Source organism: Capricornis sumatraensis, chromosome 2, assembly GCF_032405125.1.
Source record: "Capricornis sumatraensis isolate serow.1 chromosome 2, serow.2, whole genome shotgun sequence".
Lineage (NCBI taxonomy): Eukaryota > Metazoa > Chordata > Mammalia > Artiodactyla > Bovidae > Capricornis > Capricornis sumatraensis.
In genome coordinates, this window is record NC_091070.1 from 47787281 (window position 1) to 47931459 (window position 144179).

Consider the following 144179-nt stretch of genomic DNA (forward strand, 5'->3'; position numbering starts at 1 on the left):
TTCTATGTGCCACACAGCAGGGGCCTCCTGCCACCACTACCCAGGAACCAAGAGCACTCCAGCATGGAGGTTTGTAAACTCTGGGGGTTGCACACTCATCATGAGTTGGAGTAGTGGGTCCATGGAAAGAGACTGACTTTGAGAAGAGTTGACTTATTGGAAAAGACTCTGATGCTGGGAGGGACTGGGCACAGGAAGAGAAGGGGAAGGAGATGACAGAGGATGAGGTGGTTGGATGGCATCACCGACTCGATGGACGTGAGTCTGAGTGAACTCCAGGAGTTGGTGATGGACAGGGAGGCCAGGCATGCTGCGATTCATGGGGTCGCAGAGTTGGACATGACTGAGATCATGTCACCAACACCAAACCCATGTCCATCGAGTCAGTGATGCCGTCCAACCATCTCATCCTCTGTCGTCCCCTTCTCCTCCTGCCTTCAATCTTTCCCACCATCAGGGTCTTTTCAAATGAGTCAGCTCTTTGCATCAGGTGGCCAAAGTATTGGAGTTTCAGCTTCAGCATCAGTCCTTCCAATGAACACCCAGGACCGTTATCCTTTAGGATGGACTGGTTGGATCTCCTTGCAGTCCAAGGGATTCTCAAGAGTCTTCTCCAATATCACAGTTCAAAAGCATCAATTCTTCGGTGCTCAGCTTTCTTCACAGTCCAACTCTCACATCCATACATGACCACTGGAAAAACCATAGCCTTGACCAGATGGACCTTTGTTGGCAAAGTAATGTCTCTGCTTTTGAATATGCTACCTAGGTTGGTCATAACTTTGCTTCTAAGGAGTAAGCGTCTTTTAATTTCATGGCTGCAATCACCATCTGCAATGATTTTGGAGCCCAGGAAAATAGTCAGCCATTGTTTCCACTGTTTCCCCATCTATTTGCCATGAAATGATGGGACCAGATGCCATGATCTTAGTTGTCTGAATGTTTGAGCTTTAAGCCAGCTTTTTCACTCTCTTCATCAAGAGGCTCTTTAGTTCTTCTTCACTTTCTGCCATAAGGGTGGTGTCATCTGTATATCTGAGGTTATTGATATTTGTCCTGGCAATCTTGATTCCAGCTTGTACTTCCTCCAGCCCAGCATGTCTCATGATGTACTCTGCATATAAGTTAAATAAGTAGGGTGACAATATACAGCCTTGACGTGCTCCATTTCCTATTTGGAACCAGTCTGTTGTTCCACGTCCAGTTCTAACTGTTGCCCCCTGGCCTGCATATAGGTTTCTCAAGAGGCAGGTCAGGTGGTCTGGTATTCCCATCTCTTTCAGAATTTTCCACAGTGATCCACACAGTCAAAGGTTTTGGCATAGTCAATAAAGTAGAAATAGATGTCTTTCTGGAACTCTGCTTTTTCCATGATCCAGTTTAGAAAAACAATGTTTGTGTATACATAATATGTAAGCACATATATACAGAAAGATTAAAGCAAATGTGGATAAATGTTAACATCTGTGGAACCTGGATAACAAGTATATGAAAAATTTTTATATTATTTTTGTACTTTTTAGGTCTGAAGTTATTTCAAAATAATGGCTAAAACTTTTTTTAGATTCTCTTCAGAAAATCCCATAGGATCAAGTCAAGTGGCCCCCTTGAAAATCTATCAGTCTTGGCTTTCCCTCTTTAACTTTCTTGTTCTCCCTATCTCGCCCTGCTGACCCTGGAGTCAAAATAATGAATTTGTGATGAGACTGCAGAACCACCACCTGCTGTCACCTGAAAGGCCCTGATGAGGCACTGGTGAGGAGGCCACTGACATGGATGTCCTTTATGAGCTGAGACTGACAGAAGATGCTGCAACATGACTCCCAAGTTAGAAATAAAAGAATTTCCACGTGGCAAAGATCTGATGGCAAGTCATAACTGCTAAAATGGGAAGCCAGGCTGGAGCACACCCAGGGTGCCTTGACTTGATAGCATACAGGGATCTATGCCAACAGCTTAAAAAGTCACCGTATTCTGAAGGAAAAGACAGATGCGTGTTATTGTTTTGGGGAGAGAAAAGGGTGTTTCTTGACCCACATATTTTTAAAAGAAAATTAAGAATTAGTGAGCAGAAGGCTGTTGGTTTTCACACTGGGAATCAAGATCTTTTACCAGTTTCCTAATTTAAGTCATTTCATAAATTTAGACCCAACGATTGAAGAAGCTGTGTTTACCTGTGGAAGGACTCCTCAATGCCACAAGAATCTACCATGAACTTTCCTCTGCTCCTACCCAGTGACCCAAGGCCTTTAACCAGGACAAAATTCAGATCCTGTTGACTGCATGATCTGAGGCTGGTACAAGGAAGCTCTAAATGCAACCATAGTCCCTCAGTTTAGAGTGCAGGGTCACTGAGGGTGGGAAAAATGCAGGTTTAACCCAAATTTATTTTACAGGAACCCTTTGTCATTCCTCCCCAAATTCAGGCCCATGGATAGGATATATAAATATATATATGTATACACACATATTCACACACATTTATATACACACTCAGTAGCCAGCAGGGACCTCACATTGATCTTATGGGAAGAGTCATGCCTTAGTCTATTCAGACTGCTGTTAATAAATTCCACTAAATAAGTGGTTTAAACAACAGGTATTTTTTTCTCAGTTTTGAAGGCTGAGGTGTACAAGATCAAGGGGCTGGCAGAGGCAGATTCAGCGTACGATGAAGCCTCTTTTCCTCATTTGCAGACAGCCACCTTCTTGCTATATCCTTACATGGGCAAGAGAGAGAGCATGTCTCTGGTATCTTTTCTTTAAGGCACTATCCCATTGATCCCATTTAAACATAGGTGGCTCTGATGGTAAAGAATTTGCCTGTAGTGCAGGAGACCCAGGTTTGATTCCTGGGTTGGGAAGATCCCCTGGAGAAGCAAAGGGCCAACCACTCCAGTATTTCTGCCTAAAGAATTCTGTGGACAGAGGAACCTGATGGCTACAGTCAATGGGGTCACAAAGAGTTGGACAGGACTCAGCGACCAGCACTACTATTAATCCCACTGATAAGGGCTCCACTCTCAGGACCTAATTACCTCCCAAATGCCCCATCTCCAAATACCCTCACAAGGGGATCAGGGCATCCCCCCTATGAATGGGGGGATGCATTCAGTCCATACTACATCATTACTGTATAAAGAACCAACTGAAAGCCTCTGAATCTGCTTTCCCTGACTATGACAGGGAAGCAATTCGTGCAAGCAATTGCAGACATTAATGCCACCTTCAAATATATGAAGGATATAGGGGTGGGGCATCTCCACATTGCCATTCAAGTCACTTCTTTGGGCCTTGCAAAGACTAAACAGACGTTTTAGAGATGGACAGTGATGGCGGTCACACAACAATGTGAATATACTTAATGCCACTGAAATGTGCTTTAAAATCATAAAAATAATAAATTTTATGTTATGTATATTGTATACCACACACATATACTGGATGGATTATGGAAAAAAACAATGGACTACCCCAACTGCAGCTGCTACTCTGGAAGCAGTGGGGTTTCTTTCCTCCCCTCTGACAGTGTTTTTTTTTTTTAATGTGGCTACATGAGGTATTCACTACTATGCACAGGTTTACTCTAGTTGCAATAAGCAGGGTCTTCTCACTGCAGTGGCCTCTCATTGCAGAGCACAGCCTCCAGCAGTTGCAGCATGTGGGCTCAGTAGTTGTGGCATGTAGGCTTTAGTTGTCCCATAGCACGTGTAATCTTTCCAGACCAGGGATCAAACCCATCTCCCCTGCATCAGCAGGTGGATTCTTATCCACTGGATCACCAGGGAAGCCCTCTCTGACAGTTTTATTGAGATGTAATCTCACACAATAAAGCTGTAAAGTGTGCAACTCAATGGTTTTTAATATATTCACAAACACATCACTGAACACCACTATCTAGTTCCAAAACATTTTCATTATACTAAAGAGTAATGCTTTATCCATTAGCAGTCACTCCCTATACCTTCTTCCCCTTAATCACTGAGAAATATTTAATACTAATCCACTTTGTCTCTATGCATTTACCTATCCTGGACATGTCATATAAATAGAATCACACAATATGTGGCCTTTTGTGCTCAACCAAGTAATATTCCATTGCGTGGATATACCATGATATGTTTATGCGTTCAATGGCTGAGACATTTGGATTATTTCCACTTTGGGGCTATTATAATAATGATGCTTTGAGTATTCATTTACAGATGTTTATGCAGACATGTTTTCACTACTCTGGGATACACATCTGAAAGCAGAATCGCTGGGTCATATGGTAACACTGTATGTTCTTCTTTTTGAGGAACTCCAAACTTTCACAACGACCAAACTTGTTTTATATCCTCACCAGCAATATTCGAGGGTTTCAACTTCTTCACATTCCCATCAACACTTACTACTTCCTCTCTCTTTGACAGCAGTCATCCTAGTGTATGTGAAGTAGCATCTCACTATAGCTTTGATTTGAATGGCTATTTAGCAGCAGCAGCAGCAGCAGCAGCAACAGCAGCAGCAGCAGCAACAGTACCTTTATTAGAAAAAAAAAAACTAACTCATTCTCTGACAGTTGGTATGTGACTACCAAACAGACAGGTGCATCCTTCTCAAAATGATCAAAAGTGGTTCAACTTCGCATGATGTTAAATAGGATTATCATTGCTTGGGCAACAAGATGATATATTCGTGCCCATGGTTATGTGACATGCTCTAAATCAGCAGAATATAAAGAGACATCTGTGGCAACTGAGCAGAAGCTTACAATTTCATGCTTCCTCCCAGCCTCTCTCTCTCTTAATCCTATTACTTACACTGATCTCAACATAGATAGCTTATATTAAGTTATAATGAATTTATTTTAAAAAAAAAGAGTTGATTTACAGTATTTTGTACAATGTGATTACATTTACGCTCTCACTGAAAATATAAAATCAGTTCTTAGCAATTTCCAAAAAACCCTTTAACTGTATGAATAGCTTCATAATAAATTAACTCTTCCATGATTATTAATGCAAATTTGCCTAGTGAGTTAAGTAAACAGATCTGTGTCATGTTTGCCACCCTCTGTGACACCATCTACCTTCTCAAAACCTCTATTTAATTTGAGCCATCCTGATTCTCAATTTACACCTCCATTTTGCCTGGGATGAGAAAGCCAGGAATTGAAAGAGTGCTAAAGTATATTAAAGTAGGCTAATTGTAGGCTAATTGAGGTGCATTCTGCATGAGGTAGTTGACTTGGTTAACTTCATTTACAAACAACTGTAAACACAATTCCAGCTAGTTTATATACTCTAGACTGCCAATGTATAGGCCGCATTCCCAGAAAAATAAGCCTCAACTAGGAAATAAAATATTCCTTAATACATTCATTTTTGCTTAAAATGAAACATACTCATAGATCCTGGTGAAAAGACAAAGAATGGCAAAAAGCAAAGTAAACATTAAAACTGACAGTGCTACTTTTAAAGCTAATTTAAAATCACTATCAATAATGTATTTACATTTAAAGTATAATTGATAACTTTTACTAGATTTATAGGGAATAACTTTTTACTAGATTATTTATACTCAATGTATAATTTCAATGGAATTTTAAGCAATTACAGTTCAACTCCATGTAGTATCAACTTTTCTTCTCTTCTGAGTCTTGTACCAATTTCATCTTTTCTTTTAACTCCTTCTGATCTCTGGAATACTGTTCAAATATTGGTTGATAAATATATATTCCTCCAGCAATTCCAAGGAGGCTAGCAAAAAGCAGTTGTGGAAAAGTCAATCTTCCAAACATTTTTTCATCAAACACTTCACAGCCCAAGGATGGTTCTAAAAAAACAAACTCCACATCCAGGAACTCTCTTCAGGTCTGTATACAAAGAAAATGAGAAGCAAAGCAGTAACTCAGTACAATATCCTTTATAAAGACTTCATGCCACAACTTTGCTCCTGCATAAACAGTATTTTTCTCATAATATGTAAATATGCTTTTTGATGTAACAAAAATAGGAATATAGATACAAAGGGAATATGAGAAATGATGGTTAGGGGATGGTGTAAGATAAAGCTAAATGCTATTAGAGAATGTTTTCGGAGGTTTTAAACTGATACTTTGTTAAATGGCAGAAGTGTGAAAAAATAGAGGAACATACTTTTTATGCCTTTAAAGATATACAAAAAAAAAAGGTATACTATTAAAAGAAACAGCCGTCCACAAAAGTTAAATGTGATTGTCAATCTCATCTGAAAGGGGCGAGATTTATTACTTTTCATTATTAGCTCTTCTTTAGTATTTAATGACAATATGTGTGATTAAAAACAATTTTTAAAAACTAAAAGATTTTCTAGTTTCCTCTGATGCTATAGTAGATACAAAGTGACATCACCTCTAAGTCATCTACCCTCCATTTTTGACAAAAAAATAAAATAGGGATTTCACTGGTTTTACTTTTAACAACTGAAGAGTTAAGATTCTAAAACTTCTCAGAAAATTATATTCCTTGCAATAATCTACAGTCTGATAAGTTCTATGGTTCGGAGATAGTAAGTACATATTTATAAACAGGTAAAACAGAGCGAATCATTTTTATGTTTTATTTTAACAATATTTCACAGCATCCTAAGCCAGTCCCCGGGGTCACAAAACTCAACAATGGCAGAATAAATAGTAGCTTCTTCTTAATATATCGCGAAAATCGTAATTTACTATTTTTCTGGGGGGAAAAGTCTTTTTTCCTCCTGGACTCTACGATTAACTAGATAAATGAGAACTTCACCAAGCATGTTTTGGTTCGATAACTACTGAGTGTAAGAAAAGGAGACATTTGCAAGTCAGCTCCTTGTAAAACAGACAATTAGACCGCAAGTAACTTCGGGAAGGTTCCCCTTCCGCCACTACTTCGCTAAATGACACTGACCAAGTCCTTTAACCTTTTGGGGGCCTCATTTTCCACATCTGTACAAGAGGCTAAATTACCCTTATCCCGCCTACGTCGCTCAACAAATAGTCACTGTAAGATCACCCAAAGCATGCAACGTTACACCAACACTTCCATCAGTACTATTATTACCACTCACACACCGTTCTGCTTCAGCTCCCCGGCGCCTCCTGCCTGCACCCGCAGAGTTGAGATCCAGTTCCTTTCAGCAGTTTCCGGACCCAAGCCGCAGAGACCACGAAACCAAAGGAAGGGAACAGTCCCTCGAGAAAGAAATGTAGCAGGGAAAGCTCGGACCAGCCCGCGGCGAAGACGTAGACGCGATGCCGAACCAGCAATAGTGGGCCGCGGGGACCACCGTTGGAGGTGGGCGGGACGAAGATGACTTTTCCCGGCTATCTTCGCGCCTGCCGGCACGGCAGCTAACAAAGGCCAAACTTAGCGGGCGGAAGAGCAACGCGCGCCACTTCAGCCATCCATTGCTGCGGACTCTGGCTGCTGGTAGTACCCAGTGGACCTCAAATCTGATGCAGAATGGAGCGAGACGACGGCGGAGGCGGCGGCCTCTTTTTCCGCGGTCTCCAGAACCGCTGTCATGAGAAGACGAAGCTGCGAACGAGAAAGTCCACCTTGTATCTCAGCCCGCAGACGAGCACCGGGCGCTGCGGGGGTGAGTGAAGGGGTGTGGACGCCGAGCTGGGTGGCGGCGGCGGGAAATCGGCGACCCTGAGCGAGGGCTCCATCTACTGGGGGGCCGGGAGTTGGGGGTGGGGGTGCCAAGAAATCGCCTTGCCTTGGAGATGGGATTCTGGATCCCCATCTCTTGCAGGGCACTGTATTCTGCATTGTTTTGTGTCAGCTTTCCACAGCCATGTGAAGTGAATAAGCATGATGTGGCCATCCCAAGTCAGCGAGGGAATGGCCACCCTGACCCAGTGTTCCCAAAGTTTCGTATCTACGGAGGGCTGATTCCTGGAGTGGAACCAGGTCTGACCCCTGCCACATTGCTTTTTCCTGCTGGCCCCTCCACCTTCTCTTTGGTCTCGTTGTCACCCTGACAGGAGAAACATCACCCCAGCAAGTGGGATTCTGATCTGTCGGAGGGGGGTATGTAGATAGATTCCTCATTCATTCATTATATATTGCGTGCCTTGTATGTTATTTAAGGGCCAGTTCTGAATAGTTTCTTCTGCCTGAGGCCACAAAGTAAAGACGAGAAAAAGAGAGAACAAGGTTTTCAGACAGCAGATACAGTCCAGTAGGGAAGTTTGTTTCTGAAAGATTAAAGTTCAGAAGGGGCACTATGTGGTGTTGAATGCACCAGTTGAGAACATTTAAATGTGTTCCTGCATTTTTTGACCTAAATCACAGCAGGACCCTCTATGACCCACCTTCTAGTGTAACAAATAAAACTAAACCAGTGGGCCCTAATTAAACTTAAAGCTTTTGCACTACTAAGAAAACTATAGGCAAGGTGAAAAGACAACACTTAGAATGGGAGAAAATAACAAATGAAACTGACAAAGAATCTTCAAAATATATAAGTAGCCCATGCAGCTCAATACCAGAAAAACAAACAACCCAGTCAAAAAGTGGGCAGAAGACGTGAACAGACATTTCTCCAAAGACATAGAGATGGCTAAGAAACATTTGAAAAGATGTAGAACATTGCTCATTAGAGAAATGCAAATCAAAACCACAATGAGGTATCATCTCACACCAGTCAGAATGCGCATCATCAAAAAGTTTACAAACAATAAATGCTGGAGAGGGTGGGAAGAAAAGGGAACCTTCTTACACTGTTGGTGGGAATGCAAACTGATGCCACCACTATGGAGAACAGTATGGAGACTCCTTAAAAAACTAGGGAAAAAACTACCATACAACCCAGAAATCCCACTACGGGGCATATACTCTGAGGAAACCAGAATTGAAAAATACACATTGTCTTGAATTGAAAAAGTACCCCAATGTTCATTGCTGCACTATTTACAATAGCTATTACATGGAAGCAACCTAGTTGTCCATCAGAAAATAGTACACATACACAATGGAATATTACTCAGCTATAAAAAGGAATGCATTTGAGTCAGTTCTAATGAGGTGTATGAACCTAGAACCTGTCAGAGTGAAGTATGAAAGACAAATATCATATATTAGTGCATGTATATGTTGACAACTGATCAATGGAATCTAGAAAGATGGTACCAGTGTGCAGGGAAGCATAGACAGAGACATAAAGAACAGACTTTTTGGACCCAGAGAAGGAGAGGGTGGGATGATTTGAGAGAATAGCATTGAAACATAAATATTACCTATGTAAAATAGCAGCCAATGGAAGTCTGACACGGGGCACTCAAAGGCAGCGCTCTGTAACAACCTGGAGGGATGGGATGGGGTGAGGGTGGGGGTGGGGGGTTAGGGAGGGAGGGGACACATGTATACCTGTGACCAGTTCATGCTGATGCATGGCAAAGCCATAACAATATTTTAATAACCCTCCAATTGAAAAAAGAAATATTCCTGAAGAATAAGGAATAAAAGTGCAGGAACCCAGAATGATAGTAAAAGACTCACAGTGGATCAGAGGCAGGCTGCAAACTCAAGTCGTCAGGAGACAGAAGAGGCAAGGCTAAATACAAGTAAAAAGTCAAAAGACCCTATATTTCAGTACCAGCCAGTTGCTTCCCAGTTGAGCTCTATGTTGCCAGATCTTAAGGAGTTTTGATATGCTACAATACAGATGTTAACATAAAATCTGATTTTTAAATGTTGGCAACTAAATTCACATTTAAAAAATATTTAGTGTATAAGATGTCCATTTGTGATTAAGAGCGGGACTCGAGTCAACATACAGACCTGGTTTTGAATCCTGTTTATTTACAACCTTTCTGACTTAGGAGAAGGCAGTTTAACTCTGAGCCTCAGTTTTCTCATATAAAATATGGCTAATGATACCTTCCCCATAGCAATGAGGACTAAATGACATAGTGCATGTAAAGGAATGAATTCAGTGCCTAGCATACAAAAGCATCAATAAGAACTATTTAAAAGTGTACAAAGGACCATTTTATATGCCAGTATATGCACATATACAAAATGTTGCTTCCTAAGTTAGTAATTTGTTAGCTGGTTTCTTTCATTATATACACATATATTAGCTTAAGGCCTTAGTTAACCCAATCTCTTTTTCCAAATGTATCTTAAATTTTGATTTGTTAAATGAAAGGAGTGGTAATCCCCCATTGATGAGGCTATGGCGCTTTGTCTAACCTTCCACCCAGGTCTGCTTTTGAGTTGTGTGGAGGGGCTGGAATTCACCACTGTACTTGAACAAGGCCTGAGCAAAGGGCCAACCAGAGCAGATTTTAGTTCTCCAAGTGGAAGTTGCCTGACTCTTGTGCTACAATTACCTGTTTGTTTTTTTCAGATCTTCTTGGTGAAAACATTTATTTGGTCTTCTTTATCATAGCATTACGAATATGTAACTGCTTTTTAGTCCAGACAAGTTTTGTTCCAGATGAATACTGGCAGTCTCTTGAAGTTGCACATCATATGGTTTTCAAATATCCTTTGTAGTTTTCTATTCCTGGACTAGAAATGTGTGTTCATCTCAGAAACTGTCATCTCTGACATGTTTTCAATCAATTTTCCGTATTTTCTCCAAGTAATTTTAACCTATAAAAGTGTGCCATTATTTTAGGCTAATATTTCTTCTGTACTTTCTTTGGTGTTAATGTACTAAGCCTTTGGCATATATTCCCACAGTGCTGAGTAATGTGGAGCATATAGATGAAGTAAAAAACATTTCTGCTTGAAGAAATTGTTTACTTAGCCAACTACATTTTTATTTCCAATACCCTGTATAAAATACTATGTTTAAGCTTCTTTGCCGAAAAATAAGTTTTATATGTAGAAATGAAAAGAAGTTCTGTTTCAATGCTACTTAACATTAGTCCTTAATATTACTAATTATGGTTATTTGACCTGGGAATGGACAGAAAGATTGAGGGGTTATACTTACCCCTTAATCTTTGCAAGCATTTACAAGATTCTGCATCTTTTGGGGAAAGATAGTGTTCATTTGCTGGTAAGTTTACATAAAAGTAATCAAAAGTCATTAACAGATTTCATCTTTTTAAGGTTAATGTATATTAATTAGTATTAAATGTTAATGATTATTATTATTTATGGAAGTTTGTTTTTAAAAGACTACTGTTGCTCAACTCTGTATCTGGGAAGGCCAGGGTTCAAAGACACATGGTGACGTGTAAGCGTTCAGTATGTGCTAAAAACATTGAGCATTAAAGTGTTCTGCTGTGAGAAATTCTATTAAGATATACAGATGTTCAGAATGACTATATTATATATTATTTGAACTTTGAAAGTAAATTTCCTTCATAAAAGAATCACTTAAGAAACTGTTCTTATTTTTTTAACTTGTAAACATAAGGCCATGTTATGTGAGCCTATGAAAACTAAATACATATAAACCTACTCAGGATTTAGTATTGAAATTAAAAATTAGGCACATTAACTTGATAAAAATATATTGATATGTACAGTTATTGTGCTGTGTAGTAATTAGCCATCAAGAGTGAGCAGGGTTGTAATCCCTAGATAATGAATTTCTGGGGTCAGTTGCCAGGAAAAGATACAAAAGAAGAACTAATGGTGCAGAAGTATTTCTAACCTCATTATCAACATCCTTTAAGCTATCATCAAGTTGGGCTCAACAGTTTGGCCCTTCCCCATTTTCTGTTAGGGAAGTGGCCCAGAATTCTTAAGGCAGCCCAAATCCTGAAAGGTTTTTGAAGCCTGGAAAGACATCAAGGTTGTGGAGTTTTGTTTAGTTTTTCTTTTTTTTAAGGCTGTATTACACCCTCCCCTTTACAATGATACCTAATTACCCATTAGTGAAGAACAAAGACCATATTGGTGAAATCGATGCTTCATTTGAGAATATCACAGGGAAGGAAAACTGAGAGCAGTAGTTGTTTCTCCCATTAACACATGTAGAAGTTAGGAACTGTGAATTGTTTTTTCATCTCTCACGACTACCCACTAGCTTCTAGATATGCAGGATATTCATATTTGCCTAGGCAAATGTATATAATATCCCAGAAAATAGGTTAGATTATGAATGAAGGAGTCTTCAAGATAGAACTTGAACAGAGAACCATTATGATGCTGTCAGTCATCATACCCTCATCTTGATTATTTTAAAATAGAGTATATAATTTTGAAACCAGAAGGTATCAGAGAAGTGATGAAGAAAACAGACCAAAGTCACTGCATATTAAAAGCTAAAACCAGATCCTATGTCTACTTATTCACAGTCCAGTGCTCTTTCCAGATAACTTCTCTCTAAACTTCATAAGGTACGTGGACAGAATTAAGGATGGCTTAGAGCTCTGCTGTTCAGTACAGAAGCCACCAGCCACATGTGGCTACTCAAGACTGGAAATGCTAGAAATGTGGCTAGTCCAAATTGAGACGTGCTCTTAGTGTAAAATCCATACCAAATGTCAAAGCACTAGAGCAAGAGAAGAATGTAAAATATTTCTTCAATTTTTACATTGATTAAATGTTGAAATATTTTAGATATGAGTTAAATGAAAGTATTGAGGTTCATTTTACCTGTTTTGACATTTTTTACTTTTTGACTACTATAAAATTTAAAATTCAGTATGTGGCTCACACTGTATTTATACTGGAGAGCACTGGCTTGGAATATTGTGAGAAGAGGGATAAGAAGGGAGATCTGTTTGGGGTGGGGGGGTGTACCACAGTGGGAGTTTTGAACAGTCAGAAGATGGCACACAGACATCCAGCTCCTGGTGTTTCAGGAAAGGAAGGGTCAGGATCTTAAAGAATAGGAATATAGAATGGTAAGCTGCCAACAAAGGCCTAATCTTCAGGGTTCACTCCTGTTACATTCCATTACAACTCCATTTATTTTTGTGTTCAGCTAAAATCTACCTTCTTTTAAATTCAAAATTTTTACATAACACTTCAAAAAGTCCTATTTATCCGGATAAACATCTCCAGTCTTAAAACCTCATAATCACCTTGTAATTTATTAATGTCTAATCTTAAAATGTGGGTCTTGAAACTGAACACAGTATTGAAAGCTAGGGCAAGTAGCTCAGAATACAGTGGCTCATTAAGTTCATAAATAACTATACTTCTCTCAGTGCACAAGAATTCTTTTAGTATTTTAGTGGCTACCTCAACACTCAGCTCATATCAAGTTTGTAGCGAAATTAACTTTCCACATGTAGTATTTGCAGACCTGGGAAGTGAGGAGGAGGCTGATAGATTCTTTTGCAGGGCAAACTAGTACAGAGGTGTCTTTTACTGTATTTTACAGGCACAGTTTAAGTGGAATTATGGAGTACAATATACCATTACGATTTAAACATACATTTACAGAGTACTGATAAAGGACATAAAGCTGAAGTGTTAAGAAACTGCTGACAACTGAAAGTAAAGCAGCTCTAATTATAACATAAAATTAGTGAAGTTTGATGCAATAAAATACAGATGTACATGTAAATTTTTAGAAACACCTTCTGAACAAACTAAAATTAGTTGTGATCTACCAGCAAGTGTTTAACGATAACTGTGACACATTTTAAAACTCAAAGATATTAATGTATAATACAGAATCATTAACTGTAATTAAGTTATAATACATTTACTTTCTTTTTATTCTTTAATATCATCTGAAAACCATATTTCTATAATAATAGATTACCAAAAAAAAAGTAACTCACATTATTGATATTGCAGGATAGCAAAGCAATGTAATTTAGTAGCTAAGAGCTTTGGAATCAGGCAGACTTGGGTTTGAATCCTGACCTCCACACTAACTAGCTCTGCAGTTTTTCGGAAATCACTTAACCTCTGTCCCTGTTTTTTCATTTATAATCCTGTCTCATAGGATTGATAGAAGGACTGAATGAGCTGATATACATGAAGTACTTAGTATGATACTTAGCCCACAGTATTGTAAATATTTCATTAAAAATTACCTACTGTTATGCTAATGAAAACAACTAAATGTGCTTCTAAAATAGAGCCTTCACACAATGAAATGGGCTGTTGGCTACTTAAAATTAGTAGTATTGTAATACATATATTACAGAGAGCATGGGAAAGATAAAACTACCTTTTGGTATTTCCATGAAAATTAATGTAGTTTTTTGTAGAAAAACAGGTATTTTTGCAGAAGAATAGAACAATGCATCTTTTTTTAAAACTAAGAATGGCTTTCAGTCAATGTTGGATAAGCTTGTTGATTTCTTATGGTTTTAAAGTGTGAACTAACCAGATGTTTTTAATATCTTTTTTAACTAATGAAGATATGGATTCCTAGACTTGCCCAAGCATTTCTGTCTGCTATAGCAGACTTGAGGCTTTACTCATTAATGAAGCAACTAGAAAATCAGCAAGTAGCACGATGGGTGGTAAGTCTAAAACACGTTAGAAAATCTGTTTCCTTCATTCCTGTGAGCATGAAGCACATGAACAGGGCAGTTGACATGACTGATTTCCCAAGGCAGTTTCAGAAGATAACTTGTACAACTTTACAAAGGCACTTCCATAATTCAGAACAGTAAGATGCAAGTGGACATGCTGTCTCCTTCTGAATGAGCCCTACACGGCAGAAACCACTGGTATCCTCCAACCCTAGAGAGGCCGAAGCCTAGGACACAGCCTTGGGAAGCACCATGACTCAGGGCTGAGTCCTTGTCTCACTTGCCATAATATTCAGTAGGAACAGTTATAAACTATTGCCTACCACGTGGATTACCTCAGCTGTTTACAATCCTTTCACTATTTCTCCAACTACTTGCAACTCAGGCCAGAGAATTCTCTTCTCACTGATGCACTCTTTCACTTTTGGCTAGAATAATGGAGAAGGTACAGAAGATTGTCTTTAGTCATTTGATTTACTTCACAGTGAGGAGATTCTCAATCTCCCATTCAAATCCTGAATGGATTTTCCCAGTTAAACTATCCTAAAAAGAGTTATCAATTAAGGACGCTTATATAAGCCAACTTAGAAATCTTATTACCTTTTTTATATTTGTTGGCAAATGTTTCAAATTCCAGATAACCAATTTACCAGCACATTTCTGAAATATAATTTAGTGTTAATGTATTAACTAACTTATTAATACATTTATGCAGACAGTGTGTTGATTTGCATTAAAGACAGATTACTTCAGCAATTGAGTTCTCCCAGGATTAAGTCAGTCTCTTTAATTTGTGCTTATATACACTGCCCAAGGCTGAACCTAAAACAGCAAAGACATACTGCCTTTAAAATCCTTCCTCTAAAGTGGCAGCACTATGATTATCTAGTTCAGGAAGAGCCTTTAACTTCCCAAGAAGTTAATTGGGAACATGCTTTAAAGTCTGTATTGGAAGAGATAGGAAGCTGGTATGACATGTTTTAACATCCCTGAAGCAACTAATAAGTTTCTTTTAAAGGCATTTGTTTTGCAGACTTAATGATGCTTCTGTTTGCATGTTCTACCAAAAAGTAGTTTATTAATTTAGTCAATTTCCAAATTAAAATTTAATGATTTTTCCTGATAAGTCACTTTGTGTGTGTGTGTGTGTGTGTGTGTATCTTCAATTTCCCACCAGGAAATAGGACATTCCAAACCAAGGTCAATAAAAATATCAAGAAAATACTTGTCAGTAATATAAGACAATTTGAGTAATACTGATTATAAAACTCTAGCTATGAATTTCATTCTTCTTTAAACTCTGCCGTCAAGGAATCTGTATTTTTTTATATCTTTTATTAGTGTGAAGTGAGATTTAAATCAAATGAAATGCCACAAAAATGTACCTAACTCTAACAAATATAGATCTGAAATCATAGGCATGTGTTTGATATAACTTCTTAAAAACAATGTTTGGGCATGCCCATTTTTAACATTAGACTTGCTTCCTATTTTCCTTAGAAGATAATACTAAGCGTTTCCATTTCCCACTCCATATATATTTGCTTATAATTGTTCTTAGTTTTTTTGCCAGTTATGCTCTTGGTTCACGTGGTATTGCTGTACCAGAACTCTTACAAACACCATGGAAACTGTTCTCACTATAATTGCTCTTTTCTACTATCCTTTGGAAGGCTCAAAGTCTATGAACAGGTGAGTTACAGTACTGTTACAATTATGTACAAAACTCTAAAGCATGGTTTTGAAAAATCTTAAATTATCAATATATTGCAATACCCAGTGGACTCCCCCAATATTCATGAAGGCTATCAGAACCACAAATTCACAGTTGATATATTTATTACAGCAGGAAAGAGAGATACTCAAACTAGATAACCAAAGAGAGTTCAATAAAAGGACTGTTTACAAAGGTATAAACAATGTTTAGAAAAGCTAGTAAGGGGATACCATAGTACCCGAGGGCTAGTCACACCTAAGTTTCTGTTATCCTTTGGCCTCAGGGAGTAAGGAGACGAAACTGTTACTGAAATCCCTAGAACTCTTTTAGAGAGGACCCCAACAAGAGAGGGGTACTGCTGCTGCTGCTAAGTCACTTCAGTCGTGTCCTACTGTGTGTGACCCCATAGTCAGCAGCCCACCAGGCTCCCCCGTCCCTGGGATTCTCCAGGCAAGAACACTGGAGTGGGCTGCCATTTCCTTCTCCAATGCATGAAAGTGAAGTGAAAAGGAAGTTGCTCAGTCGTGTCCAACTCTTTGCAACCCCATGGACCGCAGCCTACCAGGCTCCTCTGTCCATGGGATTTTCTAGGCAAGAGTACTGGAGTAGGGTGCCATCACCTTCTCCGAGAGAGGGGTACAGCCAGCCTTTATTCGTAGCAAGGAAAGAGCAGGGTGAATAACATACACTGACTCTTCTGCCCTCCAGTTAACCAATGCTAATGAGAAGCCAAAGAGAAAGACAGCCCACTGATACAGTCCAATAGGTTTCCCTCCCTACACCCTGGGCGGGTGAAGAATAGAGTAGATCCTGGATGGCAAATAGAAAATACATGGACATGGTTTGGGTTTATATAAATTGGTATAAAATACTAAGAAAAGGGAACATCAGAATAGGGTTTCACTGTATTCTGGGCAGGTTGTCTGGAGGAGCTAACGTGTGGTAGGATGTGTGGGAGAAGAGAGGAATGAGGCTAGCATGGCACTTATAAAATTCAGATTTTTTAAGTAGCAGGGTAGCTTTGAGAAGCATGACACAATTAAACCTGATTTAGGAGTAATTCTCTCCTAGTAGCAGTACTGAGGATATACTAAAAGGGAGAAAGCTAGAAAATCTGGGAATCTAGTTAAGAAGCTAGTATCCATTCTTCCTTATATACAAGGTTGTTGAGGATCAAACCAAATAAGATCATTTCTGCATTAAGACTCTTGACTGCTAGAATAGCCATTCACGTATGTTACCTATAGATCTGAGGATGTCTAAACATTGATTTCTATCAAATGAGAATAGAGCCACTCCAGCATTAAATGAGAATCTATAGACAGTGTGGCCTATTACACAGTAAATGTTGAGTAAGTATTGATGGTGACAATGATATTCTTAAGAAATATTTCTGCAAAATTAGAAATAATGACTATGAAAAGATTCCAAACAAGTGACACAACTATGAGAAGATTTTAGGCAAGTGAGAGGACTTGAGGTAAAATCATGGCAATGGGAAGGAAAGCTGATGTGTGGGATGAAAAGTTGGGATTTAAAGTGACTCCAAATTTTAAGACTGAGAAAATGAGTGATACTGTTTAATACTAGAAACTAAACAGGTTTGTGAGAAAGTTGTGGGGCTTATTTTGTATACTTTGATTTTAAATTCCAGTAAGTTATGTAGAAATATTCAGAAAGGAGTAAGAAATCCAAGTTGGAAAATTTGGAGTGAGGTTAGGTAGGACTCAATACATTTGGGCATACTCTAGGTAGTTTCACTATGGCAGAATTTGCAATTAGGCTGACTGTAAGTTCAGACTAAGCCAGGGGTGTTCTAATTCATGTGCTCAGTGTTTGTTTTGTTCTTTATGTTAACTACTTGGCAAAATTTTTAAATTGGGAGATCTTACCTAAAATCTTGATTTCTAGTTTCTCTTGAAAAAATGTAAGGCCTGGCAACATTCTGGGCCAAGATCCCTTCATGACGCTATTGGAGGTCCCATGCAAATTTTTATTACTTACCTGGTCTCTGTAAGAATTTGAACTTGAAATCCCTATTCTTACATCTTCACCAACATTGGAAATTTCTTTATAGTTAGTTATTAGTTAATAGGTATATCGTAGCACTATAAAGTTGTTTTATTTTGCCACTGTCTGTCGTCTTGATGATTAAATTATTAGGTGCTCTCCTTCAACTATTTATTGAGAGAGGTCCTAATAGTTGTTAACCCACATTTCTATCCATGATCATATAGGTTTTTACAGCAAGCTTTTTTAAAATCAGGTGTATATCTATATATGTATATATAGATATATGTATCTTTCAGATGGGCAAAACTACAAGCCTGCTTTCTGAACAAAACCACATGTGCCCAGAAGCCCATCATTACCTAAATAATCCCAGTGTTTTTCTTTAAAAGAGCTTTTTTCCCCCCTTAGAAAATGTGTGACTGTCTTTTATCTTGGTAGGAGACACTTCCACCAGAAAAGGATTTGACAGAGTTTTATGGTTAAAAGTTGATATACCTCTCAGTAAATAAAACTAACATTAAGATTAGAATAACTTCTTACTGGGAAATACTAGAATATTAAGTAAAGCTGGAAAAGACCTTACGTATTACCTCTTTTTTATGGATGACAAAAATTAACCAGAAAGTTTAGGTAACTTCCCCATGTTCAGATAGCTATTTATACCAAAAAGAAAATGCTCTAATTAGAAAAAAAGGTAATACCATGGAGTAAATAGATAACCTCTGAACTCATTTCCACATTGTCTTAATAATACCTTTTCCTTGCGTACAGTGTGAAGTACTCATCCCTGGTGGCACTTGCCTTCATAATCCGTCCCACAGCTATTATTCCATGGATACCTTTGCTGTTCAGACATTTCTGGCAAGAACAGAGAAAGCTTGATCTTATTCTACATCAGTTTTTACCTGTAGGGTAAGTATAGCTACAATCCATCATATTAATTTTAATAAAGATTATGAACAAGATCTTACATCTTTTTAGTCAGGTGTATCTTCTAATATCACTGAGAATGATCAGACTAAGGAAACATAGTATTTCCAATTTTATATTTTTAGTTGTGATTCTGAGTATTTTAATTTGCTTAAATGAGGATCCTGGGACTTTTTCTAAATTAGAACTTTCCTATGCTTTATTTCTTAAATATTTTTCAAATATATTTTAAGGATACTTGATTCCTTCATATTTGTATGGGGTTTTATAATAAACATACAATATATATTCACTTATTACCTGATTTTCACAATTCTTGGATCTAGGCAATGTAGATGTGTTTTTACTTGGTGACACAGAAAATGGAGGGCTTAATGAAATTAAATTAGCCAGTGTCACTGGGTTGCTGTGATGAAAATGGGATGGAAACCCACGTTCTCTGACTATATTTTGAGCTCCTAGAATCAGAATTATACCAGGTACCTAGTGGAATATACAAAATAATTATTCATTGAAGGAATGAATGTACTTTGACTCTTAAAACAGTGATCTTTTTAATATATTAGTATTTACTTTGTACAGGCTATTTTTGGTAGCTATTATAAAAGGACAAAATCGCATGGTGGCTAAGTTGCCACTATTGTCATTTCTCAAATTTATTAACAGTTTTGATTGTAAAGCATTCACTCAGCAAATATTTAATCCTAATATGTTCTAGGTGCTGTTCCACATGCTAGAGATACAGCAGTTTAACAAACAAAGTCCATTCCTTCATGAATTACACATTCCAGTTCAGGGAGACAGGTGAAAACTATGATTAATTTATGTTTGAGAAACTTGAGAAGTGACAATGCATGTTGGAGGGAAAAATCATGAGAGCCTTCAGCTGAAACTACAGACCCAGTCAATATCCTAACAAGTTATGAGATCTTGAGTCATAGATACCCAGCTAAGCTGTGCCTAGATTCTTGACCCACAGATGCAGTGATAATAAATGTTCCCAGTTTTACGTTGCCAAAACATTTGGTGGTAATTCATTATGCAGCAATAGGTAATACAGAATTTATTACTTTTAAAAAGTTTAAATACAGCTTTTCTCAATGAAATATCTTTCAAAATGTGTAAATCCATATTCAGCTGGGGAAACTTTTGAAGCATTTTTAAAGTGGCTTTTGATGCTATATGCCACTAAGTCATATGCCATTGCTGGATTTTCAGTAGGTTTAAAATGTTAGTTACCATTCTATTTTGTTTTTCAGATTTGTCACTTTGAGTTTGTCTCTGATAATTGATCGTATTTTTTTTGGTCAAGTAAGTAAAAATAACTTTTTCTTAAGTTACTGTAATATAGTCATTTATTACACTAAAAACTCAGCTTTACTTTTTTAATCCATGAGTATTTGGAAACATAGGCAAACCATTTTTTTAATGATATGGGATATATTAGGAAAAAGCTGGTAGCATACGCCTTTGGTTCACTTTGCTGTACTTTTCCATATAACAGAATTGTGTATTAATTGAAGTTCTAAGAGTCCATTTAAAGTACTGTTGTCAGGTTTGTAACAATAGAGGTTAACTTTTAAATGACTTTAGTTAACCTCAATTATTCAGAATTCATATTAACCAGAATATTCTTTAAGCATCTGGTTTAATCTTATTGGTAATAGATTTAATATTGGTAATATAGGTTTAATCTAATTGGTCATAGCCTCTGGTGGTTTTTTAGTTCCCTGTTTTTTTAAGTCACTTATAGGTTCTGGAATCAGATGCTACTGTCTGGAGCCTAGTGTATTAAGATGTAAGATGTTGGACCAGTTATTCTTACCAGTTTCCTTATCTGGAAATAATTGTGGTACTTGTCTCTTAAGGTTGGAGGATTAAATGAGATAATACCTGTAAAATGCTTACAACATTGCATGGCAAATGTGAGCACTTAATGTTAGCTGCTATTGTTATTACCTACTTTATGCTGTAATTCAAAGTGCAGTGTTTTCAGAGCTTTATCTTAATAGGTAATATGTGATGCCATAAGGTGGTACTACAGTAAAATTTTTAACATAGGTACCAAACACATATAAAAATTATTTTCATTGATTCTTTATGTCTACATGCTACACTGTCAAAATGGGCATAAACAATTATACTCTTGAATCTCAAAAACCTAGTGTCTTACAAAGAACACATTAATACATATAAAAAGTTAATAAATGATTTCACTGTTATTATAAATGACAATGAGAAGAGAACCATACACAATCAATGGGATGCAGCAGAAGCAGTTCTTAGACAGACATTCATAGTGATACAGGCTTTCCTCAAAAACAAGACAAATCTAACATGAACAACCCAGACTTACCACTTAGAAGAGTTAGAAAAAGAAAACCAGAACCAGAAGTCAGCAGAAGAAAGGAAATAATAAAGATTAGAGAGAAAATTAAGAGATGAAAAAAATCAGTAAAACCAAGAGCTGGTTCTCTGAAAGGGTAATAAACAAGACTGACAAACCTCTGGCCAGGCTCACCAAGAAGAAAAGAGAGAGGACCCAAATAAATTAAGAAATGAAAAAGCAAATGTTAACAACTGATACTGCATAAATACAAAGCAACATAATACTGTGAACAACTATATGCCTAACAACCTAGAAGAAACAGACAAATTTCTAGAAACATTCAGTCCACCAAAATTGAATCAAGAACAAATTGATTCACCACTTCTTGAATTGTGCTCTTTCAATCTCCTCTTTTAGAGGAGAGATAGAATCTGTAATTTAAAAAACTCGCTACAAACAAAAGTCCAGGACCAGATGGCTTCACAGGCAAATTCTACCAAACATGTGAAGAAGACCTTATACTGATCAGGATCATTCCCAAAGACATTCTATGAAGCAAAACTAGACAAAGATATCACCAAAAAAGAAAATTACAGGCCAGTGCTTTTTGATGAATATTGATGCACAAATTCTCAAAATATTAGCAAACCAAATCCAAAAACATAGGAAAGATTGTATATCACAACCAAGTGGGATTCATCCCAGGTTCACAAGGATGGTTCAACATAGGAAAATCAATGTGATACAACACATAAGCAGAAGACAGAAGCCACATGATCATCTCACTAGATGCAGAAAAAGCATTTGCCATAACTCAACATTCATGATGAAAAAAAAAACTCTTGCCAAAGTAGGTATAGAAGGAACATATCTCAACATAATAAAAGCTATTTAAGACCAACCCATGGTCTTCCCAAGTGGCTCAATGGTAAAGAATATGACTGCCAATGCAGGAGACACAAGAGGCGTGGGTTCAATACCTGGGTTGGGAAGATCCCCTTGGAGGAAGAAATGGCAACTCACTCCAGTATTCCTGCCTGGGGAGAATCCCATGGGTCGAGGAGCATGGCAGGCTACAGCCCATGGGGTTGCAGAGTCAGACATGACTTGAGCAACTGAGCACACACGCATGACAAACCCATAACCAATATAATACTCAATGGTGAAAAGCTGGAAGCCTTGCCACTAAAGTCTGGAAGAAGATAACGATGCCCACTCTCACCTCTTCTATTCAACATAGTACTGGAAGTCCTAGCCACAGCAGTCAGATAAGAAAAGAAATAAAAGGTATCCAAATTGGAAAGGAAGAGGCGAAACTGTCATTATAGCAGATAACATGATACCATCTTCAGAAAACTCTGAAGACTCCACACATAAACTACTAGAACTGATAAATGAAATCAGCAAGGTAGCAGCATACAAAATTAACATACATAAATCCTTTGCATTTCTTTACACGAACAATGGAATATCAGAAAGGGAATGTAAAAAAAAAAAAATACCTTTCAAAATCACACCACTCAAAATAAAATACTTAGGAATAAACCTGACCAAGGAGGTGACAGGCTTATATACTGAGAACTATAAAATATTAATAAAGGAAACTTAAGATGATTCAAAGAAATAGAAAAGATATCCCATGCACTTGCATTGAAAGAATTTATATTGTTAAGATGGCCATACTACCCAGAGAATCTACAGATTTAATGTGACTGCACCTATCAAATTACTCATGACATTTTTCACAGAACTAGAACAATTCTAAAATTTATATGGAACCATAAGAGACCCTGAATTGCTAAAGCAATCCTTCAGAAAAAGAACAAAGTAGGAGGCATAACCCTCCCAGACTTCAGACAGTACTACAAAGTTACAGTAACAAATCAGCATGGTACGGGCACAAAAATGGATATATGGATCAATGGAACTGAATAGAGAGCCCAGAAATAAACCCACACACCTACAGTCAATTAATCTTTGAAAACGGAAGTAATAATATACAATGGAAAAAAGGCTCTTAAGCAACTGGTAATAGGAAAGTTGGACAATTACCTGTAAATTGATGAAGTTAGAATACACGGTCTCACCATACACAAAAATAAACTCAAAATGGCTGCTTAAACATAAGACATGACACCATAAAACTCCCTAGAAGAGATCATAAGCAAAATATTATTTGATATAAATCATGCAAATGTTTTCTTAGGTCAGTATCCCAAGGCAACAGAAATAAAAACAAATATAAACAAATGGGGATGGGGAACACATGTACACCCACGGCTGATTCATGTCAATGTATGGCAAAAACCACTACAATACTGTAATTAGCCTCCAATTAAAATAATTAAAATTTTTTAAAAAGAAAAATATCCAAAAAAATATAAGCAAATGGAACCTAATCAAACTTATAGATTTTGCACAGCAAAAGAAAACATAAAAAAGAAACAAAAAGACACCTTAAAGAACAGGAGAAAATGTTTGCAAATGATACAACCAACAAGGGCTTAATTTCCAGAATATGCCAACAGTTCATATAACTCAACAACAGAAAAAAAAAAAAAACCCAACCAAAAAATGGGCAGAAAATCTAAACAGACATTTCTCCAAAGAAGAAATACAATGGCCAATAGGTACATGAAAAGATGTTCATCGTCACTATTAGAAAAATACAAATCAAAACTACAATGAGGTACCAGCTCACACTGGTCAGAATGGCCATCGTTAAAAACTACAATTAACAAATGCTTTAGAGAATATGGAGAAAAAGGAACCCTCTTACACCTTTGGTGGGAATGTAAGCTTATGGTACAGCCACTATGGAAAACAGTATGAAGGTTCCTCAGAAAATGAAAAACAGAATTACCATGTGATCCAGCAATTCCACTCCTGGGATTTTTTCCACACATCAGACAAAACTTAAATCTAAAAAGATCCTGGCACCATTATGTTCATAGCAGCATTATTCACAATAGCCGAAACATGGAAACAATGTAAATATCTACTGACAGATATATGGATAAACATACAACGGAATACTACTCAGCCATAAAAAAGCCTGCTGAAATAATGCCGTGTGCAGCAACATGGATGCAACTGGAGATGATCATGCTAAATGAAGTCAGTCAGAGAAAGACAAATACCATATCATTTATATGTGGAATCTATAAAACAGGACACAGATGAACCTATCTGTGAAACAGAAACAGACTCAGGGATATGAGAACAGACTGTGGTTGCCAAGGGGAAGGGGGTGGAGGGAGGGTTGGATTGGGAGTTTACGATTAATAGATGCAAATTATTATATGGATAATGGATAAACAAGATTCTATTATATAGCACAGGGAACTGTATTCAGTATACTATTATAAACCGTAACAGTATAAAAAAGTATTGCATATTCAAAATTAGCAATGTAAACTATCTAGTGTTCACACTTCATTGTAATTTCATGATTATGCCAAATTCCCCAGTGCCAAAAATCCATACTTGGCATTAACACATTTCTATTTCTTTTTCCTTCAACTATCCCAGTGGACTCTGGTTCAATACAATTTTTTGAAATTCAATGTGCTGCAGGATTTGGGATCATTTTATGGTTCTCATCCATGGCACTGGTACTTCAGTCAAGGATTTCCAGCTGTCCTGGGTACTCACTTACCCTTCTTTATTCATGGCTGCTTTCTAGCCCCAAAGAGGTACAGGATATTTTTGGTGACTGTGCTATGGACACTGCTAGTTTATAGGTAAGATTTTATTTGTTCAAATAGTTCATTTTTTAAATGTTACCAAGAAATTAAATAAATTCTTTGAAAGGTAAACTATTTATCTCTTGCAGGTTCATTAATACTTATGATTTGTTAGTGGGGATTATTTAGCAGATTGAAAATGCAGTGAGTATGCTGGTACTTGGGGCTTCCCTGGTGGCTCAGTGGTAAAGAATCCACCTGTAACACAAGAGACGTGGGTCAATCCCTGGGTCGGGAAGATCCCTTGGAGAAAGAAATGGCAACCCACTCCAGTGTTCTTGCCTGGGAAATCCCATGGACAGAGGAGCCTGGTGGGTTACAATTCATAGGGTTGGAAAGAGTCGGACACGACTTAGCATTTAAATAACAACAAACAAATGCTGATGCTCAGACCAACTGAATACTTTCTCCAGATCTTCCCAACCCAGGGATCAAACCCGAGTCTCCTACATTGCAGGCAGATTCTTTACAGTCTGAGCCACCAGGGAAGCCCTTCTGATACAGTTTGCTTAGTAATATTATATTCAATTTTAAGAGGTTGGAAATTTTGCTTCTAAAAAACAGAAACCACAATTTTAAGTACGCTATTTCTAAATGAAAATGTATGCATTTCTATTTTAAATTTGAGTAATATTACTTGGGTTGGTAACAGAAATCCCTTGTTTTAGAATGCAATTGTACTTTATAGAATTTCACATTGACATCAACTGTTGGCATTACTTTTAACACATCATCATCACCATATAACTAAAAAATAGACTGATTCCTGAAGCATGAAATTCAGTCTCATAATTACAAAAACAGATCATGTTAATTATATTCATTTTAAATACACTAATTTCTTAAACCATCATTTAATATGAGAAAATAATATTTTCTTTGAATATCTTTTTTATTATAGCATGTTGAGCCACAAAGAATTCAGGTTTATCTATCCAGTTTTACCATTTTGTATGGTGTTCTGTGGTAAGTATTTTTGTAAAATAGAGAAAAAAAAACAATAACAAAGAAACCAAGGACAATCAATGTTTATTAAACTCTAAAATATTACTTTCTACTAGGCTAAGTTAGGATTGCTCCTTAATTACAAATTGATTACTGCAGCTTTCCCTTTCTGCAGCCAAAATATCCTTTTTCTTCCCTAAATGTCCTTTGTCCTGTGTCCTGTAAAGTGAGATAAAAATATAAGGATCCAGCATCTATAGCACCTTTTGATGGTGGTGTTTCTGGCTGTTAGAAATCTTTCACTAAAATGTAATATGTCTATTTCGGAGTAGCTAATTTAAATTTATGGTTAAACTACAAGTTCTACATTCCACAAATGGAAAATTAATGTTGAAACTAGTTTTTAATGCTTTATATACATTTATCCCTTCAAGACTCAGTCCTAACGCATATGCAGTTTTTAACATGATTCACAAACTCTGGTTTCATTTGCCACCTTTCTATGTATCTCCACTAGGTCTTTGCAGTAAGTTTTTTACATGTGACTTCTAAAGTTTTATATTACTAAGCTCTAGAAAATATGAATTTTTATGTTGGTTTGGAAAATTTAAGAATTGAAACTTTATTAACTTAAAATTTAATTCAGAATGATTTGTTGGCTTGCTTCAAATATTAATCACTAAAAAAAGAAAAATCACTGGGCTATGGAAGCAAGAAATGATAATCAAACTGGACCTGGAGGCTCAGAAAAATGAAGGCACTAATGGTATCAAACTTTTTACTTAAAAAACAAACAAAAAACCCTCCAAATTCATTGAATTAAGCAGCCTTCTTTGGTCAAGTATAAATATCATCTCCCACATCTCAGCTGTATGTACTCTCTTTAGACACAAACACACATATCTATATATTTGAAATATCTAAAGTACTGAAATGAAAGTGTCATATAGTATCTTTATATAGTCTTACTTCATCTACAGATGCAGACACAAAAATATAAGCGTCTAAGAGCTATTTGGCAAGTCTTTAGAATAGTGGGACCATTTAACAGAACAATTCTGTTCATAAATTACTATTCAGATTTAGTTTTTTCAACAACCACTTGAGTTAGCTATAATTGTTTACTTTTCACCCAGGTGAACACTGCCAGATACTACTGGAGGACAAATATTTCTGTGCACATTTTGTTTAGTTCCGTTAATTTAGGAACTTGGTTACATTCCATTTTTATGTTTTTTGACACCGTTCTATTTCTCTGCTCTGTGTCTTTACAGAGTGTTTTAAAGACTGAGTTATCTAAATCCTCATTCCCATTCCAAGAGAGTGAATCTTTAAGTGGGAGGGTCTTGGTAACCTGTTTCCAGTCCCAAACACTGAGATAAAATGTTCGTGTGGGTTGTAGAAAGAATCTGCCTTTCTTCCATCTCTTGTCCATTCAGAAAGATCCTTCAAGGACAGAGACCTAGAGAAACCCCTGATCTTCTCACAGGATGTGAGCTTCTCCCTCAGACACGTGTACCTACGGTTCCTGAGTGAACCAAAAATTCTGATTCCTTGGAGACTTGTACTTCCACTAAGAATAAGAACGGTTATGCCGAGTTCCAACAACAAGCCCAGTTAAGTAGTGAGTTCACCTAGACCAGTCTGGATGTTCAGGAGTGACGTCAGACAACAGTCTCTTTGGAGTTCCAGATGTTTTAAATGGCACCGTTTTCTGGCCCAATTTTCTTTTCTAGCCACTTGAAATCTTGAGTTATTGTACCTCAAATCTGTTTTTACTCTATTCTTATGTGACCTGATTTTATATAAACATGACAATTCTATTGGCGATAGCAGTGTAACAAGTCACCTCAACACTTAGTGGCTTACAATTATTTACAAATTGACAGCTCAGGTGGGTAGTTCTCCAATGAGCTCACTTATGCAAATATAATCAGCTGTGGAGGAGGTAGGCAGCTATGCTAAACTAGGCTGGGCTGTCACATACTTGGGATTCAGCTGGCTATTGGTCAGGGTACCTCAGCTCTTTTGTGGGCTCTCATTCTCTAGCAGGCTATCTGGTGCTGAACAAGCTGGGTGTAAGCAGGGATCCAAGGGAGGCCCAAGCATGGAACCGGCACACTGCCACTTCTACCATTCTTTTAGTCAAACCAAGTCACAAAGCCAAGCTAGATTAAGAGATGACAAACTTCAGGCTAGTGGGGGGACAGGACACAGGAAGAGAAATAACTACAGCTGTTTTTTTCAATCTACAGTAATTTGTCTTGCCTAATTTGAACTTTCCCCAATCCTAGCCAAAACACCTTAATTCTAGATCAGAATGTTGGCTTTGATCCTTAGTGAACTGTGTAACTTTGTACCTGTTTCCTTACCTGTAAAAGAAAGGTGTCACTAGTCTAATAACGCTGAAATTCTTAGACTGAACTTCTGTCATTTGAGCTGTTTCCACTTCTAGGTTGGGTTTTTGCTTCATCTGTTTTTACTACAGTGGCCGTTGCAGACCTGTTTGTCTCTGATTAGGCCATCCATATGCTAATCTTTTTAGCAAAACCACACTTGTGCTGTTTCAAAAGTCAGATAACCAGTGTTACAGAACTGGTTCCCATCCCCTCCCTCCCATTACCATGCTCAGAGGCATCACTTATATCCTCTTAATTGTTCAGCATCTCCAAACTGCCCAACACAATAGTGAAAGAAAAAAACAAATAAACATAAATCTACTTCCAGAAAGAGATCCATGCCAACACTCACAAACTGACCACTGAAAATCTCCCAGGAGCCTAGTGGTATATCTTTCTAAGAATAATACATAGTTAGATTTCCTCCAGAATTACTGAGACTTGTAGGTACACAATCTGTCACTAGTGCTTGGGAGATTAAAGCAATAAGTAAATGGAATAAAAGAAAGTTCTATATATTGATCAGTTATGTAACAGGACTGGCGCTATACATACATTTTTCCCTAATATTTGAAAAAGGTACTGTTGCGCATGGGGAAACTAATGCCAAAGCTAGAATTCAAATCTGGACTCCCTACTGGTCAATTCCTTTTTCTAGAAAAAGGTCAAGACCTGGATGATACTGAACAATGACAGTGAATAGTCAAGGAAATTACAAACATGACCCAATGCTTATTTCATGTTTTTCCATGACAGCATTTCAGCTTGTACTACACTTCCATTAAAGACTATAAATATATTTGCAATTAATATTCACTTAGCTATAAGAAAAAAAATCACCAGTGTTACCATTCAATGTGTCTATCTTTATATAGGATACTCGCTAAACAACTTGAAAACGTGGAAGAAACCAGCTCTAAGTTTTCTGTTTTTATCAAATATGCTCCTTGCCCTCTATACTGGTTTAGTTCATCAACGAGGTACTCTTGATGTCATGACTAATATTCAAGAACTCTCTTACAACAATACAATTGCATCTTCAGCTTCAGTACTTATGATGATGCCTTGTCATTCTACCCCTTATTACAGGTAATAAAAGTTGTTCACTAAACGCTATGACTATAAAAACTACTTTAAAACTCCTTTCGAATTCCTGAATTTAAATTAATTGGTCAAATGATTATAAGGCGTTTGAAACTCCTGTTTATGTCAATGAAAATCATATACCACTTTTAAATATACTTTAATATTCAAAACAACTTACATTTAAATACTCTAATCAAATAAACCTATACAGTATTTTATACTACCTTTAAAAGGTACTCTTAGTAAAAAAAAAAAAAATTCAGGTATCATTGATCTTAATACAAATCTTTGTGATACATCTTATATTTACATAATTTGTAAATGATCTCAGAACACGGATTCAAGTCCATATTTACTGATGGGGACTGTTGTCCTGGTCTTAAACCAGTGTTTTTACTTTCTTTAGATATCAGCTGTCTTGCCTGTAAAAGTTAGGGAATTCAATTAGATGATATTCTAATGCTTGGATTAAGTGTGTCTGGGAAATAACAGTGAAAGTGCCTTAATTATGCAGGACTTTTGAAAATACATCATGGACACTAAGCTTGTATTTCAGGGAGCTATATACACCAATTGCCTAATAAGTATAAAAGGACAAAGAAAACAGCTTTCCTTTAGAAAATTCTTTACGTATCTAGAGTTAATCTGAAGTTAATTTTCCATGTGCACATTCAGTCAGTATCAAAGTTGGTATCATTTTACAGTAATTGAACACTTTTGGAATACTCTGCTTAACTGAATCATTAATGCCAATCATTAATAGGCTATTTGGAAAACTGGGATTGTCCAGCAAAAGCCAGTTAGATGGATGCAAGACCTCAAACACCCCTTTAACTTGAAGATCCCATTCTATGTAAAAAAGACCAGAGCTGAGAGAGGGATATTCACTCTCCCTGTATTCTCAGTAGTGGTAAATTCAGAGAACAGGAATCCTAGAGGTACTATGATGCTCTCCGATACATGGTTGTAGTGACTGATATCTTAGGCTTTGCATAGTTCACCTAGTTCTCATCTTAGGTTTCCAACAATGCACAATGGAGCGTGGGTGCACACACACACACACACACACACACAAGTATGATACCTACCTCTGAAATATAAGGCTGTCAGCCTTTTCTCAGTTGTTTCTGCTTTCCCCTAGAAGCAAGACCTTCATCTTCAAAATTGTAAAAGTTATGAAGTATTAAGAACCTGTGTAAATTTACTTTGTACACATTTCATAGGAAAAAAACCTCTATCAAATTTTTATTTAATTTTTCTGAGGCAAAGTTGTAAACATGGCTTTTTGCATGTCCCAGGTAACTGCTTAATCCACCTTTTCTACATACACTCTAATCTCCCAACGCCTCAGTAAAACCATTACTTATTTGGATTTTGATCCGTGAACCCATGTTGTTCTTTTTACTAAATCATACTTATATAAATATTTAACAACAACAAAAGAAATAGGAAAAACTTGTCCCTTAAGAATTCAGAGCAGAAAGAGGAAAAGAACGAAGAATCCTTTATCCTTTCAGGTTCATGACCAGTTTTCTACTTTGCCAGATATTACTCTCTTATTAACAAGTGACATATCTGGTCCCAAAGCCCCTATGCCTGCAACACTCCCACAAGCTGCGGACTGACTTCCCACCTTCACATGGAGTCTCACTCTTTACTTTGGACTTGAGGTTATGCTACCTACACTGTTTAAGAATGTTAGTCTCCATTTTTTGAGAAAACTGCATTAAAGATGTGCCTCTTCACCTTAAGTGGAACCCAGTTTAGATTCAGATTTCACATTTCATGTGAACATGATGTATCTTAAGTGTAATTTGAAAACTGTCACAATTTTTTTTAATTTCTTGTAACTATAATGATAACTTTCTTTTTATAGCCATGTCCACTACCCACTTCCAATGAGATTTCTCCAGTGTCCCCCAGACCTGACTGGAAAAACTGATTATCTAGTTGAAGCAGATATGTTTTATCTAAATCCCTTAAAGTGGTTGTATATGGAGTTTCAAAATGATTCACCACTGCCTACTCACTTGATCATCTTCAGCGTCTTGGAGGAGGTAAGGGAATATGAAAAAAGGTATAACTTGGTATTTTTATTTTACCTCAGGTTTAGCAAACATTCAGATAAACAGACAATATCACTTTTTTTAATGGTCCCTTTCAACACATATTTTATTAACTGGTCTTTTCCCTGGTCAAAATCAGCCCTAGTTCTATAGAACTATCAAGGAATATGTGTTACTTACCATGAGTTATTTTATTGTGAAATTGCACTGTTTTATTAAGAAAAAAGCTGCAGAAGAACAAATAGGTCATTCTTAACTTAATGAAAAGTACTCAACAAAAGGTGGCTTTTATTTGCTTAAAAACATTTATTTACTTCTAGGAAATAAGTCCTTTCCTAATTTCAAACAACTATGAGAGAACTGCTGTTTTCTTCCACACTCACTTTCCGGAGAGTCGAACTGGAAGTCACATATACGTCTATGAACGGAAGTTAAAAGGGAAACTCAACCAAAGATGAAATTCTGAACTATGTTTAGATCTTTCTCAGAGAAAAAGAGATTGCTGAGCAGAAATATTCAGATGTTGCTGAAAGATGCTACTAAATACTGGGTAAAACTCATGGAACTAGCAAAAACCACTATGAACTGTTTTACCAAATAGCACTACTGAGGAAATGTATGGGGGAAAAAAATCACAATATAAAATCATATTAATGCAATGCCAGATTTTAAATAAAGACCTTTAGTTTTCCTCATGGTGTAGTTTTATTGTTTCTTCCACAGTATTCAGATGTGCAAGAAATTTCACAAGAGAACAAGTCAGCAAGTTCATAAGAAGGCAGCAAATTCTTCACAAATCAACGGGCTCTTGAACCCACAAAAAGACAAGAAGCAAGTGTAAGGTTATAAAATGTTAAAGATGAAATTCCATCACAATGTACTTTTTCTTCAAGCTCTACTCGAAATTTAACACAAATATCAGTGTTAATTACACTTTGTCATGTATGATTTGAACTTGCTTTAAGCTCATACACTGAAAGGAAGTCTCATTTCATGCACAAAATGTGTTGCATGCTTGGCTTCCTTAATAAAACTACAGTGGAACATTTCCAGTGCCAAAAAAAAAAATTCAGCAAAGCTAAACTACAGGAAAATGCAAGTTAGTAAGCTTTTGCTTGATACTTCTGAGTAATAATATAAAATCATCAAACTATACTTAGAAATGATAAAAAGACATTGTTATCTTGATAATTTCATCTTAGTTTCAACACCAAACAGTAAAGAAAGCATCCAAGTTTCTGTTACAGTTTTCTAATTTAACTTAGTTGTGATGGTCAATATTTAGGATCAAAATGTAACTGCCCCAATTCTATTTCAAGGTTTGCCATGTGTCTTCCATTAGTGCGACCATATTTATGCCATTTACCTTCCCTTTTATAAGGTTGTGGCTGAGGGTGCTTCTGCTCTTGTTTTCGATGCCTGGAGCTTTCAATATTTACCATACGTTGCTTTTTATCTGGTCGACTGAAAGCAGTAAACACATTTTTCATCCAGGTTAGAGTTAAATTTATTTAAACAGGAAACAATTTTAATGTTTTTTTCTCCATTAATCTATTATTTGAACACTGAAAAAGGATAGTAAATAAATCTGAAGTATATAATCCTTAGTATAACCATATGAAAAAGATTTCAGTGAGTTTATACTTTTATCCTACAGAAAGAAAAAATGGACAAACATAACTGTGCTGGCAAAGAGGGGAAACACTCAAAAGATAAATAGAAATGTAACAATAAAATAATGAGATGTGTTTCCATTATTTTTTCTCCTTTCCTATTAAAGTTAATTCCCCCTCCCCAAGTGGCTTCCTCTCTCAGCAGGGATACATACACATCTCCTACAGAGTTCCTCCCTCCCTATCTCTCCCTCTTTTTTCTGCATGTGCATGCATGCTCTAACAGCTAAAGCTTATAAACAATATCTACATGTAGTTCTTAATCTCCATAATCACACCTTTGTCACTACTTCAACAAAACACTCCATGGCCATCCAATTCCCAACCAAGACATCCATTCTTTATTTTTTTGGGGGGGGGGGGGATGTAACATTATTCCTTTTACTTGAGATGATTTTTGATTTTCACAATGCGACTCTCTGCCCCTCATTCTCAGCCTTCTTTCTCTACAACCCCTTAGATGTTGGTGTTCCTCAGGAGCCTGATAAACACCTCCAGCCTAGACTATCTACATATATACAGAGTCTGGGCTAGAGAGAGTCACATAACCAATGGCCAACTAATTCTCTGTACTTATATGTGAATAGATACTAAACAACTCTCATTTTCAATTCCCCTTACCCAAAACCTTCTGGTATTCCTTAGTGTAGCTGATGTCCATTTATAACTATAGACAGTTATACATACACCTGTAACTATAGACATAGACATATACATGTAACTATATAACTAGTGACCAACCCAGAAATCTCAAAAGGCATTGTTCCTTTCTACTTCTATTTCACAAGAAATAGCACCAATTTTACTTACTATATACCATTCAAATCTGTCTCCTCCTTTCTATTCCTGCTACTGCCCTAGTTCAGATACTCATCAGCTCATGTCTGTATTGTTTCAAAAACCACTTTTCAGCACCTAGCTTCACTCTTTCCAATAAACCCTTCAGGCTGCTGCCAGTGACCCAAAATGCAATAAAACAAGTCCTCCAGCAGAAAGGTTCTTCATGATCTGAATCTTTTCTTCTGTTCACACCCCAGCTCTACCTTGTCTCCTTAACACAGCATGTCTTCACATCTCCAAATCAGTGCAAATGAAGTTCCCTTTGAGTGGAATGTACTTCACCAGCTGCAGGCAAGTTTTCAGTACTTCTTCAAAAACCAGTTAAAAAGAAGTTTAGCTCAAAGACCATCTTATTATGAAGACTTCCCAAACATCTGCTGACTGAGGCCACCATATAATATGCCTCCACATCTCCACTGCATTTCTTGTATTGACCAAAAGCTTCTGAGCTTCTTGACAGCAAGAATTTTTCATTTCTTTCCTCAGGACAGCCTCATAGTACTTTGCACTAGATATTTAATGACTAAAGACACCAAAATCAATCTCATTATTTTATTGACACATTACATTTATTCAGAAAGCTATATATAGAGAAAACTATCTCAAAGGTTAAAAAATAAAGCTAACATTCAAAGATTAGGAGAGTTTCGTGTTACAGAATAGAAAGCTGGTAAGCAATGGATAATACAATGTTATCTTTAAAGGTTATATATAAAGCACACGCATGAGAACTTGTGGCTTGCTAAGAACGGCCTTTGATCATGCCTCTACCTTTACCAATAATAGTTCTATAATAAATGTATTAAATATCATAATTTAGTTGGTAAGTAGAATACACAAAGCAAGTGGGACACTTGAATTGTTACTCTGATTCAAAGTGAAATTTGTATTTTTCACTCCTAGCTTCCCAAAGTGAGTAGGTAAATAAAAGATTAAGGAAATAATTTAACTTAAGGTGATTATCTTTTCATATAAAGTATAATGAAAAAAATCAAATAGGCTAAAATAGAATTTTATATCCTCAGATTTTTTAAGGTAGAAATTAAACCATTTGCTCAAGTCAAACTGATTTTATGAAATTTTCAGTTTGTAATAGATTTCAACTTAAAATTTAATCTTTCAATTTATCCTAAATTCCAAGGCAATAAAGTACTTTTACAAATAGTACTTTTGTTTACAAAAAGTACTTTTACAACAAATACAGCTGACCCTTGAACAATGTGGGTTTGCACTGCTTGGGTCTATTTATACCTGGATGTCTTTCAATAGTAAATACTTCAGTACTACATGGTCTGTGGCTGGTTGAATCTTCAGATGCAGAAATGCTGATACAGAGGGCCTGACCATAGGTCATAAGCAGACTAACCCCCCAGGTTGTTTAAGGGTCAACAGTAGTAGCATTCTAAGAAACTTATCAAATTATAAAAATGCTATTCAATCTACAAATGTTAAAAACTATTATAATAACATGGTGCTATGTAAACCGACCTGGGTCCATATGGAGGGGAAAAGGTGTGACCAAAGAAGTGTCTATATATATATCCATCCAACTTCTCAAATACGCCATCATTATCTACTTGATATTCTTTCATGTCTTTAAGATAATCTTTAACATCATTAACAAAGTCAGTGAAGAGCTTCTGATCATGTATAAAGACACCATTTAGGAAAAACTTATTGATGAAGTGATCAAGTTCTTTCCAATGATGAAAACTATCCAGTTTTTCTAATAAATACCCTTCAATTAACTGTCTAAATTCATCTATCCTTACAGGATTCAACATTTTAACATTAAAAAGGTTAATAGATTCCTGTTGAGCACATTCAAATACACCAGAACAAGCCTTTCTGAAAGAATTATAATTTCCACCACAGTCATGCTCAGCACTGCATTTCTGTGAATTTGTATTTTTTCCAAATTCTTCAAAATGAGGCTTTTCTTTCCTTCCCTCTCTCTGCATAGTAGGGCCTCTACTATTCTGGTTTTGTGTACGTGCCTTATACCGTGGATGGAAATATTCACTAAATGTTGTTGGCTTTTTAGCTGTGGCTTCTTTTGTAGCACCAAATCTTTTATTGCCTTTTTCATCAAAGATATTCTTGGTGGTATCTTTAAAATGCCTGAAAGTGGATTTAACTGAATCTGAGAATTTTTTCAGATTTTCTTTTACAGCTTCTTTAGCCTGTTTAATTTTTTCTTTATGATGCCTCACAAACTCCTTAGTAGAATTCTTCATTGCATCAAATGTTTCCTTAACAGAACCCAAAAATGTTTCCTTTGATTTATTTTTAGCTCTGTGGTTTCCTCTGTTCCCTTTCTTTTTTCCATCAGTTTCTTGTTTCTCATTTTGATCTTTTGCTTCAACATACAGTCTTTCCCACAAATCAGAACGCTGTTGTTCAAAGGTTAGCTTGCGCTCCAGCTCAGTGAGTCTTTCCCGTAACATTTCTATTTCCTTTTTCTCAGTCACTACACCGGCCGAGTCTGAGTTGCCGTATGGGTGACTGGAGCTTAGCTGTTGGAGTTCTACCCTTAAAGCCATGGTTATTAGTCGTTCTCTTTCCAGTTCCTTCCTGAGCATCTTTGCTTCTGCCAACAGAGTTTCCCTTTGATTAAGGAAACTGTGCGTTTTCAGCTTTTCTTCTTCCAAATGCTGCTTAAGTTTCTGATTTTCTGTAACTAATTCAGTGCTTGTCCCCTTATCTTCTAATAGCCTAATCTGTTCTCTTAATTTCCTTAACTCTTCCTGTAATGAAGACAAGGCTTTTTCTTCCTTCTCCAGAGATGTTCTTAGATACTGATTTTCTGTATCAAGGTTCTTTTTCTGAGTTTCAAAGGACATCTTCTCTGCTTCAGTATGGGTCCAACACCTTGCAAGGTTTTCCTTCAATGACTAAATTTTTTGAAAGATAAGAAAGAAAAATATCAAGTAAAATATCAAAGATGAATTTAAATCTTAATGGTATAACAAATACTCCATAAATGTTTACTGTCTATTTCCACAGAGACTATCCTTTATGTAGTATTTTCAGTACATGAAAATTGGAAAATAAAAGTTTCATATGCAAGAAAATGCACAGCAAAGAGCTACATGAAAACAAAAACAAAGCATGCTGGAAGAAGACTGCCTTCTACCTTTTAACTACAAGACTCCACAATCTGTATTAAGAAGGCTCCTAGAAAGAATTTAAGAAGGACTAAAGGTTCTCTGATCCTTGAGTGATGGAGATTATCTTATAAAAAGTAAAATTATAGTTAGAGAGATGACTTTAGGCTTCAAAAGTCCATTATATACTCATGGCACTCTCTGAAGGAAAAAATTTTCAATAATCTCAGTATTATTAGAAAGATCTTGGTCCTACGCAAATGAACACCGTAGTTCAGGTAAATCAGGTAAGTTCTCCCACAGTTCAGAGAACAGACTAAATCTTGGTAACATTTACAACTAATTTCTCCAATTTCAATGTTTCTGAAGAAACTGACCAGATTAGCAATGTAACTCTGAAGTCAGCACCATTTCTGAGAGAGAAATGATGTCCAATCAGGTTTACAGAACTTTTGCTGCAGTGCTGGGTAGCCTTGAAGGGTCTGATTTTTCTGTCAATACATGTATTAGTAACAAACTTTAAGCAAAATAGCAAAAAATTAAACAGATTAATGGTTATAGCACTATCTAGTCAGTTAAAATCTCATGTATAAATCAGCAAAATGATATTTCAACTTTGTTTAAAACTGACTACAAACATTATGACTGTTCCCTCTTTTTAAGAAAAAAAAAAAAAACCTTCACTGTTTTGTTTTTCACTTTTTGACCCACATGCACAGGGGTGAAAGCACTGAGTCCTAACTCCTGGACCACAAGGAAACTGCCAAGACTTTCTTTTCTTGGCCATGTCATGTGGCATATAGGATCTTATTTCCCAGTACAGGGATCAAACTTGTGCCCCTTGCATTGGAAGCATGAAGTCTTAACCACTGGGCTGCCAGGGAAGTCCCATGACTAATCCATTTCAGTTAGACCATAAAAATATCTGACAGAGACAAAAAAAAAAAAGAGTCCTTTTAATGACAAGATTTTCCACTTAAAAATTAACTATCTGAGATGGATATTTCACTGTCTGGCTCACTAATCTTCAAAGAACAAATTAAAAATCAAAATTTCCTTATAGTCATTTCATCTGCTCTCCCTATGTGAGAGAAAATACGTTTCATTTATCCAACAGAAGTGGACTTTGGCGAATACTATGCTAAGTGCAGTAAGTCCAAGGAAGACAAATACTGTATGATATCACTTATATAGGGAATCTAAAAAACAATACAAACAAATATAAAAGCAAAACAGAAACACAGATGTAGAAAACAAATTAGTGGTTACCAGTGAGGAAAGGGAAGGGGGAGAAGCACATTATGGTTTTGGATTAAGAGGTACAAACTACTACTCTGTACAAAGGATATATTGTACAGAACAGGGAATTATAGCCACTATAATAACTTTTAATGAAATATAATCTGTAAAAAATATGGAATAACTATGCTGTACACTTGATACTAATATAATACTGCAAATAAACTTACTTCAATAATTTTTTAAGTGAACTATGGAATAGAACAGACTACAGATGGGAATACCAGACCACCTGACCTGCCTCTTGAGAAATCTGTATGCAGGTCAGGAAGCAACCGTTAGAAGTGGACATGGAACAACAGACTGGTTCTAAATAGGAAAAGGAGTACGTCAAGGCTGTATACTGTCACCCTGCTTATTTAACTTCTATGCAGAGTACATCATGAGAAACGCTGGGCTGGATAAAGCACAAGCTGGAATCAAGACTGCCAGGAGAAATATCAATAACCTCAGATATGCAGATGACACCACCCTTATGGCAGAAAGTGAAGTGGAACTAAAAAGCCTCTTGATGAAAGTGAAAGAAGAGAGTGAAAAAGTTGGCTGAAAGCTCAACATTCAGAAAACGAAGATCATGGCATCCGGTCCCATCAATTCATGGGAAATAGATGGGGAAACAGTAGAAACAGTGTCAGACTTAATTTTTTGGGGCTCCAAAATCACTGCAGATGGTGATTGCAGCCATGAAATTAAAAGACGCTTACTCCTTGGAAGGAAAGTTATGACCAACCTAGATAGCATATTCAAAAGCAGAGACATTACTTTGCCAACAAAGGTCCGACTAGTCAAGGCCATCGTTTTTCTTGTGGTCATGTATGGATGTGAGAGTTGGACTGTGAAGAAAGCTGAGCGCCGAAGAATTGCTGCTTTTGAACTGTGGTGTTGGAGAAGACTCTTGAGAGTCCCTTGGACTGCAAGGAGATCCAACCAGTCCATTCTGAAGGAGATCAACCCTGGGATTTCTTTGGAAGGAATGATGCTAAAGGTGAAACTCCAGTACTTTGGCCACCTCATGCAAAGAGTTGACTCACTGGAAAAGACTCTGATGCTGGGAGGGATTGGGGGCAAGAGGAGAAGGTGTCGACAGAGAATGAGATGGCTGGATGGCATCACTGACTTGATGGACGTGAGTCTGAGTGAACTCCGGGAGTTGGTGATGGACAGGGAGGCCTGGTGTGCTGCGATTCATGAGGTTGCAAAGAGTCGGACACGACTGAGTGACTGAACTGAACTGAATGCAGTACTATCTTAAATGCACAAGCACAGGGAGTGCCACAGGATGACTAGAGGGTACAATATTCTGTATCCAGGAAACTCTAAAATCTTGAATTAAGTGACAAAGCAGATCCTGGACAGGTCTTCCATGAAGATCTTCAAACTCCAAACCACATTTAGCAGCTGGAGACAAGAGGTTTGCAAGAATTGACTCAGTAAAGATCCATACAAGGTAAGTCTCCTTAGAGCCAACACCATTCTATGCAACCAGAAACCGTGATAGTAAAGAAGAAAATGGCTGCTCCTTTCTGTAACAACCTCTGCTCAAGGCAACTCAGGAGGTTGTAACTCAAGTGGTTGCCACACCCTTCTGGAACAGGGCGTAGCTCTAGTATTCTTGTCTAGAGAATTCCATGGACAGAGGGACCTGGCAGCCTATAGTCCATGGGATCGCAGAGTCTGACATGACTATCACACTGCTCAAGGCAGAGAAAACTACACTATTTATAATTAACTTCAGCAGTCCATCCCTGAAAGATATAATTCAGATGTTAAGTGGGATTCTGTCTTCCAAAGAAATACAATCATAACCCTATAAAGAGTATATAAAAAAATAAAACAAAAAGAGTATATACATAAAGAAGGGAAATTCACATTGTGAAGCATATACATTGTGAAGGAAATTTAGGGAAACGGAAGGAAAAAGGAACAGTTTACCTTTCTACCCTGAGTTTACTATAATCCCAACACCCTTCCAAAGCAAGAACTAGAGAAGAAATACTTTGCTAATCCTCACAAACCCAGAATGGAAAGCAGAATCCTGTTGGAGCTAGGTGAATTTCAGGTATTTTCATTACATGCTTTCTCTGTCTTCATAACTGACATGAGACCAGAGAAAAGGACTGCCCAATTATTCCCCATGAGCAAGGGTGGCTCCTACAGAAACGTACAAACTCTCCTCTTTCTCTCTCACTGAATGAAATGTTTTGCTTGGCTCTATAAAAATAATGTTAATAATAATAATAGTTTTTTAAAATTTATTTTTGGCTATGCTGGGTCTTCACTGCTGTGCAAAGGCTTTCTCTAGTTGCAGCTGGTAGGGGCTACTCTTAAATGTGGGGCTCGGGATTCTCATTGCAGTGTCTTCTCTTGTTGAAGAGATAGGCTCTAGGGCACGCAGGCTTCAGCAATTGTGGCACACGGGCTCAGCTGCCCTGCAACATGTGGGATTTTCCCGGACCATGGATCGAACAGGTGTTCCTTGCATTGTAAGGTGGATTCTTAACCATCGGACCACCAGGGAAGTCAACTAATAATGTTTTATATATAATATCAATTAAAATAATGTTAACTATAATATAGTGATTAGGAAGAAAATCTTTGGAGTTAGATAAAATTAAATTCAGCTTTGTTGATTGCTAGACTTGAGAAAGTTACTTAGGTTTTTTGAATCTCTTTCCTATCTATAAAATGCAACTAGTATCAATACTTGCTTAATTCACTGGGATGTGGCAAGAAATGCTGTAAGGTACAACACTGACCAGGACACATAAGTACTCAGTCAACAATTACCAATACTATTACTGATTTACTAATCTGCGCTGTACTTGTATCTGAATAGCACAATAATTATCGGATAACACAATTTTATAAATTTGTTACTAATACATACCTTATATTCTATTAATGACTCTTGTTCCTGTTGACACTGGGAAAGATAATCCTTCATATCATTCAATTCATCTTCATGTATCTTTTTGACTAACTGTTGACGCTTCTGAATCTGAATTGTGCCTAAAAATAAAACATTTTTTATTAGAGATATATAAATGTCACAATTACCAATATTTTTAAATATACAATGAAACACATAGTTTGCATATATTTAACTGCTTGATCCGGAGAGGATCATTTTCTTCAAAATACTGCAGTTTTACAAAATATCTCACAGTTTTATAAAAATTCTGATTATATAAACAAAGAAGGAATAAGTAAAATCTTATGGTGTCATTCATTAAATGGCAACAGATGGATGCTAATTTATCAATCAGGCCAAATAGGTTAATATATTTTTTATTATATTTAGCATACACCAGGTATATTTAAACAGTTCACTACTATTTTGATTAAAACAAGCCAGACCATATTACCCTACCAAACAAAATAATTTATGTCATGTTTCTGTCTTATTATATTGAAAGCACTCAAGTTTGTTGTATTTAATGGCTCTCTGAGGTATATAAAGTGTTGCATTCCCCACTTCGACACAGAAAAGAACAAATCATGCAGTCTAGTCACAAGTTATAAGTCACTAAAGAAAAATGAAAAAATTTTTTCTCACTATATTTTGCCTAAATGATATAGCATAAGCCCAGAAAGAATAGCAAGGAAAACAACTGGCTAATTATGATTATTCACCATTCTCAAAGCCAGCTCTTTTAAGAACTCTGCACTAGTTAGGCCTGTATGGGAGTATCACCATTCCTACCCCCGTGAATCATAAATTAACCAGGATGCTCTATGTTTTCACCCTAAAAATCAGACTGTAAATTTGCCAAGACATGCTGTTCACATGCTGCTACATGCTTCATGCATGAGAAAAAACACTAAATCAAAAAGAAGGCCAAATGCATCTGGCAACCATAATACTACATCTACTGAGTGGCATCACATCACAGAATTTTGTAGTGAAAGAATATAATAATTAATAGTTTATTGATTTCTGAAAAAATAACTTATTTCTTTAATACATCTTGAAAACCACTAAAAACTTTTGCCAAATTACAGACAACTGTTACCAGTTAACAGCTATGATACTGTCAGAATTCACTTCTCAAAAAACAAACACAGAAATACAAAAAAAATACTCACAAATGTTTCCCTATTATTCCAAAAAATCTCAGATCTCTTTGAAATATTAAAATAAATTTATCTATAGTTCCAAAGCAACAGAAAACTGCTTTTTTTTTTTTTCCAAAACTGCTATCAGAATGAATTCCTTTGGCCACTGGGAAATATCTTAAAACTATGTGTTGAGATCTGAGTTTGTGGTACTATTACACAGCATATGTTTGATGACTATCAACGTGACCCTTATCAATCAATCCCACCATTAGCTTTTTTTTTCCTTATACACCTTCAGCTGTAAACCATAAAGTGTTACAACCCAGGGTGTAAGGCTTTCTGGTTATGTCCACAGATCTGCCTATCTCAATCACATTAACCCACTGCCGGTTTTTGCTATCACTGCAGTAAGGCTTCTTTTCTACAGATAAAGTGTCTCAGTTTCACCAAAGCTTCCAGCCAATACATCCATCTGCCTGCTAGGCACAATTTTTGGGGTGTCTTCAGTAAAACAAAACAAAACAAAACCACTTCAGCACCTGCCCTAATTCACTCTAAAATAAAGTTCAGTTCAGTTCAGTTGCTCAGCTGTATCTGACTCTGCAACCCCATGGACTGCAGCACGCCAGGTAAACCAAACTGTGCTCACCATCTATTAACTTTATCATTGACCAAAAAATCCATCCCTCTAATTCCCCCCACCACTTAAAGTAAAGAAGCTAACACACTTCTTGGAATTTAAAAAGTAAACCACCACTATCTCAAGTATCCCTGGCTCAAAGTTATGTTTTCCACTGGTATTCCATGTTCCTTATTTCACCAACCTTCTCTCCATCCCCACCTTCACTAAAACAGTCAAGGCCCTCATCACCAAATACCTGAATTACCAAACCTTCTACTTCACTATTATAATTTATCCCACACTATTTATCTTTTGCACTTTTCCTCTAAAATTACTGCTTTGGGTCACTATAAATCAAACTCTCCTGCTCAGATTCCAAGATGTTTTACAGTATAATAGCATCCCACATATTCCAACCTTATATTCCATTATTTCTAATTCTAAATATCTATTCTATACCTGGCTATACAATCCTTCCAGTCTTTTCAGCGCTCCCAAACTTAGCAAGTTTACCTTCAGGTTACCAGGTTCTCCACTGCTAGCATGTTCTGCTTTCCTTCCACATTAGAGTATGTCGAAGTCCAGACCCAACTCAAATCCTACCTCCTCTAGGATGACTGACTCAGTGTCATAGTCTGAGCTATGATTCTTGTTTGTGCTTCATAACTTAGCACCAAGTTATAGTTATGTTATTTGCCAAAAAGCAGGGCAGCCTATACTTAAAGCAACTCCATGAGGAAAACAAATCAATTGAATTCCACTGTCAATTTAGAATATGAACAGTGGACAGGTAAAAGAAAGAACAAGATTAGTGCTTCATCATGATTTTCAAAAATTTTTTGTAAGGACTTTCAGGACCTGAAGCAGTGCCAAATACCTACAGTATTCTTTTACTATCCTCAGTCCTTCTAAATAGTTCTCTCTTCCATCCAACACAGATATATATGACACTCCAAATTTACATGGTGCCAAGGTTGGTGAATGTTCTGAATGTTTAATTTAGTAGTGTGTTCTTGATAAATGATTATAAAGCAAATGACTAATTATGGAATGCAATGACTGACTTCACAGTGCCTGGGAAATTCAAGCTGGCTCTAACATCAACTCAAAAGAACTCCTTTAAGTATTGAGATCAGTGCCACAATTAAGAAAAAAAAACAAACCGTGATATCCTTTAAAAGTAACCATGAAAAAATTATCATTCAGATTAAGTTTTGTATGTTCACTGAGCCAGTCTCATTAATGTATAGACCTATTATTATGAAGGTTGTTCCTATTCTGAAGAGCTAATCTGAAGTACTATAGGAAAATATTTTCAATATAATAAAATAAATTTTACAAGTAACAAAATTCTTAAATAAGAGGGTGATAATTTATCAGTTTTTAAAAGCACTCCTAAGTTGGCTTAAAGCTCAACATTCAGAAAACGAAGATCATGGCATCTGGTCCCATCACTTCATGGGAAATAGATGGGGAAACAGTGGAAACAGTGTCAGACTTTATTTTTTTGGCTCCAAAATCACTGCAGATGGAGACTGTAGCCATGAAATTAAAAGATGCTTACTCTTTGGAAGAAAAGTTATGACCAACCTAGACAGCATATTCAAAAGCAGAGACATTACTTTGCCAACAAAGGTCCATCTAAGGCTATGGTTTTTCCAGTGGTCATATATGGGTGCAAGAGTTGGACTGTGAAGAAAGCTGAGCGCCAAAGAATTTATGCTTTTGAAGCGTGGTACTGGAGAAGACTCTTGAGAGTCCCTTGGACTGCAAGGAGATCCAACCAGTCCATTCTAAAGGAGATCAGTCCTGGGTGTTCTTTGGAAGGACTGATGCTGAAGCTGAAACTCCAGTACTTTGGCCACCTCATGCGAAGAGTTGACTCACTGGAAAAGACTCTGATGCTGGGAGGGATCGGGGGCAGGAGGAAAAGGGGACAACAGAGGATGAGATGGCTGGATGGCATCACCGACTCAACGGACGTGAATTTGAATGAACTCCGAGAGTTGGTGATGGACAGGGAGGTCTGGCGTGCTGCAATTCATGGGGTCGCAAAGAGTCGGACACGACTGAGTGATTGAACGGAACTGAACTGAAGTTAATCTTTCTACAAAATACTTAAAGGTCATGCATTTTGCAGGGCTTTAATGCAATGTGGATTAACAGTATTAAATCAGTCCCATTTTTTTTTAGTAAGAAAAAAAGATTAAAATTACACCTTCTCCTTTGTTACCTCCACGTTTACCTGCAATGGGAAAAAACCATGCTCAAAAGAAACGTTCATACATTTGCTCCAGCTAGATAATAAACAAGTTAAGTATATATTTCAAGTCAAATCTCACTATAACAAACTTCAAGGGAAGATACAAATTAAAGAGTCCCAGTATTAAATTCAAGCAGACATCTACCAGGCATCTAAATACTTATTTTTTATTAATATAAAGTTAAAGACAAGAAGAAACACATTTATTTTCTCTGACTTTAAATAAGAATTGATTATCTTCACTAAGTTTCTTCTCATAATACACTATGTTGAATAATACATCTTTTCTGTGAATCAACACAGGGTATACGTAATTCTTGAATCTTAAGCAACACACTAGTGGAAGGAACTAGAAAAACCAGATTACTCAGAAAGCTAAACTATGTATTATGCAGGCAAAAATCCTAAACGTAGTTAATATAAGGCAAACTGCAAGTTGTTAAGTTGGGAAGACATTTGTTTAAACTTTTTCAAATTTTTAATAAAGCAAAAAGTACAAATGTTCAGTTCTCAAATAGTCTTATCTTTGTACAAATATACAACTTAAATAAGATTCAATGGTTAGGCTCCCAAAAGAAAAATACCACGTGAAATTCCTTCCTCTTTCACTGGGGTAGTTTCAAAGGCTTTGCATCAAGAAAATAATTAACCAATGTAAATAAGATTAATTAACCAATGTAAATAACACTGAGCAAGGTATAATGCAAGTGAATTCTTAAGTCAAGTGAATCACAGAAGTAATAACAGTCATAAAATATAATACCTGCATGAAACCTGACGGTAGAAATGAGCACCAATTACTGTGACATTCATTTCAAATGTAACAAATAGTTACAAATGGAACTTAAATAATCCTCCTATTAATATATATATATATATGAACAACCCTTACATTTCTTAAATACTGTTTTCATTTAAGTGCAAATAGCTTTGTGAGGCAACACTATCCCCATTTTCCACAAGAAAACTAAGGCTCAAACAGGTATGTTTTCTAAGGTCATATATTTCAAGGATGACACTGAAAACAACTCCCAGAATGCCTCACTCTTCACCATTAGTTCATATAAAACAAATTTTCAAATACTTACCATAGAAATGTCCAAATCCCATGCTGATTGCAATCACCAAAGCAAGTATAACACATTTATTGAGACCACTACTGAACTGCCGTTTACATAGCTCCTGAGGGGGCTCAGGCTCTTGTTCAGCAAGTAGCCTTTCTTCAGATTCTGAACTAGACACAGTCTTCTTTCTGGCACGACGTCGTCTAAAGGTCGGACTGGGCTGATGGCTGGTTTCGTCACTACTTGATTCGTCATCACTAGGCTGAGATGAAAATACTATTTAAAAAAATGGAGATAAATATTTTAGAAAGCTTTCCTGGTAAATATGATTTAGAATGCCATCCCTACATGCCTTTTTACCTAAGACAGCCAAGAACAAAAACAACACAACAGAAACAAAACTTAAATTTTCAAATTTATCAACATAAAGCCAAAGATTTCAATTGTGATACCTAAGACTTTTTTTAAACTATATTGTGTGCTGCTGAGAGTATGGTTTTGGCTTTTTTCTTTTTTTAACCTCCCTTATACTTTACACCATTAAAACAATCATTCTCATAGCCTATTAAGTTTCACTGCTCTTAGCGCCACAAATGCTATTTCTAGAAGTGAAAAAAAAAAACCAAAAACCTCTATCTCTTCAATTTAATTTCAGATGGAGGTAATTTAAGCTCAACTATTTAAGGAACAGAGGGAAGTATATAAGCAGTTCTTGTGATTTAAAAAAGACAATAACTACCAAAAGTTTCCCTGAGTGTACTAGCCCCTAGTTTTATTTCCATCCTATGAGCCCCAAATCAAGGTTCAAAGCACTGTAGTTTAACCCAGGCTTCCAGAAGTCAGATGAGCCCTTCCCTTCGACTGCCACTCTTACTAGAAGGTTATTAACTTTACCCTCTAGTAAATATGTCAGCATGAGGAAGTGACACAATAGCTATCTCCGATATTAAGCACTAGTCTTGTGCTGCTCCTTTATGAAAAGAATAATAAAGAACAACAAACAGAAAAAAAAATCACAAGAAATCTCAAGTACTAAAAGCATATTCATTGGAAAAAACCATCTTTAGTTTTTTCAAATGTATTATTTCTTAATATTGTCCCATATATCAATAAACTATATGCTGAGGCAGATTAGATGTCTCAGTAATAATTTCCAAAGGCCAGGGAGAAGGGAAAAAAAGGCACTACAAGTAAGAATAAAATGTGACCATAAATTTGATACAAAGAGCTCCAAAAAACACAAACATTCAGGCTTCAAAAAAGCAATGCACTTCTTCAGAAGACAGGGTATCCATGCCACAGCAAAGCTGCTGACTTAGGTTAGACAATACTTTTAAAAGTTGGATCATAGAGAATTCGGTTGACTCTCACACTTAACAACAATAAACACAAAGACAGAAGGCACTACTGAATGAATGAGTATTCCTAATAGTTAACGATAGAGATGTCACTGAGAGATCTTTGGGTCAAAACCCTTAGGCCCATCATGTTTATCTGGTTATTCTTGACCACTAGTTTTTCCAAGATGTCATCGCCTCAGCTGTGAGCTTACATTTCTTGGACAAAGAGAAAGAAAGGAAGACTTAAACAAGCATCACATAATATATAGGCATTCATGATCATGGCTGAAGTACTTAATTCAGACTTTCCAACATAATTAAGATGGGTAAATATAAAAACAAATATAAAAACATTTATAAATTTCTTAAATTTTCAATTCTACGTTAACTTACTGCCTTCATTATGCATTCTAAGTAAACAGATCAGGCTGGCCCAAATGAAAAAATTCACATTCTTATCTAATGCTTCCATCTTTTTTAACCCATACACATGAGAGCTGAGATACTTTGATTTTCAAACTTTTAAAGCATAATTTGGCCCACAGTCCAAGATGCAAGCAATGCAAAGGCATGCAAAAAGCTTAGCCAGCTTTATTACAAGATCAATTTTGAACACCTGTTCAGAGTATCACAGATTACAATAGATATCTTTAAAGCACTAAGTAAATAGTAAATGTGACTAGGAACACTCAGCTCTAGAAAAGCTGATCAGATTTAGTCACACCACCTTGGAAAGTGAGTTGGCTAGGAACGTGGTGTTTCAGCTGATCATCCCATCCCCTTATGCATTCAGGAATCTTCCACAGCTTCTCCCACCATCTTTCTTTTGTGAATAAACAGGGAAAAAAAGATGTATAAAGCTTTATTACAAAGAATAAAAAGGAAAAAGAGAATTGAAAAATACTCATTTTAACATGATCATGTGCTCCATCAAAATCTAATAATCATGACTTTTTAAAAAATACATACAACACAAACTTTTATACAGCTACCAACTCTGCTTCCTTGGGGGAGGAGAGGGTCATATGGAGGGACTGTGAAATGTTCTTACACCAACGAAAAGATTACTGCCACAAGAATCTAATTTATAAGAAGAAAAAAAAAGAAGTTGAAATTCTATAGAGATGGAGAAGACAGGGAAAGGGAAAAAACAAACAAAACTAAGCAACAGACAGCAGGAAATTTTACCAACCAAGAAAAATATCTGCTAAGGGAAGAGAACAAAAATTCTTAACAACTGATGTATATAGACTATTTTCAACACAGTCCAAAATGTTATTTAAAATTATTTTTTAGCATTTCTTTTACTGAAATAATTCCCTAGGAAAGAGAACAATGGATAAAAATACATCTAAAAAAGCATCATTTCTTAAAATGTCTACTTGAACTCTTCCACAATGCTCCTGGCTTCAATCTGACTACACATCTGGCCCACAAATATTCTCAAATTAAATCAGCATCTGGTTTAAGCCTACTTTAATTTTATTAGCTTAAATAGGAATAACAGAATTCCCACAGTCTGATTCTGGCAAATGAAACAAAGACTGGTAAAATCGAAGAAAATGATCTGAAATAAATACTACACGTTCTTGTTTTTGCACCAAATTAGGAGAAGGCAATGGCACCCCACTCCAGTACTCTTCCCTAGAAAATCCAATGGATGGAGGAGCCTGGTAGGCTGCAGTCCATGGGGTTGCTAAGAGGCAGACACAACTGAGCGACTTCACTTTGACTTCTCACTTTCATGCATTGGAGAAGGAAATGGCAACCCATTCCAGTGTTCTTGCCTGGAGAATCCCAGGGACGGGGGAGCCTGGTGGGCTGCCGTCTATGGGGTCGCACAGGGTTGGACACGACTGAAGCGACTTAGCAGTAGCAGCAGCAGGAAATTCTTATTAACACTAGCAATGTCCCAGGTGTCTCTCCCGTAATCCACCCTAAATTATAACTGGGGGTTAATAACCTTTGGTTAAATATAGATTTCTTTCTCTTATTTTCTATAACTTTGTATGTAAATATTTATATTACCCCAAAAGATGTTACATATGTTCCTAAAACTAAGCCAAAGAATTACAGAAGAAATTAGCTCAGTAACTCACATTTCACCTCCAAATAATTCTGTCTGAACAACAGGCATTAACTGCATTAAGAATGTGACTTATAATAGCTACATTTTCATAGCTCAGTCTAAAGTTAAAGATCCCAGTTTGGGGGCTTTAGGATACTCCTGTTTTGCCAGTTCCTTAAATCCTGTTTGGCACATGGTAGCACACAAAAAATGATTGTTGAGTGACTGAGTAAATGGATCTGGAAGGCAATTTTGTACCACTGTAACTCAAGATCTTAATATTCTCCTGCTTTTCAGGTATAATGGTTCAATCTCCCACTCCTAAAGACCTTAAAATTGTCCAATGCATTTTGGAGTGTTTGAGACATTAACAAATCTCTTAAAACTATTTTTTTTCCTTTTTTTAATGATAAAAGATGGTATTTATTGGACTACTGTGCTCTAGGCCCTGGGTCTAGGAAAACACTAGATAACAAGGTAGATTTTTACAAAAAATTTTCTTGCATTTTACCCAAATATATTCATAACTTTGATATTTAGGGTCAGAAAACCAGCCATTATATACAATGTGATCACAGGAGTCCTAAGCTTCCACTGTGTATTCGCTACGTAGTTCTTACCCGTTTCTGGCTGACAAAATGTATACTGGCTGCTAGAGGAAGAGCCCATGTTAAAGTCTTCTGGACTCTCTGCTTCTTTAATAATTATTGCTTCTTCTTGATTTCCAATGTCTTCTAACTTAGGTGGCTCAAGTGTAACAATATCAGAATCATCACTGACAGTTCCAAAATAGAGATTGTCATCACGTAACTTTTCTTCCTCTCCCTTTAGAATTAGAACCATAATTTTAGAGACATATTCAACAAATATGTATGGCCCTTACATTTCTTAAGTATACTTAAGCAGCACGATGATTGGGTTTAAAATAAGTCTTGCTAAATAGGAAAGGATTACTCAAGAGTAGACTCATCTTTCAGTCTGAAAACACCATCAAACCTGACAGCAACTTTCTCTCAGAATTAAATCAAACTGCTTACCCACCATTCATTCCTGCAGGAGTTGAGAAACAAATCCATCTTTCAAACCCAAAGTCCACAAAAAGGAGAGGATTCATTTCTCACTAGTACTATGGGTTTATTTGGGTTGTAATAAATAAATATGGGTTTATTTATATGGTCAGGAAATCCATAAAAGATTGATTAAATTTTCTAATAAATTTCAACAGCTATAACATGTAAAGATCATCCAGCTATTTAGTTTTTTTGAGCAATAACTGTTACTTTATTATATTTGATCAATACAGTATTATATTTGATACACAATTGCACTTAAGAGTGTGGGTATTTTTGCCCCTTAATTTTTTTAATTGAAGGATAACTGCTTTACAGGATTCTGTGGTTTCCTGTCGAACATCAACAAGAATCAGCCACAGGTACATGGAAGTCAAGTAAAATGTCAAAGGACAAGATTTAGTTTGTTCTCAAGTTTGAAAATTAACTTTTATTTTACATATGAACCCTTAATTTCTCAATATAATTCAAGAATGCAATATATTTCCAAAGAAAATGTTAGATGTTAAAAGAATAAATCTTTAACACTATCAAGAAATCACTTTTCTAAATTAAAAGATAGTTCACTTAATTAGGCATTAAAACGGAAGCTAACTTTAACTTTAAAACTGACCAACCTGCAAACCCAAATTTTTCAACAAAAGCTATTTATAGGAACAAAATGCACAAACAGAAATGGCAGCTTTAATTAGTATTCTCTAAGAATTACTGTTTATCAAATATCCAGAGTAAAACACAAGGTTACCTCAAGTGCTGACTTCATTTCCTCCAAAGCAGGGTAAGTAGCTCCTCCCAGTAACACTGTGCCATTTTGGCTGCTCTCTGACATAAAGCAAAGGTCAATTTAATTATATTTCATCAACTTTTTATAGTCTGCATATAATATGGGTAAATAAAATCTATTCCTCATTTTTTAAGTGGATGTAATGAAAAGCTACGTGCAATTATAACAATCACTCTATTGTTGTTAAAAAGATCTCTGCATTTCAAATATAACTACCAGAAATTGTTGAGATAATTTTAGTGAACTGAACTCATTTAAAAATTTACAAAAACTATAAACTCTAAATAAACAATTTCTACTTTACAATTCCAAAGTACTTAAGCCAAGGTGTTTATAAAAACCTGTTAATACGAAAACTCACTCTCAGATCACTGAGAGCCCATTTCCTGAATTCTCAGTTTATTCAAAGCTCCTAAATGTACCACTATTCTAATGACTATCAATGCCTGGTAACACAAGGATCAAACCTATGGCTTCAAATTACAAATTCTTTATAATAAAAAATGGACTATGAAAAGCAATGACTCAAATACAGAAAAACAAATAATGTCATCATAACAGATATATTTTATAAGAAACTTATAAGAAAAAAATATAAAATTAGTTTATAATGTCATATTTTTTATGAAAAAGGCTGTAAAATTTTAATACAAGCTAAAAATGAAAACAGTACATAATAAGCACCAGGTTTTATGCATAGCAAAGCACATGCATTGTTGGTATAACATTATCTCCAGTATCAAAAGAATTATAGACAGCTTTGAATTTTTGGTCATCCTTTGCTTTTCTATCATAAATGTGCATTTTTCATTATTTAACTCCTCCAAAATAACAAAAGAACAACAAAAAAAGACACCACTGTTTGTGCATATAATATAGCCCCACAGAATATTAATTTGGAGATAAGACTCCTCAACAAAGTTGGTCTTGGGTCCAAGGACCCCTGAGGAAGTATGAAAAAAAAAATTTATAACACATATCTAAAGATATGCATTTCTTTGAAGAGACCATGCATAGCTTTCAGATTCTCAAAATCTGACCCATGAAAGATGAAAATCACTGCTCAAATGAGAACAGCAATCAACACATGGGCTGAAAACAAGATTAACAGGCATAAATCTTTTATATTTCTGGCCTTAACATATCCACTTTATTCTCCTGAAGGAGAAATGTCCTGTTTACATTTTAATGCAATTTAAAAAAAAACTTTAAGAAGTAATTTAAATATGAAGATGCATTAATTATTTGGGTTTTTTATAAAATTAATGTGGGCATCAAATCCCATAGAAGAATAAATAACATCAATGCAATACAGTAGTTAAACATCATTCACTACCTATAACCAAAGGTACTCTGAAGTGTGGTAACTATAGAAGAGTTGAGTAAACCCCTTCTGATGAATAAATAATTCTGTGCATCAATAGTCTTAATCAAGATTAATAATATTTAGTTACCGATTACACTAGCAGTATCAAACATTCAAACAGAAGCCCACTATAGCTACAAATAAGGCCCCTGGGCAGGTTGGTGCTACTGGGTTCTTTAGGCCTGCACACTAAAATTCTAGTCTTTCAGTGATCTGCTGGTTTAGACCAGCCAGAAAGGCTGCCCACCTAGAAAGAAGGCAAGGTTCATGTTGTTCACATATCCTATCCAGAAAAACAAAAAAATCAGACTTCTTTAAACTTACCTCCCTGCTCTAACTGCAATTCTTGCAGCTTCTCCTGTGATAAAGATGCACATTCTGGAGTGGGCTCATAGCTGTCACTAGCTGCACCATGTTCAGAATTCACCGTCTCTATATCAGACCCCTAGAGAAAAAGTGATAATCAGTGCATTGTCTATCAGCTACCCAAAGCTAGATTTGAATCCCTGTAGATGCTTCCATTATTAAAAGTCCCAGATGCTGCTATACTCCAAAGGGAACAGTATCTATTGCTTTTGTTCAATTTAGTCCATAAAACCTACAGCAGGGAAACAGCAGAAAGGAGCCACAGGTTTAGCCTCTGAAAGGAGTCAGTCCAGAAGTCAAACACTCTAACTGCACTATAAGCCCAAGAGTCAATCTGAATCCCAGAGAATTTCTACATTTAGCTATTTCTATTAATTTGCTTCTACTCAACATTTATGGAACTACTCTAGCCAAAGCATTTTGCTAGGTGTCACAGGGTATAAAAAACTGAAATCTAAAATTCAGATTTAAAGCCTATTCAGAGAAACAGCCACAAGTAAATATTAATAACTACTTACTACAACATCTGACTAAAAAATTTTAAGGGCAAGCATTAAAATTAATCTATTAGATTAATATGGTTATAGCTATAGTCCATACAGTCGCAAGACATGACTTAGCGACTAAACCACCACCACCATTACACTAATAGGGTAAACATTCTCAGTATAAGTAGACTGTTCTTTATTCTTCCAAGGTTTTTACTTTGATGTCAGATTGTCTTTGCTTTAATAAAAGTGGATCTTAACAGATTTTTTTTCTCATCTTAATTAGCAAAATAAGTTATCCAGAAACGACTCAGTCTCCCTCCAGATCCCTCCCTCAACCCTATAGTTTACTGTTCATGAAATCAAAAGGTCTGAGTTCTCCTGAAACATGTAACTCAACATAACTAAGAGACTTCATTTTAAAGGAGTGAGTTTGAGTTGAATCCTAAAGAGTATTCTGAATGCAAGACTTTGGGCTTGCTGAAGTGACAGAAGAACAGTAGTAACAGACACAAGGTTTGGGTTGAATTCTCAGTCACTGGGGAGACCAGTCCTGGCCTTGGCCAGAAAGGTAGCAATGGTAAAAGAAAAAAAAAAAAAAGGAAATACACGTAAGAGACATTAGCAAGAAAGAGCAGAACCTGATAACAAGATCTGGAGGGAAGAGGGATAAAGGTACAAATATAATCAACTCTGTGACAAGGTGTCTCTACTACAGAACACCACTTGGCTACATGCCAAAGAGGTTTGCTCTCTTACGTCACACTGAAGATTTCCACAACTGCCTTGCTCCTACACTTAATTATCCTTGAAGGAGTAATTGTTGCTATGAGAGTTGATCTAAGCTTTGGAGAAACACATTAAAAATAGAAAAGTCATTTATTTAAAAAAATAAAAGAAGTAGAAACAAAAGAAACCGCTCAGTTTTAACTAGTACAGCTGCTGCTGCTGCTAAGTCACTCCAGTCGTGTCCGACTCAGTGCAACCCCTTAGACGGCAGCCCACCAGGCTCCTCCATCCCTGGGATTCTCCAGGCAAGAACACTGGAGAGGGTTGCCATTTCCCTCTCCAATGTATGAAAGTGAAAAGTGAAAGTGAAGTCGCTCAGTAGTGTCCGACTCCTAGCGACTCCATGGACTGCAGCCCACCAGGCCCCTCCGCCCATGGGATTTTCCAGGCGAGAGTACTAGAGTGGGTTTGCCATTGAGGAATGTTAAAGCTTTCTTGCAGAAAGTCTGGTTAATGTTGTTGCCTAAAAGACATGACTAACCAATTGTCTAAACATTAAATTATCAGGGCAGTTGTAAAAAAAATACCATTTAAAATTTTTATTGATGCAGGAAAATAAGTGAAGCCTAATAGGCTGGAAAAAAACATGAAAACTATAGATAAATCCATTAACACATTATATAGGTATAGATAATTTTTATCCTTTTGCTTCTATTTATCACTATTTTATGATTTTTTTCTGTAATTAACATATATTACCAATGTGAGAATTAATATTTACTATATACTGTCATATAACATCATGCTGCTGCTGCTAAGTTGCTTCAGTCATACTTCTGCAATAAAATTCATTTTGTGACAAGAGTTCTCGTCATAGTCTTTTTTCCTGTGAAGTTCTGCAATGATAATAATGTAACATAACACACCACAGGTGGAACACGTGTTCTTCATGCTCCTTTCTGGCCTGTTTAAATGCACTTGCTGATGTTTTCTAGCTATATAATCTTGGCCAAATTACTAAATCTCTCTAAGCTTTGTTTTTCTCAACTATGAAATGAGAATGAAAATCTACGCCACAGAGGGTTGCTTAAAATTATATGAGAACGTTAAGTAAAGCACAAGGCCTGACCAATAGGCCCTCAATAAGTATCTGCCTACTGTCTCTAAGTTGAGGAAACCAATGTACATTAAGATGCTGCCTCATGAAGGGTTTTCAGCAGTGAGTGTAATGTAGGAGGGAAAATGTCCAAGCTACAGATCAGTGGAATCTTATGCTTAAATGTAAAAAACTAATGGCCCTCAAAGAACCCAGTTTATATCATTATTAACACTATAATACTACAAGCTGCCGTATAAAAAATATTAAATACAAACCTCATGATTGATGACAGTCCAACCACAAGATGAATCACTGTCACTGGAGTTCTCAGACATTTTTCGGGTCTACAAATACAAAAACATATTGATATGTGGAAAACAATCTAAAAAATTCTGTAGGCAACACAGTATGTGACTGGTTTACTACCTCCTAGGTGAAACTGAGACAACCCACCCGCAGATTCACCAGACAGTACAAGCGTGCATATCAGTATGAACAAATCAACCAAACTTAGATCCCCCTGAGCCGAAACAGTCAGATGGCCGTACTGTGGAATGACGAGGCCAGCTGGGTCTGAAAGAAAATGAGGATTCGGTCAGGCAGAGATACAAACTTGAGGAAGAAAAATCGGACTGTGAGGAAGTCAACTGTTGAGAGAATGATGAATTCATCACTCTAGGGGACAGTCAGCTAGAGTAAAAGTCTATGTTTTCAATGAACTGTACACTGTGAAAATCATGGCTGAGGAAACCACATAGGGAAACTGCAAGAATTAAAAGGCCAAGCAAAATGAAGTCTACTGTGTTCATCAATCATGAAGCAGTTCATATTTTCAAGCAGGGAAGGAAGATGATCAAATGGTTTTTAAGAAAATAACCATGTTGGTAATGCTTCAGTTAGATTAAAACATGAGAAGAAAAAGACCAGAAATGGATCAGAGTTGTGGAAATTGGCAATAACAGAGGCTTTTACTCCAGCTGACTGTTCCCCATTCATCATTCTCTCAACAGTTGACTTCCTCACACTCAGATTGTTCTTCCTCACCTTTGTTTCTCTGCCTGACAGAATCTGCATTTTCTTTCAGATCCAGCTTGCCCCTTCATTCCACAATATGACCATCTAACTATTTTCACTCAGGAGAACTTCCTTGTCTTGCCAGGACTAGACAGACTCAAGTCCTAAATCAGAACATACTGGTCACTTTACCTGGTTTATTCTTCCCTTGCTATCTAAACTCCTACTTAAATTTCAAAACTAAGCTCATTAAAGTGCTATTTCTACACATATCTGATAAATGTTTCTGTTATTGCACATATCCCGGGAATCCATTATATCCAAGTTGATGGTTAGTGTTTCAATGGAACTCTACTGTAGATAACATAAAACTAAGGCACAAATGTGAACAGGGCAAAAAATATAGACCTGAACCATTCATCAGTGATTCTGAAAACTCTTATAAATTAATATTTTAAAAATAGAAGATACGGAGAGGTGGCTGGTCACTAATACTACAAAATAAGTATGTTTTCAGACAAATTCTAGAGTAAAACATAAAGATAATTGTGTGACTTTTAATATCACACTAGACAGAATGTTTTACAGTAAGTTTACCTGAAGTAAACTGATTGTTTGATTTACAACTAATTAGGGCCTAGGCAGTTTCTAAATTTAAAGGTAACACTGTAAAATAAACAAACAAAAAAACTATTACAGTGAAATACATGTTTTCTGTCTAGTAGAAAATACTGTCCCCCAAAGGCTCAGTCTAAACCCCTATAGGCTATTAACCAATTTTGTATTTTAATAATTTTATTTCAGCTTTTCCTATTAGATTGACTACATAAAGCCTAATTTCTCATTGAACCAGTTTTCACAAGTTTAAAATGAACTTTATGATGTTATTATTTGTATGTGAATTGTTTTATAACAGCTTAAAAGTTACAGGTTAACATGAGACTGCACAAAGACTGAGTAATTAACTTATCAGGAAGAAAGAATGGTCAAAGCAGGCTTTATAAATGAGGTTGTAAGGTTTTTAGACATGCTGCTGCTGCTGCTAAGTCGCTTCAGTCATGCTAGACAGCATGTTTTTCAACTGAATAGCAAAAATTTTTAAATTGAGAGATATCACAAAAAAATTAAGGTCTAGTTCCTCATTAACAACAACAACAAAATGACACAGAAAAATTTCCGAAGAGATAATGAGGAAAGCACTACGGAAACAAAGGCAGAAAAAAAATGACCTGTGGGATACAAAGAACCAATGCAATATTCCATCAAAAAGATGAGCACTTAAATTTAACCAGTATTCACAAGGGGGTAAAGGGTAAAGAAGATGAGGAGGAGTTAGAGATTTGAGAAGACAAAGTTGAAAGATTTTTAAATAAGTGAATAACCAAATACAGAAGGGAGAACACATAGGATATTTTAGTTTAACTGACTATTTGGAAAAACCATTCTACACAGAACAAGTAGGTAGGGCTTTGAGATTAAGAAAATTGGCTGAAGCCTAAAAAGGCATTCATTCTTCACCATGTGAAAGCCCCTCTTCCCTCTGCAAATCCCCACTTCTGAGCCTCCTCTAGTAGCTATGGTTTTTCCAGTAGTCCTGTATGGATGTGAGAGCTGGACTATAAAGAAAGCTGAGTCCTTCTGAACTGTGGTGTTGGAGAAGACTCTTGAGAGTCCCTTGGACTGCAAGGAGATCCAACCAGTCCATCCTAAAGGAAATCAGTCCTGAACATTCACTGGAAGGACTGATGCTGAAGCTGAAACTCCAATACTTTGGCCACCTGATGCGAAGAACCAACTCACTGGAAAAGACCCTGATGCTGGGAAAGATTGAAGGTAGGAGGAGAAGGATAGGTTGGATGTCATCACTGACGTGATGGACATGAGTTTGAGTAGGCTCCGGAAGTTGCTACTGGACAGGGAAGACTGGCATGGTGCAGTTCATGGGGTTGCAAAGAGTCAGACACGACTAAGCAACGGAACTGAACTGAGTAGCCCATGGGCTTCCCTGGAAGCTCAGCTGGTAAAGAATCCGCCTGCAATGCAAGAAACCCCAGTTAGATTCCTGGATCGGGAAGATGCCCTGGAGAAGGGATAGGCTACCCACTCCAGTATTCTTGGGCTTCCCTGGTGGCTCAAACAGTAAAGAATCTGCCTATTAACATGGGAGACCTGGGTTCGATCCCTGGGTTGGGAAGATCCCCTGGAGGAGGGCATGGCAATCCACTCCAATATCCTCGCCTGGAGAATCCTCATGGACAGAGGTGACTGGCAGGCTACAGTCCATGGACTTGCAAAGAGTTGGAGACGACTGAACAACTAAGCACAGCACCGTAGCCCATATTCTCACTGCTGTTCCATCTCACCCCCCAACATTTCCCAGTGTGTATCTTGACTTGCACACAGGCAACCTTCTAAAACTTCAGAACACCAGACCTTATCAGTCAGTTAGTTCTGTCACTCAGTCGTGTTGGACTCTGCAGCCGAACAGACTGCAGCACACCAGGCTTTCCTGTCAGGGATATTTAATGTGTATGTCACTCTTACCCTTATCTAGGTAATTTCCATTTAAACAGTTCATTTAAACAGACAGTCCCCAGAGAGTTAGTTTACCAATCAATAATTCTAATTGCTCTGGAGATAAAGACAAGATTTCAAAAGAAAGTTACATACATTGCTAACCTGACACTTTTTATCATATTTAAATTTCTCAAATCTAGAAGCCCACTTTAATTAGATCCCTGTTTAATTCTGTTTACTTGCCCTGGAGAAAGAACAAGCTTGACATCTAGCCCAAATGAGGAAAAAAAGATTCCCTACTGGCCATAACTCCAAGAGTCTGGAGAAGCAAAAATCACAGCCCTATTAAAGAACCCTCTTAATTCAGATGTTTTCAAAAATTTGCATGCACTAAAAGTAAAATTTTAGAAAGTAAATGTCTAAGCCCCATTCTAGACACACTGACTCTTAAAGCCTCTATCAACTACAAACTGGCACTTGCCAAGAGCACCCGCCAGCGACTGAACAACGGAGTTTGCCATCTGCCTTTGTGGAGACTGAACCCTGTGCTGTCTAGCTGTTAAGATTAAACACCCCGAGGCCATTCAGGATGGAGTGAGGCACTCCGTGCTCCAGGGAATCTGGTGGAATAGGTCTTTAAATAGTAAAGTAAGGGCTCGATTGCACTGAACTCCCCTTCACCAAAATCTTACATATCAACCTTCCCCGACTACCTCTTTGGAGCAGTCTCTCAAAGCTATCTGAGCTGCTGTCTCTCAGTTTGCAGTCCTCATTTTGTCCCAAGTAAAACTTAACTTGCAACTCTCAAGTTGTGCATCTTTTTGCATACACTGCCATTGCATTTGAACCTCGTCACTACAGAGTTATCTGCTTAAGACGGTATTTTGTCATTCCTTAAAAATGTTAAGATTTTCATAGTCTTAAAGATAATGCTCACAGGCCTTAAACATCGAGTGTTTTGTCTCTAGCACCTCATCCCCTCTTCATTCCTTCTTTTTTCCCTTAACTTTTTCAAGTAACCTATAAAACTTAGCTTTCTGTTAACTCAGGCACTCTGCATATTCTGATCTCAGTTCCTCACCCCCTAACTTCCACCTAAACTCCAGTGCCCACTGGAGGCATCACTTTGTGAACCATTTCCTGACCCCATCCCCTGTTCCACTTCAAGGGGCTTACTAATAATAACTTAAAGTTATAAACCTAAGGGTATACTTTATGAAGATGATAAACTTGAAGCCCTTTCCCAGACTCAAGTGAAAGTGAAGTCGCTCAGTCGTGTCTGACTTTTTGCAACCCCATGGACTACCAGGCTCCTCCGTCAAACCGGGGTCTCCCGCACTGTAGGCAGATGCTTTTACTGTCTGAGCCACCAGGGAAGTTCCAGACTCAGGCTTCCTTTTATTCCTCAGGGTAGGTTCTTATCCCAGTCTCCAGCTACAGATTTTCCCAGTGCTTTTTGGATGATTATTTGTAGGTTTCTCAGCATCTGCAAGACTAAGATCATCTTCCTGCTGCTCTTCCTGTTTCTATCTCAGAAAAGAGCATTAACCAAAAATAATATTATAAGCAAAACCCACCAAACGTCAGGTCAAAAATCCTAGATTTAAGGATAACTACACTTGAAATGGGCTTCCTGGGTGGTTCAGACAGCAAAGAAGCCACCTGCAGTGAGGGAGACCTGAGCTTGAGTCCTGGGTCGGGAAGATCCCCTGAAGGAGGGCATGGCAACCCACTCCAGTATTCTTGCCTGGAGAATCCCCATGGACAGAGGAGCCTGGCAGGCTGCAGTCCACGGGGTCGCACAGTCAGACACAACTGAGCTTCTAAGCACAGGACATATGAAACAACTAAAACTTTGCCTTGACCCAAGTCTAAATCCTTATGCACTTCCTAATCCAACTTCATCATTTCTCACTTCAATTACAGTGACAATTCTCTAACAGATCTCTGCTTACAGTTTCAAATTCCTCTTTGGCTACTCCTTCCCAAGGCTGCCTCTACTATGTTTATCCTACAACATAAATCTGATCACTTAATCAGTCAATCAGTTAAAATTGGTCTCCACTGCCTTCAAGACAAAAGTCTCCAAACTCCTTTATAATAAGAGCCTCCAGAACAAATTACTGAAAGTGACTTTCACTTCATAAGAAATTTTCTTCACAGCATGAAAGATTTGTAGAACTCTATGGAAGAGAATTTGACACTAAGCATTACAAATATGTGGTTTCAATATAGAATACAGCACATACTAGTCATATTAGGATGTACATTTATTACACAAATTCTCACATCTCCTTTATGAAGCTTCTTAAAGTAGAAGGATTATATTACACTAGTATAATCACACTCTCCAGCAGATGGGCCTGTAGTTGGTACCATTTTAAATTCATTCCTTTATCCATCTGCTCATTCAATATTTATTCAGTTCTTAACACATGCAAGATACTGAATATATATCAATGTATAAAGCAAATAAGAGTCTTGCCTTCCTAGAGCTTAAATTCTATCAGTAAAACTTTATCTGAGCCTTGTGTTCCAGGAAAGCAAGGAAGGTTGAGAAATGTTCCCATCCTGTTTTGTGTTCTGACAAACAGCTAACTTGCAAATGACCAACCTGCCCTCAAAAAACCCCAGGTTAGACTTCCATTCATCCTGAGCCCCTTATTTCACTTGCCTCCATAAAATTCCTTGGTTTTATGAGATACTCCTCATTAATGAACTTTCTCCCTACTGCAATAGTCCAAATTAAACTCATCTCAATTTTCCTATGCATTTCATCTTTCACACTGGAGTCATCCAATAAACAACATAAACTGATAGGATATGCAGTGTGTTTGATGGTGTATCTCCTACTACAGAGAAAGCATGGGAAAAGAAAACAGAAATGCTCGGCTGGAGAGGCTTAATTTCAGAAAGGATAATCAGGGAAATCTTCCTTGAGAAGATATATTTGCGCAAAAATTTCAATGAGTTAGTGAATCGCTGTGCAGTTAACTGCAAGAAGAGTGTTTCAGACAAAATTAACAGAAGGTACAAGGTTGGAACCAAGCCCATATCTCTGAGAAACAGCAAGGAGGCCTGTGTGATTCGAGAGGAGTGGCCAAGCAGGAAAGTGGGAAGAGATGAGGACCGAGAGATAAGGAGTGGGAGATGAACGATGCATGACCTTAGAAATCCTAAGACTGTTCACTTTAACCTGAGTGAAATTAAAAGTCACAGAAGAATTTTGAGGAAAGGAATAGGAAGATCACCCTGGCTGCCCTATGAGGACAGAACTGAGAGGGAGAAAAGGCAGAGCAGGAAGACCATCTGCAAAGCAACAACAGTAATCCAGGTGAGATGATGCTGGTTTGGACCAGACTGGTAGCAAAGACAGTGAGAAGCGGACAAATTATCCATGTATTTTGAAGGATTAGCTAACTGGGCTTCCTGATGTACTGAATATAAGGTATGAGGATGACTCCTGTCCTAAGTAAATACAAGAACAAAATGGCCATTGAGACAGGAAAAAGCAGCAAGTGATGAAATAAAACTTGGTAAATTTTTGGGAACATCCTAAATTTGAGACAACTATTATCACATCCAAGTTGAAACATCAAGTAGGCCGCTGGGGACTGAATCCAGAGGAGAGATACAGACTAAAGACATAATTTTAAAACAACTTGAGGTGGCAGCTGTCAAAACTAATAACAGCAACAATATTACTTTCACCTAATAAAGTACAACTGGAGCGAATATTACCTGATATGATGGTGCCCCTCATCACTCCCGAGTAGCTACATTTTACTATGAAAAAGGTACCATTTCCATTACTGTATCTTCTAGAATTATATACTATGGAGAAGAATGGGGGCATTATTCTCCCCACACGTCTACAATTCCAATGTAAGCCAACCAATGGGCTGTGAGCAAAGGTCCCAAAAGTGCTGCTGACTGTAAATGTGATCAAAGATGAGACAGTTAATCTAGACAGCTTTCAGGAACCTATTTCTATCCTGCTTTTCAAAGGTTCTGGAACTTTCACCTCCCCAAAAGGATATGAAAACGCCTGCTTTAAACCAGACCTTGTTGGATAAAGGAAAGAGGACCCAAGATCCCAACAAATAAAAACCATTTAAACATCCTTTTTGTCCAATAACAACCCTACAGAAATAAACAAGATACAGAAATAAACAAGATAAGATACAGTAAGTCAGCTGGTGGAAAGTACTGTGGAGAAAAATAAAGTAAATGGGGGGAAACAATGCAGAGTAGGGGGTAGGGAGGGATCAGAACTTTGAATAAGGTTGTTAGAAAAGGCCTTTCACCAACATACAAAAGCACCTATTTCTCCACAACCTCACCAAAAGGTAACAACCATCTTTAACTTCTGATCATGTCATGAGCAAAAAAATAAAACTGGATCCTTAATGAGTTCATTTGCTACTAACTTTTTTTCTTAGAATGCTTCAATTTAAAAAAGTGTCTTCAGGGCTTCCCTGGTGGCACAGTGGTAAAGAATCTGCCTGCTAATGCAGAGGACACAGATTTGATCCCTGGTTCACGAAGATCCCACATGCCGAGGAGCAACTCAGCCCATGCACCCCTGCCTCTAGAGCCTGGGAGCCACAACTACTGAAGCCCACGAGCCCGAGAGCCCACGCTCAGCAACAAGAGAAGCCACTACAATGAGAAGCCCACACACCCCAACTCCAGTGTAGGCCCTGCTTGCAGCAACTAGACAAAGTCCATGCAAAAACCAAGACCCGGCACAGCCAAAAACAAATAAATAATAGCTTCCATCACATGTATGTTTTTAAATTTTAGGTAGTAAAATGTTGAGGATGGAGAATAGGGTCTTTGTTTATAACCTTTTATATTTCATATTTTACACCTTGCTTTAGAAAGTCTTTCTCACTCACAAAATTGTAAATTATTCTCCTGTATTTTCTAATATTTTATCAGATTTTAGCTTCTACATTTAGTTATTTAAACTATGAATTTGGATTTTTTCCCTTTTAGTGTGAGTTTAGAAATAATCTCAACTATAAATAGTCCATAATTCTATGATTTAAAAAGCCATTCTTTGTCACATGCAGTCCCATACATTTATGAATCAGTTACAGGTCTGTTCTAATGATCTATATTCCAGCACCAAAACAATGCTGTTTAAATGACTATGGTACTCTCATCACTTTCTACAGTGCCATTTTTCAACTGTTTCCTTGGTCCTTCCCTAAACACACACAACCACCCTAAAACACTTAAATATAGGCAATGATGAAACTGACTGCAGGTTACATATAATACTTATCCCAAGTGCTAAGATTTTTTTTTTTTAACTTCCCTTGCAGAAACTCTCTCCATGACCTTGAGAATAAGACTTCTGTACTATAAAGTCAAACTCCTTAGGGTGACATCCAAATGTTCCATTATCTGGCTCTAGCCATTACTGCAGGTGATGAGCTCTCTCCTCCAGAACTATCTCATCTGATCAAAGTCATCTACTTGCTACAAGCAGAGGAGGAACTGTAGCAATCCTCCATGTCTCCACCTACTCAAGTTATACTTCCTGAATGCCTTCCTTCTTTCTTTCTTCTATCTTTAAGGCTTAGTCCTCCCCTCCATGAAGTTTTCCTTCGTGTTTCTGACACACTAATCTCTCCTTTCCCTGAATGTACAGCGTTTATTTATTAGCGTAACTTCTATACTTCTGAGCGTAACTTGCCTAATGTCAGCTTCAATTACTTTTATCCATGAGTTACTTTACTAATTAGTATTAAGTCCAAAGCTCTGACAAGAAGTTCTAATTTTATTTTTAATATCTTCATAATAGCTCAAAAATTTTAACTGCTATTAGTCAGAAGTCATACAATACAAACATAATAATCTCTCATCTTTAATCACTTAATACTCTATTTTATCTACAGAAAAGGACATACAAGCATGTTTACTCAGATCAGGAATTAAAGGATCAGAAATAGGAATGTAACTACAGGTCTAATTTCAAGTCCAGCTCCACCCTTAAGCTTGCCTCTGTTAAATGTAGCATAATTATGAACTTTTTTATGCCTATTTTCGAAAGTGTGGTAAGGCCACTAAAATCACTGAGCACCACAATGAAGGGGTTGAAACAGAAAAGCTTAAAAATTCCCAAGATTTTCAGTCTAAGAAAGCATCTAAAACTGTTACTGTCACTATGCTTTATGGTAATTTGGCACAAATTCACATTTTAAAAAGTATTGTGGCAAATACCTCTGGAGGTAAATGGTAAGAACTGTATCTCTCTGGGGAATTAAGGAGTCTTCAATTCTGTTCATTGCAAAGGGGAGAGAACCTTTCACTCTGTTGCTTCTTTTTTTCCAAATAGTCTCATCTTAAGTGAAGGTGAAGTTTATATTTTTTTCCACCTACAATGTCAACCTTATTTCAGCCCCCAAACTCTGACAATAAATAAGCCTAACCTAGGAGTGCCTGGCCTTTGTGCTGTGGGGGGAAAAAAAGGAACACCCTAGCAAAGCTGATTCCAAAGCTTACTGGCTAGAATGGTCAAGTAAACTCTCTATTTGAAATAGACTGAGTTTTTTTTATAGCATTTTAACTGTTAGAGCAGATAAATCCTGCAGCATATTTTCACCATGTACAGGCCAAACTAAAGTTGCTTCCAAACAGCAGCAAGAGAAAAAAGATCCAACAGGCAATCCTGCATATGGAACTCAAGTACTGGCTGCCATTTTGGATGCTCACAACAGCACAAAAGCTTTCTATGGTTTTTGTGAAAGGTAAAGGATGAAAGCGGAGAAGGCAATGACACCCCACTCCAGTACTCTTGCCTGGAAAATCCCATGGACGGAGGAGCCTGGTAGGCTGCAGTCTGTGGGGTCACTAAGAGTCGGGCACGACTGAGCGACTTCACTTTCCCTTTTCACTTTCATGCATTAGAGAAGGAAATGGCCACCCACTCCAGTGTTCTTGCCTGGAGAATCCCAGGGACAGAGGAGCCTAGTGGGCTGCCGTCTGTGGGGTCGCACAGAGTCGGACACAACTGAAGTGACTTAGCAGCAGCAGCAGAGGATGAAAGAGACACAAGAGATAAGAGCCATTTTCACACAAAACACCTCTGAATTCAAACAGAAATTAAATTTCACTGTTCTCTCTCTCCTGACTCCCAAAGAGGGGTAAATCAGGTAGTAGTGTGGTTTTTTTTTTTTTTTGCCAAATTGCATCACTCAGAAAATATAATCTCAATTGGACTTCATAAATGTGATGTTGCAAAAGGCTTTCAGATTGATGTCATTTCTCCAGTTTGCTGTGTGCAAGTTCAGCATTATTAATGTAAAGCTTCATAAAACCTTAAGACCGTGTGGCAAAAATACAGCCCAGAGATTTAAACAAATAAGATAAAAACACAAGAAAAAAAAAAAAAGACTCAAAACTGAAAAGTTTTAAAATCTTAAAGTAAAGATAATCTTTTTCTAGGCTTTACACAAAACCTAGAAACCATATAGAAGTTTTCCATTGTACAAAAATCGTAAACTTATTTGCTAAAAGTCATATAAGTAAGAATGAAATACTAAGCATATTTGTAACATATATATAACAGAGTTTTTAAAACATTTAAAATACACTAATAAGTCAGTAAGAAAAAAGGTTTAAAACTGAATAGAAAATTCAACAAGGAACAAGAGTGCAATTTATAGAAGACATTAAAACAGCTTATAAGGAAAAATATTCAACATTACTAGCAAAGATACAGAGAAGCAAAATTACTTTAACACCTACATGATGAACAAAGATTAAACAGGTCAATATGTTAAAGAAAAATAAACTCTACTGATACTAATTTATATGCATTAAATGAGTTAAAATTCTAAATAGTATATTTCAAATCTAAAAAAAAAAATTACATGCAATATGTCTGCTAAATTTCAATAAGCTATTTATTTCCTTCATAACCAGCAGGAAAAGGAACATTTTTTAAAATGAAAAAAATCAGCTCAATATTAAGTAAATGATTAACTGAAACAATATCTAATCATCTTCTGGAGGACCAGTCTTTTCAGGACAAGTTAAAGAACTTAAGGGAATCATATTAAAATACTTATATCTGAGGTATCAGAAGTTTATTGTGGAAAACTAATATTAGAGAAAAAAGAACATAACCCAGGGCTTTCAAGAGTCCACAGTGTAGAAACTATGGGATCAAGATGTGGGTCCAATTGCTGTCCTTCCTCTTGTTTACATTCATCTTTTAAGTGGATTCAAAGATAACCACTCCATAGCAAACAAGCTTTCCTAGTTTTAATGGAGTGAATTTCATTTAAACACTGAAATCTGTTGCTAAAGACAGGTATCTGGAGATAAGTCTCCAATAGGAATAGTATTAATAATTTCACTTTATCCACCCCAGAAAGAGGCAGCAATACTGTTATAATAGAGTAGGTTAACTTTTTGATTTACAAAACAAATTCTGCAAGAAGTGAGTCAATATACAATTTCTTCACACGTTTCCTTTTATGATGTAATATCCTTCAAATGGGCAAACAGAAGCAACTACTGCCATATTTGAAGACAGAAGTATCCCGTTTTGCCTCCACCTAAAAGAAGCTACACCTTTGACAAAAAGTTTGAAATAAAGTAGTAAACAACATGATTTCAAAATGCTGGAAGGAAATTACGATACTTGTTAATATGGAAATATCCTTTCCACCAGGTTTTTCCAACTCTGAGAAGAATCCTAACTTTCCAGAATTGTTACATCTTAACTTTGGAAAAGGCTAAAAGAGCCAAGAGTAAATCTAAAAGCTTCACTAGCTCCATACTGCCCTCACTTGAACACTGTTCAGTCCCTGGTGGCTCCTTTTCCCTTTTCAGAGATAAATAAGTGAAACTATATAGCTTGATGTTTTCTTCTACTCTCAATTAAAAAAAAAGTTTTTACTTGTTAAAATGTATGTATTAATCATGTATCTATTATTTTTTAACATACTTTCCACAAAAAGATAATTTGTTATAATTTTTTTTACAACTCTCTTCTACTTTTCTGTTGGGAAAAAAAAAAGCCAGAAAGATGGGAAACAAAGGGATTATTTTTTTTGGCCATGCTTTTTTTTGGCCATGCTAGCAGCAAGTGGGATCTTAGTTCCCGACCAGGGCTGGAACCCATGCCCCATTCAGTGGAAGTACGAGTCTTAACTACTGGGCTACCAGAGAAGTCCCCAAAGAGATTTTATATATTTTTATTGTTTCACATTTTTTTAAAGTACGTAATAGACAATTAAGTATACCCCACTGTTACTTTCACTTATATTTGTTCTCATAAAGTCTTCAGAATTAATTTATAAGTTTCTAAAAGACTTGTTTACTTGAATGCTCTGTATGTCAACCAAACTTGATGTTAATCTCAGACAGGGTTGGCATCCCCAGAAGGAGATGTCCAAGCTCTAAACTATTCCTCTCCCTCAGAGATAAATGCATACACACGTCATGCATCTCTGGGAGGACCTGGGATTTGACATTCAATGTAGGCTTACTACTCATGAAATCAACTTACAGTACCGTTTTAGAACATTAAAAACGGCATTCACTTCCTAATGTTAAGTCATACTGATGATCTTCCTTATACTTTAGATGCGCAATTAAAATAATTCAAAACCAAAATTAAAGGTCTAACCATAAAAGCACACTGCAATTTCAGGACCTTTAATGCGGCAGAGTGCAAAGTCACAGTCAGGAAAGGGGCCAGGTTTCCTTCAACCTAGTAAAAGGCAAAAAGCACTACCAAAAAATGAAGATCTCTTTTGACTTTTTTCCATCAAACTTCCCAGCCAAAAGTGTGTATCACATTAAGTTATCACATTTCAAATGTATAACATGCTTTACGTAAATGTTACTTATGAAAGCCAATAATACTTTGCATTGGTAGATCACTGACACAAGTAATATGATTTTTATATCAGATCTGATTTTCATGAATATGCCATGAAATGTGGCAATGGCTATTATTTATAACATAAAATTGGAAACAACAGATTCATAAATTGAATTACTGTCAACATCATTAAACATTCTGACTCCTAATCCAATTCTTTTTTCACATTTCATCATGCTGGCAACATGAACCAGAAGATTTTAGTAAAGTGCTTCATGGGTAAACACTGAAGAAAAATTAGATTCTGACTTCCTGCTAATATTAATACTTCCTTGTTAATACCTCCTTCAGAAAGCCCTTACACAGGTTTCCACACATTAAATACCCTTAAAAAAAAATCCTCTAAATCAAATCAGTTAGTTGCAATCTTTCCATTATAGAGCTAAATTTCACTTTAAAACTCTAAGATTTTTTTCAAGTTCATCTGATACAATAAACATGACCTTTGAAACAAACTCATATTTTTTAACTGTTTTAAATTAATCAAGACTGCAGAATTGTCAGATAAATATGGTATGATATCACTTATATGTGGAATATAAAAAACATAACAAACTAGTGAATTTAACAGGAAAAGAAACAGACTTACATATAGAGAACTAGTGAGGGGGCAATACTGGGGTAAGGGAATGAGGTATAGACTACTGGGTATGAGATAGGCTCACGGATGTGCTGTACAACACGGAGAATACAGTCAGTATTTTTTAATAATAAATGGAAAGTAACCTTTAAAAACTACTAAAAAAATTTATAATAAAAAAACAAAAACTGCACAACTCCCATAAAGAAGATTCTTGAAAATATAAGTTATTACTTACAGTATGGCAACTTCCTCACTTTAACCACACATGAAAACAAAAACAATTCAGCCTCTACTAGTTCTACATTGTTAGATGAGTCTGCATTTTCTGTTTTAAAATACTCTGGGCTTAACAGGCCTTACACTGTGTCCATATTCTTTACATGTCAGAAACGACTACTTCTAAGATCTCAGTTCAAACTCACATAATTTTTAAAATATTTAACCTGCATAAAAGTACATTATAATCTAGAACCAGTTAGTAAATCAGATAAGTTAAGCAATTATGAATGTTTCTTATGCCCTGTAAAGGAACTCAAATTTTTAATAAGGTATTGAACTAACACAGGGCACAAAACACACAAACCAATACAAAATACTGACAAGAAACTGAAATTTGGGGAGAGAAACAATGCTCCAAAGAAAAGAATCTAAGAAAAGAAAGTATGACTTCTACAGTTAAAAAAGTGGGGGGGGGGGGAGTTTTAGAATGGATATTTTATTAAGAATAAATGAACACCTGGAATTGAGGTAAACCCCAATTTTTCAAGACTGATAACTGCAAAAATACATAGACTGTTCTTCTCAAAGAACAATGCAGCCCTTTCTTTAGAACAGAAAACAGAATGTGGCCCAAACATGCAACTTACCATCCATATCCAACATATATCCAACATACTCATAATAGAAACTGAAACAAAAACATAATCCAAAATATCAGGCATATCAAACACAGTGCTTAAAATGTTTCAGTGAAAACAAGCTTAGCACCCCTATTTTATAATAATGTTTAACTTCTTTATTTCCACTGGCAAATGATAAATGAAAAATCTTGCTATGTCCAGTTCTTTTCAGATTAACACGCCCATGCTTTATCACCTTGAGTTACAGGAATAATCAAGACTGCACTACCTTAACTGAAGAAAAGTAAAGACTTTTGCTTTGATTTTACTGTCCAAAATAAGAACACATCAAGATGAGATGTACAAATGTTGAGAATGTGTCATATTTGTTTTGTTTTCTTTTCCAGTCCAACCAAAGCATTTTTTGTCACTTCTCCACAAATAACTTACATTTAAACTTGTTATTCACAGTTTGTGGATGCAGTAACAGGAGCTCTGCCTATGTTGTTTGTTGTTACTTGCTTTTTAAAATTAATGTTTAAAGAGTTTACATAACTGGAATTGCTTTATCTGTATCCCTTTTTTTAAAATTAAATTTTGCCTATAGAAAATTTGGAAAATACTAAAAAGTGTAAAAAAAAATTGTAGTTGCATCATCTAATCACTTTCATAACTATGACTCTCCTTTGAGTCTTATTTCTTAAACACATGTAACCGCTTCTAGTTCTATAGTAAACAAAATTAGAATTACACTACTTTCTAACCTATTTTCATTTAAAAACTAGTATTTCCTACACCCTTAATTATTATTAGAGAGCGATTTTTAATGGATTCTTTAACTTGAATTCTTTAGACAATCCTTAGGTTGGGATAAAAGATTAAAAATTATTAAAAATAATCCCCTCATTTTCTCCCTTCCCTTCCCCTTTATGACCATAGCGTAGAAAAGAATTGTAAACCATTCACACTAGCGTCCGAGATGTGATAAATAGCCCCCTGAGAAATGCGGGGCCTGATAAGATTCAAACTTGACACCAAAAAAATGATGCGCTAATAATGACGTTTCAAGTACTAGTCAGTAGATGTCACCTTACTGGAGGCAAATTTCCTAAAATTTGCGGTACTAAAATAATTACCTAGTCTAGCTACAAGAAGGCTCCATTCCATTACTTAATAAAGCTAGACTGAAGCAGCACCAATTTCACCCGCTCAACAAAGTGCCTAATCGGCCGAGTTCGTCAAAACTGGCGCTCCCAATGGCAAAAAGTTGGACTCATGAAACAAACAGGTAACGCGTACAAGACACGGTGTGGACTGATGCTACGTGGGGTGCTTATCGATTAGGAAGGGGACGGAGGGGGGGAGATAGGGAGATTTGGTGATTATCAGACAAACAGAAATCTCAAATGCATTATTTAATCTTTCTGTTCCTGGCATCACGAGGCTCAAACGTCACCAAAAAAGACCGGCTGGCTGAAAAGCCGGCGGGGTGACGCACACATCTTTACCATATGGATTCTCATCAATCAGGACCGAGAAGAGCCTCAAGCCAGCCCAGTGGAGGAAGGCGGGTGCGTCCCGCGGACCGACGGCTCCCCTACAACCCCGGCGCTCCGCTCGCGTCTGCACGCAGGAAACCGAGGATGCAGGGCCACCGGACCGGACGCCTGGGGAATCTGCTCCGCCGCGGGGGCTGCGGCCCCGCGTTCTGAGGGGCCACCCAGGCGGCCGCAAACGCCGAGAGCGTAAGGGTCAAGCCTCCCCTCAGCTGAGACCCCACAAATACCTCCACCAGACAACTGACACAAGAACCGCGACAGTCGGCGCGGACTCCCCTCCCTGGGTCCAAACCCGCCCAGGATCTTACCTGAAGGGGCAGCGCCACCTCCGCCCGACGGCGCTGGCTGGCGCGGTGGCGGCGGTCAGAACTCCAAGAGCAGTGACGCCTCTCATAAAAACAACCTGCTCACAGGCGTCCGCAGCCGGGAGGCGGCGGCCGGCGGGGCACCGCGGTGCATGCCGGGACTCGTAGTCCGGCCCGCGCCTCATACCGGGCGGCGGCCTAGTGAAGAACTACGACTCCCGAAGAGGAGCGCAACCGCGGCCGGGAAGCTGCTGGAAGCTGGGCCCCGCGGCCGAGATCCTGACAACATCCGGGCCCCGGCGCTGGAGAGGCTCCGCGGCCGGTTACTATGGAGACGGGCTGCTACAACCACTTGGCCGGATTCCACCCTGGAGGACCGCTCCTGGGATTAGCCAGATTAGTTTATGCGTATTGATCGAGCCGACCGCTCACCAGCTCTTTGCTGCTTTAATTGGGTGTAGAAAAAGGGCCACGTCCCCTCGGTACTCGCTGGCCTTCTTGCCATCAGCTGCAGGAAAACGCTGCGTTTGCGGAAAAAATAAAGAAGACGTCGAGAATGACCGAGTGCGACTGGGTGGGTTTGGGCAGAGGGCTGGACGTTTTTGACTGTTGCTATTCTTTACTATAAATTTGGGGCACCTCGCATTCCCACCCACCCCACGCTCCAAAAAAACCAGTTTTGTAGGCAATCACTGGACTACACAGATGTAACATGCATTGCATTAAGCCAGAATTGCCTCTGAAGGTATAAAGATGATTGGGGACGGTATGCAACACATACCCCACTGCAAAATGGGATGATGGTTTTGAACAAGAAAAACGTGCCTTGTTAATTCACATGTTTACATTGTGTCTTGTTCAAAAAAGGATATGAGGGGGCGAAAGAATATGATGCATTTATATCACTGTTGATAGAAACAGTAGAAAGTTAAGGTTTAATTCTCTGTCCCTAACTGTGGCCAAAAATTATTTTTTAACATGAACAAGGATGGTTGGGCCTGAGGAGAAACAAAAGGTGCCTAAAAATTAGGCTTTAAGGGATTTTTTGCTTTTGGTGTTACTGTGATTAACATCAACTGTGAAACCAAAACCAAAGAAGAAAAAGCACTTTTAATGTTATAATTACAGCTTCTATAATGGGCATTTTTATTATTTCAATGGCTTGTTGTTATTTATCTTTATAAAAATGTGTGTTTATAACAAAAGACTTGCAAAAGTCAAAGTGGCCTAGTCTTCCCTAATTCTAGGAGAGCCTGAGTATTAGTAAGAAAGCCAATACCATTTATTTGTAGATTTCATTCAAGGTACTTAATTGATTTTAAAAGATTCATTTATAATTTTCATTAACCTTCTTATCCTTCAGTAACAGTCACTTACTCAGTGTGTAATCTAGCAGAGAATTTAATTTTTTATTATTCTATTAGGCTCTTTTGTTATTAATGTATCTGTTTTGAACTCCACATTTCAAGAACATGAGATTTGAAAAGGGCTAAACCTAAATACGGAAGGCAATGGCACTCCACTCCAGTACTCTCGCCTGGAAAATCCCATGGATGGAGAAGCCTGGTAGGCTGCACTCCATGGGGTCGCTGAGGGTCGGACACGACTGAGCGACTTCACTTCGACTTTTCACTTTCGTGCACTGGAGAAGGAAATGGCAACCCACTCCAGTGTTCTTGCCTGGAGAATGCCAGGGACGGGGGAGCCTGGTGGGCTGCCGTCTATGGGGTCGCACAAAGTCAGACACGACTGAAGTGACTTAGCAGCAAACCTAAATAAGAAAGCTGCAGTGAGGACCTAGGATATAAAGTAAAAGTGATGGGTATTTCTATTTTATTTCAAAGTCCATAAACATTTGTGAATTGTTCTGGAGGTACAAAAGATTTAGGTGGACAGAAACTTCTACAGATTGTATGGTACAGATTATGCCAACAAAATTTTTCAGCTCATTTGTCTTCTATTTTGACTACGTTCTGTTTTCTCTATTACATGTGGAGTCAAAGCTGATCCGAATTTCAGAGCCAGTTGTAGAGGGTAATTTGAAAGTCACAACCTCTGTGAGTGAGGTTGCCTTGGGCAACCTGACTGGTGTCCATAAATTAAATCAGGATTGGTATTTTCTCTCACAAGTCACAAAGCAGCACCTCCTACTTAAGAATCGTGGGAACCTTGACATTTTGAGACAAAGTGACCTGCTGTCAGAATGCCATAACATTCTGGCGACTTACTCTGCTCCAATGTCTCTGCTCTGGATATTTAAACAATTTAATAAGCAGTGTTAAAAAGGATAAATAGCAAGATCTGTTGAGTTTTATTTCCAGCTTTGCCAGCTTCCTACAATGATGAGTGTTAGTAAATGGGAGCATACTAGTGTAAATGTTCTTAACCTGTAAATTTCAGAACTGAATTGTGGAAGATGGTGCATATGCATTGAGGTATACCTTCAAAAAAGAAAATGATAAAAATTCGTTCCATTTACATAGTAATGTATCATTTACATCTGATTTTCTTTCACTTTCCAACCACAGGAACTATAGCAAATTTTTTTAACCAGTTTTACAGACAATATAAAAACAAAGGTGCAGTGATGATAAAGGATTGAAAGTCACACAGTTCTTGTCTTGTGCTACTCCCCTAATACTATCATACTTCTTCAAATGTGAACAGAAGTGGACTATGAATTTTAACATTTCAAATTAGATCCATTAAATGTGAATATAAAATAATAAATAGGTCTAAATTTTGAAGCTATAAAAAATAGAAGGTGGAGTAAATACTTCACACATTTGCAGACTAGAACTAAAGATTTCAAAACAAATAGGTTTCTGATAGTGGGAAACAATTTTGCTAAGACATTAAGTGGAATCACCCAGGAATTCAGAGTGAGCTGGGTTATTTTAAGAGAAACCAAACTAATCTGACCCAAATTTGATCCTGACACAACGTGGCCAATATTCTTTCCTCCATTTTAGAGTTGGAGAAACCGAGACTTTATGCTTGCTAGTTTTAAGAATTTAGAATTCTTAAAGGGTCTGAGCCTCATGAATCACAGAATCTATAAGCAACCTTCTATTTAATTCAACCTTAAAAAGTCACAATTACAGTACCCTGGGGCTTTCCAGGTGGCACCAGTGGTAAAAAGACTGCCTGCCAATGCAGGAGACAAATGAGAGGTGGGTTCAATCCCTGGGTCAGGAAGATCCCCTGGAGGCAGTCACAACAACCCACTCCAGTATTCTTGCCTGAAGAATCCCTATAGACAGAGGAGCCTGGTGGGCTACAGTCCATAAGGCTGCAAAGAACCAGACAGGAATGAAGCAACTTAGCACACATGCATGCACGCACTATACCCTGCCAACCTCTCTGTAAGGTTAGATTATAATTTCTGATCTGAAAGGACTTAGATGTTAAGTATTTCAGAAATAGCCAATTTTGGGGTTTTTTTTTAAACTGCCAAATTTTTTTGCTGACATGGACCCCACAGAATGCATTTTTCAGGGCCTTATCACAAGTAAATGTACACTCTTCATGTTTTTCAAATAACTGAAAATCACTTTCCTATGGCTACATTTGGAGAGCCCTTATATCCTCAGATTAGGAAACAAACCTATCTAATCCATCTCCTCTGTTTTATGTTTATATATATAGAATCCTTGCAAAGTAACTTCATCAAAGTCATGCAGCTTTTATTACTGGCAACATCAGAACCTAGAACTGGTTACACCTAATTTTGAAGGTGAAGACCTACACTTTTAAAAAATAACTAACCAATTTCCCAACATTATTGAGCTGGTTTCCTATGTGTTTATCTCCTATACAATAAAATGTGGAACTTCATATTTTTAATCACTATTTTTCCAGCATCTAACAATGCCTGGCACACAGTAGGTACTCAGTATTTGTTGAATGAGTGATAAATAAGGTCCGTAGTCTGTTCCATGTGAATTTCACCTTCATGATTGAAGCTTGTTGATTTTAATGGACATGACTTTACTGAAGATAAAGCATGTTATGTTCATGTGCTAGAAAATATCACTTTTGTATTCATTCTTTTTACTGTCTGGCTCCCTCCTCCCCCAGATAGCTTAATTATTTTGAATATTTATTAAATTTATTATGTATGTTAGTTACAAATTGTAGCAAATGGCCATCTACCCAAATGTTTGTCCAGAAATCTGGGGTCTTCCTTGATATGTCCCTCTTCCTCTCCATCCACATCCACCAGGTCCTATGGATTCTACTTTCAAAATATGTCTCAAATTTATTTCCTAGTCGCTCTGTACCACCATCTTTCTAGAAATCATCATCGTCAGTCACATGGACTACTGAAGCTCCTCTCCACATCCATTCAAGGCTCTGACAGCCAAGTAATCATCCTAAAAATTATGTTACATCATGACATGTTTCTCTTTAAAACTCTTCAATAGCTTTCCATTGCTTTTACCATAAAGATCCAAACTTCTCACATAGTCAACCAGACCCTTCAGGTTCTGCCCCTGCCCCTCTCTCATCATCTCGAGCCATTTTCACTCCACTTGGGCCATGCTTTTTCTCTGTGCCCTTTTCTATCTTTTCCTTCCTTGCCTTCCAGTGTTAGATTCAACGACACTTCACCAGAATGGCCTTCCTAGGCCCTCACACTAGATTAGAACCCCACTGAGTCTTCATAAATACCTTGATTTTTTTTGGTTCATAGCATTTACCACAGTTGTAATTGGTTGTTGTGTAATTATTTGCTTAATACACAAAGCAAAGATCCACAAGGTTAAGATTGCTGAATGTTTATCTTGTTCCTTTTTCACTCTAAAATTCAACTGTACGCCCTCTTTGAACTATGATCTATTGCATTTTATTCTATAATTTACATTTTTATAAGTTCTCACAGTTCTAGTACGGGATTTTTAAAATTTATCTTGTACATACTTTTGACAAGTTTGCTCTGTACAGACATATATAATTGAAATGTATATAAATTTAATATACATATATATGTGCTTAGTTGCTCAGTCGTGTCCGACTCTTTGTGACCCCATGGGACGTAACCTGCCAGGTTCCTCGGTCCATGGAGATTCTCCAGACAGGAATACTGATGTGCGTTGCCATGCCCTCCTCCAGGGGATCTTCCCGACCCAGGTATTGAACCCAGGTCTCCCGCATTGCAGATGGATTCTTTACCATCTGAGCCACCAGGGAAGCCCATACATATATATACGTGTGTATATATATATATATATATATATATATTGTTCAGTCACTAAGTTGTGTCTGACTCTCTGTGACCCCATGGGCTGCAGCACACCAGGCTTCCCTGTCCTCCACTATCTCCCAGTTTTCTCAAGTTCATGTCCATTGAGTCAGTAATGCTATCTAACCATCTCTTTTGCCCTCTTCTTTTGCCTTCAATCTTTCCCAGCATCAGGGTCTTTTCCAGTGAGCTGGCTCTTCCCATCAGGTGGCCAAAGTACTGGAGCTTCACCTTTAGCATCAATCTTTCCAATGAATATTCATGGTTGATCTCCTTTAGGAGTGACTGGTTTGATCTCCTTGCAGTCCAAGGAAGCCATTATAATATAATATAATGGGTACTCTTCCATGTCCTCAAGAGAAAAGGACTCCCAAAAGGAGAGTAGATGGGACTATTTTTGTTTTCTTCTGTTTTTCTAGCTTTATTGAGGTATAACTGACATAACATTTGTGTAAGTTTATGGGGTACAACCGGAGAAGGCAATAGCACCCCACTCCAGTACTCTTGCCTGGAAAATCCCATGGGCAGAGGAGCCTGGTGGGCTGCAGTCCATGGGGTCGCTAAGAGTAGGACACGGCTGAGCGACTTCCCTTTCACTTTTCACTTTCATGCATTGGAGAGGAAATGGCAACCTACTCCAGTTTTCTTGCCTGGAGAATCCCAGGAACGGGGGGAGCCTGGTGTGCTGCTGTCTATGGGGTTGCACAGAGTCGAACACGACTGAAGTGACTTCGCAGCAGCAGTAGGGGGTACAACATGATGCTTTGGTATATACTGTGAAATGATTAACACAGTATGATTAGCTGATACATCCATCACCTCACATAATTACAAATTTTTGTGTGTGTGTGGTGAGAACATCTACTCTCAAACTTTCAAATACAGTATTGTTAATGGCAGTAACCATATTATGTTACGTCCTTAGAACTTACTCTTCTTACAACTGAAAGTTGGTATTCTTTGACCATCATCTCTCCATTTACCCCCATACCCAGCCCCTGATAACTACCATTCTGCTGTTTGATTTTTTAAGAGTCTACATATATGTGAGATCATACAACATTTGTCTTTCTCTGATTTACTTCACTTAGCATAATGATTTCAAGGTCCTCAATATTGCTGCAAATGGCAGGACTCTTCTTTTATTATGACTGATAGTACTCCATTCTGTGTGGGTTTCTCCATCCATGCATCTGTTGATGAATACTTGTTTCCATGTCTTAGCTATTATGAATAATGCTGCAATGAACATGGGAGTGCAGATATCTCTTCAAGATGTGATTTCATTTCCTTTGGATATCTTAAGAAGTGAAACTGCTGGATCATATGGTAGTTCCATCTTTAGTTTTTTACCAATTTACATTTCCACCAACAGTTCCCTTTTCTCCACATCCTCAACTCTTATTCTCTCTTAACTTTTTGATAATAGCCATTCTTCAGGTGTGGAGTGACATCATATTGTGGTTTAGGTCTGCATTTCTCTGATGATTGGGAATGTTCAACATCTTTTCATGTACTTGTTAGTTATCTATGTGTCTTTGAGGGAAATGTCTGTTCAGATCCTCTGCCCATTATTTAATTATATTGCTTGGTTTTTTGCTACTGAATTGTATGAGTTCTTAAGATATTTTAGAAGTTAACCCCTTATCTGATATATGGTTGGCACATATGTTTTCCCATTCCAAGGTTACCTCTTCATTCTGCTGTTTTTGTGCTGTATGGAAGCTTTTTAGTTTGTTGTAGCCACACTTATTGATTTTTGCTTTTGTTGTTTGTAGTTTTGTTGCCATATCTAAAAATCATTACTAAGGCGAGCTCCAAGGACCTTTGTCCCTATGTTTTCTTCTAGGAGTTTTATGGTATCAGATCTTACATTCAAATCTTTGATCTTTTTCCAGTCAATTTTTATGAGTTGTATAAAAAAGGTTAGGGTTTAGTTTAAATAATTCTTTTCTTTTTTTCAGAACTGTATAATTGATAATTATTTTATGCATTTATCTTTTAGGATAAGAAAAGTACTTCAGCTTCAAATTCAGACACAGAAATGAAACCTGAACTGCCTCCTTGTGTGAATCCTGGCAATCCGGTGTTTTCATGTATGTTGGATCCAAAGACACTCCATACGACTACCTCACTGTCAAAACCCAAGATGATTATGTATAAAACCAATTCAAGTAATTACGGTGAATTTTTACCTATGCCACAGTTTTTCCCCTGCTATTATAATCCAAGGGAGCAAGTATTTTCTAGTCATATCAGAGCAACTGGATTTTATCAAAATAACACTCTAAACACTGCACCTGACAGAACAAGAACCCTTGATTTCCCTAATTTTCAACACACTCTATGAAAGTATGTTACTCTTAAAGAGAAAATATATTCAGGAAAAATGAGTTTTAAATCTAAGACTAGGATATCTAATTTGAAATATAAAAAAGTCTTCAAGTAATTTTAAAAAATACCTTTGACAAATAAAGCATTTCAACTGATAAGTGAATGACAGTGACTTCTTAAATAAAAATGTGTTCAAAACAGAATAAATGTTAGAAAGCATTTTATTATACCTAGCTTTATTGGCACCCCACTCCAGTCCTCTTGCCTGGAAAATCCCATGGACGGAGGAGCCTGGCGGGCTGCAGTCCATGGGGTTGCTAAGAGTAGGAAATGACTGAGCGACTTCACTTTCACTTTTCACTTTCATGCACTGGAGAATGAAATGGCAACCCACTCCAGGGTTCTTGCCTGGAGAATCCCAGGGACGGTGGAGCCTGGTGGGCTGCTGTCTATAGGGTCACACAGAGTTGGACACAACTGAGAGACTTAGCAGCAGCAGCTTTATTTAGCTCATGTAGTCCCAAAACTTCAAAATGTTTTCACAATCTCAACTTGTCTACTGAGTATATTTACCCAGACAAAGGAACACAGGAATTCTAATGAGAAAAAACAAATTAAGGAAGATTCTGATGAGAAATTTCTTTTCTGTTACTTCAGCTAATAGCTTAGAACCTAGGGAAATGTTAGTTCTCACTGCTAAGCTGGTGGAAGAGAGGACTTGAAATTCTTTCATTCAGTTATTGAACACCTACTTATGGCAGGCACTATACAAAATGAATGGGCTTCCCTGGTGGCTCAGTGGGAAGAACCTGCCTACCAATGCAGGAGACACGAGTTTGATCCTTGGGCTGGGAAGATCCCCTGGAGAAGGAAATGGCAACTCACTCCAGTATTCTTGCATAGAAAATGCCATGGACAGGGGACCCTGGCAGGCTACAGTCCACTGGGGTCACAAAAGATTCGTACATGACTTAGCGACTAAACAACAACAAATATGATGTAAACTGAACACAGAAATAAAAGAGTTTGTTTTATTGTTTCAATAAACAATATTTGGGGGAAATGAGATTAGCAAATTAATAATGTGTGATAATTTATGTAAAATACATAAAAGGTCTTTCAGACACAGGGACAGAATTGGCTTAAACAGAGACAAGGAGGTCAGAAGAAACATCCTGGAGAAGGTAAAGCCAAATCAAAGGAAAGATCAGTCCAGGCAAAAGAAATCTTACATATAAAAGAACAAAAATGTGAAAGAATGTTGCACATTTTCACAAATGCAATTACTCTGATACATCCTCAACACAGAGCATGAGCAGTGGTAGATGATGGCCTATGCTGCTGCTGCTGCTAAGTCACTTCAGTCGTGTCCGACTCTGTGCGACCCCATAGATGGCAGCCCACCAGGCTCCTCTGTCCTGGGGATTCTCCAGGCAAGAATACTGGAGTGGGTTGCCATTTCCTTCTCCAATGCACGCACGTGTACTAAGCTGCTTCATTCGTGTCCGACTCTGTGTGACCCTATGGACAGCAGCCCACCAGGCTCCTCTGTCCACGGGATTCTCTAGGAAAGTTTCTGGAGTGGGTTGCCATTTCCTTCTCCAATGATGGCCTATACAATTCTCTAAACTCTGAAATTACACTACATAGAGATATATTTCAGCTGCCATCTGTTGAAACCTCCTGTTCAATTGGAACTAAACTCCTTTACTGGAAAAAAAACAGAATCACTATTCTTATTTTTCCCTGTTGGTTTCAGGTTCAGGATATTAACATCAATTACAAAAAATAATCTTGTGAGTCACTAGGGGATCAGAAAAGTTGGACACAGAAAAGTTGAATCTTAGGAAACAGCTCAAACTTTGCAGCCTCATGAAATTCTTTCAAATATCCCAAAATATGATATGGGCACAGGAAAGAAAAAAAGATTGGCTTTGTTAACTTCCTCTGAAATATCAAAAATCAAGGGACTGCACAAGATTTCCAGCAGAATGATACAACAGAATTTGAGTTTATCAGACTTCTCTGGCATAAACTTCTCTGGCATTTTACTCCTTCACTGTAGGTGCTTGATTTGTAGCAAGTGAAGTCAACTTTTTAACATGTATAATCTAGAGGTTAACTAAAAGTTCCTTACTATGATAGGTGGTTAGGCATTTTTTTGGTTTTGTTTTGTTGCTGTTGCTAAAATTCTTAAGAAAGATGAGTATCATGGAATCAAGCATGTTGTCTGGAATGCAATTAAGTGGTCATTCAGTGTCTATTACAGTCCAGGGATTTCTAGGCACCTAGCTTCATGGACGGAGAAGGCAATGGCAACCCACTCCGGCACTCTTGCCTGGAAAATCCCATGGGCTGAGGAGCCTGGTAGGTTGCAGCCCATGGGGTCACAAAGAGTCGGACACAACTGAAGCGACTTTGCGGTAGCAGCAGCTTCATGGAGGTTAGATTCTAATAAATTCTAGTAGGGGAAAACACACCAAAAGACATACGTATAAATATGTATCAGTTCAGTTCAGTTCAGTCGCTCAGTCGTGTCCGACTCTTTGCGACCCCATGAATCGCAGCACGCCAGGCCTCCCCGTCCATCACCATCTCCCGGAGTTCACTCAGACTCACGTCCATCGAGTCCGTGATACCATCCAGCCATCTCATCCTCGGTCGTCCCCTTCTCCTCCTGTATACACATTTATATATAAAGATTATAGAAAGTAAGTGTTTCTGTCTTTATGTTACACTGACATATGTAGTATACATATATTCATACCCATGTAGACATACAGCATGCTGCAGTCCATGGTCTTGCAGAGTCAGACATGACTGGCCAACTGAACAACAAGATATAAAAATGTTTACAAATACTTATTTACATGTATAAGTATATAAATGTAAAATATGTGTACATAAGTCAGTTCAGTCACTCAGTCCTGTCTGACTCTTTGCAACCCCATGGACTGCAGCACACTAGGCTTCTCTGTCCATCACCAACTCCCAGAGCTTACTCCAACTCATCCATCGAGTTGATGATGCCATCCAACCATCTCATCCTCTGTTGTCCCCTTCTCCTCCCTCCTTCAATCTTTCCCAGCATCAGGGTCTTTTCAAATCAGTCAGTTCTTCGCATCAGGTGGCCAAAATATTGGAGTTTTCAGCTTCAACATCAGTCCTTCTAATGAATATTCAGGACTGATTTCCTTTACCATGGACGGGTTGGATCTCCTTGCAGTTCAAGGGACTCTCAAGAGTCTTCTCCAACATCACAGTTCAAAAGCATCAATTCTTTCACACTCAGCTTTCTTTCTAGACCGACATCCATACGTTACTACTAGAAAAACCAAAGCTTTGACTAGACGGACATTTGTTTGCAAAGTAACATCTCTGCTTTTTAATATGCTGTCTAGGTTGGTCATAACTTTTTCTGCAAGAAGCATCTTTTAATTTCATGGCTACAGTCACCATCTGCAGTGATTCTGGAGACCAGACAATAAAGCCTCTCACTATTTCCATTGTCTCCCCATCTATCTGCCATCAAGTGATGGGACTAGATGCCATGATCTTAGTTTTCTGAATGTTGAGCTTTAAGCCAGCTTTTTCACTCTCCTCTTTCACTTTCAAGAGGCTCTTTAGTTCTTCTTTGCTTTCTGCTGTAAGTGCGGTGTCATCTGCATATTTGAGGTTATTGATATTGCTCCCGGCAATTTTGATTCCAGCTTGTGCTTCATCCAGCCCAGCGTTTCTCATGATGTACTCTGCATGTAAGTTAAATAAGCAGACTGACAATATACAGCCTTGACGTACTCCTCTTCTGATTTGGAACCAGTCTGTTGTTACATATTCAGTTCTAACTGTTGCTTCTTGACCTGCATACAGATTTCTCAGGAAGCAGGGCAGCTAGTCAGGTATTCCTATCTCTTGAAGAATTTTCCACAGTTCATTGTGATCCACACAGTCAAAGGCTTTGGCATAGTCAATAAAGCAAAGTAGATGTTTTTCTGGAACTCTCTTGTTTTTTTGATGAGCCAACGGATGTTGGCAATTTGATCTCTGATTCCTCTGCCTTTTCTAAATCCAGCTTGAACATCTGGAAGTTCACAGTCCACATACTGTTGGAGCCTGGCTTGGAGAATTTTGAGCATTACTTGGCTAGCATGTGAGATGAGTGCAATTGTGTGGCAATTTGAGCATTCTTTGGCATTGCCGTTGAAGAAGGTGCTATTGTGAGCACCCTCACTGGCTTATATGTATACATATTTACACATAAATATTTATGTTGGGTTTCCCCAGTGGCTCTGTCAGTGAAGAGTCTGCCTGCAAAGCAGCAGACAAGGGTTTGATCCATGGGTCAGGAAGATCTCCTGGAGAAGGGAATGGCAACATACTCCAGTATTCTTGCCTAGAAAATCCCATGGATAGGGGAGCCTGGTGACTATAGTCCTTGGGATCGCAAAGAATCGGACACAACCGAGTGGCTAATAGCAACACATAATGTGTACATATTTACACATAAATATTTATGTCCATATATGTATGTTAGTTGCTCAGTCATGTCTGACTCTTCGCAACTCCATGGGCTGTAGCTTGCAGGCTCCTCTGTCCATGGGATTCTCCAGGCAAGAATACTGGAATGGTTTGCCAGTTCCTTCTCAAGGGGATCTATGCCACCCAGAGATTGAAACTGGGTTTGCATTGCAGGCAAATTTTTTAATGTCTGAGCCACCAGGGAAGCCCCCATATAAGTATAACATTTACATTATTTATGTTACATAAATCTTACTTATATAAATATTTTATTTACATGCTCAATTCGGTCAGTTCAGTTGCTCAGTCATGTCCGACTCTTTGCGACCCCATGAATCGCAGCACGCCAGGCCTCCCTGTTCATCACCAACTCCCGGAGTACACTCAAACTCACGTCCATCCAGTCAGTGATGCCATCCAGCCATTTCATCCTCTGTCGTCCCCTTCTCCTCCTGCCCCCAATCCCTCCCAGCATCAGAGTCTTTTCCAATGAGTCAACTCTTCGCATGAGGTGGCCAAAATACTGGAGTTTCACCTTTAGCATCATTCCTTCCAAAGAAATCCCAGGGCTGATCTCTTTCAGAATGGACTGGTTGGATCTCCTTGCAGTCTAAGGGACTCTCAAGAGCCTTCTCCAACACCACAGTTCAAAAGCATCAATTATTCGGCGCTCAGCTTTCTTCACAGTCCAACTCTCACATCCACACATGACTACTGGAAAAACCATAGTGTTAACTAGATGGACCCTTGTTACCAAAGTAATGTCTCTGCTTTTGAATATGCTATCTAGATTGGTCATAACTTTCCTTCCAAGGAGTAAGCGTCTTTTAATTTCATGGCTGCAATCACCATCTGCAGCAATTTTGGAGCCCCCAAAAATAAGTCTGATGCTGTTTCTACTGTTTCCCCATCTATTTCCCATGAAGTGATGGGACTAGATGCCATGATCTTAGTTTTCTGAATGTTGAGCTTTAAGCCAACGTTTTCACTCTCTTTCACTTTCATCAAGAGGCTTTTTGGTTCCTCTTCCCTTTCTGCCATAAGGCTGGTGTCATCTGCATATCTGAGGTTATTGAGATTTCTCCCGGCAATCTTGATTCCAGCTAGTGCTTCTTCCAGACCAGCGTTTCTCATGATGTACTCTGCGTAAAAGTTAAATAAGCAGGGTGACAATATACAGCCTTGACGCACTCCTTTTCCTATTTGGAATCAGTCTGTTGTTCCACGTCCAGTTCTAACTGTTGCCCCCTGGCCTGCATATAGGTTTCTCAAGAGGCACGTCAGGGGGTCTGGTATTCTCATCTCTTTCAGAATTTTCCACAGTTTATTGTGATCCACACAGTCAAAGGCTTTGGCATAGTCAATATAGCAGAAATAGATGCTTTTCTGGAACTCTCTTGCTTTTTCAATGATCCAGTGGATGTTGGCAATTTGATCTCTGGTTTCTCTTCCCTTTGTAAACCAGCTTGAACATCTGGAAGTTCACGGTTCACCTATTGCTGAAGCATGGCTTGGAGAATTTTGAGCATTACTTTACTAGCGTGTGAGATGAGTGCAATTGTGTGGTAGTTTAAGCCTTCTTTGGCATTGCCTTTCTTTGGGATTAGAATGAAAACTGACCTTTTCCAGTCCTGTGGCCTCTGCTGAGTCTTCCAAATTTGCTGGCATATTGAGTGGAGCGCTTCCACAGCATCGTCTTTCAGGATTTGAAAAAGCTCAACTGGAATTCCATCACCTCCACTAGCTTTGTTCGTATTGATGCTTTCTAAGGCCCACTTGACTTCACATTCCAGGATGTCTGGCTCTAGGTGAGTGATCACACCATCGTCATTATCTGGGTCATGAAGATCCTTTCTGTACAGTTCTTCTGTGTATTCTTGCCACCTCTTCTTAAATCTTCTGCTTCTGTTAGATATCTTAGGTATCTTCTACCATTCTGTCCTTTATCGAGCCCATCTTTGCATGAAATGTTCCCTTGGTATCTCTAATTTTCTTGAAGAGTTCTCTAGTCTTTCCCATTCTGTTGTTTTCCTCTATTTCTTTGCATTGATTGCTGAGGAAGGCTTTCTTATCTCCTCTTGCTATTCTTTGGAACTCTGCATTCAGATGCTTATATCTTTCCTTTTCTCCTTTGCTTTTTGCTTCTCTTCTTTTCACAGCTATTTGTAAGGCCTCCTCAGACAGCCATTTTGCTTTTTTGCATTTCTTTTCCGTGAGGATGGTCTTGATCCCTGTCTCCTGTACAGTGTCACAAACCTCCTTCCACAGTTCATCAGGCAATCTGTCTATCAGATCTAGGCCCTTAAATCTATTTCTCACTTCCACTGTATAATCATAAGGGATTTGATTTAGGTCATACCTGAATGGTCTAGTGGTTTTCCCTACTTTCTTCAATTTAAGTCTGAATTTGGCAATAAGGAACTCATGATCTGAGCCACAGTCAGAGCCCCGTCTTGTTTTTGCTAACTGTATAGAGCTTCTCCATCTTTGGCTGCAAAGAATATAATCAATCTGATTTTGGTCTTGCCCATCTGGTGATGTCCATGTGTAGAGTCTTCTCTTGTGTTGTTTAAAGAGGGTGTTACTGACATGTAAATGTGTATCTGTAAGTATACAACATGCCAGGTGAAAAGAATTATAGAGAAAAACTAACAGAGGGTTGGAGGAAGAGTGCTTGGACAAGGAGGTATTTAAGGCACAGGAGTGTCTGATCAGTTGGTATTTGAAGATGCCCCTGAAGAAAGTCAAGAGAAAGTCAAGTTATTGTGGGAACTGAATATCTAGTCTGATGTTCAAGGGAGAAGTTTAATATAATCAATTTAAACAATCTTCACACAAAGATATTATTTCAAATCATGAGATAAGATAACAAAGTGTAGGCAGAATAAAGACCAGAGGACTAATCTTTAGGCAACTCATTTAGAAGTCAGGGGGATGACAAGGAATGAACAAATGAGACCAAGAAGTGCCTAGTGAAGTAGGAAGAAATGAGGAAGTCTGTGATACTCAGAAGTCAAGGAAGGAACCTGTTTCCTGAACAGGGAAAGACCCAGCTTTGGGAAACTATCTTGGAAGCTAACACATAGACTGAGGCCTGAGGGTTTGATTAGGCAATGTAGAGATAACTCGTGCCTCAAGGAGAACTATTTCAGTGAGGCTGTAGAAAGGAAAACCATACTAGAACAGGTTTATGAAAGCCTGCAAGAAGTAAAAACTTTTTAGTAGCTTTTCTGTACAGTGAATACAGAGATGGGGTAATAGCTGGAAATATAAGTGGAGGCCAAAGGTTACTTTTTAAAAAGAAGCAGCATATTTGTATCTGATGGAAGCAGAGAGATTTTAAGAATCTCTCACCCACAGTAATCAGTCCACAGAGAAAATGTAGCTAAAGATGACCGCAGAGTAATGTTCTTTAACATGACTAAAAAAAGTAGAGTGTATAAAATCAAACGTATAGACAGGATGGACACAGAATTATCCATCAATTTATAGTATACTTAAAACCAGGATACATAAGAACAAGCTAAAAATAAAGCATTGGCATATGGACTGTACAGTATTTATTTTGTGAGCTACACTGAATAAAGCAGTACATTTGAAATATGCCATCCTAAAGTGTAAAAAATAAACATACTCAGTAATTTTTCCAGAAAGAAAGACTTTATTTCAGGTAACAGTTTGAACAATCAGTTCTCCTGGAAAATATTTAAATCAAATTAAATTAAAAATTCACATACTTTAGGAAAATTTTCCTACCTTTACACAATTATCAGAATATTTTGACTGATTGTCTTCCCTGGTGGTTCAGTTGGTCAAGAATCTGCCTGCAGTGCGGGAGACCTGGGTTCAGTCCCTGGGTTGGGAAGATCCCCTGGAGGAGGAAATAATGGCGAAGGAAACCCACTCCAGTATTCTTGCTTGGAGAATTCCATGGACAGAGAAGCCTGGTGGGTTACAGCCCACAGGGTCACAAAGAATCGGACACGACAGAGTGACTAGCACTTTCACTTTCACTGACTATTTCTTTAAATACAGCATTAAGTTAAACTAAAGGCTTATCTTCCCAAAGGAATATTTTACCAGTTTGTTTAGGTCTTTTTCCTCTTTTAGCTATAAACTAAAAGACTATCATAAACATAATTTTACCCCATCAATAATCTAATTAATATATTTGACCAAATAATGTTGGTTTTTACTATATATAATAGTTCAAAATTATGCTGAGTTTATTTTATGTTTTAGGTACTATACAAGGCAGTCCATTTATTAAATAAAAACCATGCTTATCTAAGTCATACAAAGGCTAAAATGAAGTGTGTTCTAAGTACTGTCAAAAGTAGCACCTTAAAAAAAAAAGTAGTTCCCTGAAGAGAGTGTCTTAAGAAGAGAGATGGCCTTAGGAATCATATACCTTTTAAACATTTTATAAGAGGGAATCACAATATCAACTAAATAAATTCCTCTATTAATGTTCTTTCATTAAAAAAAAAAAAAAGGCAAATCACATCTCAAAGAGATGATACTGGTAACCTTGTCGTGACCGGAAGAGTTAACCTGGTTTTATTGTTAGTACAAGAGAGTTATTTATAATGAATTATGTCTTAAGGCTTGTAAACAAAGGGAATTAGCCTAAACATTTTAGGAAAAAGGAAGCTTGTTATGTAGAACTGGATGCATGATGCCATGAAACAGTCCATTCATTAAACTAATTATCCTTGTTCTGAGTCCATGTCTGTCAAGCAAATTTATGATTTACCATATCAAATCTGCTTATAAAGAGAAATGAATTTTCATTTAACCTACCATGACCATGAACATCCTCAGTCAATTTCTGATTATTGCATTAGTAATAAGTATGTAATCTGTTTTACTTACTCTCCTGAGCCTGGTTAATATGACTCTGATCCTTGCAGATGGGTCAGTCTTGAGGGTGCTCTGGGGTCTTTGAGACTGAGACTGAGGCAGATCAATTTAGTAACATAATGAAACACACCCTTGTTTTCAGGATTCTTAGGAGATCACATACCAACTTTTTCACCCAGATAGTATATGCAAAAGTCCTTTCCCTTTATTCTCCAAATACATGAGGCGTGTTGGAAAAAACCTGGCTTACCAATGCCAAGTGTTCTTTCCTTGATGAAACTCTCAACAGGCTCCTCTGAGCCAGTTTTTTAATTAGGCCTCATCCTTGTGTAAGCAGATGGGGTAGGGGGTCCCTGGAGAAAAAAACCAGATATAGTTTTTGACAAAAGAGAAGTCATTTGAGGCCTAAACCATTTTGTGATCTAAGCCTGGTCACAATGCTTGACCTTGAACAGGTCTCGATGACAATGATCTTATGGGAACAAAAGAGCAAAGGACTCTTATCAGGCAAGGAACAACAGCAAAGATAACAAATCAGATAATAAAGACTTCCAAGTCTGCTTCAGTGGTAACTTTCCTGGTGGCTCAGATGGTAAAGCGTCTGCCTACAAGGGAGGCCCAGGTTTGATCCCTGGGTTGGGAAGATCCTTTGGGGAAGGAAATGGCAACCCATTCCAATACTCTTGCCTGGAAAATCCCATGGACGGAGGATTGTGGTAGGCTACAGTCCATGGGGCCACAAAGAATTGGACATGACTGAGCGACTTCATTTTCTTTCTTTCGGTGGTAAAGATTAGCCTGAAGCAGTTTCTTGAGTTGTTTTGAAGAATTTAACCCCCCTCCAGGACTCAGAGTTGGACCATAAAGAAGGCTGAGATCTGAAGAACTGATGCTTTCAAACTGTGGTGCTGAAAAGACTCAAGTGTCCCTTGGCCAGCAAGGATGTCAAACCAATCAATCCTAAAGGAGATCAACTGGACAGACTAATGCTGAAGCTCCAATACTCTGGCCACCTGATGCAAAGAGCTGACTCACTGAAAAAGACTCTGATGCTGGGAAAGACTGAAGGCAGGAAGAGAAGTGGACGGCATAAGATGAGATGTTTAATGCTCATCACTGACTCAACAGACATGAATTTGAGCAAACTCTGGGAGATAGTGAAGGACAGGGGAGCCTGGTGTGCTGCAGTCCATGGGGTCATATAGAGTCAGACATGACTTAGCAACTGAACAACAACCAGGGCTCAACCACCAGATCTACTGGAAGCTAAGGGATGATGATATTGGACCTTTTCTGACACTCCTAACTTCAATCAACTACAGCTTGGAACTCTGTTTACTTTGCCAACTCCAAGGAGAATTCTTTGCTCAAGTTGTTTCATGAATATGGATGCACCTTTAGCTTAAAACTTCCCCAATTTTGAAGCTTGGGGGAAAGTCCCCAGTGTTCTCCTTACTTGCTGCAAGTAATAAATCTTTCCTTGTTTGACTTGGTCATGTCTAAGGACTACCATAATAATTTTTCCTTTTAACAATCTTTTACTCTAAGTTTTTATGATAACTCTATTTGGGAAGCATGCTTTTGTCATAAATCAAATGGGAATGTGCATATCTCTAATTTAACTCTATCACTACTTCAGTCTAAGACAAAAGTCCCTTAACAGAAGATTTGCTCAAAAAAGGTCAAGTAGTTCATGAATACAAATGAGTATCTATTGCTTTTAAACCAAGACTTATAGGATAGGGTCAAAAATAATAACTAACTACTTAAAACTCCCTTCTATCTCCTCCAAAAATAGATCCTTTGTGCTTAGGCTAACTATTGGGCCCAGGTTTTTGTTTCTGATTGGGATGTAATAGGAATCAGACAGGAGGGAAGGGAACAGGGCACAACCTTTAAAAGAATGCCACAGTCACTGAGGATAGAGAAAAAACTGGTTAGAACCAAGTAGGTCTAAGATGATGGAAGGTTTTTGACTACCAGCAGCCCCTAAGCCTCATTACATGCTCATTCTAATACACTAACTAAATGACACAGCCACAAGTGCCGTGACAGTTCCTAGGCAGACTGGAAAAGGCCAACAAGTGGGCGTGGCCCAATTGCTGGAAATCTCTGCCCTTTCTCCAAGATAGCAGGAATAATTCTCCCACTCGGTAGGCCTATGAAACTACCCAGCCCATAAAACTAACTACTCCCACACCCGGGCATAGCTCTCACCTTCTGAGATGGCCTGTATTCTGTCTATGGAATGTGCATCTCTAAATAAACCTGCTTTCACTTTACTAAGACTCGCTTTTGAATTCTTTCCTGCCCAAAGCCAACCAACCTCACCTGATGGCCTGTCCCTGGGATTCATTGAGACCCGGGATGTGACCATCCTCTCGTGCCCCGTTTTTCCTGCCATAGGAAGAGCCTGAGAAAAGACTAGGTTGGTTAAAGTATTCTGAATGTCAAACTGGAACATGATATACAGAAGAACCACCTTTTTTGTTTTTTCATACTTAAGATAAAAGTTCATTTTTCTCCCACATAACAGACAAGTGGTTCAGGATGGGTAAGTAGATCTGATCTGCAAAGTCATTCTGGGACCTAAGTTGATGGGTTATCTCTGCCACTGTTAACATGAGGCTTCCATCTCTGGGTCTACGGTGACACCATTTCCCAGATAACCACCTTTACTTTGGTTACATTTATTTTTAAAAATAAAAACAAACCAGGGCTGATTGTAACAAAAAGCAATCCTATGTCACCAGAAGTTCTGATAACTGGGCAGGACTGCTACTGAAGTTATCAAGAGTTGCTTTATAGAAGTAAAAGTTTCAAGGTTGCTGAACTAGGATGCTCTTACATATTCAAAAAAGTATTACATCTTTAAAAAAAAAAAAAAGACTGTTTTATGATCCACTTGAATGACATCTGATGACCAAATACTGTAAAACTTATTCCTAAAAATTTTATGGTTTTCCTTAAAAAACCCCTAAATATAATCACAGAGAATTGTGACAACTGTTATATGCAAAAGGGAAGCTGTGCTAGTTTTGCTAAATGCTTGCACCATCACAGTGATACAACACAACTGGTGGTGCAATCCAGTGCCAGTATCACAACATTCTAAGTTAACATTTCCACCCTTTGCTGTCTTATTTTTTTTTTCCTGGTATACTTGACAGTACTAGAAAACAGTCTTACTAGAAAAGTCATCATCATCAGATAGTATTATAAAATATGATCCATGCTTTGGCTACACTCCCTGCAGCTGAAGATAAGGTTTCCCAAAAAGTTGTTTTAGTAATACTAAGGTAAACTGGTCTAACCTAAAACAACAGGTGGTGGAGCAGTATTTTTTTAAAAGAAGGTTCTGTGCATTTAGAAACTAAGTGGAAACATCAATATTGATTATACTAAGGCCAAGCATTCAGACAATTAAATTGAGTAGTTAATACAAATAAAAATATTTTATAAACACAATCTTTTATTTTAAACTTCTTGTTAGAAATGAATCAATAAGTGTCCTAGTAATCACATCAACAAATATATAGTTAGTTATAAGGGAAAGCTGAATTCAGTAACAAAAAAAATCCTGTAGTAATATGAAACAAATAATTTAAATAATTATTATTTTGACTTACTTATTCAAAAACCATTCAAATCAAAATTTTATTTTCTACAGATTTATAATATTCTGCCCTCTATGGAACTAAAGACAAAGTGATTCTGTATAATCAGCCATAATATGCACAGATTTCTAATGCCTCTAGTTGTTTTGTTAAACTTAGAACAATACCTAGTTGCTTCTTGTAGTCATTTAGATTCTAGTTCTGTTCCTTGAATTATATTCCGAATCTTCTCAGCATCATTTTGTACAATTTTGTTGGATGGATCAATCTTAAGAGCAGCTTCATAATCCTGTAGGCCTATATTTATATAGCAATGATGATCAATAAAATATTTTCTAAGTACCTGTGTTATCTAGACAACATTTTTGAAAAATAAAAAAAAATCAATAAATCCATGGTTCAGCGTAAGTAATAGGTTTTGATCAGATTCCCATTTTCACATACATGTCTAGACTAAAGAAATTTTTAAGTAATTTCAGAAATAATTACAATGATTTTAACCAAGATTCAGTAAGAAACAGTAATTTTAAACTGAAATACAAATAGGCTAACAGCTTAAACTCATTAAAGCATGAACAGACTCAAAACTCATATATCAAAAGGACATTTTTATCACCTCAATTAAAAAGTAATTAATGTCTTATTTCAAAATTCTAAATCCTAAAAATTAATTTTGGTAGACTTATTCCATATTTTATATAACTCACAGACTACAGTTTGTGCTTTTTTTTTGTAGTTATCCTATCTATAATATTTCTTTGTGAAAAACTGGTTAAAAAGGAAAGCATTGTAGATTGGATGTTAAAAATATATTACTGAATCTAAATCTTTACCAAAAAAACAGTGGGAAGAATTTCTTTGTGAATAACTCTGGTGGCTCAGTGGTAAAGAATCCTCCTGCAATGCGTGAGACACAGGTTCGATCCCTGGGTTGGGAAAATCCCCTAGAGAAGGAAATGGCAACCCATTCCAGTATTTTTGTCTGGGAAATCCCACAGACAGAGGAACCTGGTAGGCTACAGTCCATGTAGTCACAAGAGTTGGACACAAATTAGGGACTAAACCACCAACCACCAAGGAAACTTGAGTTCCAGGTGCTATGGATTTGACATGCCACTTCAGGCAAATCACTTAATGTCTCCAAGCCTCCATTTTCTCATCTTTAAAATGAAGGTCCAATAAAGTCTTTAAGTTCAGAAAAGTCTATGATGCTGTAATTCCTAAAGAATGCTTACAGTGTTTCATTCCTGTCTTAATAATTTTTATCCTCATGAAGCTGGGTATGACTCAAAGAAAGAATAGGCAGATAAACCTAATTTGGATGCTTTGGTTAGAAAAATCTAAAAATGACAGAAACAAGCTTACAAACAAGTCAGAAATAGAAAACTTTATAAGCTAGAGCCCATTTCCTGGCAAGACATTATCAGGAATTAGGCCTTTAGGTCTTAAATGAAGAGTATCTGGCTGAGGGGGTATGAGAAGAGCATTGAAGATAAAACTCTGGGACAACATGAATAACTGCAAACAGTTCTTAAGTACATTAAAAATGAAAAACAAAAGAAGTTAAAACACTAAAAATCAAATAAATATGGCTTCTACATACATGCGACTGAATTAAAAACCTTAGTACATTCTCACAAAAATAAGCAATTGATCATGCACTGTGTTACATCAATTGTTTCTGAGCTTAGGCATGTATGTATGTATGTATGTCCTGGAGTAGGAAATAGCAAATCACTCCAATATTCTTGCCTGGAAAATTTCACGGACAGAGGAGCCTGGCAGGCTACAGTCCATGGGGTCACAGAGAGTTAGACACAACTGAGCATGCATATGTATATATGTGCTATCTGTGTGTCTGACCAAAGAAGCTAACTTTAAATTTTCCATTATTTCTTAAATGATTCATTTATATCCTTTATCACACATTTTTTTCCACAAAAAGTTGTCTGATATTACAGCATCTCCCTAGACCTAGGGAGATATTTATAAATTTCATTAAATCCCTTCTACAACGATTTTTAAAAATATTTCAAGTCATCTTTTGCCAGATAAGTTACAAAGAATAAATTAAATGCTAAAAGTATAAAATAATGGAGTCATCTGAATAATGGCAATGACTTTTTTTTCAGAGTATAACCTGGAACTTAAAACATTTCATCTCTTACCTTCTACATACAATTCCAGTTGACAGAATGCTGTTCCACGACGTATGTGTGCCTTCATTCTTGCATTAGCATTGTCTGCAACAGGAGGTGTCAATATTTCTAGGGCCTTACAGAAAAAAATAGGGAAAAACATAATTTCCCAATTTAAGCTTGAGCAAAAACAGGATAAAATTCAACATTAAAACAAGCCTCAGGCCCTCACCCACCTAAAATTTCGGCTTAACTGGACAGGAATTTATCAAATACATACATTTATGTTGAACAATTTTAGGACTTGTTTGACTGTTCCTATATGAGATTCATTCCCTTACCCCCAGACTTAGGTTTTGGTTTATCATTTGGAACCTTTACAGCTTTACCTTTACTAGGAGAGACGGTGAAATAGCATTAATTTAGTTAATGTTATTAATTCCAATAATAAACATACTATGTATAATGCTTTTATATTCAAATTTGGTGATTCAGTTTATTTAGTCATTCAATAAATATTTGTACATGAAATTGTGCTAGGAAAATGAAAACTGGATCATGAAAATAGTCAAATCTTCAATAACTTAATGAGATTGAAGTATGAGGACTTGTTTCCCTTCATAGTCTCAATTTCAAGGAAACACATAACAGATTTTGCATGTGAGTTTCCCTTAAAATGTTACCTTGATATGGAAAAAAAGAAGAAAAAACTAGAAGTTTAAGATAATGACATGCTATTCACAATGGAAATTAGGATATACTAAATTACTCTGAAAATATAAAAATGATTATGGAGATATCCTTCTATTATGCAAGCTGTAGTTACAACAAGTCTCTTTCTGTCTCCCATTGTCTCCAAAACTTTATTAAGAAAAAAGGTGGGTACAAACTGACTACCATTTACTAATTTCCTTTTGAACTTCAACTGAGACACTAAAGCAATTGATAAGGTATCTCTAATCTAACTTGAAGTCTCAAACTACACCAGTAACTTTTCCATAAAAAAATTTTTTTTCAGTAAAAATATGTAATAAGCAAGAAGATTCTTAAAATCATTGCATCTCAATTATTTAAATCTACCCGACAAAAGATAAAGCCATCATTTCAATCAATCATGGGAGAAGAACAATTTTAAAGCAATATATATAAATAGATACACATACCTTAGAAGAATCTTCGATGGCCTTGTGTAAATTTTTCAGTTTTAGGTGGCAAGCAGCCCGATTCAAATACAGTAGTGGAATCTTATTATTTAGTCTTATGGCTAAGTTGTATGCATTAATAGCTGCCAAATAGTTTTCTGTTGCAAACAATCTGCTAATGTGACAAAAACATAAAGAAAAACACTGTAAGACTGAAACAGAAACACAGAAAAACTATCTAATTATAACTGGCAGAGGGGATGGATGGCTGACCCCTCTTTCCTTCCTTGGATCATACACTGGACATGGCACTGACGTACCTATCCTCCAAACATCAGCGTATAATCTGAACGGGACTGGGCTCACCTCCACCTCCAAGGGCAGTTAATTAGTAACTTAAACCAGTAAACATATTTCCATCCTCCTTGCTACAATGATTGACACAGGGATGGATTTTTTACCTAAACTGCGTTTTCAGAATGAAGCCTGTGATTTTATATTACCAAAGTTGGAGAGCGAAAAATTGGGAAAACGCCCCCTGCTGGATACAAATGTAGAAAGCACACAAGGGAAAATTGTTGCTGTCGGTTTTGAAACTGTGGGAGGAGCCAGCACTAGAATAAAGCTACTACTATGGAATTATGAAAAGAATAAGGCAGAAGGAAACTTGAGTTCTTAGTGATACAGTTAAGCTGTTGGATCAAGCTTTAACCAACAAGTAACACACCTTTAGTTTTTTAGTTATGTAAGCAAATGCTGTTGCTGCTAAGTCGCTTCAGTCGTGTTCGACTCTGTGCGACCCAATAGACGGCAGCCCACCAGGCTCCTCCATCCCTGGGATTCTCCAGGCAAGAACACTGGAGTGGGTTGCCATTTCCTTCTCCAATGCATGAAAGCGAAAAGTGAAAGTGAAGTCGCTCAGTCGTGTCTGACTTTTCCCGACCCTCTGGACTGCAGCCTACCAGGCTGCTCTGTCCATGGGATTTTCAAGGCAAGAGTACTGGATTGGGTTGCCATTGACTTCTCCGATGTAAGCAAATAAATTCCTTTAAATATTGCTTATGCCTGTGCATGTTCAGTCGTGTCTGACTCTTTGTGACCCTGTGGACTGTAGCCCATCAAGCTCCTCTGTCCAAGAAATTTTCCAGGCAAGAATGCTGGAGTGGGTTGCCATTTCCTCCTCCAGGGGATCTTCCTGACCCAGGGACTGAACCCACATCTTCTGTGTTTCCTGTATTACAGGCAGATTCTTTACCCACGAGCCATCCTTTAAACATCCTTTAAGCAGTTTAAATTGGGTTTCTCAGTTACTTGCAAATGAAAGCATTCTAATAAATAAATAAATGAATTCTAATAAATTAAGTTCAAATCTCCCAAAATTCTCTTCAAATAAAGATATATACATAGTTAAAGGATTTATTTAAAATGTAATTTCTTCTCTGTTTTTCATGTACAATTCCTAGTATTTTAAAAAATACATAAACATAAGGAAAATAGAAAGTCTTTGCCAAATATAAAAGTGCCATATAAACAACATTTAGTAGTCATTTCCAGGCAACTGTACTATACACTTCACAATTTTAGAATATTAAACACAATGACTTCAAAAGCAGACCCATAAAAGCACCCTGAAAATCATGAATAAAAGGTAAAAGGACACCACACTGACATCTAACCTAAGTCTGACACAGGTTTAAAATAACCTGTACAAACCAGAAAAGCTAATTCTTGGGAACAGTTTACATTTCTACACTTGATCTTAGCCAAAAGGCCAAGAAGCGATCATTTTACATTTCTGAAATGTCTCGTATCAGCTAGGATGCTTCTGACCACAAGTAACAGAATCTCAACTCAAACTGGTTTAAACAAGGAAGGAAACAGATCACCTCACATTAAACCAGCTTAGAAGGAAAGGCTCCATACCCCATGTAATCAGTAGCACATGGGTCTTATCAAGGCCTCAGGTTCCTGCTTCATCTTGGGGCTGGTTTTCCTCATGCATGGTTCAAGGTGCCACACTCAGGCACGATATTCATTAAAAGAAAATAAGACAGTTATCTTCTGGTATATGCTTCTTGAGATCAAGAAAACCTTGCCAGAAATCTCCCAGTTTACCACCTTTCCCAAATCTCCTGGATCAAAAACACCGAGCCTTAAAAAGTATTTTGCCTTAAAAAACCTACCAGTTTCTCTCGTTCTCAGTCCTTCCACCCATTCTCTTTCTCCAATTTCACTGCTCAGTTCTATACACTGCTCTTTGGAAACTCCTTTAAATAATTCAACAATATGACCATCTTTCCATGTTAACAAATACAGAAATATACTATTTTTACAGAGATCTTCACAGAGGTTCCCTCATTTGTGCAAGGATTTCTAAAACCAGTCTGCTGCTACTGATGGACACTCACATGTCTTGTTTCCCAATATTCAGCTTTTATAAACAATACTGTAATAAACATTACTGTGTGTACATATGTATATATATAATACATACACCAGCAGTGTAATGACAATAATCTTGATATGCTGCAGTCAATCCAGAATTTATTCCTATCTATGTGACCCTAAGTCACATAGACACGGTCTACACACCTAAAGAAAATAGAGACTTGGCCTGCAAGGATAAAAGGAGACAACAAACATTGGCTAGATAATCTATTGTGTCCACTACAAACCTTCTTTTTAAATTAATTAACATTTAATTGTAAAGTTTACCATTTTAACCATTTTGAAGTGTACAGTTTAGTGGCATTAAACACAGAAACACTTCACACACTTTCATATAACCATCACCACTACCCATATCTAGAATGTTTTTATCTCCCCAAAACAAAACTCTGTTGAATTAAAGCCAAGGGATGAAATGCATTCATCTCCAGAGGGTTTGTTTCATGCTAGCTTCTATATTTACACAAACGCAAACAGTCCAACTGTCCTTTACTGTGTTTAAACTCATGGAACAGTTGTTCACAGAAGGGTTGAGGTGGACAAGCCTTCCAAAAGAGCAATAGTTTGAGAAAACTGTTCATGAGCTTGTATCTACATACTACTGTATAAAAAAGATAATAATGTTAGGTAGGTAGAACAGGGAAAAGGAGTCCAAAATGGTGGTGGCTACAAGACAAGGAAGGGAAAGCCTGCGAAAATGAAACAAAAGAAGGTCCGAGGACCGGAGTGAGGACCTCAGGTAAAACAAACAACACTCCTGGCTGGCCCAATTTACATAGGGACAGGCCCAGGGAGAGATAAACATATAAATAGAGGAGCCAAAGCTAGCTCGCTCGCTCTCTCTCCCGCGCGCTGGGGCGCTCTTCTCGTCGTGTCTTTAGATCGAGATGCCCTCACGCCTCAAAGATGGATTTTTCTGCTATCTTCTAAATAAAATAGAGCTGTAACACTGATTTGTCTAAGAGCTATAACACGGTCCATTTGAGACCTGAGAGCTATACCACGGTCTATCCAAGACCTGAGAGCTGTGACACGCCCGAGGGGACTTTAATGTCCGTCACTCCAAATCTTTGTTGTGACGAGACAAAGAATCGAGGAACATACACTTGTGTGACAATAAGAACCTACTGTATAGCACGAGGAACTCTACTCAATACTCTGTAATGACCTATATGGGGAAAGAATCTAAAAAAGAGCAGATATATGTATATGTATAACTGATTCACTTTGCTGTACATCTCAAACTAACACAACACTCTAAACATATGTATGCCAATAAAAATTTTTTAAAAAGAACCACTATAGGAGGTTTAATAGGAAGAAATATGAAATATTAAACATTTTCTATGTTTGCATATATATTAAACTATAAATGCAATGAACATTATATTCCTAAAAGTTTAACACCAGTACAAACATTCAACAAAGCATAATTTGCTTTATGACTTTCAAAATTTTTCCTGAACTCAGAAATAGCTGAATTTCAAAAGGAAAGGGGGAAAAAAATAAACCTCAGTCTTAGGGGCAGTAGCATGTGAACAACAAATTTAAACACAAAAGCTAATAACCAGTAAGTCTCGCCTGATGGCTCCAAATAAAGCAATGACAGTGAAAAGAATTATGCAAAAATACTCATTGAAAACATACTGAGTCCTTATGGTACTGCCTGTACAGAAAAACAGAAGAGATGTGGACAACTGCAAACACTACCATCATTTTTACAAAGATTGATTGGTTTCCACTGCAAAGAAACATCATGATTGGCAATAGCCAGCAAGGCCAAACATTTTGAGCAACAGTTGAACATAAGAGCAGCCATAACAAGCAGAAGTGATTAGAAAGAAGCAATTTGGAGGGAAGTAAAGGAAGAGACAGAAAAAGAAGTTAAAGAGAATCAAAAGCAGTGGGGCTTAGAAACACAGCAGTGGAGGCCAGGAGTAACATATTCCAACAGAAGACACAACAGCTCTGTGTGTGGGCAGGAAGAACTCTAACAGCACCTACTCCTCAAAAGATTTTGAAGGCCCTTGTTTCTTTCAACATTTTATGCAGATAGAAAACATTCTTGGTATTTCAAGAGCTTCTAAAATTGAGTATTACTACACCTTAGTGAAAGAACATCAACCAGTACAATTTAGCACTCAGGATATAAGGAGGAAAAAGACGCTGTACAACTAAATAAAATGACAAGTTAGGCCATAATGGTGACTGCACTTCAACTGAATATTCTGGGTTGTAAAATGCATACAATCAATCAACAAACAAAATCATAATTATGTCAAACAAGTTATTTTAGAATATGGATTCTAAACTTCAAGTCAGACAAAAGACAGTGTAAGAAAACTGTCTTATCTCTACAAACAGACAGACTTGGAAAAAATGCAGCAGAGCAAGGCAGGTTTGGCAGATCTGATCTGAAAGCAGGCAGATCCAAGAGGATACTGAGAGACAGTTCTCCACGGGTCTTCCATGCTCCTGCATGTCATATGTCAACAGATGCACCGAGGGCTTTTGCTTGGGACTATCTTTTCATAGATGTTTGTATAGCAGACATCCTTGGATGACAGAGACATGGTGTCTCTTTGAGGCAAATAATAGATTTGTTTGCTGTTCAGTATAATAAAGATATTATCACCCTGTGAGGCAAAAATTGGACAGGTTTGGTTATAATACTCTTGTAAAAAATTGCATTCCTTAAGCTTGGCCTTCTCAGCTCTGGTACAAACCTACTTTGTGTACAGCATCTACTTGGGTCCACTTCTGCACTGGCCCTATGGGATTTCAGATGAAGGTCATACTATGTGACATGCCCTGAATAGTAAAGTCCTTCGTGTTTGACTCAAGAGTCTCCTGACTTCTGCCAGCATCTGTGAAACTGTGGTAAGCTAATTCTTCACAGTTCTTGCCAGGGCATAGATCCAAACCAAAGTACCAGAAAGAAATTCAATCTGGCAAGCAGAACCATATCCTGTGTTGGGAGAAGTTCGTAACAGGTGGTTAACAATCAGCATCAAAAAGTTCAACATGACGTAAAAGGAGATCCAGACAGGCAGACAGAGTCCAGCTACAGAAAATTCACAAATGGCAAGCAAACAGGGATTCAGACTGGCACAAGTTGGCACTAGGCGAGTCAGTGAGCAAATGGCAGGTTCCTACACACAATCCTGGGGTTCAGAAGCAGAATTAACCTGGGTGGCAAGAGAAAAAGTAAAAGCAAATTGCAGCCTCAGTCTTAAAACTGGAGGATTAGGCAGGTTATTAATGCTGGCACTTAGGCCAAGAGAAAAAAAAAAGAAAATTCAAACACTAGAACTGGTATAGGTAATTTTATGTCATGACAATAATATGCTGCTGGGTGCTACTAGATTGCAGAATTACATATAGTTAGTTTCCTCCTATCTAACATTATAATTTGCTGTACAGAGTGAGGTATGCAAATGGGATTCAAGTAGTCCTGTGTCATGAGAAGAAGAAACTTTCAGTCTGTGGTTAAGACAGTCCAAAAAAACTAATGTTGAAACTCAAGTACAGAGGAACACAGGTGGGATAAAACAACGATCGAGCTAACCTTACATGACTAAAAGTGTCTGGAAGGGTAGTTATTCACAGATTCTGAGTCATGTAAGGCCGTTAAATAACAACACGCCATGTGAACATCTAAATTAGAGCACAGAGACTGTTTTATGTGAAATGTTCTCAGTAAAAAGCTATCTGCTACAATGTTAATTGCAAAAGGTAAAATGTTTTCATTAACAAATAAAATTACCTTAGTTGATTTATTCTCCTGAAATGTAGATTTGGCATTTAAAACTAAAGATTGGCAGTAAAAGACTAGGTAGAGAAAAATGAAAACATTCTATGGCTTTTTGTCTTTTGAGAAAGAGTAGACTCAGACACAATCCCGTGAAGAGTTTTCTCAAATGATTGTTCTTTTGGAAGGCTTGTCCACTTCTACCCTTCTGTGAACAAGTGTCCCGTAAGTTTAAACACAATAAAGGATAGTTGGACTGTTTATGCCTGTGTAAATATAGAAGGCTAACATGAAACAAAGCCTCTGGAGATGAAAGCATTTCATCCTTTGTCTTAAATTCAACACTGCTTCTGAATGGCATCTATTACGTCTGTTTCTATATTCTGTACTGTGTTACATGGCTAAAGAGGATACATTTCTCTCTAATAATTACTACCTTTCCTTTTATCTGTTCATACTTGGCACTATGATTAGCTATACTTTGTTTCTCTGGATGTCACTAGTTACTAAGTTTTCTTACATCTCTCCTCATTTTTAACTCTCCTATTTTGCTACTCTTTGTATCTAACTGTAGGCAGCACTTTACAGCATCATCTTTTAGGATTTTAAATAGCTCAGCTGGAATTCCATCACCTCTACTAGCTTTGTTCATAGTAATGCTTCCTTTGGGACTTGGCCATCTTTACCCTACATCCTAACTGGTACAAAAAACCAACAGAGACTAAGGTGATTATAATTTACCAGTCACATTTCACCACAATCAGGTACACTTTTTGCACTAGGTTGACACCAATTCAATGCTTCTGCCAGTTGTCATATGCACACACACTTCTTTTGCTGAACCTGTGAGCAAAATTCCAACACTAGCTCAATGATCTTATCTGTCTTTTCCATTCAAATCGAAATCCCATCACTGGTATATCAGAAATAAAACCAGGGCTTACCTGGTGGCTCAGTGGTAAAGAATCCTCCTGCCAATGAAGGAGACACAGGTTTGATCCCTGATCTGGGAAGATCCCACATGCTGTGGAGCAACTAAGCCTATGTCACAACTACTGAGCCCATGTTCTAGAGCCCATGAGCTGCAACTACTGAAGCCACGTGCCCTAGAGCTCACACTCCACAGCAAGAGATGCCACCGCTATGAGAAGCCTGAACATCGCAACTAGAGAGTAACCTGCACACTGCAACTAGAGAGTAGCCCCCACTCACTGCAACTAGAGAAAGCCCATGCAGCAGTGGAGACCCAGCATAGCCAAAACATAAATACATAAATAAATTTATCTATAAAAAAAGAAATAAAACCAGACTAAACACTGTCTAGGACCATTTAGCCAGGCCCAGCACCACAACACATTGTGCCAAATGACTTTCTAACTATGTCCAACAACCTGTCATCTTCGGGCACTGATCAAAAAGCAGCTGCTTCTAGCCCTCACACGAAAGTTCACATTTGCTGGGTTTTCCTGTTGTCATCCCCCTCTATTCCTTTACACTTTCTTACTTGTGATTCGAGCATAACTGACTCCAACTCCCACCGCCATCGTTTCTTAATCCTCAATTTTTCCACACAATGCTTCTTCAAGTACATTTGGCTCTGCCTGGAGGGCAGAGCTATCCCTACCACCTTCTCCACGGAGGATACCCTCCCCACATCACGGGAGGGGCTAGGACCACAGGCATTCTCCAGATTCCTTCTCCCAAGTTTCAAGCTATAATTCTCCCTTAATGAAAAAAGAAATCATCATCCTTCAGGACTCTGACATCTTTACCCTATAACCTCTGGCCACTGTCATCTAACTGGCTTTTAAAAATCATTCTTCTCTTATTCATTGAAGTCTTTGATACCTGGCTCCCAGCATCTGTTTCCAACCCAATTCATGCCATAATTCCAGAGGATTCTCAAGTTTAGGTATATAACCCACTTATCAGTTTAGCCCTGAAATACCTGGGACTCCTTAACTCAAGGTGGCAAGAATACACAATAAATATACAAAAAAGATCTTAATGACCCAGGTAACCACAATGGTGTGGTCTGGTCACTCACCTAGATAGAGCCAGACATCCTGGAGTATAAGGTCAAGTGCACCGTAGGAAGCATTACTATGAACAAAGCTAGTGGAGGTGATGGAAATCCTGCTGAGCTATTTCAAATCCTAAAAGATGATGCTGTTAAAGTGCTGCACTCAATATGCCAGCAAATTTGGAAAACTCAGCAGTGGCTACAAGACTGGAAAAGGTCAGTTTTCATTTCAATCTCAAAGAAGGGCAATGCCAAAGAATGTTCAAACTACCATACAGTTGCACTCATTTCATATCCTAGCAAGGTAATGCTCAAAATCCTTCAAGCTAGGCATCAGCAGGATATGAACCAAGAAATTCCAGATGTACAAGTTCCATCACTTCACAGCAAATAGAAGGGGAAAAAAAGGAAAACAGTGACCGACTTTATTTTCTCGGGCTCCAAAATCACTGTGGACAATTATTGCATCCATGAAATTAAAAGATGCTTGCTCCTTTTAAGGAAAGGACAAAAGGAAGGAAAGCTATGACAAACCTAGACAGCTATTGAACAGCAGAGACATTACCTTGCCAACAAAGGTCCATCTAGTCAAAGTTATGGTTTTTCCGGTAGTCATGTACCGATGTGAGAGCTGTGCCATAAAGAAGGCTGATCACTGAAGAATCGATGCTTTGAATTGTGGTGCTGGAGAAGACTCTTTATAGTCCCTTGGGCTCCAGGGAGATCAAATCAGTCAATGCTAAAGGAGATCAACCCTGAGTATTCATTGGAAGAACTTCTGCTGAAGCTGGAGTTCCAATACTTGGGCTACCTGATGTGAAGAGCTGACTCACTGGAAAAGACCCTGATGCTAGGAAAGACTGAGGGTAAGAGAAGAAGGGGTGACAGAGGATGAGATGGTTGGATAGCATCACCAGTTCAATGACATGAATTAGAGCAAACTCTGGGAGATGGAAGACAGAGGAGCCTGGCATGCTGCAGTCCATGGGATTGCAGTCAGACACAACTCACTGGGTAAACAATAACACCCTTAACACAAATGACCTTTCCTTCTCTTTTGCTACCCACTCCAGGACCACCTCCTGGACTTGTCATCACCTGATCTGTACTACTTCAGTGATATCAAACTCTGGAATCCCAGTCACTGACTAGAACTTTCTATCCTGCAAACTATCCCCTCATCAATCTTCAACCTTATAGTGTCCTCTAATGTCTTAACTAACGGCTCCATTTTCCTTAGTCCACTGGGTCACTATGGCACCTCTTCCTTTCTAACCCAGCCTAGATTTCTATTTTTTAAAAATAGATTATTTTTTATTTTTTTGGCCATGCCGCACAGCATGTGGGATCTTAGTTCCTGGCCAGGGATCAAACCCAGGCCTCGTGCATTGGAAGCGCAGAGTTTTAACCTCTGGATTGCCTGGGAAGTCCCCCAGCCTAGACGTCATAGCTAGATATCTAAGCTATTTTTCCAATCTGGTCCTTTGTACTACTAGTCTTCTGTTGTACTTGTCCATCAAAATTCCAATCTTGGCTCAATGATCGACTCTTAAATCTGAAACACCAAACACTATTTAGAAGATAAATCATATAGCTGTCCTGAATAACATCTCCATGAATTCATGCTCTCTAACCTAGTAGAGACCTCAATAGTGCCCACTAAGCAATTTTTGTCAGAAACTTATCTAGTTTCACGTTTGTCTTCACTTTCTTTCCTTGCACCTCAGAAAATCAGTTCAGTTCAGTTTAGTCGCTCAGTCCTGTCTGACTCTTTGTGACCCCATGAATTGCAGCACGCCAGGCTTCCCTGTCCATCACCAACTCCCGGAGTTTACTCAAACTCATGTCCATTGAGTCAGTGATGCCATCCAACCAGCTCGTCCTCTGTCGTCCCCTTCTCCTCCTGCCTTCAATCTTTCCCAGCATCAGGGTCTTTTCAAATCAGTCAGACCTTCACAGCAGGTGGCCAAAGTATTGGAGTTTCAGCTCTAGCATCAGTCCTTCCAATGAATATTCAAGACTGATTCCCTTTAGGATGGACTGGTACAGTCTAAGGGACTCTCAAGAGTCTTCTCCAACACCACAGTTCAAAAACATCAATTCTTTGGCAATCAGCTTTCTTTATATTCCAACTCTCACATCCATACACGACTACTGGAATAACCACAGCTTTGACTAGACAGACAAAGTACTGTCTCTCTCTTTTTTTTTTTTTATTTTACTTTACAATACTGTATTGGTTTTGCCATACATTGACATGAATCCACCACAGGTGTACATGCGTTCCCAAACAAGAACCCCCCTCCCACCTCCCTCCCCATAACATCTCTCTGGGTCATCCCCGTGCACCAGCCCCAAGCATGCTGTATCCTGCATCGGACATAGACTGGCGATTCGATTCTTACATGATAGTATACATGTTTCAATGCCATTCTCCCAAATCATCCCACCCTCTCCCTCTCCCTCTGAGTCCAAAAGTCCGTTATACACATCTGTGTCTTTTTTGCTGTCTTGCATACAGGGTCGTCATTGCCATCTTTCTAAATTCCATATTTATGTGTTAGTATACTGTATTGGTGTTTTTCTTTCTGGCTTACTTCACTCTGTATAATTGGCTCCAGTTTCATCCATCTCATCAGAACTGATTCAAATGTATTCTTTTTAACGGCTGAGTAATACTCCATTGTGTATATGTACCACAGCTTTCTTATCCATTCATCTGCTGATGGACATCTAGGTTGTTTCCATGTCCTGGCTATTATAAACAGTGCTGCAATGAACATTGGGGTACATGTGTCTCTTTCAATTCTGGTTTCCTTGGTGTGTATGCCCAGCAGTGGGATTGCTGGGTCATAAGGCAGTTCTATTTCCAGTTTTTTAAGGAATCTCCACACTGTTCTCCATAGTGGCTGTACTAGTTTGCATTCCCACCAACAGTGTAGGAGGGTTCTCTTTTTTCCACACCCTCTCCAGCATTTATTGCTTGCAGATTTTTGGATCACAGACATTCTGACTGGTGTGAAGTGGTACCTCATTGTGGTTTTGATTTGCATTTCTCTAATAATGAGTGATGTTGAGCATCTTTTCATGTGTTTGTTAGCCATTCATATGTCTTTGCTTTTTAATATGCTGTCTAGGTTGGGCATAACTTCTCTTCCAAGGAGTAAGTGTCTTTTAATTTCATGGCTGCAGTCACCATCTGCAGTGATTTTTGAAGCCCAAAACAATAAAGTCTGACATTGTTTCCACTGTTTCTCCATCTATTTGCCATGAAGTGATGGGACTGGATGCCATGATCCTTAGTTTTCTGAATGTTGAGCTTAAGCCAACTTTTTCACTCTCCTCTTTCAGTTTCATCAAGAGGCTTTTTAGTTTCTTTACTTTCTGCCATAAGGGTGGTGTCATCTGCATATCAGAGGTTATTGATATTTCTCCCAGCAATCTTGATTCCAGCTTGTGCTTCATCCAGTCCAGCATTTCTCTTCATATAAGTTAAATAAGCAGGGTGACAATATACAGCCTTGATGTACTCCTTTCCCGATTTGGAACCAGTCTGTTGTTCCATGTCCAGTTCTAACTCTTGCTTCTTGACCTGCATACAGATTTCTCAGGAGACAAATCAGGTAGTCTGGTATTCCCATCTCTTTCAGAATTTTCCACAGTTCATTGTGATACACACAGTCAAAGGCTTTGGCATAGTCAATAAAGCAGAAGTAGATGTTTTTCTGGAACTCTTTTCCTTTTTTGATGATCCAATGGATGTTGGCAATTTGATCTCTGGTTCCTCTGCCTTTTCTAAAACCAGCTTGAACATCTGGAAGTTCATAGTGCCCGTACTGTTGGAGCCTGGCATGGAGAATTTTGAGCATTAGTTTGCTAGCGTGTGACATGAGTGTAATTGTGCGGTAGTTCCAGCATTCTTTGGCATTGCCTTTCTTTGGGATTAGAAAGAAAACTGACCTTTTCCAGTCCTGTGGCCACTGATGAGTTTTCCAAATTTGCTGGCATATTGAGTGCAGCACTTTCACAGCATCATCTCTTAGGATTTGAAACAGCTCAACTGGAATTCTATTACCTCCACTAGCTTTGTTCGTAGTAGCGCTTCGTAACGCCCACTTGACTTCACACTCCAGGATATCTGGCTCTAGGTGAGTGATCACACCATTGTGATTATCTGGGTCGTGATTTCTTTTGTATAGTTCTTCTGTGTATTCTTGCCACCTCTTCTTAATATCTTCTGCTTCTGTTAGGTCCATACCATTTTTGTCCTTTATTGTGCCCATCTCTGCATGAAAAGTTCCTTTGGTATCTCTCATTTTCTTGAAGAGATCTCTAGTCTTTCCCATTCTATCTCTATTACAACTTAATCTTCCAGTATTTTCTAGACCTCAGTAACCAATCCAATAGGAGAGCACATTCAGCTATGTGCACTTCAGCACTCTCAGGCCTCAAGGAAGAGCAATTCATAGCCACACCACTTGGGCTGTCTTCACTAAGGCGAAACAATCGGAACAAAAGGACAACAAGAATTTTATTCATCTGTGAGGGTTATACAACACTATCTGGAACAAAAGCTTTGTAATCATACTGACGTGGGACTGAATCCTGGTTTTATTTATAAACCACCACTTTAGCCAAATTTCTCAACCTCTCTAGCCCTCTTTCTATATTTCAGAAATTTGGGGTAAAGATAATAATATACAACTAGCTATACTGTTAAAGGAATTAAAAGAGCTAGTTTGTGTAAAGCTGCTAGCTTTACGATAAACATTTGTTAAATGAGTGCAAAAGCAGTGGTTCCTAGCTAACTACAGCAGTAAGGATTTAATGAAATTGTATGTGCAAAGCTCTGGTAATCTATCACAAGCTATGAACATAATAACTGTGATTATGACAATGACAGCTTAAAGACAAGCAAATGCAATTAAAGAAATATTTAGACTGGATATATCTGAGGGGCCGGGAAGGCAGAAGGCCAGCAGACTGGGTAAAAACCAAGGGGAACTTTCATTTGATGTGCAGTGTAAATTTTTTTCAAAAGGCATATCTTTATTATAACGTGTAAAAATGAACACAACTTTTAACAAAAGGAAAAAGAATAACAAAATCAAGATAATCCATTCACCATCAGCCTTGACTGAGTTTTCCCCACTCTTCTTGAGGACATTTCAACCACTTCTTTTGTCTCATCTGCACATCTTTTTGAATCTTTTCTATTTGTAAAGAGGGCTTGCTTCCCTGGTGGCTCAGATGGTAAAGAATCTGCCTGCAATGCAGGAGACCAGTTCGATCCCTGGGTTGGGAAGATCCCCTGGAGAAGGGAATGATGAACCACTCCAGTATTCTTGTCTGGAGAACTTTTAGAGAAGAACAAGACAAAAAAAAACTCTTAAAAGTTTCTATTCCGTCGGCTTCTGGGAGTATTTCTGTGTACTACTTTATTTTACCAGATCTTCAAATACTGGTGGATCACAGGGTTCTAGCCTTAGGCCACTACTCCCCTTTATACCCTATTTGTAGATACCACATCTACTCTTATAAATCAACTGCTGCATAAATGCTGATGACCTCCAAATCGATAACACAGGGCTGGACTGTCCTCTGGGTTTCAAACTTGCTGGACACTGTCAGCTTGACCAAAAGACATCTCTAACTCAACATATTCAAAACTGACCTTACCTACATTCCCTCCTAACTGGCCCTCTTTTAGTGTTCTCTAATTCAGTTGGTGGCACATAATCAATCCTTTAAACTAGAAACCCAGAAGATGTCCACAACTACTCTTCTACTCTTCAACAGTCCCTCAGAAGTCCTCCCTATTTTACCTCCTGAATATTTCTCACATTGCCCTTGTCTTCCCCCCTCTACAACAATGTCATTGTTCAAGACCTCCACCTTAGTTACTGGAACATATTTTCCTCCACCTTACAGAATAAAATTTAAGAATAATACAAGGCCATTGCCTATTTTTCTAGGTTCATGTGTTATTATTCTTAGCTTCAAATTTATGTTTTATCAAAAAGTAAGCTACCCATAGTTCCTGGCCTGTATGTCACACTATTCTTGTCTCTCAACTTTTGCTCACACTGTATCCTCTGCCTAAAATGAACACCTTTCTCGCCCTTCCTCCTGAAACTCCTACCTATCTTTAAGAGGAACTCAGGTGCTATATTCTTTAGGAAGCTCTTCCTGAAACTACCTTCCTTCTTTTAAGGTTAAGTGCCCCTCTTGTGTACTTTCATTTTACCATGTGCCTTCTAAGTATTGCACTTTCCATACAGTGTTGTAGTATTTGTATATGTCTCTCTCCCTATTTCTGTAGTTCAGAGCCTACCCTACAGCCTGACAAACCATAAATAATCAACAGATATTTATTTAATGGTTCAAAAGGTTGAGAGGAAGGGAGAGAAGAAAGAAGAGAAAGAGGAGAAGGGATTACTCTTGGGAGTAAGAGGAACAAACCTGTGAGCCTCAGGCTTCTGTTTAGAAAAACTCAACTCCAGCTCAACTCCACAGATCAATCTCTGGTGGTGTTTTAGATAAGAGAAAAGACCAGGAAAGAACAGAGAACAGATGAGACTAGGAAAACACAAGATAGCCACATTCTAACTCCCCAAAACCTGTGAATACCTAAAATGGCTAGTTAGAAAGAACCTTGCAGATGTGATTAAGAATTTTAATGTAGGAGAGTACCCTGGATTATAAATACAAGGGTGTTTATAAATGAAAGAGGGAAGCAGGGGAGCCAGAGTCAGAAAAGGAGATGTGACTATGGAAGCAAAGGCCAGAGTAATGCAACTGCTGGTTTGGGGCCATAAGCCAAGGAATGCGGGTGGTCTCAAGGTTGGAAAACCCAAGGAAACAGATTCTCTCCTAGTCTCCAGAAGGATTGCACTGGATACTTGATATTAGCCTAGTAAAACCCATTTTAGACTCCTGGCCTCCAGAACTATGAGATAATAGATTAGTATTGTTTTAAGCCAATAAGTCGGTGGCAGTTTGTTATGGCAGCAACAGAAAAATAATACAAACATACAAAATAAGATATAATAAATAATATCTACAATTGCCTCAAAATATGAACTCAAATTGCCACAGAATGTACCAGAATTCATTATTTTTGATAACTGTCTAAAATTTACAGTTACATATAAATAAATAAAAAGATTGTCTAGACATAAAATGATAATTTATAGATGGATTTGATAATCTTTTATTAGAGGATAATTGCTTTATACTGTTGTGTTAGTTTCTGCTGTACAATGAAGTGAATCCACTATATGCGTGTGTGTGTGTGTGTATATATATATATATATATATATATATATATATATATATATATCCCCTCTCTCGAACCTTCCACCCCACCACTCCATCCCACCCATCTAGGTCATGACAGCAACAAGCTAATCTGATAAGCTTTCAAAGCCTGATATGACTAATCAAAGTAATTCTAGTTTTGAAGAACCATGATTTTAAGGGAAGTATTAGCAAGGACTTATGTCAAACACTGAGCAATTTTAAAAGGGACTTTAATAAGCAGTCTAAAAGATGTTATATTTTTTCATTTCCATGACGTTTAAATACAAAAGCAAATAAAAATAAGAATCTCATTTAATTGTTATAGGATCTAACTTTTTAAACACAGAGGTGCTACCGACATAATTGGCATATTTCTTCCCAACAATCACATTCACACATATGTCAAGACATCTAGAAAATGTTATAAGTACTAATATACACATAGATTTATAATAAGTCTCATGGCCAGGGTGCAAACAACTTACTTTCCTTTGTCCTTCAACCATTCTGGGTTCTTTTCCTCTTCTTTTAAATCACAAAGTTCAGGAATATCAGTATTCATTGCTCTTCGTGCCTCTGCTTGTTTATGTAGCCACTGAAATGAGAATGAGTTTAATGAAGGACACAAAGGTATTATTTTATTAACCATTCCTTTTAGATTTCCCATCTTCCCACATAACATGGAAATACTGTTTGTTATGCACTGAATGTTTGTGTGCTCCAAAAAATTCGTATGGTGAAGCCCTAACCACCTATGTGATGGTATTTGGATCTATGGCCCTTGGGCGATAATTAAGTTTGGATGAGGTCATGAAGATGAGGCCTCCAAGACAGGATTAGTATTCTTGTAAGAGGAGAAAGAAACTAGAGGGCATGCTCCTTTCTACACCCCACCCCCATATCCTCTCAGCCTCCAGAACTGTGAGAAATAATTGTCTGTTCTTAGAGCCAGCGAGTCTATGTACTTTGTAATAGTATTCTAAGCAGACTGATATAATATTTGATGATGACGATTTTAAACTTCCAGCTTTTATACATTTTCAAGTTTTTTTTTTTTAATTTCACTAGCTGATTAAAATCAAATATATAACAATTTCTAGTTCAAACTTTGTCCAAATTTCTGGTAGTTTATGTGAATATTATTTTACTTTTCTTTATAATATATATGTATTTTTACATTATAAAAATATATAATTTTTTAAATGATTATAATTTTATAGTTATAGAAATCCTTTTATAAATAATGAAATATAGAAATATATTGCTATTAAGAAAAAAGTTAATATTTATAAATTATCATTGTATATTAAGAAATTTCAATTATTTTCACAACTTTTTAACTGAGAGAGGTATCAGTTCATACCTTATAGTAAAAAATAAATAAATAAAAGCAAGTTCTTAGAATTCTTAGTGCTTATACAACTAAATACATGACATTCAGAATCCCAGAGCTCAGGAATTTATAAATGAAAGATATCAATGCCAAATGTCTTGACATTACTAATTAATTGTAAGAATATAGTTGTAATAAATCTACAAATCTTTTCTTACCACAACACACATAGCCCAAAGTTTACAAATTATGGAAAATGATGTATTTAATAAAATAAATGCACATGCAACAGATTATATTCTAGAATAAGCAACAACGCTATTAAATCAATGTTTTCTCATCAGCATTCTGAAGCCAAAAAAATAAATCCTGCAAAATATATTTTTCTCAAAAAGAAATATTAAATTTTTTCATGAAGTAATATCTTTAGTGCAATGAATACTTTAAAAATTCAGATCCAGTAAGTTTCAATACATGAAGTAAAAAATTAAGTATTCTCATTTGTGGTCACTGTAGCTAACAGCAAGTGTACCAACCTCCTCCTCTTCTGCTACTTGTGATTCCCGGAGAGCTGTCGGGAATACTCGAGGAGTAAAGCTGATTTTAATACTGCCAACAGAACGAGGAGCAGGAATATTGTCTTCCTTTAACTTCTCAAAAAATATATTTCCTGAATTTCTCCCTTCAAAAACAACATTAGCAACTAAGTTATTTATCTTTTATTTCCTAGTTAACAATCAAACAGACTTTTAAGGCAATTACCCATTAAAGTTACTTTTAAAATCCTATACATATAATCCAAACATATTTCCTACAGGAAGCAATGTAAAAGTCCTCATTGAAATTATGGAAGCTAGTAATCTGTTCTTTAATCAATGACTTTAGCTACTTTTCTGGGGTTCTCTTTGTTAAACCACACAGTGTCTAACTTACATTCACTATAGAGGACGGCACTCTTATAACCTATGTCAACTCTACAGGAGGGTACCTAGGCAAAGGCATCACTTTTCATAAGCTCCTATAGCAGTATCTTCTATAGGCTTCCTGGTAATAACAGAAAAGATTTTCAGTTATTAGAGAAAGCTAATGGGAACAGGCAGAGTTATGATAAAAAGCTATACATCTGTACAAAGGCAGTTAGATATAATAATTGTTCAGTCAATATCAGAGAAGATATTAATCTATATGTCAGAATATAAACTATGTAAGTAAAAGGAAGGAAAGTTACTAAAAAATGAAAATATCAAAACTGATCTAAAATGATTTTCTACAAATATGACAGTTTATATCTTTGATATAAAATGAACACATATAATTAAGATATAAAATTTCTACTTTAAAGAAAAACTGAAAAGGGCCTCAATTAACACTTCAAAGGCCGGAAAAAGGGGATAGGAAAGAAAGAATAAGGACTCAAACTAGAAAGTAACATCAACAAAAATTTAAACAAACAATTTCTATAGATGATTGTGGGTGGGAATGTTATCATCCAGTATCTTATCAATTCTCCCCTCTTTGTTTAAGAGTAGGTGTGTTAAGTGCCAAACTGACACAACGGAATGTGAATACAAGCAATGTATACAATTTAAAGATCATCATTTTACCAGTAAATCTACTTGCAGTGGACATCTTCTTTCCCCATCCCACTGGCTAAAAAACAATGCCAACTGCATTATCCACCTTGGACCCAGAGATGGAAGCCAAATAATGGTACAATAGATGTTAACCCACCAGTCTGGAAGGCCCTGTGGAACAAAGACATCAATCAGGCCTAGACTGATGACCGTTACATCATCATCTTATTTGATCTATGACTGTGTGCTGTGCTGTGCTTAGTAGCTCGGTTGTGTCCACTCTTTGTGATCCAAGGGACTGCAGCCTGCCAGGCTCCTCTGTCCAAGGGGATTCTCCAGGCAAGAATACTGGAGTAGGCTGCCATGTCCTCCAGGGGATCATCCCAATCGAGGGATCAAACCCAGGTCTCCCGCATTGCAGGCAGATTCTTTACCATCTAAGCCTCCAGGGAAGGCCAAGAATACTGGAGTGGGTAGCCTATTCTTTCTCCAGGGGATCATTCCAACCCATAAATTGGACCAGGGTCTCCTGCATTGCAGGCAGATTCTTTACCAACTGAGCTACCAGGGAGGCCCAATCTATGACTTTGGACCTCTTATTTCAGTAATTGGCTTGAACCTACCTAATACAATGTCCAAGAATTTCATACCCAGTATACTACTATTCACTTATGAAACTAGGAGACATTCCTAGATATTTAAGAACTAAGTAAATGCACCATCTAGCCATCTTTTCTGAGTAAATTACTCGCAGAAATGTACCAGAACATGGAAAAATAAAATTAAGAACTCAGGAGTGGAAAACTTGAGGGTAAAAATGAAAAATGATAGCCTGCTGTTGTTGTTGAGTCACTAAGTCATGTCCAACTATTTGTGACCCAGGAACTGCAGCATACCAGGCTTCCCTGTCCTTCACTATCTCCCACAGTTTGCTCAAATTCACGTCCAACGTGTCAATGACGCCATCCAACCATCTCATCCTCTACTGCCCTCTTCTCCTCTTACCCTCAATCTTTCCCAGCACAGGGTTTTTCCAATGAGTCAGCTCTTTGCATCAGGTGGCCAAAGTATTGGAACTTCAGCTTCAGCATCAGTCCTTCCAGTGAATGAATATTCAGGGTTGATCTCCTTTAGGATTGACTGCTTTGATTTCCTTGCTCTCCAAGGGACTCTCAAGAGTCTTCTCCAGCGCCAAAACTCGAAAGTATCAATTCTTCAATGCTCAGCCTTCTTTATGGTCCAGCTCTCACATCAGTACATGACTACTGGAAAAATCATAGCTTTGACTATATAGACCTTTGTTAGCAAAGTGATATCTCTGTTTTTTAATACACTGTTTAGATTTGTCATTGCTTTCCTTCCAAGGAGCAAGCATCTTTTAAATTCATGGCTAGAGTCACCATCCACAGTGATTTGGGAGCCCAGGAAAATAAAATCTGTTACTGCTTCTATTTTCCTCCTTCTATTTACTGTGAAGTGATGGGACCAGATGCCATGACCTTAGTTTTTTGAATGCTGAGTTTTAAGCCAGCTTTTTCACTCTCTTTCTTCACCCTCATCAAGAGGCTTTTTAGTTTCTCTTCACTTTCTGCTATTAGAGTGATATCATCTGCATATCTGAGGTTATTAATATTTCTCCCAGCACTCTTGATTTCAGCTTGTGATTCATCCAGCCCAGCATTCTGCATGATGTACCCTGCATAGAAGTTAAACAAGCAGGGTGATGATATACAGCCTTGACATACTCCTTTCCCAATGTGAAACAAATCAGTTGTTTCACGTCTGGTTCTAACAGTTGCTCCTTGATCTGCATACAGTTTTCTCTGGAGGCAGGTAAGGTGGTCTGGTATTCCTATCTCTTTAAGAATTTTCCATAGTTTGTTGTGATCCACACAGTCAAAGGATTTAGTGTGGTCAATGAAGCAGAAGTAGATGTTTTTTGGGAATTCCCTTGCTCTATGATCCAATGAATGCTGGCAATTCAATCTCTTGTTCCTCTACCTTTTCAAAATCCAGTTTGTACATCTGGAATTTCTCAGTTCACATACTGCTCAAGCTTAGCTTGAAGGATTTTACATATTACCTTGCTAGGATGTGAAATGAGCACAACCTATGGTAGTCTGAACATTCTTTGGCATTGCCTTTATTTGGGATTGAAACAGAAACTGACCTTTTCCAGTCCTGTGGTCACTGCTGAGTTTTCCAAATTTGCTGGGATGTTGGGTGCAGCACTTTCACAGCATCATATTTTAGGATCTGAAATACCTCAGCTGTAATTCCATCACCTCTGCTAGCTTTGTTCATAGTAATGCTTCTTAAGGTCCACTTGACTTCACACTCCAGGATGTCTGGCTCTAGGTGAGTAATCACACCATCATGATTATCTGGGTCATGAAGATCTTTTCTGTACAGTTCTTCTGTGTATTCTTGCTACCTCTTCTTAATATCTTCTGCTTCTATTAGGTCCGTACCATTTCTGTCCTTTATTGTGCCCATCTTTACATGGAATGTTCCCTTGGTATCTCTAATTTTTTTTGAAGAGATCTCTAGTCTTTCCTATTGTTTTCCTCTATTTCTTTGCACTGATCACTGAGGAAGGCTTTCTTCTCTCTCCTTGCTATTCTTTGAAACTCTGCATTCAGTTAGGTGTATCTTTCCCTTTCTCCTTTGCCTTTCACTTCTCTTCTTTTCTCAGCTATTCATAAGGCCTCCTCAGACAACCACTTTGTGTTCTTGCATTTATTTTTCTTGGGGATGGTTTTGGTCACTGCCTCCTGCACAGTGTTATGAATCTCCATCTATAATTCTTCAGGCATTCTGTCTACCAGATATAATCCCTTGCATCTATTTGTCACCTCCACTGTATAATCATAAGGGATTTGATTTAGGCTATACCTGAATGGCCTCGCAGTTTTCCCTACTTTCTTCAATTAAAGCCTGAATTTTACAATCAGGAACTCATGATTGGAGCCAGTCAGCTCCAGGTCTTGTTTTTGCTGAGTGTAGAGAGCTTCTCCATCTTCGGCTACAGAGAATAAAATCAAACTGATTCCAGTATTGATCATCTAGGGATGTCCATGTATAGAGTCATTTCTTATGTTGTTGAAGAGGGTATCTGCCATGACCAGTGTGTTTTCTTGACAAAACTGTTAGCTTTGCCTTGCTTCATTTTGTATTACAAGGCCACACTTGCCTACACTCCATGAATTTCTTGACTTCCTACTTTTGCATTCCAATCCCTAATGATGAAAGGGACATCTTTTTATGGTGTTAGTTCTAGAAGGTCTTTATAAAACTATTCAACTTCAGCTTCTTCAGCATTCGTGGCTGAGACATAGACTTGGATTACTGTGATGTTGAATGGTTTGCCATGGAAACAAACCAAGATCATTTCTGTTGTTTTTGAGATTGCATCCCAGTACTGCATATTAGACTTTTTTGTTGACCGTGAGGACTACTCCATTTCTTCTAAGGGATTCTTGCCCACAGTAGTAGGTATAATGGTCATCTGAATTAAATTCCCCCATTCCCATCCATTTTAGTTCACTGATTCCTAAGATGTCAATGTTCACTCCTGCCACCTTCTACTTGACCAATTTCAATTTACCTTGATTCATGGGCCTAACATTCCAGGTTCCTATATAATACTGTTCTTTACAGCATCAGGCTGTACTTTTAATACCAGATACATCCACAACTAAGCATTGTTTCTGCTTTGGTCCAGCCTTTTTATTTATTTATTTATTTTTAAAAACAATTTATTTATTTATTTTTGGCTGTGCCTGGGTCTCCACTGCTGCACTCGGGCTTTCTCTAGTTGCAGCAAGAGGGGGCTGATGTTTGTTGCAGTGCTCAGAATTCTTATTGTGGTTTCTCTTGTTGTGGTGCACGGGCTCAAGGCACACAGGCTTCAGTAGTTGCAGCACAGAGGCTTCGTTGCTCCACTGCATGTGGGATCTTCCCGGACCAGGGATCGAACCCTTGTCCCCTGAATTGGCAGGCAGATTCTTAACCACTAGACCACCTGGGAAGCCCCAGCCTTTTTATACATTTGTAAATTTTAAAACAATTCTCCCTAATAATTGGAGAACAAAAAAATGATGATGGCTTACAAAATATTTGCAACCACATGACAATGAAAACACAAGATGTCAAGACTTGATGAATATATTAATGCAGTATTTAAGAGAAAAAAATTACACTGCATACGCATGAATTAAAAGATTCATAAATTAATGCAAACAAATTATATAAAAACCAGAGAAAACTCAAAGAAACTAGGAGTAGCCAAATAAAAATACACACAGGAATTAATGGAATAGAAAACAAACAATGAAAGAATCAACAACATTCAAAACTGCTTTTTGGAATAAACTAATGAAATTTGCAAAATGCTGCAATAATTGATTAAGAAAAAATAAGATAGTATTAGGAACAAATATATATTTTTTCAGATTCTTTTACATTACAGGTTACTACACATTGAATACAGTTCCTGTGCTATACAGCAGGTCCCTGTTTTTCTATTTAACAAATGCTGCTGGTAAATTGCTTCAGTGGTGTCTGACTTTTTGCAAATCCATAGAACATAGCCCTCCAGGCTTCTCTGTCCATGGGACTTCCAGGCAAGAATACTGGAATGTGTATTTTACATACAGTAGTACGCATATGTTAATCCCAAACTCCTCATTTCTTTCTCCCTCCACAATCCCTCACTAAAAAATTTTTAAATTATTTCTTACATGTAGGATCGACAACAAAAAATGGAACTCATAGTTACAGAGAGCAGATTGGTGGCTGTCAGATGGAGGCTGGGACGTGGACAAAATGGGTGATGGTGATCAAAAAGTACAAACATCTAGTTATAAAGCCTGTACTTTATATTTGAAAGTTGTTAAGAGAGTAAATCTTAGAAGTTCGCATAAGAAAAAATACTGTAACTATATGGTGCTGGACAGATTTACTAGATTTATTGTGGTGATCATTTCACAATATATACATATATCAAAACATTATATGTACACTTAAAACATAATAAGTCAGTTATGTCCAAATTTTAAAAAATATTTTTAAAAAAATTACTTCCTTTCCTGTTTCTCCCTTCTCTCTTCCTAATACTTCTATTATTGGAATGTTGGGACAATGTGGATGCATATTCTAGTTGTTTCATCTGCTCTATTTTATTTAATTACATTAATTTATCTGTTTATTTATTGTTATTTGGCTGTATCAGGTGTTAGTTGTGGCACCCAGGATCTTCATTGTGTTATGTGGGAGATTTCATTCTGGAGCACGGACTCTGCAGTTGCAGAGTGCAGACTCCAGAGCAGGTGGGCTTCAGCAGTTGCAGCATGCAGGTTATCCAGTGGTGGTACACAAGCTCAGCACATGTGGACTCAGTAACTGCAGTGCCCAGGCTTAGCTGCTCTGCAGCATGTGGGATCTTAGTTCCCCAACCAGGGATCGAAACCGTGTCCCCTGCATTGCAAGACAGATTCTTTACCACAGGACCACGAGAGAAGTTCCATCTTTTCTATTTTAAAATCTCTCTGTCATTTTGTTCTGTTTTCTGGGGAAAATTTACTATATTCCAACTATCTGACTGAACACTTTATACATTTTAAATTTCCAAATGGATTTTTTTGGGAAAATTCTTTATTACAGCCTCTTGTTTTTGTTCAAGGGTTAAAGTATGTTTTCATCTCTCTGAGAACATTAATTATGGTTCTTTTTAAGTTTTCTTCCATTCCTACTTGTTTCACACCTAGTTGTTTCAAGTTATATTTTTCTGTTTGGTTCTTGGCTATCTGTTCATATTAAAAATGCTAAGTATAAATATTTTGACTGGAAGTTCTGTGTACATGAATCTGAAGATTGTTGATGAATAAGCTGCAGCATGGTGAATTGGCTGGGCCATTAAAAATGACAAGGTTTTTGCAAGGTTTGGCTTCCCTGTAGAGGAACTGTTTAATCTGCATCCCAGGTGCACTGGGCTCATATATGCATATGGCAAAGAGTATAGGACTTGAAGGGATCTCTTGAATCAGTACTTAGATTTTCATAATGCAGACTTTCACTCAATCTCTGTATTTTCAGAGCAGAACCTCATTGAGTCCTCAACTGTACAGAAAGTAAACCTCCAACTGTCTGCTGTGGTAGGGGAGGAGAACGGGTAAGCAAACACACTTTCAACCAACCTTATTTCCTCCAGACTTATGCTTGCTCCTACCTTTAGAAGTACCTAGTTCTACGAAGTTGAAAGTGGAAAAATCCACATGCTCTGAAGTCTCATCTTTCCCTCTACAATGCTTTTAGTAGCTTAGCAAATAAGATAGCTCAGCACCGCAAAATTAGTTCAATACAACAGGCTGATACCGGTAACTGACTTCAAGAGTTTATCCCTTTTAAACAAAGCTCTTCCTAACAAGACAAGGAAGTCCCCAAAGTTGTGTAACTAATTAATGTTCATTGATTTCACTTTCCCTTGTAAAAACAGACATAAAGGCAAGGACCCTCAAATGAAACCACTTGGGGGATAGCCTCAGTATGCCTGGCCCTAAGCACTACTGTGGAATAATAAGAATTTGAGGAAATCATATACACTTTGATGCTTTCATGCTTAAAAATAATAAACATTTTTTCCAATTTTATTGAGAAATAATTCATGTATGATAACTGTACTTATTTTAAAGCATATTAAATGAGTTCTGATAGATGTACATACGAAATCACAATAAAGACAGAAAATTTCTATCATTTCTAAGAGCCCCCTATAGCTCTGTGAAATTCATTCCTTCCTTTTGCTCCTGGTCTCAGGTAACCACCAATGTGCCCTCTTCTCTTAATGCAGCAGTTGGGACCTCCAGTATAATGCTGAATGAAGCAGTAAAAAACAGACATGTTTGCCTTACTCTTCAACCTCAGGGGCAAAATATGCATTATTTCATCAGTAAATAGGATATTTGCTATAGGTTCTTGTGTAGAAGGTCCTTACCAGATCAAGAAAGTTTCTAGTCCTAATTTTTTAAGCAATTTTTGTTATAAATGGGTGTTGGATTTTGTCAAATGCCTTTTTGTAATATTGAAATAATCACATTTTTCCTTTAGTTTAGTTAACTATACTGAATGATTTTCAAAGGCTAAATCAACCTTGCCTTCCATTAGCCATTTCCAGCAGTCAAAATTCTCTAGGATACATGAATAACAAACACAATTAAAGTGTTTTAATCATATATGGGTTTGTTTTTCTCACTTAACAAGTTTGAAGAAAGATACTCCAGCATGATTTATAAGCTCTCCAATGTTTTTAATGTCCCAAGCTCCTCCTTCTTCCCTGTTCCATCACTCTTAATGTATGACTTACCTCTTAATGATCTCAAGACGATAGCTAATTCATTTCCTGGCATAGATCTTCATCTTAGGTAGAAAAAGGAAAGAGGAAGCAAGCAAAAAGGAACTGGGGACACTTATCTTGGAAAAGTAATACTTTTCTATAAATCATTAGCACATTTCTATTTCAAGAGTCAGAGCTGTGTCACTTAGCTACATATCATACATATGTATGGCAAGTGACATACATGTGTCAAGGTACATACATATATATGTGTATGTGTGACATACATATACATACAGTTCAGTTCAGTCATTCAGTCGTGTCCGACTCTGTGTGACCCCATGAATCGCAGCATGCCAGGCCTCCCTGTTCATCACCAACTCCCGGAGTTTGCTCAGACTCACATCCATAGAGTCCGTGATGCCATCCAGCCATCTCATCCTTGGTCGTCCCCTTCTCCTCCTGCCCCCCATCCCTCCCAGCATCAGAGTCTTTTCCAATGAGTCAACTCTTTGCATGAGGTGGCCAAAGTACTAGAGTTTCAGCTTCAGCATCATTCCTTCCAAAGAAATTCCAGCCCTGATCTCCTTCAGAATGGACTGGTTGGATCTCCTTGCAGTCCAAGGGACTCTCAAGAGTCTTCTCCAACACCACACTTCAAAAGCATCAATTCTTCGGCACTCAGCCTTCTTCACAGTCCAACTCTCACATCCATACATGACCACAGGAAAAACCATAGCCTTGACTAGACGGACCTTAGTCGGCAAAGTAATGTCTCTGCTTTTGAATATGCTATCTAGATTGGTCATAACTTTTCTTCCAAGGAGTAAGCGTCTTTTAATTTCATGGCTGCAATCACCATCTGCAGTGATTTTGGAGCCCCAAAAAATAAAGTCTGACACTGTTTCCACTGTTTCCCCATCTATTTCCCATGAAGTAATGGGACCGGATGCCATGATATTCATTTTCTGAATGTTGAGCTTTAAGCCAACTTTTTCGCTCTCCTCTTTCATACAAGTGACATGCATATACAAGTGACATACACGTGTCACTTGGCTACAAGAGAGTCTGAGGGAGCTGAAGGTGAATTTTGTTTTCCTTTTTTCTTTTTTATACTAATTTAAAATTACTGGAAAAATGATTCACTGTTTGATGTTTAATTTTTTTCCATTTTATAACAAAAAATTTCAAATATGTATAAAAGTAGACAGGAAAGAATAATCACCATCATGCATTCATAATGTGACTTCAATTATCAACTCATAGCCAACACCACTCATCATTACCTCTATCTACTTTCACATACCACACTATTTTGAAGCAAACCTCAGACACTGTATTTTTTAATCAATAAATATTTCAGTAGTCACCTCTACAAGATGAGGACTTTATAAATCTAACTATAATATCATTATCACATGTAAATAAAAAAATATAATTATTCATTAATTTCTTCAAATATCCAACCAATAGTCAAATTTCCCCAGAGTTAAGTTTTTTTAGCTGGACACATTTTTTCTGTTCCCCACCCCCAAGTCATGATTCTATCAGTGAAAAGGAGAGTACACAGTGAGTAGGCAAGCTACAGTACCTGCCACGCCATCTGTATTCTATATATACTATAAAAGTAGCTTGTCTAAAGAATGTTTCTCGGGAAAATAATACAATATGCTTCCTATAGTTAAAAATGCTATCAAATGAGCATTTTTAGTTAACAGTGACATTGAAACAGTAGTATTAGATTTTTTAGGAGCGGCCAAGTTTCCCGCTTCAAGAGGTCTAACTTTATTGACCAATGAGATGTTTGTGAATTTTTTTAAAGTGGTTATGTACAAATCCCAGCTAACTGGCTTGTATCTACAACAGTATATGTTCCTGTATCTACAACAGTATATGTTCCTTGAAGGCACTGGCCATATGTTTAGTCATAAATGTACATTCCATAACTCTAGCACAGAGGAGACATGCAGTAAAAAAATATCTGTTAAATGAATGAACAAGATGGGAGAAAGTAACCACATTTGTCAGGCATCTGTAATGACACAACTGAAATAAGGGGGCGGGGGAAGACTTCTAGAGTGAAAAAAAAGGTGACATGTATTTTTTCCCTCTACCATGTTTAATTTCCCTTATATCCATGGATGAATTTTTTCTAAGCATCTTCAGGATATCTCATACCTATAAAAGTATGTTTGGGTTCCAACAGTATTTAAAAACAATCAATTTGTCTAGCAGTATTTGAAATTTGGAAGGAAATGTTTTCAAATTCTCTAGCTGTATCAATATTTTGCTGAAATGGTATTAAAGGAGATAGCATAGTAGTTAACTGGTAAGTCAATATTAAACCATGAAAAATATATAAATTTAATAATGGCTATTGCTTAATATTCACTATAAGTGACTTTTTAACATGCTAGATCTCACTGTTATAGTGGTAAAGACATATAGCCTTTGAAAAGAACACAGGTTTCAGAATCAGACAGATCTGGGTTCAAATCCTACAGGTTTGCTTATTGGGTAGTTGTTTATCCTTTCAAAACATGTTTTTCCTTTAAAATAAGAATAACAAAATAAAGCAAAAGGGAATAACAGCACTTACTCCAAGTGCTATTGTGAGAAATCAGTGATAACAATCAATAAAATTACCTGACATACAGTAATCACCCAAGAAATATGAAGTCACTATTGTGTAAGATTTCACTACAAAATGTTTCATTTTGTAAACATAAATAAGCCCAAAACAAAGTTTAATACTCTAATATCAGATAAAAACAAACTTTTAGTTTTCAATAAAGAAAAATGTCCTCTCACTTATTTTTGAAAATACCAGAATCAAAAGCCAGAAGAGTTCTTATCTGTTTACAACTAAACCTGTTTATTAGTACTTGCTTTCCTGAGTTACATGAATAAAAGACCTTTTAATGAAATTCCTAGTTTCTTATCTCTAAAGAAATAAATGAATGTTCCCAGTACTCCTAATTCACTCCAAGTCTTACTGTACCTGAGTTAAACATATAATTAATATAACACTTGCCTAAAAGTCTAAAGAAAGCACGTGAGTAAAAACAATATTGAATCTTTGCTCATTTTCTTATGAAAACTAACTTACTTTCTGGAAGAAGTAAGTCTTTTACCTTATTCTCTGTATTGTAGCACATCATATACTAAAATAATGACCTAATACTGTGGACAGATTCTCTCTCTCTCTCTGTCTCTCTCTCTCTCTCTCACACACACACACACACACACACACACACACACACACACACACACACACGACATACATACTTCACTAACATGACTCACTTTCACACACACACACACACACACACACACACACACACACGACATACATACTTCACTAACATGACTCACTTTCCCAGAAGCTGTTAATCACCATACCTTTTGTGGCAAAATTTTTAGATGCTGAATTCCCAGTAAGACATTTATGTTTTAATTTTTTTCTCTCTTCTTCCATTTGCTTTTCTTGATGATATAATTTTTCTTCTCTCTGAATTATTTTAAGTTCTTCAGCTTTTCTTTGACATTCTTTCCAGGCTTCCAATTCTTTAGTTGCTTTTATCCGTTCATTTTCTTTCATTTCTTCTATTTTTTTCCTCTCTTCTTCTTCAATCTGTAAAAATTAAAATTACCAAATCCTTTAAAACATGTAAAAAGCAACATCTTAAAAATAAGAAATTCATTATAATAATTAGTTACTTTCACCTCTAAACACTTGTCATTAAAACTGCAGCAATAGTTAGCAATGAATAAAGAATTAAAATAGGAAAGGCAAATGATTTAGTAGAATGCTCAACTATCTGGGTGTCACTGAACACATATCTTAGTTTCCCTGGTAGCCCAGATGGTAAAGAATCTGCCTGCAACACAGAAAACCCGGGTTTGAGCTCTGGGTCAGGAAGATCCCCTGGAGAAGAGAATGGCAACCCACTCCAGTCTTCCTGCCTGTAGAATTCCATGGACAGAGGAGTCTGGCAGGCTACAGTTCATGTGGTCACAGGGTCGGACATGACTGAGTGACTAACACACACACATTGATGTGTTCTTGGGCAGTCACTTTCCTTAGCCTCAGTTTACTTGTATGTAAAATATAGGCATACATTCAACTAGATGATATGTAAGAGTTTGGTTAAAAAAAAACACATGAAAAATTTGTTATTCTGAAAGTGAAGTCATTTGTCTCAAAACCCTTACATATACACAAATATGTATATGCAAACATTTGGCTTTCAAAAATGCCAGTCTTTCCTGTCTTAGGACTGAAGTTGCACTGACCTTCATCTGAGGAATGAGGGCATAAGAAGAAGGGATACAGAAAGCAGGAAGTAGGGAGTTCATCTCTGGTGGGTGGAAATGTTTGAACTTTGAATCCTGCTGTCAACTATGTTTGCTGCTGCTGCTAAGTCGCTTCAGTCGTGCCTGACTCTGTGCAACCCCACAGATGGCAGCCCACCAGGCTCTGCCGTCCCTGGGATTCTCCAGGCAAGAACACTGGAGTGGGTTGCCATTTCCTTCTCCAATGCATGAAAATGAAAGTGAAGTCGCTCAGTCGGGTCCCACTCTTCGTGACCCCATGGACTGCAGCCCACCAGGCTCCTCCGTCCATGGGATTTTCCAGGCAAGAGAACTGGAGTGGGTTGCCATTCCTTCTCCCAACTATGTTTGCAGTAGCAGTTATTTGAAATTTCCACATGAAAAGCTAAATATCAGATGAATCTGAAAGCAATACATTGCTCAGTTGTGTGCCAACTTTTCTCCCTTTCACAAACTTCATATGGTCAAGAGAAAAAAAAATCTGTGTAACAGAGTAACTGATTAGTATATATGGTTACCCCCACTTTTCTAACTTTCCTATGGTAACAAGTATTTCTCACCTCTATTCTCTAGAGAAGCAGTGTCTAACAGAACTTTTATCAGAGGTAGTAATGTTCTGTACTACCCAATACATTAGCCACTAGCCACTTGTGGCTAATGAAGCACTGAAAATGTAGCTAGCGTGACTGAGGGCCTGAACTGTTCATTTTATTTAAGTTTCATTAATGTAAATTTAAATTAAATAGGACATCTGACACAACTGTAGAATGACATGCTGGGAAGAAATTTATAAGAGACTGAATTATTTTAGGATATGGAATTAAAACTACAAGTATGAAAACTGTGAAGTACCAAAGAAATATTTGCATGAGTTAATACCGTCCTCTAGAGACTAATTTTTTTTCCTATTAAACTGTGAAACACTGACATTAAAATAAATTTCATAGATTACTAACAGAGGCTTCTTGTAATCCCAGAATTGCTTCTAAGACCTAAATTAAGCACACAAGATGCTAACTACTACATGTCCTAAGTTCAGAGAGCTGTGGTGAGCTGTCAACAGGTTGGACCAGGACAAATCTGCACAGGACAATGAACCAGCATTTAAAGGCCTCACAACAGGTCATGATGAACAGTCAGTATTAGCTATAGGTAGCCACAACCTGAAGGATGATGACAACGTTCCCTAATTTAGTAATATATTTGCCTTTTCCCCCTCCTTCCTCTCTGCTCTAACAGGTGGGAGGAAAAAAGTATGTGAAGAGTCAGAACACCTTCACCCCTCACAATCCCTGTTGGGCAGAGTAAATTTTTAAAAGTTTTACAAATGCACATTTACCAAAAACAAGACTGTTCTTACAACCAAAAGTAACAAGTTCTATTATGCCAAGATGTAGTTAAGGGAAATATGTGTGTGGGTAGCCACACATGCATATGTACATATAAATATAATAGGCTGTATCACAAACATAAAAGTAGTCCTCAGGGATTAATGAGGAAGAGGAAGAATTATAAAAGGCGAACAGGTCACAGAATGAACTGGAATGAAAAGAACGTGAAGAAGGTAATATCTCATGATTATGATAAAGAGAAAAGAGAGACTACATACAGCAAAGAAACAGAGACTGACACACATTAAATAATCCTTCAAGGTCTTATTTTTTACAAAATGCAATCAGGGGAACATACCATTTAAAGGAGGAATGTGTAACAGAAAAATTCAGAAAGCTAGAAAAATAATCACCTTACATGAAGAACTGGATTTTAAGTCCCTTGTATTGCTCAAAAAAGGATACCATATAGTCTGGGATATGAGTTTAATATAGACAGCAAATGTAGGTAACTGAATAATGAGCAGCTTCTAATACAAATTCCTGAAGAAAGGGAAACCTATAATTATTTCAATCTGGAATGAATCTCTAGTTTATCAAGGCAATGTTCTTTATAAACCAATCTCATTTATGAATTAAAATGCAGAAATAATAAAATACTAGGAAACTGAATCAAGGAAAATATTAGAACTATAATACATCTTGATCAAATATGCTGTTTCTTATTTATGATATTAGGCACTCAAAAGAAAAAAATAATATTTCAGTACATGCCAATATACTAGTTTATACTGAAAAAAATATTTTTTAGATCAATAAAAGGAGTTACAAAATATCACACTTTATGATAAAGCATTAGAAATATTTCCAGTAAAGTCCCTAACGCCAATATGACTACTGTTTTACTATTTTCCTGGAGGGCATAACCTACACTACAGAATTTTTACAATAAATACATTTTTAAAATTAAAAACATTAAGAACTACAAACATAGATTATACAGAGATAGAACTATCATTATTTGCAAATAATATCACAGACTACCTAAAAGAATACAAATAATAAATTGACAAACTATTAGAATGTAAGGGATTCCCTGGTAGCTCAGCTGGTAAAGAAACCACCTGCAATGCAGGACACCCCAGTTTAATTCCTGGGTTGGGAAGATGCCCTGGAGAAGGGATAGGGTACCTACTCCAGTCAGTATTCTTGGGCTTCCCTGATGATTCAGATAGTAAAGAATCTGCCTCCAATGCTGAAGACCTGGGTTCTATCCCTGGGTTGGGAAGATCCCCTGGAGGAGGGCTTGGGAACCCACTCCAGTATTCTTGCCTGGAGAGTCCCCATGGACAGAGGAGCCTGGTGGGCTACAGTTCATGGGGTCACAAAGAATTGGACACGACTGAGTGACTAAGCACAACACAGTAGAATGAAAAGATTTCAAGGAGGCAATCACATACAGGATCAACTTACACAAACTCATAAAAACTAACTTTCCTACAAACTGGCAACAATCAGAAAATACAACAAAAAGGTCATTTCATTAGTAATTGCCATAAAAGCTTTTATAATGCTACAAATAAGCTTAGCAAAATATGAGCCAGCCCTATATGTAAGTTAAATAATTTTGCTGAGGAATATAAAATGTAAGTCTGAATAAAGAGAGATAAATGCCACATTCCTGGAAGAAAACCTCAATGTCTTAAATATGTTGATATTCTGCAAATTAATTTATAAGTCAATTTAAATCTAATCAAAATACCAAACAGAACTCTTAGGAATTTTGGTAATAAGTAAATGTGAAATTCATCCACAGCAGAAAACATGCAGGTTTTATGGAAGAATGAAGAGGTTGGCAATTTTCATCCATAAAGATTAAGTATAAAACTAGACAAACTTATCAAAAACAATCAATTCAAGGCAGTGGGAACTAACCAAAGGTAGCCTGCAAATTGATAAGTGTTGATTCCAGAGAAACTGCTAAAGTCACAGGTTAAAAGCTGTGAGAGGCTCTGCCCTTCTGCCTAAGATTTCTTCCAACCACTCGCTCCAGCCAGGATGACAAGACAAACGTTTTTACTAACATGAAACTAACAACAACAACAACAAAAACCCCAGCAGCTTTTTTAGCAAAAACAGTGGACTCATTTCAGGGTGGGGTAGTGAAAACCTGTGGCTTTGGAAGAGAAAAGTAGTAAATTTGGTTGGGAATGAAAAGGGAAATTTTGCAGCTGAGGTCTGAGGTTGAAGCCCTGGTTAGGGTAAGTGCCTGACTAGTCAGAAAATTAAAAGAAAGAGCATGTAAATTAGAGAGCCATGGAAGGTCTGTAATAAACTCACCATACACCCCTGGTTAAACAGAAAGTGACGCATTACTGGGGGATACTTGAGGAAGCCTGGCATAAAACAAAACCAAGGGATATTTGAGAACTTGCTCTAACTTTGAATGTATTCCCAAATCCACATACAAACCCATCAGCACAGGGGTGGAAGCCTTTCAAGCTGAAGGTATTTATCACCTGTGCACAAGTCATCAGCTAACAAGTATGCAGACACAGGGAAGACAATTAAAGAAAAAACATAAGAAATTAAAAATAAGAATGAGAAAACTCAGCAGAAACATCAGCAGTTGTTTACCACAAGTGAGTCCAGAGTGACTCCACGGTTAAAGTCCAGGCAAGTTATTAAAAACTAAACAACTATCAATCAATAAATAATTTTTTAGAACTCAGAATTATTATAATCTATGAAAATGTCTTTCCTGGTGTCTCTGTCCATAAAGAATCCACCTGCAATGCAAGAGATTGTCTGCAATACAAGAGACCTCTGTTTGATCCCTGGGTTGGGAAGATCCCCTAGAGAAGAAAATGGCAACCCACTCCAGCATTCTTGCCTGGGAAATCCATGGACAGAGGAGCCTGGGGGGCGACAGTCCATGGGGTACCAAGAGTTGGACACAACTTAGTGACTAAGCCACCAACCACTAAAATGTGTAGTTTCCAACTAAAAATACATCAAGAAATAACTACCAAAAACTTCTCAAATCTGATGAGAACATTACACTTTTCAGAGAATTTCAACCAAGAGTAAAATAAATACAAAGAGATACACCTACATAAAACTTAGTCAAACTACTAAGTTAACCCAAAGACCAAACAAAAACCGGAAAATCTTTAAAGCAGAGGAAAAAAAGGACTCCTCATCATGTACAGAGGAGTAATGATACAATTAAAGGCTGATTCTTCATTAGAAACAATGGAAGTCAGAAAGCAGCGAAAGACCTGTTGTTCAAAGCACAGATAGACAGAAATTACTAGAGTAGATCCTGCAAAGCACTAGATCCTGCAAAACCATTCTTCATAAATGAAGACGAAATAAGCACATTCTAAGATAAATGAAAACTGAGAGAAACTATTTGTCACAGACTTGCCCAATAAGATATACTAAAGAAGATTCTTCAGGCTGAAAGGAAATGGTACAAAACACTAACTCAGATCTGTAAATGGGAATGAAGAATATGGGAAATGGTAAATATATGGGTAAGCATAAAAGACAATTCAAATGGATAAACAAAATGTGGTATACACATAATAACAGAACATTTTTCAGAATTAAAAAGGAAGAAAATTCTGAAACATGCTAAAAAGTAGGTGAACCCTGAAGACATTATGCTGAGTGAAATAAGCCAGGCACAAAAGGACAAATGTAGTATGATTCCACTTACATGAGATACCTAGAGGAGTCCAATTCACAGAGACAAAATAAAATGCTGGTTGCTAGGGGCTTAGGGAAACGGGGAATGGGAAGTTATTATTTAAGGGGTACAGAGTTTCAGTTTGGGAAAATAAAAAAAATTCTGAAAATGGATGGTTGGTGATGGTGGCAACACAATGTGAATGTATGTAATGCGACTGAACTATATATTTATAAATAGTTAAAATGGCAAATTTTATGTTATTTATGTTTTATCCATTAAAAAATTTTAAAACACAGTATTTGATTGCTTTTCTTCTCTTTGAAAACTTGAGATTTTTTTTAAAAAACAATAATTTTTAAAGTAAAATTATAACATATTTTTTATTTATAAAATTCATATACATATACCTATTCATGAATGGCAATAATAGCCCCAAAATAAAGAAAGAAAATGAAGCAGTAAAAGGCAAACTTGCTATATTTTACTGGAACTGAGTCAGTGTTAAACTGAAGAAGATCATGATTGTGATAAGCTAAAGGTGCATATGGCAACCATTAAAAACTTGAATAACCTAAAATTTATATTTATATCATAAAAATTATGTTTATTTATATAGAATATGTATACACACACACACATACACACATATATGTATAAAGCGAAAAGGTCAACAAAGGAGTTCCAGCTTCCATTCTGACAGGTTGAAGTGTGCCCTTTAGAGGGACACACTAAAAACAAACCTTTTTGGACCCATCAGAGAAGTAAGTCACAGAGAAAACTGGTACTCTGAAACCCAGACAGACAAGTGTGTCCAGAAAAGACAGAAAGATCTGCTTGTCTTTTCCAGAAGCAACTGGAGCTATAAACTGGCAAAAACACTTAAACAGTAACTTTGACAAAATGCTGGAGTCTGAGTGTGGCCCAGCACAGCAGTGAGAAACTCTGGGGAGCCACAGTCTTAGAGGGTGACCCCATATTTTTGTGAACTTTACCATCACAAATCCCACTAGATTACCATGACTAAGATCTGAATAAGAACTCTGGCAGAAGGTGGGCAAGAATAATCATTAAGAGCCTGCTATACAGAGTGAAGTAAGTCAGAAAGAGAAAAACAAATATGGCCTATTAATGCATATATATGGAATCTAGAAAAATGGTACTGATGAACCTATTTGCAGGGCAGGAACAGAGATGCAAACACAGAGATTTTGGACACAGTGAGGCAGGGGGGGAGGAGAGGGTGGATGAATTGAGAGAGTAGCATTACAACATACACCGTATCATATGTATTAATGAAATAGATAGCTAACGGGAAGCTGACATATAACACAGGAAGCTCAACATAGGACTCTGTGACAACCGAGAGGGGTAGGATGGTATGGGGGGTGGGAGGAGGTTCAAGAGGGAAGGGATATAGGTGTACTTCTGACTGATTCACATTGTTATATGGCAGAAGCCATACAATACTGTAGAGCAATTATCCTTAAAAAAAGAATTTTAAAAAATAATCATTGTGAAATACAGAAATACCCAAAGCACTCTCCATAACAAAGATCGACTCTCCTGTCAGAAAGAAAAGCAACCTGTCAAAGCTAAAGTCCCTTATCTGCACTGGGAGAAGGGAATTCTTCCCACCCCCCTCCTCCCCAGACTTCCTGTCCCACCTGAAGGGAGAAAAAAAAAAAAAACACAGTTAGCTGTCAGACTTCAGGAAAATAGACAGGAACAATGCAGCCAGGGGAGAAAAGCTGTATCACTGGAAGAACATGTGTAAAAAGATCACATAACCAAGATACAGAACCATGAAAAGACTGGGATTTGATGGAAAGATGATAGAATATTTCCACTCCCTTACAATTTACTACCACATCAACAGGGTTCCAGGATAATGACACTGGATCACAGAAGAAAAGAGCTGTATGATAAAGGCTCTTTCTGAGGATGAGTAGATAAGATAGAGAAGCCTAAAATCCAAGATTCAAAAGAGAACTGGAAAAAAAAAAACCCACTAGAGGAATTTGAAGCCTCTAATACCTATACCTGTACAGCTAACACAGCTAACATTAAACATAACCCCAAATCCTGTTCAAGTAAATAAATTTACTCACTAAAGTCCTATTAACCTTAGTTTCTATTACCTGATACAATATGACCAGTGTTCAATAACAACAAAATTGTAAGGCATGCCAAAAGGTAAGTAAAAAAACATTGCAAAGAGACAAGCAACAATCAGAACCAGTCTCAGATATGACACAGATGTAAGAATTATTAGGCATGGAATTTAAAATAACTGTTTAATAAGTCAAGGGCACTACTGGGAAAAAAACATGCGAAAATGCCTAAGAGTATCTTTAAGCTTTAAGCTTTATTATCAACAAAGAACATTGCCTGCCATTCTGGTAATGAACTATGTTGTCCACCATCAAGCCATCAGTCAACTGCAGACGCACCAGTAGTGCAGGATACTGGCCCTAGACAGTTAAGAAGCATTTCAAAGGAATGTTTCAATAAGCACATTATCGAGCATCTTCCCATACACAGAAAAGCACTAAAAACATTAACTTGAGATGTCTGTTTCTTGTGACAAGCAGTAGTCTTTTGATGTTCAACCACATGGTTTTAGTTTGTTCGTTTTTTCAGCAAAAACCCTTCTATCCCAGGTCCTTCTTCACCTATGTGGGACAGTTCCCCAGAGCTATCTGAGAGGCTGTTTCCAGGGCTACACTCCTCAGCTGGGTCCTTAGTAAAAACATAACTCTTAATTTTTAGGCTGTGTGTTATTCTTTCGCCCAATATCTTTCACATGGAGCTATATATCATTCTAACAATGAGCTAAGAAAAGTGATATGTTAATTCAGCCTGAAGTTTCATATAGTGTAAAATTTCTATAAATTTCTGAAATTTAATTATTTAGTTGTTTATTTCTGTAGAAAACATAATCTGGTGTTTAGAATGATATAAGTATGTGTTCAGTTCAGTTCAGTCGCTCAGTCATGTCCGACTCTGCGACCCCATGAACTGCAGCACGCCAGGGCTCCCTGTCCATCACCAACTCCCAAAGTTCACCCAAACTCACGTCCATCGAGTCGATGATGCCATCTAGCCATCTCATCCTCTGTCGTCCCCTTCTCCTCCTGCTCCTGATCCCGCCCAGCATCAGGGTCTTTTCCAATGAGTCAACTCTTCCCATGAGGTGGCCAAAGTACTGGAGTTTCAGCTTTAGCATTAATCCTTTTAATGAACACCCAGGACTGATCTCCTTTAGGATGGACTGGTTGTATCTCCTTGCAGTCCAAGGGACTCTCAAGAGTCTTCTCCAACACCACAGTTCAAACGCATCAATTCTTCGGCGCTCAGCTTTCATCACAGTCCAACTCTCACATCCATACATGACCACAGGAAAAACCATAGCCTTGACTAGACAGACCTTTGTTGACAAAGTAATATCTCTGCTTTTCAATATGCTATCTAGGTTGGTCATAACTTTGCTTCTAAGGAGTAAGCGTCTTTTAATTTCATGGCTGCAATCACCATCTGCAGTGATTTTGGAGCCCCAAAAAATAAAGTCTGACACTGTTTCCACTGTTTCCCCATCTATTTCCCATGGAGTGATGGGACTGGATGCCATGATCTTTGTTTTCTGAATGTTGAGCTTTAAGCCAACTTTTTCACTCTCCTCTTTCACTTTCATTAAGAGGCTTTTTAGTTCCTCTTCACTTTCTGCATAAGGGTGGTGTCATCTGCATATCTGAGGTTATTGATATTTCTCCAGGCAATCTTGATTCCAGCTTGTGCTTCTTCCAGCCCAGCATTTCTCATGATGTACTCTGCATAGAAGTTAAATAAGCAGAGTGACAATATACAGCTGTGACATACTCCTTTTCCTATTTGGAACCAGTCTGTTGTTCCATGTCCAGTTCTTACTCTTGCTTCCTGGCCTGCATACGGATTTCTCAAGAGGAAGATCAGGTGGTCTGGTATTCCCATCTCTTTCAGAATTTTCCACAGTTTATTGTGATTGACATAGTCAAAGGCTTTGGCATAGTCAATAAAGCAGAAATAGATGTTTTTCTGGAACTCTCTTGCTTTTTCAATGATCCAGCAGATGTTGGCAATTTGATCTCTGGTTCCTCTGCCTTTTCTAAAACCAGCTTGAACATCTGGAAGTTCATGGTTCATGTACTGCTGAAGCCTGGCTTGGAGAATTTTGAGCATTACTTTACTAGTATGTGAGATGTGTTCAGCTAAAACATAATAAAACTGACTTTCATTCAGTTCTCTTCTCCCTAAAAACTGAATCATGTTCCCCCAAATCTGTGTGTTGAAACTCTAACACTCACGCAATGAAACAATATTTGGAGATAAGGCTTACAATTACAGGGAGGAAATTAATATTAAATGAGGTGATAAGGGTAGAGCCTTGATTGATTAGGATTATTGTCTTTATGAGAAGTGACACTCTCTCTGTGTCTATCATGTAGGGACACAGCCAGCTGCAAGCCAGAAAGAGAGGCCTCATCATAAAATGAACTAACCTGAAGCCAGATATTGAACTTCCCAGCTTCCAGAACTGTAAAAATAAATTTCTATCACTTAAGCTGCACAGTCTGTGTTTTTGCTGTTGGCCTGTTATGGCAACCCAAGCAGACTAGGACATTGTCTTTTCCCTTTGGCAGATTCTCAGACAGGCCAAAGGTGGCCCAAAGACATCAGTAAGAGCTGTAAGAAGAACCAAAGGCTAAACAATTCATAACTGAGAGGAACTTATTTAATTCACCAGCAAATTTGGATGCAGGGTTCTACCTTTCAGTTTACTTAACTAAACTGAAATCTGGACTTTCATACAAAGCATAAGAATTTGTAAGTGCCTTGGAAACTCCATGTGTAGATAAGGATGGCTTCCCAGGTGGATCAGTGGTAAAGAATCTGCCTGCCTCTACAGAAGATGCAGGAGATGACAGTTTGACCCCTGGGTCAGGAAGATCCCCTGGAGGAGGAAATGGCAATCCATTTTAGTATTCTTGCCTGGAAATCCCATGGACAGAGAAGCCCAGTCCAGGGGGTCACAAAGAGGAACATACAACTTAGTGATTAAGCACACAGACATAGATAAGAGTAAACTCTTACTAAAGTGTTAGCTCTATCTGTCCTTGAATAAAAGTTATTACTTGATAGAAAATTCTTTGGTCTTACACTATATGACTTTACAGTCTTATCATGATTTGCTGGTATCTTTTAAAGACCCAGCTTTGGCTTACTGTAGAAGAAATTATCCTGAAGTCAGTACTCAGGTTTACTACACAGAGACACAGTACTGATATATTTAATGAAGCGAAAAGCCAAGGAGAAAAGGAAAGATATAAGCATCTGAATGCACAGTACCAAAGTATAGCAAGAAGAGATAAGAAAGCCTTCTTCAGCGATCAATGCAAAGAAATAGAGGAAAACAACAGAATGGGAAAGACTACAGATCTCTTCAAGAAAATTAGAGATACCAAGGGAACATTTCATGCAAAGATGGGCTCGATAAAGGACAGAAATGGTAGAAGATATCTAAGATATCTAACAGAAGCAGACGATATTAAGAAGAGGTGGCAAGACTACACAGAGGAACTGTACAGAAAGGATCTTCATGACCCGGATAATCACGATGGTGTGATCACTCATCTAGAGCCAGACATCCTGGAATGTGATGTCAAGTGGGCATTAGAAACCATCACTACGAACAAAGCTAGTGGAGGTGATGGAATTCCGGTAGAGCTATTTCAAATCCTGAAAGATGATGCTGTGAAAGTGCATTTGGAAAACTCAGCAGTGGCCACAGGACTGGAAAAGGTCAGTTTTCATTCCAATCCCAAAGAAAGGCAATGCCAAAGAATGCTCAAACTACCGCACAATTGCACTAATCTCACACACTAGTAAAGTAATGCTCAAAATTCTCCAAGCCAGGCTTCAGCAATACATGACCCATGAACTTCCAGATGTTCAAGCTGGTTTTCAAAAAGGCAGAGGAACCAGAGATCAAATTGCCAACATCTGCTGGATCATGGAAAAAGCAAGAGAGTTCCAGAAAAACATCTATTTCTGCTTTATTGACTATGCCAAAGCCTTTGACTATGTCAATCACAATAAACTGTGGAAAATTCTGAAAGAGATGGGAATACCAGACCACCTGATCTTCCTCTTGAGAAATCCGTATGCAGGCCAGGAAGCAAGAGTAAGAACTGGACATGGAACAACAGACTGGTTCCAAATAGGAAAAGGAGTATGTCACAGCTGTATATTGTCACTCTGCTTATTTAACTTCTATGCAGAGTACATCATGAGAAATGCTGGACTGGAAGAAACACAAGCTGGAATCAAGATTGCCAGGAGAAATTTCAATAACCTCAGATATGCAGATGACACCACCCTTATGGCAGAAAGTGAAGAGGAACTCAAAAGCCTCTTGATAAAAGTGAAAGAGGAGAGTGAAAAAGTTGGCTTAAAGCTCAACATTCAGAAAACAAAGATCATGGCATCCAGTCCCATCACTCCATGGGAAATAGATGGGGAAACAGTGGAAACAGTGTCAGACTTTATTTTTTGGGGCTCCAAAATCACTGCAGATGGTGATTGCAGCCATGAAATTAAAAGACGCTTACTCCTTGGAAGAAAAGTTATGACCAACCTAGATAGCATATTCAAAAGCAGAGACATTATTTTGCTGACTAAGGTCCATCTAGTCAAGGCTATGGTTTTTCCTGTGGTCATGTATGGATGTGAGAGTTGGACTGTGAAGAAAGCTGAGCGCCGAAGAATTGATGCGTTTGAACTGTGGTGTTGGAGAAGACTCTTGAGAGTCCCTTGGACTGCAAGGAGATCCAACCAGTCCATTCTGAAGGATATCAGCCCTGGGATTTCTTTGGAAGGAATGATGCTAAAGCTGAAACTCTAGTACTTTGGCCACCTCATGCGAAGAGTTGACTCATTGGAAAAGACTCTGATGCTGGGAGGGATTGGGGGCAGGAGAAGGGGACGACAGAGGATGAGATGGCTGGATGGCATCACTGACTTGATGGACGTGAGTCTGAGTGACCTTTGGGAGTTGGTGAAAAGTATGGGCAACTGACTCCATACATAGAGCATTAAAAAAATTACTGTCCTAAAATTATCTAGTTACAAACCTTCAGTAACTTCCCAAAAAGCTCACTAGGGTCTAGATTCAGGGACCCGGGGAAAGGAGAAAAAGAAGACCAACTGTCCTGCACTCAAGGTGTAACAGCTCTGAAAAACTGACCACAGACTTTCTCTAAGCTCATGAGGCAATAGGACAAATGAAATTAAAAAAAAAAAAAGATTTTAACCATACCTTTGGAAAAGATGAAAATGTCTGCAGTAAACAAAAAAGTGGACTTATATATAATTGCTGAAATTGTATTTCTGCACAGACTCTGTGAATTTGAGATATGCTTACACAAAAAGGAAGTTAGCAGACTTGACAAAGTGTAAATACAAGAAAGACAGTGTCAAAGATACTGTCCTTTCTCATGATAACATGCTAATGGCTACAGTTAATTTTTCATATGTTTGGAAATTTGGTAGATGTACATAGAGTTTTAGTAAATTTCTGTTAGAACAAAAAGAAATTAAAAGTCTAAAAATAATCATAGGAAGATAAGCATTGTTCTGTTTTCAAAAATAAATGTTTTCTTATTAGGAAAAATAAATGTTTATTATTAGAAAAACATAAAAAATAAAAAAAAGAGAGAAAATTACAAGAGATCTTACTCCCCATTCATTTTCTATACTTTTTAAATTATAAAAATAAGATTTCATATAAAGGCCTTTTCAAATTGTCAGAAAACACATAGATATGGTAAAATATTAACTGAAATAGAAGTCTTTCTTCAGATTCAAATGTAGCAACTACAAGGGACCCAGAATAACCAAAAATACAAAGCTGGAAGGCTCATATTTCTCAATTTCAAAATAAATTATTTACAAAGCTCCAGTAATGAAGAAAGTGTGGTATTGGGTTTACCTGGTGGTCCATTGGTTAAGAATCTGCCTTGCAGTGCAAGGGACTTGGGTTCAATCCCTGGTCAGGGAACTAAGATCCCACACGCCATGGAGCAACTAAACCAGTGTACCACAACTACTGACGCTGCGTGCCACAACCTGAGAGTCTGGCCACTGCAACAAAAGATCCTGCATGCCACAACTAAGACCCGACACAGCCGAACAAATTAAATAAAAATAAAATTAATTAATTAAAAAAATAAAGTGTGGTACTGACATAAGGACAGACACAGAGACCAATGGACTAAAACTGAGAGTCCAGAAATAAATCTACACATCTATGCACTGACAGCTTTTTGATAAGGTTACCAAAACCTTTCAATGAGGGCAAGAATAGGCTTTTTAACAAATGGTGCTAGAACAACTGAATATCCACCAGCCAAAGCCTGGAAAATCCATGGTCAGAGGAGCCTGGTGGGCTGCAGTCCATAAAGTCGCTAAGAGTCGGACACGACTGAGTGACTTCCCTTTCACTTTTCACTTTCATGCATTGGAGAAGGAAATGGCAACCCACTCCAGTGTTCTTGCCTGGAGAATCCCAGGGACAGGGGAAGCCTGGTGGGCTGCCGTCTATGGGGTCGCACAGAGTTGAACATGACTGAAGTGAGTTAGCAGCAGCAGCAGCAGCATACTGCACACCATATATGAAAATTAGCTAAAAATGGAACAACAATCTAAATATAAGGAGTAAAAACATAAAATTCTTAGAACACATAGGGTAAATGTTCATGAATTTGGATTTGGCAACAGATTTTTAGATATGACTGACACCAGAAGAATGAGCAACAAAAGAAAAAAAAATAAACATATTGTCCTTTAAATTCAAACGTTTCATGAGGCTTCCCTGGTGACTCAATGGTAAAGAATCTGCCTGACAATGCAGGAGACAACGTTCAACCCCCTGTCTGGGAATATCCCAAGATGCCACAGAGCAACTAAGCCCCTGTGCCACAACTATTAAGCCTGTGCTCCAGAGCCCTGGAACCACAGCTACTGATCCTGCGTGGCAACTACTGAAGCACGCACCCCCTACAGCCTGTGCTCCACAACAGAAGCCACCACAGTGAGAAGCTCACACACTGCAACTGGAATGAAGCCCCTGCTAGGCACAACCAGAGAAAAGCCCAGACAGCAACAAAGACCCAGCACGGCCAAAAAGAAACATATATATTAGAAGAGACACTTTGTGTACCAAAGGATACTACCAAAGAAGGATACTATCAAAGTGAAAAACAATCTACAAAATAGAAGAAAGTATCTGAAAGTCGTTAGTAAAGGCCTAGTATCTGGAATATGTAAAGAGCTCTTACAACGCAACAACAAAACACAGGGAGAACAAGACGGCGGAGGAGGAGGTGGATGTGGAGCACATCTCTCTCCACAGATACATCAGGAATACGCCTTCAAACACAGAAGTGCATGCAGACCAGCTGAGAGCAGACAGACGTACCTGACCAGCAGAAAAGAATATACAGACCCACACAAAACTCAGTAGGAGGAAGGAACTAGGGGGAAAACAGCAGTGTTAGTAGGACGGGACCTGCCCTCAGCAGGTGGGGGAACTGAAGCAGGGGTCCGACCCCCACACTGGGGCAACTGTCTGAGTCAGAGAAACATTTAAGGCTGAGAGTGAAACAGCTGATCTGTGGCAGCCGAAATGGAATGACAATCAGATACTCCTTGCCGCGGACAGGGACACAGGTCCTCTGGAAGGCACAGCAGCTGGCAGCTGGAGTTTAGGGATTGTGGAGCAATCCCAGGTCAAGGGCTGCTGTTGACTGCAGAGAGATGGATAGAGGGGATGTGAGGGAGGAGACTGTGGTGGGAAATGCCTGTGGAGGAAAGCCGGGCAGCCATAGCAGCAAGGCAGTGTTGCTGAGTCACGCATAGCAGGTGGAGCCATTACCGTAGCCTCTCTCTCCCCACACACCTGCATGGACCGCGGAACAATAGAGAAGCTGGCCCATCAAACACTAGCCACACTGAACTACAGAGTAGGACCCCATCCAGGGTGCTCCTTTAAGTGCCTGAAGCACAATTTACAGAGCAGGGCCCCAGCGAGGGGGGACCCTCTGTGTGCCTGACATGCCAAACAACAGAGAAGGACACAAGACAAGGGAACCCTCTAAGTGTCTGAACAGCAGAGCTACAGAAACAGACTGGCCAAAGAGGCCTTCTGACTGCCAGCTACAAGAGGCTCAAAAAAAGACACTGATAGGGCCGTAACTCCTGTGGCAAAGGTAGTCCGTGTCCCAGCACACTAGGCACCACCAGGGTCTCTGAAGCCAAGCAGCTGTGCCACCTTCACGGTCAACTCTCACTGGGGAAGAGCTGCCACAGGCAAAAAATGTCTTGCATCTATGCACGCAGGGTCGTTTTGGTCATGTCCAGCTCTTTGCGACCCTGTAGACTGTGGCCTGCCAGGCTTCTCTGTCAGGGGGATTCTCCAGGCAAGAATACTGGAGCATATTGGCCAATACTGGTTGCCATACCCTTCGAGAGCGCTATATTCCTGCTGCCCTAGCCAGCAACTCCCCTGAGAACCTGCTGCTGCCAGAACCCCTGCAACCCAAGCAGCTGCACCACCTCCACACCTGGCCCTCACAGGAGCAGACCCAAGTCCTCCAGGGCAGCCGCAGTAGCAAACCCCAGTGGACAACCCACATGCAGAAGAGGAGATAAAACCACAATTGAAACCCAGGGGCAGTGGGGCTAAGGAAGAAGACCCCAAACCTTCCCATCAGCTGTACAAGCTGCAGATTAAATCCACACGATCAACTAGGCAGACTCTGTGTCTATGGAGTATATAAAAGGTCATTGAGAGCTCCCACAAAAGAAAACACACTAGTTCTAATAGCTGTGGACACTGGAGGCAAGAACACACAGGAGGAGGACCAGAACAACCCAATTACAAGAACCAAAATTGAAGCTGTGAACAAAAATCTCCCAAAAAACAAAAGCCCAGGGCCAGATGGCTTCACAGGAGAATTCTATCAAACATTTAGAGAAGAGCTAATGCCTATCCTTCTAAAGCTCTTTCAAAAAATTTCAGAGGAAGGAACATTTCCAAACTCATTGTACAAGGCCACCATCACCCTGATACCAAAACCAGACAATGACAACACAAAAAAGAAAGCTATAGGCCAATATCACTGATGAACATAGATGCAAAAATCCTCAACAAAATTTTAGCAAACAGAATTCAGCAACACATCAAAAAGCTCATACACTATGATCAAGTTGGATTTATTCCACGGATGCAAGGATTCTTCAACATACACAAATCAACCTATGTGATACACCATATTAACAAATTGAAAGATAAAAACTATATGATAACCTCAATAGATACAGAAAAAGCCTTTGACAAAATTCAGCACCCATTTATGATTAAACTTGTCAAAAAATGGGCATAGAAAGAACCCACCTCAACATAGTAAAGGCCATATATGATAAGCCTACAGCAAACCTTATTCTCAATAGTGAAAAACTGAAAGCATTCCCTCTAAGATCAGGAACAAAGGTGTCCACTTTCACCACTATTATCCAACATAGTTCTGGAAGTCCTAGCTACAGCAATCAGAGAAGAAAAAGAAATAAAAGGAATCCAGATTGGAAAAGAAGTAAAGCTCTCACTGTCTGCAGATGATATGATACTGTACATAGAAAACCCTAAAGGTAGTATCAGAAAATTACTACAGCTGATCAGTGAACTTAGAAAAGTTGCAGGATACAAAATCAATACACAGAAATCACTTGCATTTCTATACACTAACAACGAAAAACCAGAAAGAGAAATGAAGGAATCAATTCCATTCACCATTGCAACAAAAAGAATTAAATATCTAGGAATAAACTTACATAAGGATACAGAAGAACTGTACACAGAAAATTTTAAGACACTGATGAAAGAAATCAAAGATGACACAAACAGATGGAGATATATTCCATGTTCCCAGGTAGGAAGACTCGATATCCTGAAAATGACTATACTACCAAACGCAGTCTACAGATTCAATGCAATCCCTATCAAATTACCAATGGCATTTTTCACAGAAATGGAACAAAAAATTTCACAGTTCATATGGAAACACAAAAGAGCCTGAATAGCCAAAGCAGTCGTCAGAAAGAAGAATGGAGCTGGAGGAATCAACCTTCCTGACTTCAGATTATACTATAAAGCTACAATCATCAAGACAGTATGGTACTGGCACAAAAACAGAAATATAGACCAATGGAATAAGATAGAAAGCCCAGAAATAAACCCATGCACCTATGGGTACCTTATTTTTGATAAAGGAAGCAAGAATATATACAATGGGACAAAGACAGTCTCTTTAATAAATGGTGCTGGGAAAATGGGACAGCTACATGTAAAAGAATGAAATTAGAACACTTCCTAACACCACACAAAAGGATAAACTCAAAATGGATTAAAGACCTAAATGTAAGACCAGAAGCTATGAAACTCTTAGAGGAAAACAGAGGCAGAACACTTGATGACATAAATCAAACCAAGATTCTCT

General features: G+C 37.8%; 5 protein-coding genes across 7 annotated transcripts in view; 2 read left to right on the forward strand and 3 right to left on the reverse strand.

The window, feature by feature from the left end:
• Positions 1-3982: 3982 nt before the first annotated feature.
• Positions 3983-7281, reverse strand: PIGBOS1 (PIGB opposite strand 1). Of its 2 annotated transcripts, XM_068965855.1 has the most exons (3): positions 7073-7281; positions 5602-5860; positions 3983-4525 (listed from the first exon to the last, which is right to left on the reverse strand). In XM_068965855.1, exon 2 carries the CDS (start codon positions 5783-5785, stop codon positions 5621-5623), a length of 165 nt encoding a protein of 54 aa, XP_068821956.1. In that variant the 5' UTR covers positions 5786-5860; positions 7073-7281; the 3' UTR covers positions 3983-4525; positions 5602-5620. The 2 variants fall into 2 exon arrangements, with proteins under 2 accessions (XP_068821956.1, XP_068821955.1); XM_068965854.1 differs by lacking the exon at positions 3983-4525 and having other exon boundaries at positions 4920-5860.
• Positions 7282-7461: 180 nt separating this feature from the next.
• Positions 7462-32307, forward strand: PIGB (phosphatidylinositol glycan anchor biosynthesis class B). Its single transcript, XM_068963988.1, has 12 exons — positions 7462-7599; positions 10360-10492; positions 10899-11019; positions 14297-14401; positions 15975-16105; positions 18915-19055; positions 20333-20384; positions 24934-25145; positions 26050-26114; positions 29368-29581; positions 31455-31635; positions 31965-32307. Exons 1-12 carry the CDS (start codon positions 7464-7466, stop codon positions 32100-32102), a joined length of 1629 nt encoding a protein of 542 aa, XP_068820089.1. The 5' UTR covers positions 7462-7463; the 3' UTR covers positions 32103-32307.
• CCPG1 (cell cycle progression 1) lies at positions 32023-72724 on the reverse strand. Its single transcript, XM_068963987.1, has 9 exons — positions 72612-72724; positions 56157-56225; positions 53524-53644; positions 51795-51871; positions 50600-50804; positions 46596-46847; positions 41451-41572; positions 35646-37051; positions 32023-33108 (listed from the first exon to the last, which is right to left on the reverse strand). The coding sequence occupies exons 2-9, from the start codon at positions 56214-56216 to the stop codon at positions 32919-32921; spliced, it is 2433 nt and encodes an 810-aa protein (XP_068820088.1). The 5' UTR covers positions 56217-56225; positions 72612-72724; the 3' UTR covers positions 32023-32918.
• Positions 72725-73164: 440 nt separating this feature from the next.
• Positions 73165-80203, forward strand: PIERCE2 (piercer of microtubule wall 2). Its single transcript, XM_068992507.1, has 2 exons — positions 73165-73182; positions 79859-80203. The coding sequence occupies exons 1-2, from the start codon at positions 73165-73167 to the stop codon at positions 80201-80203; spliced, it is 363 nt and encodes a 120-aa protein (XP_068848608.1).
• A 13166-nt stretch (positions 80204-93369) lies between these two features.
• Positions 93370-144179, reverse strand: part of DNAAF4 (dynein axonemal assembly factor 4) — a 68396-nt gene continuing 17586 nt past the window's right edge. The window contains exons 4-9 of one of the 2 annotated variants that reach the window (XM_068966370.1): positions 125632-125863; positions 113859-114004; positions 112475-112584; positions 96487-96640; positions 95354-95459; positions 93370-93482 (exon numbers count right to left, since the gene is read on the reverse strand). In XM_068966370.1, coding sequence (XP_068822471.1) covers positions 93370-93482; positions 95354-95459; positions 96487-96640; positions 112475-112584; positions 113859-114004; positions 125632-125863 — 861 coding nt within the window. The remainder of the gene's footprint in view (positions 93483-95353; positions 95460-96486; positions 96641-112474; positions 112585-113858; positions 114005-125631; positions 125864-144179) is intronic. The other variant, XM_068966371.1, reaches the window with a different exon arrangement.

Excerpts from the sequence above, each read along its gene's own strand:
- PIGB (XM_068963988.1), top strand. The coding sequence starts at position 7,464 with ATGGAGCGAGACGACGGCGGAGGCGGCGGCCTCTTTTTCCGCGGTCTC. Across the intron at positions 14,402-15,974 it reads AGCAAGTAGCACGATGGGTG|TTTTTTTGCCAGTTATGCTC; the intron begins GTAAGTCTAAAA and ends AATTGTTCTTAG. Across the intron at positions 20,385-24,933 it reads ATCGTATTTTTTTTGGTCAA|TGGACTCTGGTTCAATACAA; the intron begins GTAAGTAAAAAT and ends CAACTATCCCAG.
- CCPG1 (XM_068963987.1), bottom strand. The coding sequence starts at position 56,216 with ATGTCTGAGAACTCCAGTGACAGTGATTCATCTTGTGGTTGGACTGTC. Across the intron at positions 51,872-53,523 it reads ATTGCAGTTAGAGCAGGGAG|AGAGCAGCCAAAATGGCACA; the intron begins GTAAGTTTAAAG and ends GCTTTATGTCAG. Across the intron at positions 46,848-50,599 it reads ATTTTGTCAGCCAGAAACGG|TATTTTCATCTCAGCCTAGT; the intron begins GTAAGAACTACG and ends TTTTTTAAATAG.
- PIGBOS1 (XM_068965855.1), bottom strand. The coding sequence starts at position 5,785 with ATGTTTGGAAGATTGACTTTTCCACAACTGCTTTTTGCTAGCCTCCTT.